The sequence below is a fragment of the Lepidochelys olivacea genome, assembly GCF_965140295.1.
Source record: "Lepidochelys olivacea isolate rLepOli2 genome assembly, chromosome: 2".
Lineage (NCBI taxonomy): Eukaryota > Metazoa > Chordata > Testudines > Cheloniidae > Lepidochelys > Lepidochelys olivacea.
The window spans coordinates 253,088,688-253,192,368 of NC_140412.1; the positions used below are offsets into that span (position 1 = coordinate 253,088,688).

At 42.8% G+C, this 103,681-nt stretch overlaps 1 protein-coding gene across 2 annotated transcripts; it reads left to right on the forward strand.

Moving 5' to 3' along the window:
* The first annotated feature begins 221 nt into the window (after nucleotides 1-221).
* Nucleotides 222-95,848, forward strand: PAXIP1 (PAX interacting protein 1). Of its 2 annotated transcripts, XM_084621604.1 has the most exons (21): nucleotides 222-624; nucleotides 5,302-5,436; nucleotides 14,530-14,573; nucleotides 23,039-23,102; nucleotides 24,492-24,605; nucleotides 42,913-43,548; nucleotides 48,551-49,283; nucleotides 50,039-50,133; nucleotides 57,654-57,749; nucleotides 59,157-59,294; nucleotides 64,594-64,715; nucleotides 65,313-65,497; nucleotides 65,652-65,695; nucleotides 68,314-68,381; nucleotides 71,202-71,304; nucleotides 79,594-79,762; nucleotides 84,181-84,281; nucleotides 85,989-86,123; nucleotides 86,216-86,291; nucleotides 94,483-94,542; nucleotides 95,360-95,848. In XM_084621604.1, the coding sequence occupies exons 1-21, from the start codon at nucleotides 538-540 to the stop codon at nucleotides 95,374-95,376; spliced, it is 3,222 nt and encodes a 1,073-aa protein (XP_084477730.1). In that variant the 5' UTR covers nucleotides 222-537; the 3' UTR covers nucleotides 95,377-95,848. The 2 variants fall into 2 exon arrangements, with proteins under 2 accessions (XP_084477730.1, XP_084477731.1); XM_084621605.1 differs by lacking the exon at nucleotides 42,913-43,548 and having other exon boundaries at nucleotides 224-624.
* Nucleotides 95,849-103,681: the final 7,833 nt, after the last annotated feature.

Sequence of the window (103,681 nt, forward strand, 5' to 3'; positions counted from 1 at the left end):
AAGCTGGCGGGGTGGGTCTGAGCCAGGCATGAGGTGGGGGAGGGGAGAAGGGCTGAGGCAGGAAAGGGGGGGGGCAGGGGGAGGCACGGGGCGGGCGGGGGAGCAGGGGACACGGGGAGGGAGAGCAGGAGGGGAGGGGCGGGGCCTGCGAGGGGAGCGGCTTCCCCCCTCCCTGTTGTTTGTTAATGGGCGGGACCAGGCAGCCCCGCCGCCTGCCCCGTTCGCTGGGGAGGAGAGTCCATTGAACGTGGCGAGAGGGGGGAGTGGCGGGCTGCGCGGCGTGGTTGAACGCAGGCGCTCGGCCCTGGTTCCGGGAGAGCCCGTGCCCGTGCCCGGAGGCGCAGCCAGCGGAGTCCGTGGCAGTCGGGGACGCTGATCGGACCGCTCGGCTCAGTCTCCCCCCGGGTCCCGGCGGGGGATGGTGCCTTCCGCAGCGCGCGCCTTGCTCCCGCGGTTCGGCTGCTCTGACGGGGGAGGGGACGTGAGCGCCAGGCTGGTCCCAGGGAGCGCGGGCCGCGGCTCCGCACGGACTGGACCATGTCGGCGGGCGGGGAGGAGCTCAAAGTGCCCGAGGAGATGTTCAAAGATGTCAAGTTCTTCGCTGTGGGAGACATCGACCCCAAGGTACCGAGTCACCCCCCCCTCCCCCGCTGGGCACTGTGGGTTCTTCCACCGCTTCCCCGCGCGGCTCGCGCCGGTGACAGCCGTGGGAGCTCGCGCCGCTTTAAAGCTCGCGCCGCGCAAAGGTGGGGCGGTGGGGAGGGACTCGCGCCCTCTCTGAGGGGGGTGCGGGCGAATGGGCTGCAGCCTCTGTCGACCCCGCGCGCCGTAGAACCGGCCGGCCGCCCCCCGGTGCGCAGGCCCCACAGCAGCCTGCGCCGAGCTGCCGGGACGGGGCTGGGGAGAGGGATTTCCTGCGGAACAGAGGCGGGCCGGGAGCCTGCTGCTGTTGCTGCCCCGGGCCGAGCCAGTGCCCCTGGGGCAGCGCTGACCCCGGCCCCCTCCGACGGCGGCAGCCCCCTCTCTGGGCGAGCCCGTGGGCACGGCCCCTTCTACCCCCCCTCCCCCCCCGACAGCCCCCCACCGTCCTCCGGGCCAACCCGCGGATACAGACTCCCCCACAGCCCTCCCTTCCCCGGGGCCAGCCTGTAGCCCCCCCCCCCCCCCCCGACAGCCGCCTCCTTCCCCTCTGCCCCTCCCCAGGCCAGCCCGTGGGCACTGACCCCGCTGCCAGGCAGCCTCCCCCTTGCCCATCACCAGGCGGCCAATACAGATCCCACTGGCAGACCCCTTCTCTCTCCCCATGCCCAGTTCCAGGTGACAGCCACTGGCAGTCTCTCTCTCCCTGTATGCTCGGCGCCAGCCTGCAGGCACTGACCCCATTGACAGACCCTTCCGACCAGCTCCGAGCCATGGGCACTGACTGCTCCCTCTCGTCCATGCCCAACTCCAGGTTGCAGGGATTGACCCCATTGACATACCCCCTTCACACACACACCCCATACCAAATTCCAAGCTATGGGCACTGACTCCACTGATAATTCCTCCCCGCAGCACCCGACCATGGGCACTGACCCCAGTGGCAGCTCTCTCCCCAGCTCCAGAGCATACTGGTCATGTTGGCTTTTATGCAGAAAGTTAGCTTGTGGGGGATGGAGAACATACAGAGAACCTTGTCATTGTGTTCTTGGGTTGAAAATGAATACACTTTAACATGTGTGGACTAGGGGTGTGAGCAGCCTACTTAGTTACTATATTTGCACATAACTTTTGTTAAAGCAGACAGTTATTACTTTTTTGCATGTGAAAAATGTGATTTGGGGGCTTTTTAGGACTTGTTATAGTTTCATATGATAAACTTGAAATATTCATCTGTGTAAGTATTAGAATTGTATAAAAAAACCTATCGTAACTAACTGCTGGAGTTGATTAAAAGAACTTTTCTCTACTTTTTAAAGTAAAGTAAATTAGAATATTCTTGCAGTCTAACTTCTTCACAAAGTTTTGGCTGATTGTCAGTAAGTAGCACACAAGGCCCCAATCAGACCATTCTAAGAAATCACAAACATTCCAGGAGTGAAAATAAAACAGAACTTGAAGTACCACCTGCAAGGATACATGCGGGGGGATGGAGGGAGCAGGTGGTGTTGTCAGGGCAGGAGGTTTCTAAATGGTAGGGTGCACTTGCATCAGAGACAAAATAAAAAATGGCAGAGTTTTCAGAGACAATTTACCTAGATTTGTTCTGTTTTTGTAGTTATAATACTATTAAACACACACACCCAAAAATGTTTTTATTATTAAAGTAGCAAAGTAAAGCACCCAAAAGGTAGGAAATGCCAGAATTAATGTTGCCTGTGCAACCTAAATTCAGCTCCCTTATGCATATGCATTATGAAAAGTTTTTTAATTATGTGATCATGTATTATTTTTCCCATAAGACCCCTGCCTCATTCCTTGCAAGTATGGATGTCACTTACTTAATAAGCGGCTAGCTATTCAGTATTTTGTTTTATCCTCATTGTTCAATGTGTGTGACCCCATGCCTTGTTTACTGCACACTATTCAAACTCTGCTGTGGAGACAGAATTATTAATTTTCTCAAGGGTATTTCTGTGGTGCCCCTCACTGTAGTATTAAAGTGCTTCACAAACATATATTAATTAAATCTTCACAATGCTGCTGTGAGGTGAGGGGACAGTATTATCCCCATTTTACAAATGCAGTCTTAATTTTGTTTTTTCCTAACTTTTGTGTGCTTGACCTGGCAATGTTAATAGTGGTATTTCAATATAGCTTTTTATGTGTAACTTTCTAGGTTTTTAAAAAAACAAACTAAAAAACAGAAATTCTAACATGTGGTATTATATTGACACCCACAGTGGTCATCAGCAGGGTTGGAATCTTTAGATCCAGTGAAGAGATCTCTGCTATTGTTGGAACAGACCTCCATTATGGAGTAACTAATAGCAGTAGTAGTTTGTCATCCTCTGTGTGGACCAGCACATTTGCCAGTTGGTTTCATAGATATTTGCTGACAACAGAGGGATAGTTAGCTTCAGCAATCACAAGTTCTAGTCCAGCCTGTGGAGTGGAATGTACCCTACTAGGCACAGACTCTTTGGCAATTCGTCCCAAGCATTAGCCCTTCTACCCTGTCCCTCTTTCAGTCTTGTCTCTTTCCCACCCCTACTTCCTTGTCCTATTCCCACTGTTCTTACCCTTTCAGTCCCAATCTGCCTTTTTAGGATTCTCGTCACAGTCTCTCCCCATTCCCACACCCAGTCCCCATTCACCTCTTCCAGCTCCTCATCTGATCTGTGTCTCCCATCTTCCCACTCCTGCCCCCTTGCTCCTTGTCCCAATCTCTTTGCCCAGCCAATCCTAATTCTCCCCTCACATCATAGCTCCTTGTCAGATTTGTCTCCTCGCCCCATCCCTGTACACACTAGTCCTACTCTGCTCTCAGCTCTCAGCTGTCCAATCTCAGTGAATCCCCTGTTTCCACCAGCAATGTGGCTCTCTGTCCCAGTCCTCCTCCAACATATCCCTTACCAGCTCTCCACCCCAGTTTGTTTGCCCAACTAGCCTTCTCTTCCCCTCCAGCTCCCAGTCTCAGCAGACCGCTCCAAAGCATCGGGACACTAGAGCAGTTCAAATAAAAGGTTGCCAGAATTTTTTAACATGGACAAAACATTGTATTAGTTTCTAGTCTGATTCTCGTAAACGACTGAATTGTTTTGGGGCCATTGCTGTTCAACATTCATAAACAATCTGGAAAAGGGAATAAAAGGTGAGGTGGCAAAGTTTTCAGATGATGCAAAATTACTCAAGATAGTTAAGTCCAGTGGTTCTCAAATTGTGGATTGGGACCCCAAAGTGGGTCACGACCCCATTTTAATGGGGGCGCCAGGGCTGGCTTAGACTTGCTGGGACCCAGGACCAAAGCTCAGGCTTCAGTCCCCCCTCCTGGATAGTCATTTTTATTGTCCAAAGGTGGTCACGGTGTCATGAAGTTTGAGAACCCCTGATTAAGTCAAAGCACACTGAAGAGTTACAAAGGGATCTCACAAAACTGGGTGACTGGGCAACAAAATGGCAGATGAATTTCATTGGTGATAAATGCGAAGTAATGCATATTGGAAAATACCCCAACTACACATACAAAATGATGGGGTCTAAATTAACTATTACCACTCAAGAAAGAGATCTTGGAGTCATTGTGGATAGTTCTCTGAAAACATCCACTCACTGTGCCAAGGTAGCCAGAAAAGCTAATAATGTTAGGAGCCATTAGGGCAGGGATAGATAATAAGACAAAATATTATAGTGCCACTATATATATTCATGGTACGCCCACACCTTGAATACAGCGTGCAGTTCTGGTCACCCTTTCTCAAAAAAGGTATATTAGAAATGGAAACGGTATAGAGAAAGCCAACAAAAATGATTAGGGGTATGGAACAGCTCCCATATGAGGAGAGATGGAAAAAACTGGGACTGTTCAGTTTGAAAAAGAGATTAATAAGGGGGAATAGGATAGAGGTCTCTAAAATCATGAACGGTGTGGAGAAACTGTGTACAGGGAGGAGTTATTTAACCCTTCACAGAGCAGAAGAGTTAGGGGTCACCCAATTAAATTAATAGGTAGCAGGTTTAAAACATACATAAGAAAGTACTACTTTCACATGATGCACAGTCTACCTGTGGAACTCATTACCAGGGGATGTTCGTGAAGGCCAAAAGTATAACTGGGCTCAAAAAAGAATTGTCAGGTTCATGTAGGATCGTTCCAACAGTGATTATAAACCAAGATGATCAGGGATGCAACCCCATGCCCTGGGTGTCCCTGTGCTTCTGACTGCCAGATGCTGGAACTGGACAACAGGGCCTGTTCTGTTCATTTCCTTAGAAACATCTGGCAGTGGCTGCTGTCAGAAGACAGGCTACTGGGCTAGATGGACCATTAGTCTGACCCAGTATGGTCATTCTTACGTTATGAAATTTCCCAAAATAATTCAGTATAATTCCCCATGTAAAATTTCAGCCAAATGGTTAAAGTTTGGCAAAGTTATAAGCAACTGAAAACAGGGTCTTTTAATGGGCAGTGTGGGGCAAACTTAATATTAGGCAGTGCTACCAGCCTTGCCTACAACATAATTATGATTTCTATAAGAAGAGAACTAAGTGAAATATTACTTCTCCAACCCCCAAGAGTTGTTAGTGTTGCTACATTAATATTTTTCTCAAGCCAAAAATTATCAGATGACCTTTTGATTTGTCTTGCTCTTTGGTTTTTAGGTTATTCAGCTTCTGAAAGCTGGGAAAGCAAAGGAGGTTTCTTATAATGCACTGGCTTCACACATTATTTCGGAAGATGGGGACAATCCCGAGGTTGGAGAATCTCGTGAGGTCTTCGATCTTCCTGTGGTAAAGGTGAGTAACTACTGTATAACACAGTAGAAATGTTAATATAATTGTTTTCCACTGTAATTCATTGTAATTTGGGGTTGTTTTTTTTAAAGTATCATTCATGTTCACCTGATGTGTGAAGAAAATGGGGGGAGGGGTGTCTAACCTGCTCTAAATTTGGTGCCCAACTTGTTTTCTGAATGACAGTTATAGGTTTTCAAAGCATCATATAACCCTTTTACCAGCACTGTGCTCTTCCCCCCTTTTTTTTGGTTATTAGTTGCCTGTTTGTTCTCATTGTCCTTCCCAATTTTTTTTTATCACCTTCGCCTTTCTTCTTCCTCTGTTATCTAGGGTGCTGTGGTCCTAGTTACAGTTACAGTTATTTGGCCTGGGAAAGTCTGTCTGCAGTTGCGGGCAATAAAATACTGTTATAAAAAATAGTCTGCATATACATTTCTTCTTCACATGCACATTCTGAGACCCGTTTTTTTAAAAAGTAAAGCCTAAATAGATTCCATATAAATCTCAGTGTTATCAGCTTTTGTGATGTTATTGTGAGTCTTTTGGTGCTTTTTCTTAAAGTGCAGGAGTCTTGTGTATACACCAGAATCTCATTTTTTTTTTTTTTTTTTTTAATGAAAGCTATGTTTCTTGATTTCATGTTTGTGGAAATAAGCTTGAAAATGTGAACCTAATTATTTAAGAGACAGAAAGTCAATATAAAGATCTTAGAATATATTATTTTAAAAATCTCATGGTTTGGGGATGAGAGGTCATGACTCATGATTTTTATTATTATTATTATTTTTTTAATGCTAGAAGTTGGCAATACTGAATTCTGGTGGCTCGTAATATATTGTACAGTAGAACTTCAGAGTTACGCACACCAGAGTTACAAACTGACCAGTCAACCACACACCACATTTGGAATCGGAAGTCTTCAGTCAGGCAGCAGCAGAGACCAAAAAAAAAAAAAAAAAAATAAGGCAAATACAGTACTGTGTTAAACATAAAGTACCCCCTGCCCCACAAAAAAAAAAAAGGAAAGCAGCATTTTTCTGCAAAGTAAAGGTTAAAAGCTGTCTTAAGTCAATGTTCAGTTGTAAACTTTTGAAAAAATAACCATACTGTTTTGTTCAGCGTTAGGAACATTTCAGAGTTATGAACAACCTCCATTCCCAAGGTGTTTGTAACTTTTAGGTTCTACTGTAGTACATGGGTTTGCATGACACTGTAGAAATGCAAGAAAACTAACAGGACATAGTGGAAGTCAAAAATGAAATACCATTAGGAGCAGGTTTCTATTTAAACACAAATCAAACAAGTCCATTTTGGCTCTTCGGTTTAGTAATAGTGATGATAATACTTTACTAATACAGCTCTCTTTACAATGCTTTTCATCTGTGACATCAGTGGAAGGGGAGTATCATTTCTCCCTATCACATTCTGGGGTGCAATCCAGATCAGTGGGGGGTTCTGTTACCACCTGCCTTCAACATTGGGTGCCTCACTATGCTTTCAGAGTAACTGCCGTGTTAGTCTGTATTCGCAAAAAGAAAAGGAGTACTTGTGGCACCTTAGAGACTAAGCAATTTATTTGAGTATAAGCTTTCGTGAGCTACAGCTCACTTCATCGGATGCATACTGTGGAAAGTGTAAAAGATCTTTTTATATACACACAAAGCATGAAAAAATACCTCCTCCTTGTGTGTATATTAAAAGATCTTCTACACTTTCCACAGCATGCATCCGATGAAGTGAGCTGTAGCTCACAAAAGCTTATGCTCAAATAAATTGGTTAGTCTCTAAGGTGCCACAAGTACTCCTTTTCTTTCCACTATGCTTTGCTGCCGTAGCTCCCAACCTGGGTCCTTAACAAACAGTATGCAGGTGTCTCCCTGAGCATCTGTATTGCTGCAGCCTGCCAGCCACGCCCCAGTCACACTCTGGCTTCCACCAGCCTTGGTTACCACTTGGAAGATGACCCCAACCCACTCCCAGTCCCAGAATTTCCCCCAAACGTGTGTTCTTCACTGTCTAGCTGTCTCCTGGACAGTTCAGATGTTAGAGGTCTGTTGCCCCTATAAGGGATCAGTATCCAACAGTTTGCTTTTTAACTGGAGATACCCAAACAGTTCAACTTAAATACAACACTGGATTTAAATAGAACACTCGTTCACCTGCACATCTACCAATGTGATATATCTACCAATGTGTGCCAGCAATGCCCCTCTGCCATGTACATTGGCCAAACCAAACAGTCTCTATGCAAAAGAATAAATGGACAGAAATCTGACATCAGGAATCATATAATTCAAAAACCAGTTGAAGAACACTTAGAATATCAGGGTTGGAAGGGACCTCAGGAGGTCATCTAGTCCAACCCCCTGCTCAAAGCAGGACCAGTCCCCAATTTTTGCCCCAGATCCCAAATGGCCCCCTCAAGGATTGAACTCACAACCCTGGGTTTAGCAGGCCAATGCTCAAACCACTGAGCTATCCCTCCCCCACTTCAGTCTCTCTGGTCACTCAATAATAGACCTAAAAGTGGCAATTCTTCAACAACAAAAACTTCAAAAACAGACTCCAATGTGAAGCTGCATAACTGGAATGAATTTGCAAACTGGTTACCATCAGCTTTGGCCTGAATAGAGACAGGGAGTGGTTGGGTCATTACAAAACCTGAACTTAATTTCCTCAATACTAATTTATCCCTACTGTTACTCACACCTTCTTGTCAACTGTCTGTAATGGGCCACTCTCTTACCACTTCAAAAGTTATTTTTCCTCCCTTGGTATCCTGCTGTTAATTGATTTATCTTGTTAGACTGACCTCACACTTGGTAAAGCAACCCCCCCCATCCTTTCCTGTATTTGTACCTGCTCCTGTATTTTCCTCTATGCATCCGATAAAGTGGGTTCTAGCCCACGAAAGCTTATGCCCAAATAAATTTGTTAGTCTCTAAGGTGCCACAAGGACTCCTCATTGTTTTTGGTAACACTGGATTAGTTTTGATCTTTAACTACAAAGAGAGATTTTAAACGAGTACAAGTATGAGGCATTAAAGTCAGAAATGGTTAAAAGAGAAATAAAGATAAAATGTTTTCTGGTAACTAAAACTTAGCAAACAAGACTTAGTTCGAGATAAAATCCTTACACATGTTCCCAGCAATGGGGCTGACCAAATTCTCAGGTCAGAACCCTTTCAAATTCCAGAGTCTGGTTCCTTTGTTGTCTTAGGAGAAAGAGAGTGAGAGACAGATACGGAGAGAAAGAAAGTTAGAATACCTGGGTTGTTTTTGACCCTCACTTATAGTCTAAAGAAAAGGAGTACTTGTGGCACCTTAGAGACTAACCAATTTATTTGAGCATAAGCTTTCGTGAGCTACTGCTCACTTCATCGGATGCATACTGTGGAAAGTATAGAAGATCTTTTTATACACACAAAGCATGAAAAAATGGGTGTTTACCACTACAAAAGGTTTTCTCTCCCCCCACCCCACTCTCCTGCTGGTAATAGTTTATCTAAAGTGATCACTCTCCTTACAATGTGTATGATAATCAAGGTGGGCCATTTCCAGCACAAATCCAGGGTTTAACAAGAACGTCTGGGGTGGGGGTAGGAAAAAACAAGAGGAAATAGGTTACCTTGCATAATGACATAATGCCACTCCCAGTCTCTATTCAAGCCTAAGTTAATTGTATCCAATTTGCAAATGAATTCCAATTCAACAGTCTCTCGCTGGAGTCTGGATTTGAAGTTTTTTTGTTGTAATATCGCAACTTTCATGTCTGTAATCGCGTGACCAGAGAGATTGAAGTGTTCTCCGACTGGTTTATGAATGTTATAATTCTTGACATCTGATTTGTGTCCATTTACTCTTTTACGTAGAGACTGTCCAGTTTGACCAATGTACATGGCAGAGGGGCATTGCTGGCATATGATGACATATATCACATTGGTGGATATGCAGGTGAACTAGCCTCTGATAGTGTGGCTGATGTGATTAGGCCCTATGATGGTGTCCCCTGAATAGACACAGTTGGCAACGGGCTTTGTTGCAAGGATAGGTTCCTGGGTTAGTGGTTCTGTTGTGTGGTATGTGGTTGCTGGTGAGTATTTGCTTCAGGTTGGGGGGCTGTCTGTAGGCAAGGACTGGCCTGTCTCCCAAGATTTGTGAGAGTGTTGGGTCATCCTTCAGGATAGGTTGTAGATCCTTAATAATGCGTTGGAGGGGTTTTAGTTGGGGGCTGAAGGTGACGGCTAGTGGCGTTCTGTTATTTTCTTTGTTAGGCCTGTCCTGTAGTAGGTGACTTCTGGGAACTCTTCTGGCTCTATCAATCTGTTTCTTCTCTTCCGCAGGTGGGTATTGTAGTTGTAAGAACGCTTAATAGAGATCTTGTGTTTGTCTCTGTCTGAGGGGTTGGAGCAAATGCAGTTGTATCGCAGAGCTTGGCTGTAGACAATGGATCGTGTGGTGTGGTCAGGATGAAAGCTGGAGGCATGTAGGTAGGAATAGCGGTCAGTAGGTTTCCGGTATAGGGTGGTGTTTATGTGACCATCGTTTATTAGCACTGTAGTGTCCAGGAAGTGGATCTCTTGTGTGGACTGGACCAGTCTGAGGTTGATGGTGGGGTGGAAATTGTTGAAATCATGGTGGAATTCCTCAAGGGCTTCTTTTCCATGGGTCCAGATGATGAAGATGTCATCAATATAGCGCAAGTAGAGTAGGGGCGTTAGGGAACATCAGCCACACTATCAGAGGCTCGTTCACCTGCACATCCACCAATGTGATATATGCCATCATGTGCCAGTAATGCCCCTCTGCCATGTACATTGGTCAAACTGGACAGTCTCTACGTAAAAGAGTAAATGGACACAAATCAGATGTCAAGAATTATAACATTCATAAACCAGTCGGAGAACACTTCAATCTCTCTGGTCACGCGATTACAGACATGAAAGTTGCGATATTACAACAAAAAAACTTCAAAACCAGACTCCAGCGAGAGACTGTTGAATTGGAATTCATTTGCAAATTGGATACAATTAACTTAGGCTTGAATAGAGACTGGGAGTGGCATTATGTCATTATGCAAGGTAACCTATTTCCCCTTGTTTTTTCCTACCCCCCCCCCCAGACGTTCTTGTTAAACCCTGGATTTGTGCTGGAAATGGCCCACCTTGATTATCATACACATTGTAAGGAGAGGTTTCAGAGTAACAGCCGTGTTAGTCTGTATTCGCAAAAAGAAAAGGAGGACTTGTGGCACCTTAGAGACTAACCAATTTATTAGAGCATAAGCTTTCGTGAGCTACAGCTCACTTCCTCAGATGCATATCGTGGAAACTGCAGCAGGCTTTATATATACACAGAGAATATGAAACAATACCTATTCCCACCCCACTGTCCTGCTGGTAATAGCTTATCTAAAGTGATTTCCAGCACAAATCCAGGTTTTCTCACCCTCCACCCCCCCACACAAATTCACTCTCCTGCTGGTGATAGCCCATCCAAAGTGACAACTCTTTACACAATGTGCATGACAATCAAGCTGGGCTATTTCCTGCATAAATCCAGGTTCTCACATCCCCCCCCACCCCCATACACACACAAACTCACTCTCCTGCTGGTAATAGCTCATCCAAACTGACCACTCTTCAAGTTAAAATCCAAGTTAAACCAGAACATCTGGGGGGGGGGAGTAGGAAAAAACAAGAGGAAACAGGCTACCTTGCATAATGACTTAGCCACTCCAAGTCTCTATTTAAGCCTAAATTAATAGTATCCAATTTGATACTAAAGTAGCCAGCTTGATTGTCATGCACATTGTGTAAAGAGTTGTCACTTTGGATGGGCTATCACCAGCAGGAGAGTGAATTTGTGTGGGGGGGTGGAGGGTGAGAAAACCTGGATTTGTGCTGGAAATCACTTTAGATAAGCTATTACCAGCAGGACAGTGGGGTGGGAATAGGTATTGTTTCATATTCTCTGTGTATATATAAAGCCTGCTGCAGTTTCCACGATATGCATCTGAGGAAGTGAGCTGTAGCTCACGAAAGCTTATGCTCTAATAAATTGGTTAGTCTCTAAGGTGCCACAAGTCCTCCTTTTCTTATTGTAAGGAGAGTGATCACTTTAGATAAGCTATTACCAGCAGGAGAGTGGGGTGGAGGGAGAGAAAATCTTTCGTAGTGGTAAACACCCATTTTTTCATGCTTTGTGTGTATAAAAAGATCTTCTATACTTTCCACAGTATGCATCCGATGAAGTGAGCAGTAGCTCACGAAAGCTTATGCTCAAATAAATTGGTTAGTCTCTAAGGTGCCACAAGTACTCCTTTTTCTTTTTTGCGAGCACAGACTGACACGGCTGTTAGTCTGAAACTTATAGTCTAATCACCCTTTGAAATGCATCTTCTTGAGGGTTACCCCTAGATAAAATTTCTTTTCACTTTGAGGATGGAGACATGGAGTCTCATGGTGAGAAGTTCCATGTTGCTTCTTAAAATGCAAATCGATCTGTTCTTGCTCCCCGCCAGTGCCAAAGAATGGCCACTTGACCAGTGATTGCCAGTCAGCTTTGATGAAACCTGGCTAGAGGCGTTAACTTGTCCTTTGTCTTTAAGGAACAAGTTTATTCCTCCCAGACTTGTCTGGTAAACACATTTCAGCCATAGTTTCAGCTTATGTTCATAACTTTACCTGTAATGTTGCTACTCACATTTCACCATGATATTATTGACCAGTGAGTTGTTAGATTTCAAATGATGCATCAAAAGGCGTATGTTATACAATGATTATTAAACTAGTGTGTTGGGTGTAAATACAGGGTTGCATTTGGTCACACCCCACTTCATAGATGGGGAAACTGGCACAAAATTGTGTGACCTTGAGACACTTCCCTGCCAGTCTCACACACAGCTGGGAAACAGACCCCAGGTTCCAGATACTTACCCATTCTGGTGCCAAGAGGCAGATTAGGGGTTTGTGGGACCCTGGGCCAGAGCAAGTGGGGGTCCCCTGTTCCCCCTCTACTCCTGCCAGGGAGCTGATGTGGGGAAATCCCCCACCCACCCAGGGCTCCTGCCCCGCCCAGTACTCTTGACAGGGAGCAGGGTCGGGGCGCGTGGACTTCCCCCGCTCCCCAGCAGGAGCGCCAAGCAGGTTGGGGCACGGGGGCACCCATTTTTCTGGGGACCCTCAATTGGCCGGGGCCCCTGGGCACAGATTCCGTTGGCCCAGTGGCTAATCCACAACTGCCGGTCCCCTGTCCATGCTGCTTCTCAAACTTTTTTATCTTTTCTGGTAACTCCGTGCCCCTGCTTTTGTATACAGTAGATATGGATCTGTTCAGCTGGGGCACTTGCAGACACATTGTATGCTATGGCTGATGGTTTGCATGGAATGCTCTGTGGCTTACTTCTGTATTCACAAACAAGGAGATTGCTGTAAGTCTTAGGTGCAGAGGAAGGGCTTAGAAACATTAACAGTGCTTTCCACTTCCTAATGGCTTTAATTTAAATAATTTAATTTCATGTAGTAGTACCAACTTTTTTTTAAAACATTTATCAAGTAGAAGGGCAGCACTTCTCAGCTGTTTAATCTGATCTGATAACATCATAGTGTGAGCTTGTAAATCAAGAAGGTTTCAGAGTAGCAGCTTTGTTAGTCTGTATTCGCAAAAAGAAAAGGAGGACTTGTGGCACCTTAGAGACTAACAAATTTATTTGAGCATAAGCTTTCCTGAGCTACAGCTCACTTCATCGGATGCATTTAGTGGAAAATACAGTGGGGAGATTTATATACACAGAGAACATGAAACAATGGGTGTTATCATACACACTGTAAGCCCTTTGCCAACTGTGTCCACATATCTATTCAGGGGACACCATCATAGGGCCTAATCACATCAGCCACGCTATCAGAGGCTTGTTCACCTGCACATCTACCAATGTGATGTATGCCATCATGTGCCAGCAATGCCCCTCTGCCATGTACATTGGTCAAACTGGACAGTCTCTACGTAAATGGACACAAATCAGATGTCAAGAATTATAACATTCATAAACCGATCGGAGAACACTTCAATCTCTCTGGTCACTTGATTACAGACCTAAAAGTCGCAATATTACAACAAAAAAACTTCAGAAACAGACTCCAACGAGAGACTGCTGAATTGGAATTAATTTGCAAACTGGATACAATTAATTTAGGCTTGAATCGAGACTGGGAGTGGATGGGTCATTACACAAAGTAAAACTATTTCCCCATGTTTATTTCCCCCCCCCCCCCCCACGTTCTTGTCAAGTCCTGGAAATGGCCCACCTTGATTATCACTACAAAAGGTCGTCTTCCCCCTCCCACCCCCCCACTGGTATTAGCTCATCTTAAGTGATCACTCTCCTTACAGTGTGTATGATAACACCCATTGTTTCAGGTTCTCTGTGAACATAAATCTCCCCACTGTATTTTCCACTGAATGCATCGGATGAAGTGAGCTGTAGCTCACGAAAGCTTATGCTCAAATAAATTTGTTAGTCTCTAAGGTGCCACAAATACTCCTTTTCTTTTTTTAAATCAAGAAGATAAGCCTAAGTATGAAGAGAGAGGATATCAAAGGGACTAAAAGTAGTTATAGTGTGTGGCTAAAATAGGGAAAAGAAATAGAGAAAATGGAAAAGGTAAAGCTGGAAAAAAGTTTAAGGAAAAACAAAATGAATCTTTGGGATGGGGGAGAGGATTAAATCCTCAAAATAAATACATATATTTTGAATTCTTCATATCTTTAAGGGAGTCCAAATATATGGTGTTTAAAGCCGGGGACTGGAAGTCAGGAAACCTGGGTTCTGTTCCAGTCTTTGCTGCTGACTTGCTCTGTGAGCACTAATTTTTTGTGCTTCAGTTTATCTGTGTTTAAAAGCTAGTAATATCACGTGGGCTGTTGTGAGAATTAAGTAAATTGTTTATAAAGCACTTGGTGATCTTAAGATGAAAGGTGTAGAACTGAAGAGTGGTTTTAAAATGAATACAGACAGAAATCAAACTATTATTTGTGTGTGTTGCTGTAGATACTTCACTAAAAATATACTTCATTAATTTTGTCTTGCAGCCTTCCTGGGTGATTTTGTCTGTTCAGTGTGGAGCTCTTCTGCCGTATCCTTCCTATTGAGTTGTTCAAATTGTAACATACGTATGAAAAATATGTAAAAATTAAAGTATATATTTTGCATATTAAATGTTAAAATCTGTTGCAGCAATATGCGCACACTGTTAAAGCCAAAAAATCAGGAAATACAGAAGATAAGGCCCTGATACTGCAAGCATTTACACACGTGGTTAACCTTACTAATGCAGGTGGTCCCACTGTTACTACCTGTGGTAGTAAATGTAAACCACATGCGTACACATTTGCAGTATCAGGGCCAAAATGTCTAATAATAGTGTCCTCACAATGCAAATAATAAATGGTAACTCAGCTACACTTCATATGTCTAGTATTATCTATTCCTGTTCTTTCTGATTAAGAATGTAGCTTTATTTGTGTTTATGCTTTAAAAATGTGCATCAGAAGACACTGTGCAGGTTGGCTGAGTCAGTGTTGCTGTGTAACCATAAATTTTCACTTTCTTAACTTTATTTTAATTTTGCAACCTTTTCTGACCTAAGTGTTGTATTTTACAATGTATTGTATTTCCATTTAATAAAAAATGAAGACTGGGGGACGGGTGGGAGTTGCATGGATGACTTGCAAAGACACCTTCAGCATTATCAGCATTCAGTGGTTTCAGTCAGGCTTTTAAGTTAAACCTTCAGTGAAGGTGAATAAAGTGCCAAGTTCCCCAGCCTTTGGTTCTACTACTGCCTTGAGACAGTTTTCTGCAAGTCTGGGTTAACTCAGTAGCAGCATGTCTCTTTATGTTGTGATGGTTGTATCTTTTGTATGAAGGGGCTAGAATTATTTCTTTTTAATGAAAGTTTTGAATTTGCAGTATATTGGTCCATGGTCCAGATACTCTAAATTGGTTATCCCTTTATTTTTTTAATGCCCTCAATTTGTGGCAGTTCTTTTGCAGTAACTTGGTTTTGTTTCAATGAGCTATGTACAGTATCTCTGCAGCAAGTTTTCCGAGCAGCAGCCCATGAGTAGCTACCCCTATGCATGTCAGATTTGTTGGGGAGAACATGCAGTATTAATGTAACAAAGAGTGATGGGCCTTAATTAGGTATTGCAGAAATGGTTAGCAGATGATTGATTTAGTATGTCCAAGAGTGATTTTTTTTTTTTTAAATCACGTTATTTTGCCAAGTTTTAAAAGCTTGGTCATGGACATACTGGTTTGTGAAGGCTATTAGCAGGGCAAGTTTCAAAGCTGAGCCATTTTGAGAATTATTTGGGAAGAAGGGAAAAGCAGTACATTCTTTTAAAATGTGGAAAAGTGGGGATTTTTTTTCACTTTTTCAGAGTTTACACTTTCAAAACAAATAATTTTACAGCAGAGGCAAAGTATGGAAATTTCAGTCAAATAAGTGAATTTCTAAAGATCTGAACATGTACAAATGGTGGTATAATTTATCTGTAATAATTATTGCCAGGCCTCCCCAAACAGGCAGGCGTGGCCTCGCCTATACTCCAACCCCAGACCCATCCTGCCAGTTCCCCTGACTCTGTACCATGGCCCTGGCTCGGGCTGGCGCTGGGGCTGCACTGCCCTCCCAGTGCTCCAGGGCTGGGGCTGTGCCACCCGCCCTCCCGGCTGTCCGGGGCGAGGCTTTGGGTGGAAGGGGCAGGACTGGGCACTAGCCTCCCCCAGCCGGGTTGCTGCCCATGTTGCCAGGTGACTTCTTTAATAGCATTCATAACACTGGAGCATGTGGTAGTGCGTTCCCCATGCTATATTACTTCTATGTACTGTTTATTTAAGGTGTAGATTTTTAAAATTTTAGTGTATTTTTCAGGTTGTAGCATTGCCATCCTTAGATGTTGTTTTAGTTGAAGGCTACGGGCTACTTAACATTTTGGCTTTTTTGCTAAGGCAAAGATTGAATGGACATGGACACTAAGGCCTTGTCTACACTGGGCAGGGAGATCGATCTAAGTTAAGCAACTTCAGCTATGTGAATAGCGTAGCTGAAGTCAATGTACTTACCTCGGGGTCCACACTATGCAGTGTTGACTGGAAACTCTCTCCCGTTGACTCTCCTTGGGCTTCTTGTTCCGGTGGAGTTCGGGAGTCAACGGGAGATGGATTCGCCGCCGATGCATCGATCACTGTATGTTGAACTCCAGTAAGCGTAGACAAGCTCTTACACTTTTTTGCCAATAGGGATGTCCAGAGAAGGATTTATGCAGTGTTGTAGCCAAGTCGGTGCCAGGATAGTAGAGAGACAAGGTGGGTGAGGTAATGTCTTTTATTGGACCGACTGCAGTTCATGAGTGAGACAAGCTTTCAAGCTTACACAGAGCTCTTCTTCAAGTCTGGGAAACTTACTCTGAGTGTCACAGCTAAATACAAGATAGAACAAATTGTTTAGCTTAAGTAGTTACTACATATTTCAAGGGACCATTCAAGTGAAGTGATCCATTAACACCTCTCCAGTCATTGGGAGGAAAGCAGCCTGGTTGGTGAGGGGGTGTTGTTTGTGGGTTATAGAATGTTGTAATAAACCATAAATCCAGGGTCTCTAGTCTGTTCCTGATTTTTAGGGTCTAGCAAAATTATGAATTTAGGCTCCCAGGCTCGTTTTTTGAAAATGTTCTGATAGGTGAGATATAGAGTAATAGCTTTGTGAAAAGGAAGGATTTGCACGTTGGCAAGGCAGTGTGGGGAAGCCATGCAGCTCCTGCAGATACAGCACAGTCTTTAGGACAGCAATTCAGAATTTTTTTACAATCTCTACATTTAGTAAAATGCAAGCTGTGGAGACACTGGTAACCAGAAAAATACCATGTTATCATTGTAATTTCTGGATGCTGGTGGCCAAATTTTCAGACAGGCCTCTACACTTGTGCATAAGCAGTCTGCATGTGCACAGAGAAACCAGGTAGTTTCCTACCTCACCAGTTTGTGCATAGCCGGTTTGTCCAGGGATGCAGATTGGGTAATGAAGCAGCCTTCTTGCAAGGGTGAAGTTTGAAGCGTGTTTGAAAATTTGGTCCTAGGAGAGCCTTTATAACAGACAGTGATTCAGGCTGATGCTTTCCTTCTGTGAGAATTGCCTGGCAGATGAGCTCAGACTCTTGTGTTACCTTTTCTTCCCTTTGTACCAGATTCTAAAGGTATAAAAGGATAGCATTCTTTTTGACTGCCAAAGATGCAGTGCGCGTTTTCTGCCCTTTGAATGTTTAAAAGGGCTTGAAATACTTACCAGATAACTACTAGCCAGTAGACTAAAGCTACTTGCCAGAAGCTGATTAAAAAGTTGATAGCTGTTGAGGGTGCACCCCTTATGGGTCCAGGGGACGCTGCTTAGAAAGTGTGAGAAGGGATAATCTGAAAACATCCTACGATAGGATTTTTAGAAGTGCTCAGCATTGGCCTTACTACTTCCACAACTTCACTGGCAGCAGAATTAGGCCAACACTTAATCACTTTTGAAATTCCACATTGAATGCTGTACTGCAGAGTTTGTTTACTTATTCAGAGACAGCAAGAGCATGTCCTATATGGGGAGGATCATGTTCTGTATCTGTCCCTGCTGGGCTCCTATATTTTATGTCATTCTTGACTTGTCTGATAAGTTCTTTTGGAGCATGTTGTCTTCATGCTGAGGTCCACAGCTCTGTTATGATTGGTATTTCAGTCTGTTTGCAGAGTAGGGGCAGAACCAGACCTGTCAGAGACTGGTAGCAAGGGAATGTTCTGCCTTCTGAAGTTCCTTCCGTTTTCTTTTTTGCCTCCCCAGCAGCAGGTGGCTCAACCGGATTCCCTGGATGTAGAGCTTTTCTGAGGAAAATTACAAAATTTATTTCAAATGTTCAGACTAACAATTTGGTTCATTACACCAGATTAGTGTCCCAGGGCTGCATTTTAATTTTTGGGAGCTTCCCCTGAACTCCCCATACCCTTCTGAGGTTTTTCCAGCATCTATAGGGATATCTATAGCTTTAATCAAATGTGGTCACAGGACACTGTCCAGAGGTCATACCTTATGGAGCTACGCAAGAATTACAGAAACAATTTTATCTGGTTTCTAGTCTCAGCAACCCATGCAAAGCTATCACATGAATTCAGTCATCAGTCATGCACATCTGGTGATGGATTACAGCCTGCTCCTCATCCTATTTTTAGCCTCAGAGAACCAAGGAGAAGCAAAGCAGGGCCCTGTCTGAAGCATCTAGAGGAGGTTTGTTTTCAGAGCATTCCCATTTTACCATGTTCAGACAATTCTTATCTTTTCCTAACTTGGATCATTTTCATTTGGTGTTTCAATGTGCTCCCTACAGACTCTCTCCAGAATCATGGTATCAATAATACTGGATTTAGGGAAGAAGGAAATTTGCGTATCTTTTTCTAGACAATTTTTCTGATGAGGGATCTGTACCAAGAGAAAGCTGAAGCAAACACACCGAGTGATACGGTTCCTGGAGTATCTTGGATTCAGGACAAACACACACATATGGTAGCAAGGAAGTCAGTCATTGACTGGGGATGAGGATAAATACTGTCAAGTACAAGATTTCATCTTAGAAGAATAACAGAAGATGGCCATAATGGACAGCAAGTAGTATCAGAAACAAAAATCCAATTCTTATTGGAGCCTATTATGAATTCTGAACTCATTCACAGGCATGCTTCTATGCTCTAAAGTGTATATGATACCTGGAATTACTAAATAGATATCTCCTCTGCCTCTTACCCAATCTTACCTGTTTTCAGAGATCTAGCTCCAGTTGTATATTCTCTGCTTTTTTGTTTGTTTGTAGATTCTCCTGATTCTTTTCAGGGAAGGTTCCAGAAAGAGAGAATACAGCATCCACCAGGTAGAACACAGTGATTAATTGAGGTCTCAGAGCACTGTTCCTTCCATAGATAACAGACTTGGTCTGTTAAACATCAAAGTCCAGTCCTTAGGAGCACTGACAGTTTCAGGGCAGGGTAGTCATGTCTCCTATAGAATATTGAGGTCTGATAGACTGCCACATAGTCCTCAATACATAATTTCACCAAATTCTGCATATTGGTCATCCAGTCTTAGTGAATGCCATTTCCTTAGTTTTGGCAGAAGTCTTTTCCATGCTTACTGCCCAGTGGAAGATGGAGGATATAATATATGCACTACCTCATTTTGGATATCCATATTAAAACGATTGCCCTGCTTCTTACCCTGGTGGCACATAGCTATAAAAATCCCATTGTAAGAGCTCTGTGGACCTTGGAATGAAGAATAGAAAAATTATCTGTGATTACATGGAAATTTATTTTCTTAGGGTAACAAGGTCCCCAGATCTGGCCCATCCTGCACACAAATGGATCATACAGAATAGAGATGGCAATGGACATCCAAAGATTTGGGTTTGTTGTTAAGTGCAATTTACCATCCTTTGTAGTAGGAGAAACCTTTATGCTTTTTTCTGAAAATATAGTTAACACAACCTACTATTTAGGAAGGTAGATTTACATAAGAACAGCCATATTGGGGCAGACCAATGGTCCCATCTATCCTAGCATCCTGTCATTTGACAGTGGCCAGTGCCAGGTGCTTCAGAGGAAATGAACAGGACAGGCAATCTTGAGTGATCCATTCCGTCGTCCAGTCCCAGCTCCTGGCAGTCAGAGGCTAGGGACACGCAGATCATGGGGTTGCATCCCTGACCATCTTGGCTAATAGCCATTGATGGACCTATCCTCTATGAATGTATCTAGAACAGTGTTATAGTTTTGGCCTTCACTACATTCTCTTGCAACGAGTTCCACAGGTTGATTGTGCGTTGTGTGAAGAAATATTTCCTTTGTTTTAAACCTGCTGCCAGTTAATTTCATGGGGGGTGGGGAGGGGAGTCTGGTTATTGTGTTATGTGGAGTAAATAATACTTATTCACTTTCTCCACGCCAGTCATGATATTATAGCCCTCTATCATATCTCCCCTTAGTCGTCTCTTTTCTGAAAAGCTGAAAAGTTCCAGTCTTTTTAATCACTCCTCATACAGAAGCTTTTCCATACCCTTAATCATTGTTGTTGCCCTTCTCTGTATCTTTTCCAATTCTATTGTATCTTTTTTGAGATGGGGTGACCAGAACTGAAATTGAATTATCCTGGCTGTAGAAGTTATCTCAGTGGGAGGGAACTTATGGGAGCAGGGCATTCCCCTGGTGCCAGCATCTGACAAATCTGGTTCTGTCCCCAACCTGCAAGCAGGCTGACATACACATTGTAATGGATCTGCTGTTCTTATTACTCAAAGAAAAGAAATATTCAGGTAAGCACAGATCACTTTTCCTATTTTACCATCCTGAAAAGAGGGGCAATTATACTTTCTCCTACTAGCAACCGAAGAGGCAGTGGGAGGAGTTTCTCTCTTTCTTACTGCTCTGACAGATGGTAGGAGATAGTCTGCACTCTTCTCCTTCTTTGCTACTGGCAAATAAATGGGAGCTTTACAGTTCTTTCTTTCTCTTTCGTTCTTTCGTCTTCCACTCCCACTTTTCACACCTTTGTTCTGCTTCTTTTAATTTTTCTTAGAGGCAGAATGAAAAGGATCGGTTTCACTCTTGCTCGGTATACAAGTGAGATTTCCATTGAAACTCGAACTCTTGAGCTATTGCTGCTGAGTATGCTATGAGCAGCTGCTAATGCAGGGAATAGACCTCCACCAAGTAGCAGAGGACTGAACCTCTGCCTTATATTATATGTTTGTAAGCAGTATTAAAGTGAAACGTATAAAAACTTTTCATTAATCTTATTGCTGTTTGAACACTATCTGTAACAGCAGTAAAACTGGTTATATTCTTGTAAATTTTAGTGTGCTGTGGAAGTCATTGACAGCTTTCCACTTGCTATGTACGGTCTTTCTTCAGTCTCTATGGTTTAGTTATTATTTACAAGGTGCCGTATATGTTCATGGCACTCTATGGTAATGTAGGAATTAAAGGTGTAATCATAGAGGTTTTTGCATTTTGTGATGTCAGTTACAGTATAAGTGTGTGTGTATTTATATCTATATCAGCTGTATAAAATAATGTCTCAACAATGTGTGTTTTTTCTTAAACATATTAATAACACTATGCAAATTTTAACCACAACATGCATGTTTATGTCCTGTGTATTCTGGGGTGCTGATTTAATTTTGAAGAATTTTCCTTCTGACGCCTGGCAGTTTCCAGCATTCTCTAATCAGTATTTTCAATCAGAAACCAAGGCCAGGCAAAAGCTCTCCTGTGTATATTAAAGGGGGAAAAAAGTGAAGCTATGGAGGCGTATGAGAGTACTACATAAAATGACTGTAAATGTTTGTTATCCTCAAAGTTCTGCTGAACGTTGTAAATATTTGAAGAAGAGCTCTTTCAGACAACCTGTTACAGGTTTAGCTAATAGAAATGTACAATAATGAGCATGCTATCGCCATCTTTGAATACGTTTTTTTTTTTTTTTTTGTTTTTAGTGTAGTACTATTAAGCTGTGGTCAGATGAGGAAAGTTATACCTTTCTGGTGAAAGTTCTTATAAGTTTCACTTTGATATCGCTAAAAAAGAAAAAAGAGCTAAGGCAGAATCCTCTGCTGCTTGGATGAAGTGTGATGATGCAGTCTCTGGCTTAGCAGCTGCTCATAGCATATTGAGCAGCAGTAGCTCAGTGAATAACTTCCAAGTGTCTCATTAGTTTCACTGGTGCCCTCAACTGTACAGAGAACAGGAGTATATCAGCAAGAAGTATACACACGCTTTCTGTATAAATTGTGAAGTACAAATAGATTTTTAATTAGATTTTGTTGGACTTTTTACAAAAAGAGCACCATTTCACTGCTGTTTCAACTACTCCGAAAAGACAATGAAATCCAAAAGGCGAAATCTTAGTATTGTTTATAATATTTGATTCCCTTTCCCTTCCAAAACACTTGGTGGGGGCGGAGGAACAAAACTAAGTCAAAATTAAGGTCCTTATTCTGTACATGCTTAACTCGACGCATACGAATGGTCCCAGTGAGTGTGTTAGTGTTATGTTCAGGAGCTAAATCCTAAAACAAGCAGGAATAAAATATCAAAAAGTCAAGCAGAGTTATGTGATTGTGATCCTCCAGTATGGAGGGCTCCTGGTTATAAAGACAAGATACATGTCTGAAAAATAAGTTGATGGTTTAATGTCTTTGTTGTTTTTCTTTTAGTGGGATAGAATGTGCTGAGAGAGCTGTCCAGGAGGAGTACCATTTGCGCCCCCACAGTAGTTCGAAGTAATCTGTATCAGTTTGACTAGAAACTTTTGAATTTTCACTGAAACTTACAACTTGAAGAAAAAAAACTCTCACTTTGAAGGACTAGCTTTTTTTTGTTTGCTTATTGGTTTGGCTTTTTTAATGATAAAATCTATGCAAAGTGCTGTGCATGATGTCATTAATTCTCTTCTGAAACCCCTAAAGAAATTTCCATTTTGGTTTTGTTATGTCCTTGACATCTGTTGCCCAGGGTGAATGGTTTCTCTCCAGAATCATGTCAGATTTTTTTTGGAGTCACTGCTTGTCTCTCTCAGGTGAGAATATAACGATTTTAAAGAAATATAACTTAGAATAATTACAATACATTTGTATACTTTTGTATTCTGATTCTTGTTTTCCTTATCTTTCTATATGTACCATGACTTTTCTTCTTTGGTGTACAATAGGTGAACTGCTACCTGAGCAGCATATGACTAAATACTTAATTGGATATCAGACATGGGGATCCAAGAATCATTCAACACTTAGCATAAAAGGGGAATGATTTATATGGCATTTAGCAATAAAGAGAAACTATAGTATGCAGAGAGCAGCATGTAGGAATTGAGTGTCTTTTACTTGTAAATTTTTTACAACTTCTTATTTCTGGGTTGTTTTTGTTTTGCTTGTTATCCATGCACTAAGCAGAATAACTGATCACTATGATTATACCTATTCTTCTGTGCACTAACACTTTACTGGAAGTGCCACATCTAAAATTTGAGACAGGCTAGGCTAGAGTCTGGGAAAGATGTATTCATTTGATTAACTCTGAACACTGTGAGCATTCCTATTGAAATCAGTGTGTGAACAGGTGCAGTCACCTTTATAGGGTGGTGCCCTATGGTTTTATATTGCTGGTGCTTTCAGGAAAATGTTAATTTTCTGTTGCATATGAATGATTGTCCAGGTTTACCTGGCATGTCAGGTAGAATAGAGCGTAATCTGTTAGAGGCAACAGGCACTTCTGATTGTCTTCTTGTGTTGTTATATGTGGTCTCCTGGTCTTAATTCTATTTTACTTTGTTAGTGCCTTTCTCTGTAACAGACGTTAATACTTCAAATGAACTTATCCTCATCCTTAAAAATCTGAAGAATGTTGAAATTGGAATTTGTTTAAGGCTGTGGGTGTCTTGGTCATTACAATTACATAAAATGCCTAGGAATTAGGTAGCCATTGCCTTGGATAAACTACAGATTTTTGGTTGTTATTCAATAATGACATTCCCTAGGTTGGAGAATGCTGATACAATAAAAAGGACTGCTTTATGGACTTTACTTGCAAGAGGTTTTTTTTCGAGTAGCTAGTTTTGTAAGGTAATGGTTGAAGCTAAATGAACAGGCTGTCTTGAATGAATCTACAAAACCTGATATTTGCATTTTAGTACTATAGTTGTTACTTGCTTCTTCTCCCCCCAAAATAATACCTTAATTTCAGGTTAGCAAAAGTGAGGAACATCTCTAAAGTTTCTTTTCATTGTATGGGTTCAGGAATTGTCCTTCAGTGTTTTGTGTAAACTTTAATACTAATCCTTTGTTTAAAAATGGTAGGAAGTAGAACATAATTCAAATTGCTAAACAATATTTTACAAGCTATAATAATGCTCTTCAAGCAAAAGTATTGTTGCATAGATCTAAAAGGTTTATTTTTAACTTCCTATTAGATTTCATCTGAAGACCGAAGTGTGCTGTGGGCTTTGATTACTTTTTATGGAGGGGATTGCCAGCTGAGCCTCAATAATAAGTGTACTCATTTGGTTGTGCCTGAGCCAAAGGGGGTAAGAGTTTATGACATGTACAATCTTTCCTGGTGTAGTTCTCATTTGCTTCTGAATAATCAAACAATTTTCACCTTTCCTGAAGTTCTTTAGAGTCTCAAATTGCTTGCTGGATTTGAACAGCTGAACTGATCATGTTAATGCTTTGCAGCTAATTGTCTCATATTTATTTTTCCCTAAAGCTTTGAGTTTGATTAATTCAAAAGGTATCCCAGCTTCAATTTATGTATTTCTAATCTGATTTGTAGCTGCATACAAACTTTAGACATCAAATAGTTATTTGATAAATAACTGGCTTTACAGTTGCCTTCCTAGTTACTCATATACACTAGTCAGTAGAGCATGTGCATTAGTTAATATATGTCCTTTATAATGACTGCGTGGCATTCCTGAAGAAAAATTACAAGGCTAGAGTAGAAATACTGTAAAACAACATATTGACTCTCTAATCTTATTACTGGAGTATCACTGAAAAAAGATTTGCAGTGCCTTCCATTTTGTTGACATTTTAGGGGTATGTGTATGGGGAGAAGAATCCAAAAGGAAACCCTAAATAACAAAATCCCCAAAGGATTTTCCTCTTGGAGGAAGATGAAGGGTTATTTTGTCCCACTAATTACTGCACCATATTTTGATGAAAAATACTGAGCATTTATACATAATTTTTAATATTCAGAGCTCTTCACAAACCCCAGCTAACCTTCAGATTAAATAAGTGGTATTGTCTTTATACAGATGGGGAAACTGAATAACAGAGGCTAAGGGATTTGCTAAAGATGGCACATGGAGACAACACCAGTACAGTCTTATAGTGTCCTATTAGTAATGCTCTAGTTATGGCAGTTCCAGTATAATTACTTATGTCAGGAGAAAAAAAGTCCTAGTGTGTTTGTTCTCAAACCATAATTAAATATTTTAAAAAAACCAAACCACAAAGTATTCTACTTAGACATTTCTAGCTACCTGATACAGCAAGGTTTTCCTTGGTTTTTGTTTTGTTCTTTGGTAACTTAGGCACTGATCCTGCAAGTACTTCAACACATGCTTGACATTATGGATGTGAATGGTCTAAAAAAATTGTGACGTTAAGCGTGTGTCTGAAGGCTTGCTGAATTGGGGGTCTAAAATATATACTTTAAACTTGTGTAGACCTTTGTCAAGTTTGGAAATTTTTTGATTGAGAAATAAATTTTTTATAAATGTTTGCAAAGTACATAGTGTCTGTATGCAGTACATTGATTCAGTTTACTACCATCCCATCAACAGTGTGATTTTTGTTTTTTTTCACAGCTATAAAATTAATCTGGGAAATCTTTGGGCCTCTTGTGGCCTGGAGTTGGGAGAAGGAAAAGGTATTCCTATTGATTGTGTGCAGGAATCTTAGTATTCCTCCCTCTCTTCCCCTCTCCCCCCTTTCCCCACCCTCCAAAATAAATAAATAAATAACTAAAACACTATATCAACCAGTACAGTTTAATAGGTTCCAGTACATACGTAGTACTGGTATCCAAAGCATACATTGAATGATTCAGAAGCCTTGAAATGACTGATATGTCTATTGTGACCCAGGAACCTCTTAGTGCCAGAGGGCATAGGGGATGCATAGGGTTTTACAGGGATCCTCTGGGTCAGATATATGCATATTAAGTTCACCTAAGGGTGGCATGTGAGGTGTCTATCAAGACGCAGTAACCCAGTGGTCGCCATGATCATTTTGAAATGTATGTAAGTATAGTATTTAAGGAGTTATTTCTCTGTACTGGAAATTATGTTCTCAAAGCCTTGGAGTTAAGGCAGGAAACCAAAAGGTGACTTGTCTTAAACAGGTTCCTTTCAAGAAGTAGCAGACACTTATTTGTCTATCTGGTCATTATATATTGTGTGTCTTATAATGGAAGCCTATTTACATATGGAGCCAGATGCTAATTAAATGATTGCAAAGCCCACAAGAGAGGGAGACCCCAAGAAAAAACAGTCAGCAGGGAATGTCTTGTGTATGAATAAGAACAAAGACTATTGTAATATGTCTAAGGCAGTGGTTCTCAATTTGCGGCCCATGGTCAGCTTGCGGCCTGATCAGCACACAGCAGCAGCCCATGTGACATCCTCAGGGCCATGCGGGTAGTATTGGATGCAGCCCATATAACATATTGTGGGCCGCATTTGCGGGCCACAGTAGTAACTAGGTTGAGAACCACTGGTCTAAGGGTACCAAGAAACACCCAGCATCCTTCACCAAGGAGACAAGCTGACAGTATGGCTTGTCTCATGAAAAAGGGATCACAGCCTTCCTGGATGAAAAATGCTAGAAGGGCTTTGGGGGTGAACTTCTGCTCTATAAGACATGAAGTATTTATAGGTTCTAGAATGCATGTTAGGACTCTTTTATATGTAACCATTTGTTTCCAGTACTTCTACTTGCTATCACTTGAATCTCTATTCTTTTGGTAAATAAAACTGTTGCTTTTATTTATTTATAAACTTGTTTGAGTGCTGTATGTTAAGTGGAGTGGTGATCTAAGTTGTAACTGAGAAGCTGGGATATACTGCTTCTTTGAGAGAAATGAATCCCTGAATACTGCAAATGGCCTATTGAGCAGAGGCTAGACACTCCAGGGAGATGCTTGGAAGGCTCAGGAGTTGCCTATCTCTAACACGGGGGTGGGCAAACTTTTTGGCCCGAGGGCCACATCTGGGTATAGAAATTGTATGGCAGGCCATGAATGCTCATGAAAACTGGGGGTTGGGGTGCCGGAGGGGGTGAGGGCTCTGGGGTGGGGCTGAGGATGAGGGGTTGGGGGTGCAGGAGGGTGCTCTGGGCTGAGACTGAGGGGTTGGGAGGGCGATCAGGGGTGGGGCAGTGGATTGGGGCACGGGAGGGGGTCAGGGATGTAAGCTGTAGGGTGCGCTTACCTCAAGCAGCTCCCAGAAGCTGTGGCATGTCCCCCCTCTGGCTTCTACACAGAGGCGCAGCCAGGCTGCTCTGCGCGCTGCCACGTCCGCAGGTGACCCCCTGTAGCTCCCATTGGCCGTGGTTCCCGGCCAGTGGGAGTTGCGGGTTGGCACTTGGGCTGGGCCAGTGTGTAGAGCCTCCTGGCTGCCCCTATGCTTAGGAGCCGGAGGGGGGACCTGCTGTTGCTTCTGGGAGCCGCGTGGAGCAAGGCAAGCCCCTGACCCCGCTCCTCAGCAGGAGCTCGACGGCCAGATTAAAACATCCGGAGGGCCGTAATTTGTCCACCCCTTCTCTAACATGTAGAGAGAGAGGGGCCTGCATAGGCTTAGAGGAGAGCTTGTGTTGCCTGTGGCTGGTTGAATCAGGAAGCTGACCCATGGCAGGCATAGACAAGGCTTCTGACCCTAAGGGCAGGGGGTAGTGAAGTGTCTCACAATCCTGGTTACCCCCAGGAAGTATCACATCTACACTGTAATATCTAAGCACCAGAAACTGAGTGGAAGATTTGATGTATTTGCATTTACTTGCAAATAAACTGTCTTGTATTAAAAATGTTAGGTGCGTTTAACAAGTTTATTTTAGATTAAGCAAAATAAGTATTCCCTTCAGTGCCTAATACAAATATTTATTGAACAGTTCATTTGAGGATCATCGGTGCAGTAGTGAGTGAAATTAATTTGTCCCATTGTTATGTTTTCTTCAGTGTTCAGATATAACTACATTATTTTTAGTTATAAGTTTTACAGGTTACCTGCTTTTTGCTCACATTAAAAAATCTCCAGGTTCCTTGACACAGACTGTCAAAGTAGGCTTCTAAAATTTGTCCACAATCTTATTAGCTCCCTCCAGTAGATCATCTGAATAGTCAGAAGAATGATAATATTCTGTGTCTGGAAAATTTGTGTAGTATGTATCTGGTGCTTAGCCATAAGGACCTAAACCCATTCAGAAACTCATCTTCCTTATTGATACCCTCCTTACCTTATATGAGCACTGAAAGCAAATTTTCCTTCTGAAAAAATTGTTTTCTTGTTGTTTTGTGGTAGGGGACCTGAGCATGTTTGTCAGAATCTGAGAGGGGGTGGAAAGTGGGACGGGTTTTCACCTTGCATGTCATATGATCCCCTTTTTTTCTTTAATTCTTTCCCCTTTCTCTTCCTGTCTAATGCCACACATGCAGTATACTCCTGCTGCTGCTAGAGGATTCATCTTAACACAGTGGAGTCGCATCATACGCGCATTTAACTTACGTGAATTCAACTATATGCATTCGGCAAAAAAAAAAGAAAAATAACAATAACTCGTGGCGGTGGAGTACTGTACAGGAGTCGACAGGAGAGCGCTCGGGAATCGATTTATAAATTTTTTGTATTTTTTGTACAACATGGCCCCTAAACGCAAGCCAACTACTTCATCTGGTGCCCAACCTCAGAAACAGTGATCTGTTCCAACGCTGGAGGAAAAACTGGCTGTGTTGGACTTATCGAGAGACGGTATGTCGGTCTCTGTAGCGCGTAAATATGTCCGCAACGAACGTAGCATCTGTGCCATCAAGATTGGAGAGAGAGAAATTCATCAAGCTGTGGCATCAAGTACTCCAGTAACTGCTAAGGTGACGAGCCAAGTGCATGGTAAGACTTTAGTAAAGACTGAAAAGGCATTAAACTTATGGCTGGAAGACATGAACCATAAATGTGTGCCTATCGATGGCAACACATTGTGAGAAAAGGCTCTTAGCCTCTACGCACTGTTCAAACCTCCCGCCGAAGAGGGAGAGCCTTCTGATGAGAAGGAATTCAAAGCCAGCCAAGGTTGGCTTAACAGTTTTAGGAACCGCTTCAACCTCAGAAACGTTCAGACTACTGGAGAAGCTGCATCTGCCAATGAAGAGGCAGCAAAAGTCTACCCCAACAATTAAAGAAAATCATAGAAGAAAAGGGCTATCTTCCGGAATAAGTTTTAATGTTGACGAGACTGGGCTCTTCTGGGGAAAAAAAATGCCCAACCGCACTTACACTTCAAAATCAGAAAGACAAGCCCCTGGCTTCAAAGCAGCTAAAGACCATGTGACTGTGTTGTTAAGTGGCAGTGCGGCTGGGCATTTAATAAAGCCGGGCTTGCTCTACAGGGCTGCAAATCCCCGTACCCTAAAAGGCAGGAACAAAAATCTCCTGCCTGTGTTCTGGTAATCAAATAAGGCTTGGGTGACAACAGCATTATTTCTGGATTGGTTCCAGAGGTCAAGCGGTACCTCGAAGAGAAAGGACTTGACTTTAAAGTGTTGCTGATCATAGACAAAACTTCTGGCCATCCTGAGGCACTCCAATTTGCGCATAACGACATTGAAGTAGTCTTTCTCACTTTTTTATTCTTTCATTCTTCTATCTCTCTCTGTTTTTGACTATATGCGATTTTCGCCTTACGTGCTGATTTTAGAACCTAACCCCCGCGTAAGATGCGACTCCACTGTATGGTACACAGTAGTCATTTCTCAGTTTTCCTTCCATCTGCTTACCTGCCACATTAACTTTTTCATCAAATGGTGCAGAAAAAACTAATAGTGTTCCTAGACTTTGGTTTTTGCTCTGGCACGATGATATGCTATTAGTAAAGCAGCCATTGTGTTTGTTCACAGGAGAATTTAGCTGCTCTCCCCTTCCCCTTCCTTGGGCTATAGGGCTTCTTCGTTATTTTTGGTCTTCTATCACAGAAAAATATCTTGGGTATTTTTTCCACACTTTTTTGACGGTGCATTTATTCCTGTGGAGGAGGTCAGCTGTTTGATATGTTTGACTCCCTTATTCTGGTACAGAAGTTTGAAACTCCTTTCCTGACCTAATCTCCCCTCTTCCTTAAGCACCCCTTCTGAAGACACACTTCTTTTATTAAACCTACAAATCCCCTCTCCTCAATCATAACAAAACTGATTTTTTGATGTGGATGTGGAGCCCTGTTGACTTCACTGGGGCTTTCCACAGTCACAGTGGTCTGCGTATGTGCTATGTATTGGGGTATCTAAGCCCTACATTCTGCCCTAAAAAGCTTATAAACACTATGTTTTATGTTTTGAGCTCGATGCATATTGTGACGCGGGGTCAGGCCAGATGGCTACAGGAGAGGAATAGAAGGCAGATATATTAGCCCCAGGTTAAGTAGGTCCCTTTCCCCCGGTAAGCTAACAAGGAAGGTTCCAGAACAATCAGGAACCTTCCGGAGACAATTAAGACAGACAGGCTGATTAGAACACCTGCAGCCAATCAAGAAGCTGCTAGAATCAATTAAGGCAGGCTAATCGGGACACCTGGGTTTAAAAAGGAGCTCACTTCAGTTTGTGGTGCGCGTGTAAGGAGCTGGAAGCAAGAGGCACTAGGAGCTAAGAGTGAGAATGCATACTGTTGGAGGACTGAAGAGTACAAGCATTATCGGACACCAGGAGGAAGGTCCTATGGTGAGGATAAAGAAGGTGTTGGGAGGAGGCCATGGGGAAGTAGCCCAGGGAGTTGTAGCTGTCGCACAGCTGTTCCAGGAGGCACTCTAGACAGCTGCATTCCATAGGGCCCTGGGCTGGAACCCGGAGTAGAGGGCGGGCCCGGGTTCCCCCCAAACCTCCCAACTCCTGGTCAGACACAGGAGGAGTCAACCTGGACCGTGGGTTCACAAAAATGGCCAAACTGAGGGCTGCCGTGAAGCTCCAAGGCGAGCAAATCCTCCAATAAGCGCAAGACCCACCAAGATAGAGGAGGAACTTTGTCACAACTGGTGTCAGAAATGGGATTTGGTGTGCACAGCGGAAGGAGGAGGATGTTGGGGGGTGGGGGGGGGAGGGATTTTTTTTTTCACCACAATGGAGGATGTAGTGCAGGCACTGATGCAAGCCACGGCTGCCCAGCAGGAGGCTACCTGTGTCCAGGCAGCCGTCCAACAGGAGGCTGTGCAGCTGCAGCAAGAGACTAATCGCCTGCTGATGGACCAGGCTGCTCAAGACTGGGCTATGTTGCAGGAACTGGTAAACCAGGTAAAGGCCCTTACAGAGCTGAACCCCCACGGCCATGATGGGACGCAGATCATGCAGGCCAGCAATTAGCTGCAGAAAATGACACGGGAGGATGATGTAGAGGCATACCTCCTGGCCTTTGAGAGGACAGCCCTGCGGGAGGCTTGGCCCCAAGAACAGTGGTCTCACATCCTCGCTCCATTCCTGTGTGGGGAGGCCCAGAAGGCCTACTATGATTTGCCTGAAGAGGCTGCAGCAGACTACCCCCAGCTGAAAGCAGAAATCCTGGCCAGATCTGGGGTAACGACCGCAGTGCGGGCCCAGCGATATCATGAGTGGAGCTACCAGGAAAACAAAACCCCATGGTCCCAATTATATGACCTCATCCATCTCGCACGAAAGTGGTTACGAACTGAGTCACAGAGTCCAGAGAAGGTAGTAGAGGTTCTTGTCATCGACGGGTACATGAGAGGACTACCGCCAGACCTTCGTGCCTGGGTAAGCCAGAACGAACCTTCCACCTACGAAGAGGTTGTCACGCTGGTAGAAAGGCGAAGGACGGTGAGGGAGCTGACCCGACCAGTTAAGGAAGAAGCATACTGGGTTAAACTAGCAGCGCCAAGCCCTAGAGCTCAGGTGACTGGGTCACCAGGAGAGCCCAGGGGGAAAAAGAGAAGGGCTGAAGGCCCACCAGAAGCCACAAAGAGTCGGAGCACTGAGGGGGAAGAGGATCGTGATGTTAGACTGCCCAAACCAAGAGACCGGGGAATGCCTAGGGGCTCCATACAGATATTACACCTGCGGGGAGTGGGGACACATAGCTGCACAGTGTCCCAATGCCAAGGAGCCTATGCAGTGTAACCTGGGGAACTGGGCAGACCCATGCACCTTAATCCTCCTTGTGGGGGTCTCACTAACCCCACATATGTACACCAGACCAGTAAAGCTAAATGGGGTAGAGACCACAGCACTAGTTGATTCGGGGAGTACTATCACGCTTGTCTCGGGGAACCTCGTGAAGCGTAGTCAACTGCTGTGGGCTAAGCGTACAGGGATAACATGCGTCCATGGGACAGTTGGTTATTACCCCACTATCCCAGTAAAAATCGAGATTCAGGGGAACACTGCTGAGGTAGCAGCAGGTGTAGTCCCTAAACTCCCATACCCGGTGCTCATAGGGAGGGACTTCCCAGGGTTTGAAGACTTACTCCCGGTCGGGGAATTGGAGAAACGAGGAAGCCCTGAAAGTAGTGAGGCATCCACAGTAGACTGTCAACCCCCAACCTTCTCTGAAATATCCCCAAATTTGTTCTCCGCTCCCAGACAGCGTAGAAAGACGAAAAGGGAAAGAAGGGCAGATAAGGCCTTGGGAACCAGAATACTGGCCCAAAGTCAGAGGGTCACTCTTGTAGGTAGGCGGACCTGAGCAGCTGAAAAGGAGGCCACCTAGGAGGGAGAAGCACCCAAGTCTGACCCACACCCTAATGCCTCTGAACCAGTAGAGGCAACAGAGACTGGCTCCCTAGATCTCGGGCAGATTAGCCCCGGGAGAGGAAATTTTGGACGGGACCAGGCTGAAGACCCAAGGTACGACAACATTAGGAAGGAGGTGACCGAAATAGATGGGGGTCCCCATGGAAGGGAAAACCCATGGACCAGGACCCTACTTCATAATGAAGAAGAATCTCTTATATCGGGTTGCACCAGTACAGGGGCAGAAGGTACAGCAGATCCTAGTACCTCAAAAACACCAGAATGCTGTATTAAGTCTGGCCCATAGTCCTTTATTTGGGGGTAGAGAAGACCCTGGCACGAGTCCTGCAACGATTCTTCTGGCCCGGAGTACATGAAGAAGTGTGGAGGTACTGTGCATCCTGCCCGGAGTGTCAGCTGCATTGTTCCCATCCCTACTTGAGGGTAGCTTTAGTACCCCTTCCCATCATAGAGGTCCCCTTCGAGTGAATAGCCATGGACCTAGTGGGACCCTGGAGAAGACAGCTCGGGGCCACCAATATATACTTGTCATTCTGGATTATGCTACTCGCTACCCAGAAGCCGTCCCCCTGCGGAACACGGCCTCTAAAACGATAGCTAAAGAGTTGGTGGGGATCTTTGCCCAAGTGGGGCTACCAAAGGAAATATTCACAGAGTAAGGTACCCCATTTATGTTGAAGCTAATGAAGGATCTCAGTATGCTGCTCCATATACATACCCTGAGAACTTCAGTCTATGATCTGCAGACCGATGGGCTGGTAGAAAGGTTTATCCAAACCTTCAAGGCAATGATAAGGAGAGTGGTAAGTTGGGACGGGAAGGATTGGGACACCCTACTACCCTACCTTATGTTTGCAATCTGGGAGGTACCTCAGGCCTCAACTGGGTTTTCCCCCTTTGAATTATAACACTGACGCCACCCCTGTGGCATACTAGATATTGCAAAAGAAATCTGGGAAGAGGAACCTGATGAGGGGAGAAATATAACTGACCATGTGTTGCAGATGCGAGAACGGATAGCCCGGGTCACCCCTATTGTACGGGAACATTTGGAAAAGGCGCAGGAGGCCCAGCGAACCCATTACAATCACCAGGCAAAAGTCCGACAGTTCCAACCAAGGAATCGGGTGATGGTGTTGGTACCCACGACAGAAAGCAAGCTTTTGTCCCAATGACAGGGGCCAATGAGGTGGTTGAACCCGTGGGGGAAGTAACCTACAAGGTGCGGCAGCCAGGATGCCGGAAACAAGAACAAATTTATCACATTAACCTCTTAAAGCGTTGGCACCAACGAGAGGCGTGTGTAGTGGCCCAAGAGACCCCGCTCCAGGGAAATAACATGCAGGAGCAGATCTGGATATCCCCTGATCTGACACCAAACCAGAAGAAGGAGGTAACTGAGATGATCAACCGATACCAGGACATGTTTTCAACCAAACCAGGTCGGACCATTGAAGCATATCACCACATTATCACAGACCCTGGGGCAAAAGTAACTTTAAGGCCCTATCGGGTCCCAGCGGCAAAAAGGGAGGAGATCAAGGCAGAGGTAAAAAGGATGTTGGAGCTGGGAGTCATTGAAGAGTCCCACAGTCAGTGATCAAGCCCGATTGTGTTGGTACCCAAGCCCGATGGCACCACTAGGTTTTGTAATCACTTTCGCTGGCTGAATGAGATATCCAAATTTGATGCATACCCCATATCGATGTGTTAGTTGACTGCCTGGGCAATGCCCAATTTTTGACCACCCTTGATTTAACAAAGGGATAGTGGCAGATTCCCCTTGCCAAAGATGCGAAAGAAGAGACGGCATTCTCTACACCAGAGGGTCTGTTTCAATATATTTATTGTTCTTCCTTTTAGACTGCATGGGGCACCTGCCACCTTCCAGCATCTTATGGACAAGCTCCTATGGCCCCATACCAGTTATGCAGTGGCATACTTGCATGATGTGATTATTCACACCCCCGACTGGGAAGCCCACTTAGGAAAGGTGGAAGCGGTTCTGGACACGCTAAAACGGACTGGCCTCACAGCCAACCCAGCCAAGTGTGCTATAGAGCTAGCCAAGGCTAAATACATTGGCTACATTGTAGGAAAGGGCATGGTCAAGCCCCAACTAAACAAACTAGAGGCTATCCAAAATTGGCCCCGGCCGAATCAGAAAAGCAAGTCCGGGCATTCCTGGGTGTGGTGGGGTACTACCGACAATTTGTTCCCCATTTTGCTACCAGGGTGAGTCCCTTGACCTGATAAAAGACCGGGGTCCAGACATGGTGAAGTGGACAGATGTCGCAGAGAAAGCATTCATGGATCTAGGGACAGCCCTCTGCAGTAACCCCATGCTTATAGCCCCAGGCTTCAACAAAGAATTCATTTTACAAACAGATGCATCTGAAGTAGGAGTGGGAGCTGTCCTGTCGCAGATGGTCAGAGATGAAGAACACCCAATCCTCTACCTCAGCAGGAAACTCCTCCTGAGAGAGCAGAAGTATGCCGTGGTTGAAAGAGAGAGCCTAGCTGTGAAATGGGCCATGGAAAAACTACGTTATTACCTTCTGGGACGACGGTTTACCCTTGTGACCGACCATGCACCCCTCTAGTGGATGCAGCGAAATAAAGAGAAGAACACAAGGGTGACCAGATGGTTCCAGTCCCTACAACCTTTCCAATTCACCATACAACATCGGGCTGGAAGCCACCATGGCAATGCAGATGGCTTGTCTTGAGTACACTGCCTGTCATCCCAAGTTGCCCAACCCCGTAGTGTTGAGCAGAGTGGGGGGATATGTGACAGGGTCAGGCCAGATAGCTACAGGAAAGTAATAGAAGGCAGATGTATTAGCCCCAGGTTAAGTAGGTCCCTTTTCCTAAGGTTAAGCTAACAGGGAAGGTTCCAGAACAATCAGGAACCTTCTGGAGACAATTAAGACAGACAGGCTGATTAGAACACCTGCAGCCAATCAAGAAGCTGCTAGAATCAATTAAGGCAGGCTAATCGGGGCACCTGGGTTTAAAAAGGAGCTTACTTCAGTTTGTGGTGTGCATGTAAGGCGCTGGGAGCAAGAGGTGCGAGGAGCTGAGAGTGAGAACACCTACTGTTCGAGGACTGAAAAGTACAGCATTATCAGACATCAGGAGGAAGGTCCTGTGGTGAGAATGAAGAAGGTGTTGGGAGGAGGCCATGGGGAAGTAGCCCAGGGAGTTGTAGCTGTCACGTAGCTGTTACTGGAGCCACTGTAGACAGCTGCAATCCACAGGGCCCTGGGCTGGAACCTAGAGTAGAGGACGGGCCCGGGTTCCCTCCATCCCCCCAACTCCATACTTGATATCAGAGGAGTTGACCTGGACTGTGGGTTCCACCAGGGGGGAAGGTCTCTGGCCTGTTCCCCGATCCACTAGGTGGATCAGCAGAGACTGCAGGGATTGTTGTTCTTCCTTTCCCCATGCTGGCCAGTGATGAGGCTATCTGAGTGAACGGCAGATTTGAGCCACGAAAGTGGCCAAACTGAGAGCTGCTGTGAACCTCTGAGGCGAGAAAATCCGCCAATAAGCGCAGGACCCACCAGGGCAGAGGAGGAACTTTGTCATACCTTTTATACATAATGCCCAGAACTCTGTCAGGCACTCCACGGAAACACACAAAAAGTCATTTCTGTGCCTTTCCATGTAAAGATAACAACATAACAAAGGGAGACAAACAAAAAGGTGGCAGGTAGGGGTCATGGGGATAAGGCTTACAAATGTAACATGAGTTTGCTTTTGAGGGTTCCACGTTCACCTTTATTTTGGGTTTGTAGAGGTCTTCCTGTCTCTATGTGGTGGTGGAGGGATGTTTAAAATGAGGTGGCAGTGAGTGGGGAGAGGGGGAATGAAAGGAAGTAAGAAAGGGAAATAGAGATCAAGGGAGAAGTAGAAAGTTGGGACAGGGAGAAGGAGACCAAAGGGATGGAAAGAGAAGTTGATGGAGGAAATAGGATTGTAGGAATTGCCATACTGTATCAGACTAGTAGTCCATCTAGACCAGCATCTGATTTGTGACAGTGGCCAGAACAAGATACTTCAGAGGAAGGGGTAAGAAACTCCATAGTGAGCAGTTATGGGTTAGCTGACTTATACAAGCGGTATCTTCCTTAGGTCCTGGGCATGAGGGTTTATATCCTTTCTGGTATTTAATTCTATTAATGTAAATGTAGTATCCTTATTATCTGTACAATCCTTTTTTGAATCCTATTGAATGCTTGGCCTCTGATATCTTGTGGGGGTGAGGCCCACAGATTGTTCTCTTATCCGTTTTAAATAAGTCATTCAATTTAATTGAACATCCTCTTCTATTATGAAAGAGAGTAAATAGAATGGAAATAGGGAGAGCATGATGGAGAGAAACATGGTGGGCAGGGAGGTTGAGGTTTGCTTTAGGAGTAGAATAACTTGGACTAGGGTAGGTTGGGATGCTAATTGTGTTACAGTAGCACCCAGAGGCCCTAGTTGTGCAGGGAGCTATAAAAGACGTTACCCCAAAATGTGTACAAACTAATTCATTAAAGGTAAGAGGCAGCAGGCTTGTGGGAATTGGGGTGAGGCAGGGATAATAGAAACAACAATGCATGGTTATGTAGACGAGTAATGTGCACAATTTGGAAGAGAGAGCTGTTCATCTGTAAAGTGACCATAGATCTGTTTGTAAAAGTCTGATGTCAGGAAGTTGGCGTGGGTGTGAAAGGCTGTTATTGCTGGTGGAGGAAAAGGAGCTATAGCTTTTAGGCCAATCCAGAATGTCTCCTGCTGGTGCTGTGCCCCAACATGAGCAATGTAAGAGGCGAAGCTGCTGAGCTAATATTTTAACAATGGCTCCCTTATAGATTTGGGTAGGAGTGGAGTGTGGTGAACCGGGACCATGACTCTCAACCATCCAGTCTACCAGTGTGCAATACAAGCAATAGAAATGTGTAACAGACTGTTAAACATGAGGCGCCTGTATTTTGTTATGTATTGTACCATTATAGATTATAATGGATTTTTAACTATAAATTCAGTTTTAAAGGAAGTTTTCTCACTGTGAATTAAATAAACTGTGTTTAAAAATGAGAGCTGGAAAAATCAGATGCCATCATTTGCAGTCGTAAGGACTCTTCATATGGACTGTAAACTGGATTTGAACTCTGGACCTTCAGATCCCTAGCACAGACCTCTAATTCTTGAGTTATCCTCAGATTTGGCACATGGGGTTTGTAAGGCAGTATGACTGAGAGTTGTTTGCTCTGTTAGAGACCTAAGTCCTGTTCTGAGCTCTGTCTGAAGTGACCTTCTACATTTCCACAGTTAACTTATTTGTAAAATCAGTGTTGTTGGGGAGGGCTGATACTGAGGTAGGAGTACAGGCCTAATAGAGAGAAATGTAAACAATAATGAGTAGAAGAGGTGAGTTTTGAATTTGTGGTCCTGGCTTCCCGCCTGATGCACTTTTCTCTCGTCTAAAGCCTATGTGTCTGTGCCAGTCGGCAAACATGCTGTGGCAGAGGCAGGCTAATTCTGCTGAGGTATGGAACTATGGCTATTAGCCAGAATGGGCAGCGATGGTGTCCCCAGCCTCCATTTGCCAGAAGCTGGGAATGGGCAACAGTGGATTGATCACTTGATGATTGCCTATTCTGTTCATTCCCTCTGAAGCACCTGGCATTAGTCACTGTCAGAAGACAGGATACTGGGCTAGATGGTCCTTTGGTCCGACCCAGTATGGCCGGTCTTACATTCTTATGTTCTAATGACTAGCAAAATCTGGTACACTTGAAAATGACCTATCCCCCAGATAGAGCTGTTCTGGCTTCTGCTGGTGGAAGGGGAGATCTGAGAGGCTGAGGATAATATAGTAGCACACTTATTAGCATATTGTAAAATGTAATTTAAGTGCTTTAAGCAATAGTATGTTACCATTACTTCCCTTGGTTGCACTGTCTAGATTTCATTTTGAGGAGTGTGTGTGTGTGTGTGTCTCTCTCTCTCTCTCCCCTTTACTTTCATCTATGTACCCCTTTTAGGGATCCTTCAGATACCCAGGATCTTATGTTCTTTAGTCCTCACGACTAATTCAGCAAAATTGGAACCATGGAATGAATATTCGGTGCTAGATTTTCAAAAAGTGGCATCCATTTTGGGGTTGTAATTTTGTGGCCACTGTTAGTTGAGGTACAAATTAAGTGCTTGAATATCTGAATGACTTAAATTTCTCCTGAAGTTATTTGCACCTGAGAGAGTTATTTGCACAGTGAGATTCCATGAGGTTTGGAATGAAAATCATGTACTCTGTGTCCAATTTGTTTTTTGTACTTTGAGTCTGAAGTGAGAATGATCACAAAGGAAGAGAGGTGCCCTAATTCCTTTAATTAGTCTGCTGTTGCTTAAGCCTCCCATGGAACAGGTCAAAGTGTCTCCATTGCAGCCCATCTTTGTTTTAGAAAGACTGTTAAGTATAATCTTGACAGTCTGCACACCCCAGAAAATAAAGCAGACTAACTAATAGTAGCATTAAATCTGAATACGGCAACTTCCTGCACAAGTGTGACTGTCCTGCTGATTTGAACAGTTTTATTGGCCACAGACGATAGGATGTCTGTTGCTTAATTCTATGGTAGGAAGTGTGGTGTAGTTTAGAGCCTCATGGATTTGTCCAAAGGTTTTTATTACACATTTGGTCTTTTAGCAGTGTGGGCTTAGTTATTTTATAGGTTCACTGTGTTCTTAAAATACTTGCTAGTTTGTTTTTGCATAGCAGCTCCACTCGCAGATATGGTCACATTATCAATATAGTTCTAATGTGAATCTTAAATCTATTTTGTACAATGCCTTTAAAATACTGAGGCTCACCAAACCAAATTGCACTTTGTTTTAAATACAATACTCTTAAAAGCAACAACTTAATGTAGGATTGTGTGTTAAAAGCCCCACGTAGGAGGTTTAAGAGAGCCTGTAGCACATAACTGATTTTTGAATTTGTCTTTGTTTTCAAGTCCCACAAAGTAATAGATTGTTGGCCCCTTTTTCCAAGTGATGCCCCAGCATTGCTTATGTTGGTGATGTCACAACTTCTACAGCACTGTGCTGGAGCATGGAGCCAGCCTGTAGAAGGTCAGGTTTTGCACGCACACACACACAAATTTAAAAAAATTTAACAGTTTACACCTTTGGGGATTTAAAATAATGAAATGAAAAGCTGCATCATGTCATATGAGAAGAATACTCGATCCTCTTAGGCTAGCTATAAGATCCACTAAGGTTCCTTTGTGGCTCTGATGTCAACAGTCTCATGGTACAGGTATCATTTGGCATGGGAGACAGCAATCTGTGATCTAATAAGTGAGGAAAATGTTTGTTTGAAATCAGTGTTGAGTGGCCCTCTTACTTCTAGTGGTTGGGACAGTTAGCATATTAACCTCACAATTAGTTGATTTTAAAAAAAAGTCTTTCGGATTATGTTTAGGATTTTTAATATAGTTATTTTTATTTTATTTCGGTAGCATCCAAAGGTCCCAATCAGGATCATAATTTGAATGTACCAGGTGCTTTAAAAATACATAGAAATAGAGAGCCCCTGCCTTGAAGAGATACAGTCTGAATATACAAGACCACCAAAGAATGGAGAAAAGAGATGCAAAATATACTTTTAGCCTGAGTTTTTCAAAGGAGTATAGGAATGCTAGGGACCAAACTCCCACTAGTTGAATGCCTAACTTCATTTAGGTCCCTTTTGAAAATATCTAGAATGTGACGACAGTGCTAGATTTTTTTTTTTATATGCGTGCGCACGCACACACAGAGCAATTATATCAGTGCTGGATTGCTTTTAAAGCCTAACAACCCTTGTTGGATATTGGTGATTCGTTTACCTGTCTTATTTAAAATGTAATGTTTAAGTTCACAGTTTAGTTTGCATGAACACACTTATGATTCATATATTGGACTTTTCCATTAATAATAAAGTGAACATTGAGTAATTGGTATTTCCAACTCAGAGACATGCCAGTTTTTGGTTTTCTTCAACGTTTTCTTATGGTGATACTGATGTTAATACTTTAAAACATCAATAGGTACAGTCTGATCAGTATTGGTTTCACTTATCTTGTGGAGAACTAGGTTCAAATTACATTTATTTCAGTTATATTTGGTCTTGATGCATTATAAATTAAACTTATTAAACTAGTTTCCAGATTTTGCACTGTACAGCTTTATAAAACATTGTGGAAAACATAATGTGCTTGTGACAACTTCGGTTTTGATCTGTTTTTCTCTCTTCCATTTGGAAGAGCCTACACGTTCACTAGATACAGAGAAATCGAACTGTGAACAACAAAAGAAATTCTCCACTCCAAGAGAGGAGAAATATGTGTTTAATAGCAGACAGGAGTAGCTAATTAATAGCAGACAGGAGTAGCTAATTAAGGAGCTGTTTTATATTATTGCAGTGCTCCGATTAAGCTTGAGAAGGCACTTGTCCTCTGAACCTGCAGTTACCTATAACTTTTTTAAAACATTTACCTTTGGCAGTTGAAAATTCTTATGCTTTCTTTCAATCCAGAGGCTAAATATTTTAAGTTTGAAAATGTCTTTTGCCCAGTTATGATTGGTCAAGAATGGAACTGTTTAAAAAATTGTTCAGATTATACTTGGACTTTGAAAAATAAAAATGGTGCTCGTTTTTAAAATATGGTTTTGAATTAGTTTTTAATGCAAGTCCCTTGTCTGAAGAAATTATATTGTAATTTGTTACACACTTTTATTATGTGTGGCCATATGAAGTTCTAATTTACTGTCTTTTTTATTTTAAGTTAATATTAAAATCTGATGACTAATATATGCCACCAGTGACTGTTGAGTTTTAGGGCCTGTCTACACTTGAAACACTACAATGGCACAACTGTAGCTGTGCTGCTGTAACACTTCAGTGTCTACACTGTCTACGTCAAAGGGAAGAGTTCTCCCATCGGCATAGGTAGTCCATCTCCCCAACAGGCAGTAGCTAGGTTGATGGAAGAATTCTTCCATTGACCTAGCTCTGTCTACACCAGGGTTAGTTTGACTTAAGTACTCCACTCAGGATGTGGATTTTTCACACCGCTCAGTGACATAGCTTGGTCGACCTAATATTTTAGTGTAACGCAGGCCACACTATGGTAAGAGAGGTTACTGGATGTTATCCAACAGATTGATATATCTTCTGAATAGTTTGGATCCTTTTACTCAGGATGAGAACCATTCAGCACCACTTCTCAGCAAGAGTGGTCTTTTATTTAAAAATGTCACTGTCACGGTTATTGACCATATTTTTAAAGCTAGTGGCATAACAAACTAATGACATGGCAGTTGTTAAAGTGCATCCATAAGTGAATGAATAATTACATGAGTTTTAATGACAGGTTTCAGAGTAACAGCCGTGTTAGTCTGTATTTGCAAAAAGAAAAGGAGGACTTGTGGCACCTTAGAGACTAACCAATTTATTAGAGCATAAGCTTTCGTGAGATGAGTTTTAATAGATTTCAACTGAAAGGGTAAGAGTTGGTTGTTTGAAAGCAGTTGCCTTACTTGACTTAATATGTCTCATCACTTCTTTCTTGGTTCTTAGTTTGGGTTTTGTTAAAGTGTAATTTGTAAATGTTCAGTTGTTGCTGTTTTACAGATTCCAGTGTAGTCATGTACACTGTGATACCAAGATAAAAGTGGATAGTGATGGTGTCGGCTAAGTGTATATGAAATCATATTCAGAGCTAATATTTATTCATATCACTAGAATTAATTAAATCTTGTCTAGTTATATGTGGGAGGGGATACCTAATACATTTTATTTATAGTCTTTTCTTATGCCTCGTCCACAGGAAAAATATGAATGCGCTTGTAAACGAGAGAGCATTAAAATTGTGACACCTGATTGGGTACTAGATTCTATATCTGATAAAGCTAAAAAAGAAGAGATATCCTATCATCCACGTCTAATTATATATGAGGAGGAAGAGGAGGAGGAAGAGGAAGACGCAGAAAATGAAGAACAAGATTCTCAAAATGAAGCTAGTACTGATGAAAAATTATCAAGCCCAGCATCATCTCGAGAAGGATCCCCTTTGGGTGACCAGGCATTTTCACCAAAATCTATTAGTGCTGATAAAACAAAAGGGGAATTGATGTTTGATGATTCCTCAGATTCCTCTCCTGAAAAGCAAGAAAGGAATTTGAACTGGACACCAGCTGAAGTCCCACAGACAGCTGCAGCCAAGCGCAGGTTGCCTCAAGGCAAGGATTCTGGGTTAATTAATTTATGTGCCAATGTCCCACCAGTACCAGGCAATATTTTGCCTCCGGAAATCAGAGGTAATATTATGGCTTCCGTTCAAGGTACCCAAGGCTCTGAACGACCAGAAATGATGACTACGTGGAGTCCAGCAGTGCGGACATTAAGAAACATTACTAATAGTGCTGATATTCAGCAGATTAATAGACCATCAAATGTAGCACATGTAAGTGTTGGATTTTTAATTTACAAAATATTGGGCTAACATTTTAAAGAACTTTGTTTCCTTTCAAAATCCTCAAAATATGATAAGGGGGGTAAAATATTCCCAGATTACATAGAGATTACATACAGCTAGATTAAACTTTGCCCCAGTAGTAAACCTATTCATTAGTATTTTAGCATTACAAAAGGAAAAATTTGTGGACTGGTGGAATATAGTGATATTACAAAAATCAGGATTTAACTCCAGCATTTGATACCAAGATTCATATTAGGCACTTTCACTGTTGGCAGGAGCACAAAGTGATTCACAGTCTTCAAACTAGTTACCCTGTTTATTAAACCAAACTTTGTGTCCTTCAGTACTTTTATTCAGTGCAATAAATTGCCATGTACTATATTCAGAAAATTTTTAAAGTTGATGGTTCTCTCAAAGAGCTGCAGTTTGATTCATATTGTGCATTTTCAGTGTTTAGTACTACTGAGTAATGTTAAATTGCGATGCAGTACAGTCAAGGTACAGTTGCAAAAGTCCTAATTTAGAAGTTCTATCTCCAGTGCAATCCACATAGTTTTGGTGTAAAATAGCTATGGTTAATCTAGTTCTTCTAGAAAAGAATATGAAATGAGTGATTATGCATTGAAATAAACACACTACTAGATTTCAGTGAATGCATGTTGAAAGGATGGAAGTGGGGAAAGGCAAGGTGCTGGTGAATTTATTTGACTCTTATAGACAGTGAATTTTATTCAGATAATTGTACTTGAATATGCAACAGTTGGACCAGGGTAAAACTTTCAAAAGTGCCTAAGGGTATGTCTACACGTCAGTGTAAGTCCAGGGTTAGTGGAACTCAAGTAAGCAGACCTGGGTTTGTTAACCTAGGGCCTGAGCATCTACGCTTATTTGTAACTGGTTCCAAAACTAGGGGCTCTAGAGGCTACACTGCATTATACAGGACTGAGTCCAATCATCCATATCCCAGACTTCATAGTGCCCTCCCAAAATGTGGCCGCTCTAGCCCTTTTCTCATGGTGCAGTGTGGGAAAACTTGACTGTCCATCAAACTTGACTATCTAGAGCACAAAGAAAGTCAGCCCATGGGATCATGGGATACTTTTGGTAGTCTTCCAGAGTACAAGTCCGGTGGAGCTGCATCTAAACTACAAAGTGATAGGGCTTGAACCCTGGATCCCAGTTTGACTCAGGCTCGAACTCTCCCACCCCGATGGGGTCCTGGGACCCTGGGTCTCACCTTTGGGTTAGCACAATTTGTGTGGACAGATGGGTGCTTTGCCTTGAACCCGAGTTTGAACCCTGGGCTTGCATTGCAGGGTAGACAGACCCCAAGTGACATACGAAGGCACATCCCATATTCAGAAATGACTGAGTCACTCAGGAACCTAAATCACATTGAAAGCTCCCATGTGCCTAAGTCAATTTAGAAAATGGGACTAGGGCTCATAGGTCACTTAGGCACTTCTGAGAGTTTTGCCCCACATCTTGAAATATAACCTTTGTTTGCTGTGTGTCCTGCAGACTATGGGACCTTTTGGATTCTGTGCTTGGATGAGGAGGGAATCAATATACAGATCTCCTTGCATACTAGGATCCTTCCAAAGCTATCCTCTCTGTGTGTGCTTATTATTATGTAATGTTTATATTATAGCCTCTAGAGGCCTCCGTGAGGTCAGGATCCATTGTTGCGAACTGCTACACAAACATAGACCACATAACAGTCACTGTCCCAAGGAGCTTACAGTTTAAAAGATATAACAGGTGGATAAGATAAACAAATGAGAAGGGATTGAGGAACAAATGTAATATTTTTAATGTATAATAAATCCTACCCCAGTGGTTCTCAGTCTTCCCAAACTACCGTACCCCTGAAGCCCAAGCCCCGCTGTGTGGGGCTGAAGTCTGAGCCCTGCAGTCTTGGGCTGAAGCATGTAACTTAGCTTCGTGGGGCCCCCTGTGGTGTGGGGCTGCAGGCAGTTGCCCTGCTTGCCACGCCCTAATGCCAGCCCTGCACTTGCCACCTGTTTAAACCTGTCCCGCAACTCTTGGGGGGGGTCGCAGCCCCCCCAGGTTGAGAAACACTGATTTAGATGAGTTGATATACCCCCTGGAAGACCTCTGCGTACCCCCAGGTGTACAGGTACCCCGATTGAGGACCGCTGTCCTAGCCCCATCTTCTCCTTTTAAGATGGAATCAGAAGGGGCCTACGATGTCTGACAGCCTTTCCATTGGTGGGCAGAGCAGTGCATACCACATAACATTGCCTACGCACTATCAGACAAAATGAAAAATGGAATGACGTGCTAAATTCTCAATTGTTTTTATTTGCAAAGGTAAATTAGACCTATATATAATATTTGAAGAGGCATGAGATGCACACACAAGGTTGCAGTCCTAAGTTTTTGTGCATGCTTAACTGTTGATTGCTTGAGTAAATGAGACACGTGTGTGTAGATCATTAGGTGTCTCCTTGGCTTTCTGCTTGTGCCGGTATCTGGCTTTCAATTGCACATGCATACACAACAATGCATGTACAAGCAGGTCTTTTTAATAATTTGGCTTTTGAAGACACTAAGCAACTTTTTAAAATAGATGTTTTTTCCCTCTTTTGTAGCAGTAGAACAACCAAATATAACTAATGCAAATTTCACTTAAACTTTCATTTTAACCTATGAGTCTGTCTATGTCAGATTTTAACTGATGTTGCTGATATGTGTTTCACAACTAGGACCAGTTATGCAGCCCTTATGCAAAAACTGCCATTGATATTAATGGGGATCTTGTGTAAGACAGGAGGATCAGACCTTTAAGATTTTCTGTGTTTTTCTGTTTGATTTGAAACGGAAAATCTAATGCTGGCTGTGCTTTTAATTTCCCTTCCACTAGAATTCTTGTTTTCCCTCTTCCCGCTGCATCTTGTACAATCTCAGAGATTTTTTTAAAAAATGTTTATAATAAAATTTACTGTAGTGAAGACTTTGTGCGGGAGGTCATCTCAAAAGGATTTGCTTCTAGAAAGAAGGATGGTTCTGTGCTTAAGATACAAAACTGGGGCTCGAGAGATTTAGGTTCAGTGCTTGGTTCTGGCACAAGCTTCCCATGCATCCGTGAGACAATTATTTAATTCCTCTATGTTTCAGTTTCCCATCCGTAAAATGGGGTAATTGTATCTTTTCTGGGGTAATTGTATTTTTGTATCTAACAGGGAATTTGGGAGGACAAAATTCATTAATTTAATTCATTATCTGTTGATATGTTCAGAATCTTGAAGTGATAGGCCCACATAACTGTCTCTTATGGGCAGCTCTGCACTGCCTGCTGATCAGTCCTGACACCAAATGAAGTACCGGCCCTGAGTAGTGGCATCTCTTTTAACAAGGGATGTTTGCTTTTGGCTTGTGGGTACTGTGATGGTTGCTGGCCCTCATAAACTGTGCTGCATTGAGTAAGATGGCTGGCGCCAGCACAGAAGGCATTTCTGTCTACTATTGTATGGGAAGACTGAAGTCACAGAAGCGCCAAAAGTGAAAATGTATTAAACAAAAATGAAAGTGGGCTTCCTGACCTTCCCTTCTTCTTCTTTTTTTTTTTTTTTTTTGGACACAATATCGGATTTTTTCAGATGCTAAAGAACTAAACAAGAAAGCCGGGGGAACAGGATAGTTTATCATCTTAATTTGCCATCTTTAAATACGATTTATTTTAGTCTTTTTTCATCAGTAAATTCAGATTTTGTTTAGTGAAGTAGTCCAATAAACCAGTTTTGATTGTTTCAGTATAACTTCTAAATTCCTCTTCATGAATATTTCGTGTTTTGAAAGACTTTTATGAAATTTGTAGATTAGTAGTTCATGGAGACTACTGTATCTTTCTGTGGCTTTTTGAAGTTGATTATTTGGGGGGGATTTGATAGCTGCTTTCAACTACCTGAGAGGTAGTTCCAGAGAGGATGGTTCTAGACTATTCTCAGTGGTGGAAGGGGACAGGACAAGGAGTAATGGTCTCAAGTTGCAGTGGGGGAGGTTTAGGTTGGATATTAGCAAAAACCTTTTCACTAGGAGGGTGGTGAAACACTGAAATGCGTTGCCTAGGGAGGTGGTGGAATCTCCTTCCTTAGAAGTTTTTAAGGTCAGGCTTGACAAAGCCCTGGCTGGGATGATTTAATTGGGGATGGGTCCTGCTTTTGAGCAGGGGGTTGGACTAGATGACCTTCTGAGGTCCCTTCCAACCCTGATATTCTATGATTTATTAATGTTAGAAAAGTATCTGCTGTTTTAGTACACATTTTGGTATTATTGACAGTTTGCATAGTTTTTCTGTTATGGAGTACCTTTTTTTAACAAAATTAAATATATATGGTATCTGGACTTCTGTTAAGTGTGAGGCAGTCTTTCTTAATTGTGAACTGCAAAGTACAAAATGAAAATTAAGCCCCAGAGGTATATGACTGTTGCCATTAATATAGACGTACTAAGTTTAAAAAGAAATCCCCCTCATATTTTAGCAGCTTTTAAACTTTTTTGTAAAGGCCATATCAGAATAGATAGTTTCATAACATCACAACGTCCTTTGACTGCATTGCAACTGCTAGCATTTGTGCTGTTACAGCATGATCCATTTTTGGATGCCCACAAAAAGATTTTTGGAGGGAAAAAGGTGGCCTGTGCTGAATTCCCCTTCCCAAACAACCTAGACAGTTGGGACTTTCTGCACAGATTTTTGGAGTTATTTCCACTTTCATGTTTTCTTTACAGTTTAGCTATTCCATTTGTAGTGCAATTATTCCTTTAAATATGCTCTTTCCATTTTTGAATGCTCTAATAGTGATGATATAATAACACACATAAATGAAGGATTTTGTTTACTTTGAAAGGTATGTAAAACATAGGCATATTATATTCATTTTTTTAAAAGCTAAATATTTTTCAAATTTGTTGTTTATATTTTTATATCTGAAAGGTCACACCATTAATCTTTGTTTTCTAGATCTTGCAGTCCCTTTCAGCACCTACAAAAAGTTTAGAACAACAAGTAAACCATAGCCAACAGGGACATACAAACGCCGTGTTGTTTAGCCAAGTGAAATTAACTCCAGAAACACATTTATTACAACAACAGCATCAAACACAGCAGCAACAGCACCACCCTCTTTTACACCTTCAACCTCAACAACTCATGCAGTTGCAGCAGCAGCAGCAGCAGCAGCAACAACCACAGATTCCTCAACAACCTTTCCCACAGCAACAGCCTCATCAGTTTTCACAACAGCAACAGCAAGTCCATCAGCAGCACCAGTTTGCACAGCAGCTACAGTTTCCACAGCAACAGCTACATCCTCAGCAACAACTTCACCGTCCTCAGCAACAGCTGCAATTCCAACAGCAGCATGCCTTGCAACAGCAGTTGCATCAGTTACAGCAACAACAGTTGCAGCAGCAGCAGTTACAGCAAATACAGCAGCAGAACATTCAACAGCAACAACTGCAGCAGCAACAGCAGCAAATTCAGCAACAGCAATTGCAGCAGCAGCATTTACAGCGATTACATCAGCAACATCAACAGCAGCAACTGCAAACTCAAGCGCCGCAACATTTGACTCAAACATCTCAGCCACTCCAACATCAGGTGCCTGCCCAGCAACTACAGCAACATCACCAGCCGCCACAGCAGCCACCGCTGCAACAGCATCAGCTGTTTGGACATGATCCAGCCCTAGAGAGTTAGTAATGATTGATTTATAATCCTGACAGTGATGGCCAGTCATATGAAATGTTTGTTGGGTTAAAATTTTGTTCTTGATCAAAAATATAATCTACTATAAACACATAATAACTAGAGACTATCCAGTACTCGATGAAAGGTGAACGCATTGAGATATTTTTATTTTCTGGGTTGTTTTTTTTTCGCCACTACCATCTAAATGCATATATTGTTCTGTGACTACAGCGTTAGTCCATGTGTACTGTACACACAAAAGCAAAACACAATTTTATTTTTTGAGAGGCAGGGAGGGAAATTTTCAAAAAGAGAGAGGTTGAGGAAGAATATTCAAAAGGCTGGGGAAACTAGATGGCTCATGAGAGAAATTGATATTCTATTACCATTCACTTCTAGATTTCTGTTTCAGCTCCTGACCGTCTTGGTATCAGCTGAAAAGTTTTTCCATCTGACTGGTGGTGGTTTATGTGAAATGAACAGCATATAATTCTTGGTTGACGTAGTTTTCATTTCACATTAGGGGAAAATACACTTCTTGAACTGAATTGTTGATAAGCAGGACTTCAGTGTCTGGGGTGTCCAGTTCTAGAACCTTTGAGCATTAAATTCTTTAAAAAGAAAGAAAGAACGTTCAAATTTCATTTATTCCATAGCTGATAGTGGGAAATTTTAATATAACAAATGTGGTCTGAAATGGTAGCCTCCAAACTGCTTTAGTTTACAATTTGCTATTCTTTCATCTGCAAACTGTTCTAGTTCCAGAAGAATATTTCCTGTTGGGCTGTGTTTTTGCAATTGCTGATTATCCAGAACAGATGTCCGACAAACAGCTGTTAGCAACCTGGAAACGGGTAAGATTCCACCGTATTCAAAAGAACCAAATTAATGTAATATGATTGATAAGTAAAATCATTAGAATGCAAAGATTGCAAGTATTGTGGTATTAAAAGACTACAGACTTTGTGTTACACATTCCAGATGTTTTGTTATATAATTTATGATATAAACAGTAATATTAAACTACAGAGTTAACCAGACAAAACAGGAATAGAAAATGCTACATATGCAATATGGCTCAGTTAACGCTGCTATTGGCAGCACGATTTAGCATTTTCTGGCAAGTTGTGCACACATAATAACTTCAGCTGTTAAATGGGCCTAAGTAGGCTGTGAAACACACATCTGGTGGAGGTGAATGAGATGGGAGAGTAATGTATTTTCACCTTTGCTGATGAATAAATATTGGCAAAACCTAACCCTGTTCTTTTCTAATTGAGAGGAGGCTGATCTTCTTGGAGCTTCTGCTGGACAGGTTGTAGACAAAGTTACCAAGATCATCCACATCAAATTTTGCATAATAAAATACAGTTAACAGTGAATGTTCTGTATGGACTTTGTGTTTACTATCCAGGCTGAACGCATGATTTTGTAAGCTAATTTTATAGCTAAGCCCTGCTCAATTTTCTAAAGAGTACAAATAGTTATTACATATTTGTTTTTCTAATACTTCTAAAGATGAGAATGCATCTTTTGTCATTCAGCGAAAAAGTGTAAACTCTAGTCTGTTTCTTCCCTTTCATTCAAATACTAATAGTTCTTCTTCAAGTGCTTGCTCATGTCCATTCCATATTAGGTATGTGTGCTCGCCACATGCACCGGTGTCAGAAGTTTTTCCCTCCGTGGTTTCCGTAGGGGACCAGCTCTGGCAGCCTCTGGAGTGGTGTGCACATGCTGCGGTATAAGGGACGCCGCCAGCTCCCCCCACCCTCAGTTCCTTCTTGTCACCAATGACGGTTCTGTAACGTCTGCTGCTTCCGCTAGCTTTTTTCACTTCGTTCAGTGTTTCAAACTTTTCTTGTAATATAGTTGTACATAGTTAAGTTTCCCATACTGTGTTAGTGTTAGAGTGATTTACTTGGTTAGTCCTGAATGAGAATTAGTCTAGGTTTGGTCCCCAGGCTTAAGCCCTGCAATCGCTGCAAGAAACCAGTGCCCATCAGTGATCTGCATAATAGTTATTTAAGGAGTCTCAGCAAGTCGCGTATCAGTGACAAGTTCTGTATCTGCAAGTCCTTCAAACCTCCGACTAAGAAGAAGAGAGACATCCATCTCAAAGTGCTCCTAATGGAGTTGGCTCTGACTCTGGCACCAGAGCAGTCGAGGTCCGACTCTGCCCCAAGCACCACAGTGTCGGTGCAGAGCTCCCCACCGGCGCCGTCGATAGACCAGCGCTAATCCGCCTCCCCAGCAAAAGAAGACGGGGAGAGGAAGATCTCCTACATCCCACAAGGGGAAGGAGAGGGTAAGAGGGGAGCCAAGGCCCGAGGAGGGCGACTTAATGCCTCCTACCGGGAGTTGGGCCCCAGCTCAGGTTGAGCGGTCCAGCCTGCCTGACCCATGGCTGCCACTCTGGACAGTGATGAGGGCCTTTGTCAGTTAGAGATCCTGTTGATCCCCGAGGCCCTGCAGGCAGCACAGGATATCCTGGTGCTACTGGAGCCGCCCACACCGGCTACAGCAGTACTCCAGTCTAAGGGTAAACCCGCTTTGGGTCCTTTCTGTAACTCCCTGTCTCAGCGGCACTACTCCTCATCGTGGGGGACGGAACCACCAGGCCTTGAAGGCAGAGATGCAAGCTCGGCAAAGCCCTCGCCAGTGTCCAGACTGACGGCACCGCCTGCAGGACTTAAGAGGCACCTCGCCGGTGACCTGGCACAGGTCTATAGAAATCTGCCCAGTGCTTCACCCATGGCTCGTCTCTGGTCACGGGCCCAAGACAGTCTGTCACAGGAGTGGAGTTATCGGTACACGTCCTCGCAACACAGATCCCCTAGGTCAGGAGGAAGGTCTTCATGGAGATTGACCCAGTGCAGTTCCCGGTCCCGCTCCAGATCTTGGTATTGGTTGAGCAGCATGAGGCTTAGATCGCTGGAATGCCGTCGCTGATTCACTGAACATCACTGGTCCCTGAGGACCCACAGAACGGACTCGTCCCGAGTGGAGAGTTTCCCTTCCAGGAACAGTGATTGGCACCACAGTGATCGGAATAGCCGATCTACTCGCTCATGGTCACCTGAGAGCAACCACTCGGCCTCGAGCTCCACCACCAGTCAGGAGTCATTGCTGGTGGACCAAAATCCAATACCGGTGGTCCCCTCAACATCAGCGGTACCGCCAACTACCCCATGGCCGCAGGGCCAGTGGCCGGCTGCCTGGTACCCATGTAACCCATGGGGCTTTACCCAGCCTTCACAAGGGCTCAGGGCGGTGGCGGGGGCCTCGAACAAACCATCGGCCTCGGTATCCCGCCCTCCCCCAGAGTCGGCCATTCCTGAAGAGAGAACCCCTCAGTCTCACGCAGACCCCATGGCACCAGCTTCCTCCTCATCTTCGCCTGTTGAGGCAATTGCGGGGGCCCCTCACGCAGTTCCTCAGGATGATGCTAAGGCTCATCAAGAACTGTTGAAAAGAATTGCCTCTAACTTGGGGCTCCAGGCGGAGGAGTTGGAGGAACGGTTGGACTCCCTATTCGATGTCCTCTGCTCAACTGCACTGGCCAGGTGCCTCTGCCCCTCCATGAAGGGGTGTCTAAGATCACAAACGCCCTGTGGCAGACCCCCTCATCCCTGCCCCACATCTCCAAGAGGGCAAAAAGGAAGTACTTGGTGCTGGCTAAGGATCATGAGTCCTTATATACCGACCCGGCCCCAAGCTTCCTGGTAGTAGTGACTGTTAATGAGCGGGAGAGACAAGGCCAACCAGGAGCTACTCCTAAGAATAAAGATTCAAAGAAGCTAGATTTGTTCGGACGCAAAGTTTATTCATCCTCCATTTGAGGGTGGCCAACCACCAAGCCCTCCTTGGCTGTTATGACTTCAATATGTGGCAAGCCATGGCCAAGTTTGAGGATTCGCTTCCTGAGGACACCAGGAAGGAGTTTCGGGCTATTCTCGATGAGGGCAACGCTGCAGCCAGAGCAGCCCTGCAAGCAGCCTCAGACGTGGTGGACTCCGCGGCACGCAGCATGGCCTCAGCCATCTCCATGTGGAGGGCTTCCTGGCTCCTTCTCTTGGGTTTGTTGATGGAGGCCCAGCAGTCCATACAGGACCTTCCCTTTGATGGCCAAGCGCTGTTTGATGAGTAGACAGACAATAAATTACATAGGTTGAAGGACTCCTATGCTACATTGAAAATCCTAGGGCTCTACATCCCAGGTCCAGCCCATAAGTGGTTCAAGCTGCAATACCCCAGGGCCAAAGGAGCCAACCGAGGCAGGAGATAGCTCATGAGAAGAGCAGAGGCCACAAACGTCTCCAGAGCCACCAACCTCCGCCCTCTACGCAATTGGGCGCCTACCACAACAGGCAGGGTGGCAAGGAAGCTTTTTGAGGGTGCGTCTGAGGGCGACCTACCAGACTGTACCCCAAATCCATCCTCCCTATGTTTCTGCAACCGCCTTTCTTTCTTTTTTCCTCCCTGCATGGACCACAATAACTTCAGACCGCTGGGTCCTCAACGCAGAGGCCCAGGGCTATACCCTCCAGTTTCTTTCATCCCCACCCCCAATCCCTTCCCTGTCCCTCTTCAGGGACACTTCTCGTGAAAGTCTCTCCACATAGGAGGTGAAGGGCCTGCTGCAGCTGGGAGTGGTGGAAGAAGTTCCTCGCAAGTACAGGAACAAGGGATTCTGTTCGTGGTACTTTCTAAGACCCATCCTGGACCTGCGAGACCTCAACAAATATCTAAAGAAGTTGAAGTTCTGCATGGTCTCCCTGGCCTCCATCGTCCCCTCCCTGGATCCGGGAGATTGGTATGCTGCCCTCGACTTGAAGGATGCATACTTTCATATTGTGATCTTTCAAGTACACAGAAGCTTCCTGTGCTTCACAGTGGGATTGGACCACTACCAGTTTGCCATTCTCCCTTTTGGCCTAGCAACAGCACCGAGGATGTTTACCAGGTGCATGTTGGTTGTAGCAGTTTACCTCCGGCATCGGGGTATTCAAATATACCCATATCTCGATGACTGTCTGGTCAAAGGCCGCTCCAGGTCTCCAGTCCAAAGGGACATCGCGATGCTACAGGTCACATGCCAGTCCATGGGCCTATTGGTGAATGACAAGAAGTCAAAGTCAATGTTCGTTCCGATGCAAAGGATAGAGGTAATTGGAGCAGTGCTTGACTCCACCTGCACCAGAGCTTTCCTACAGCAGGAGAGGTTCCAGATGATGTTGGACCTCATCGCGGGGGGTCTCTGCGTTCCCTCTAACCACAGCCCAGGTATGTCTGCATGTGCTGGGCCACATGGCAGCATGTACATATGTTGTCCACCATGTAAGGCTCAGAGTGCAACCCTTGCAGCAGTGGCTGGTGACAGTCTATTTCCAGTCCAAAGATCACCTGGACAAGGTTGTTACTGTCCCACCAGTGATACTTACCTCCCTGCAATGGTGGACCAATCCCAAGGCAGTCCTGGAAGGAGTTCCGTTCGACAGCCTGCTCCACTCTGTCGAACTGATATCAGACGCTTCGGACATCGGTTGAGGAGCGCATCTAGGCGAGCTACAGACCCAAGGGACATGGTCTCTGGAGGAGATGATGTTGCACATAAACATCATGGAGCTCAGAGTGGTACATTTGGCCTGCGGGGTCTTCCTGACACATCTGTCAGGCAAGGTGGTGAGAGTATTGACCCACAATACGGCCTCGATGTTTTACATCAGCAGACAAGGGGGAGTATGCTACTCAGCTCTGTCAAGAGGCTTCTCTGACTGTGGGATTTCTGCATCAAGCACGTGATCAAGCACCTGGAGGCCTGTCACCTCCCCAGCGTGACCAGATCACTTCAGCAGGTCTGTTTTCTTTCCCCACAAATGGTTGCTGCATCCAGAGGTAGCCCAAATGCCCTTCCAGAGGTGGGGAACTCTGCAAGTGGACCTGTTCGCCACCAGACAGAACAGAAAATGTCATCAGTTCTGTTCCCTGCAGGGTCTGGGCAAGGGCTCTCTCGCCGACTCCTTCCTCCTGTCATGGTTGGAGGGCGGGGGCTGGGGGGTCTGATGTATGCATTCCCACCGATCCTGCTCATTAGCAGAGTCCTGTCAAAAGATCGAGAGACAAGGCCCAAGTCATCATGATCAGTCATCATGGCGTGGCCACACCAACATTGGTTCAGCACACTGATGAACCCAGCAGCAGCCACTCCCTAGCCCCTTCCTGACCGACCATGTCTGATTTTGCAAGATCATGGGCACCTCCTCCATCCCAACCTCACCTCCCTCCACCTCACGGCATGGATGCTGGATGGTTGAACCCGGAGGAGCAGGCCTGCTCTGATGAGGTCCAGCAAGTCCTCCCTCCTGGAAAGCGGGAAGCCTTCCACCAGAGCAACCTACCTGACCAAATGGATGAGGTTCTCCCACTGGGCACCTGAGCATCACCTGTCTCTGTTGTGCTCTTCCTTACAATCTGTCTTACATTACCTGCTTCATCTTAAGAACCAGGGACTGGCCCTCTCTTCCATCATGGCGCATCTTGCGGCCATCTCCTTTTTCCACCCACCTATCCAAGGTCAGATGGTGTTCTCGCACGACATGTCAATCAGATTTCTGAGAGGCCTCGAGAGGCTCTTCCCGCCAGTCTGGGCTCCTGTGCTACTGTGGGATCTTAGCTTGGTTCTTTCTAGGCTCATGGGTCTGTTCTTTGAGCCTATGGGCTCCTGCTCCCTTTCCCACCTGTCATGGAAAGTGTTTCCTTGTGGCGATAACATCACCGAGACGAGTGTCAGAAATGAAAGCCCTGACATCGGAGCTGCCGTATACGGTGTTTTGCAAGGACAGAGTTAATCTGTGACCCCATCCGGCCTTTCTGCCGAAAGTGGTGTCTTCCTTCTATGTCAACCAGGAGATCTTCCTCCCGGTGTTTTGTCCCAAGCCACACACCACTAGTGAGGAAAGGAGGCTGCAGACGTGCCTTGGGGTTTTACCTGGAACGTACCAAGCCCTTCCACAGGTCGACCCAGCTCTTCATCGCGACAGTGGACAGAATGAAGGGCCTTCTGGTGTTCTCGCAGAGGATTTCCAACTGGATCATCTCCTGTATCCGGTCCTGTTGAGACAATGGTGGGCAAGTTGTGGCCCGCGGGCTGCACGCAGCTCGTCAGGGTAATCCACTGGCTGGCCGCTAGACAGTTTGTTTACATTGACCGTCCGCAGGCACGGCCGCCCGTAGCTCTCAGTGGCAGCAGTTCACTGTTCCCGGCCAATGGGAGCTGCGGGAAGCGGTGGCCAGCCCACACCTCTTCCCGCAGGTCCCATTGGCCAGGAACGGCAAACCGCTGCCACTGAGAGCTACGGGCAGTCGTGCCTGCGGACGGTCAATGTAAAAAAACTGTCTTGCGGCCCGCCAGTGGTTTACCCTGATGAGCTACGTGCAGGTTGCAGGTTGCCCACCGTTGTGTTATGAGCTGGCACAGGTCCTACCACCACCAATCATGAGGGCCCATTCGGCCAAAGACCAGGCATCCTCTGCCGCCTTCCTGGCGCACGTTCCCATCCAGGACGTTTGCAGAGCCGCAGTGTGGTCTTCGGTTCACGCATTCATGGCGCATTATGCCATCACTCAGCAGGCCAGAGATGACACTGGGTTCAGCAGAGCTGCGTTGCAGTCTACACGTCCATGAACTCCTACATGCCTTCCTTGGTACTGCTTGGGAGTCACCTAGTATGGAATGGACATAAGCAAGCACTTGAAGAAAAGACAGTTACCTGTTCCATAACTGGTGGTCTTCGAGGTGTTGCTCAAGTCCATTCCATGATCTGCCCTCCTTCCCCACTGTCTGAGTTTCCGGCAAGAAGGAATTGAGTGTGGGGGGAGCCGGTGGTGCCCTTTATACCGTGACTTGTGCGCACCGCTCCAGGGGGTGCCGAAGCCGGTCCTTTACAGATAGCACTGAGGGAAAAACGTCCGGTGCATGTGGCGAGCACCTAATATGGAATGGACACGAGCAACACATCTTGAAGAACACCAATTACAGAACAGTTAACTGTCGTTTTTAAATTCATACAAAGAGAAGCTGTTCCCAAGTAATGCATTTTTAAATCATTATGAATGAATGTGTTTTTAAAGATGAATAAGCAAGAGAACGCACTTGTCATATTGATGGATTGATGTATGAAAGAACTTGGCTTTGTTTGCAAAACTTTCTTGCTTCTTGCAAATATGCAATCTTTTTTTAACTGAGGCCAGCACTTAAGATGTAAAAACACTCCACTAACATGAAGTCTGTTAAGCAGAGGACTCTGTTTGGAACTGTGGGCTTGTTAGGTTAACGAACATTTTAATTAAAAATTTGGTTTTAATGGTTTACCAGATCATTCAAGCACATGGCGGCACTGTGGACCCTACGCTTACAAGCAGATGTACGCATCTTCTCTGTGAAAGCCAAGTCAGTAATATGTATGTTCAGGTAAGCAAAATTAATAACATAAGTTGACACATGCTCATGTACTGAAGTATCACTGAAGTATGTCAATGTTTGCAGGTTTTATTGTACAGAATAAATAACACACTATTGGTCAAGTTCTTCAGTTTTCACTAACACAGAACACATTCCATTGCTGTTTCTGGGAATTTGTCTCAGTAAAGAGTGCAAGATTTGTCACTGTATTAATAACTTCATAGCTCCAGTGGGGAAAGAAGTTGACAGCATATGTGAAACTGTCACAGTTATTAGATTCACAGTGTGGAGTATCAATACAAAGAATTGGAGAAATTATGAGACCCTGCAATTTAAGACTAGAAAATAGATTTTTAGAGTAGTTCTACATTAAATATTTACATTTTTTTCATTATTTCTTTTTTAACCTGCTGTGTGCTTGTCTTTCTGACAACTTGTGATCTGATCTCATTAATTCACCATTTTCCTTTTAAATGGAAGTTGTTTTATAAGTAAGACTACAATGTTCAGTATTTCAGCAGATACGTGATCTGTACATACAATTGAAAATAAGTGATAAAGTGGAACCATACAGTATAAAACTTGTCCTCACTCTGAGGACACAGGCTATGTCAATGTTGTTTTTAAGTGACATTTCAGAATTGGATGTTTGCAGGTTTGCCACTTGGTCTTCTGTGCATACATTTACCAACCATTATGCCATTCCTGCGGCATCCAGAGCAGATGCAAACTTTGTTAGAGCAGTCCTGCAGTCCTTGTTTAAGTAGATGCCAGGCCCCACCTATGCAGGTACTGCTTGTGAGTCACCTAAATGGAATACACGTCTGAATCTGCTCAAAGAAGAAACAGTTACTTGCTGTAACTGTGTTTCTTCAAGATGTGATATAAATGTGTATTCCACATCCACTCCATCCCCTCTACATTGGAGTCTATACTCTTGATTTTTGGTGTGAAGGAACTGAGGAGGGTCGCAGCGGTGCTGCCTCGTGGAGCCAGGGGAGGGGTTACACCCAGGAGGTGCAAGCGTCACCTCCCAACTAGTACTGCTAGGCAAATTCTCTGGTTCTGGTGCTCTGGGTGTGTACATACCTAAGTAGAGTACACATCTGCATCACATCTCAAAGAGCTATAGTTACTATAGGTAACCGTTTCCTTTGACCAGCTCCTCCATAATATTACAAGAGAAATAAAATGTATATTCTGGAACACCCAGGTCTCATGTTCATGGTATGTCTGAAGGAGATGTAGTGTGAAAGAGGGCACCTAAAGGGCTGGGGAAAAGTATTATATACTCTGGGAGCTCAAAAGAGCAAAACATGCCTTTTTAATGGGTTACATGGGTGTCCTAGCATACTGTTTTTAATATAAGTTAAAGCAAGAGTAACAACTTCTAACTGTATATACATGTGTTGGTAGGCTGTGAGAGAAAGGAAGAGGTGCATCACAGCACACTGGCTGAACTCCATCTTGAAGAAGAAGAAAATGATACCACCACATCGAGCCCTTCATTTTCCAGTGGCATTCCCACCAGGAGGAAAACCATGCTCTCAGCACGTAAGAAAACCCGAAGTTAAAACAACTAGCATTTCCTTTAAAAGCTTAATTGCACCGAGTATTGAATATTTGTTGTATTGGGGCAGCATTTACATATCCAGAAAATACCTATTTGAAGTAAAATGTGGACTCCTTTTCCCAATGGTGGAATTGGCTTCAGATACATGTAAATAAAGGATTTTCTCTTGTTCTTACAAGTGGTAGTTAGAACTTTTCACTTCTATGGTGTGTACCATCCATTGATCTCAAAGTGTTTTATGCATTAATGAGTTTTAAGCCTCACAACAACACCCTTTAATAGTTCTCCCTCTTACACACGAAGAAATTAAGGCACAGAGATTAAGCAAATTGTCCAGGATCGCACAGCAAGAATCGAGATTAGAATCTAGGTCCCCTGTTCTTTAACCACTAGACTGTGATCACTTTTCTCTAACTTCATAGATGCTAATGTTCTTGCAACTGTAGCAGTTTTTATGTTTTCATTTTTAATGCTCAGCATTGGGAAATCCCAATTTGCAGGACCAAAAAGAATAATGAAACCTGTTCTTTGACTGATAATTAACCATTCACAAACTCAAGAGATTGGATTTTGATACTTAAGGTTGAGAAATGATACTTTTTTGAGTGCAGTGGATGGCGTCTTAGTTGCACCACTTTCATTACCACTAACGGCAAAACCCACCACAAGACACTGAACTTTCCCCATACAGGTCCTGATCCTTCAAACGTTTGTGCATGAAGTCACTGAGTAATGTTTGCATGATTGGGGCCAAAGCCAGTAGTTTCAGTTCCTGTAACTTTTATGAGAAGATTTTGAATTCAAGTAAGGAGGGACATGTAGCATAGGAGATAGAAAGCATCATCTTAATATAGCTGTTAACTGGGCAATGAAGACTGGAAGATTTTTCAATTAGCAGAATTTAATGTTTGCACTGATGCCTGAAGCAGGATTTGTAAAGGCCAAAAGCAACCTATTAATTTGGGTGTTAAAATATTTAATCTTGATGCATTCTCAATAAAGAAAGGTTGATGAGGACTTCGTAGGGGTCAGACAGCAAGAAATCAAGTAGTCAGTCAGTACTGTTCAGTTCATTGCAGTATAGAAACCGATCTCATTGGTCCCAGATCTCAGTTACTGAGGTCCTGCACTTGAGCCGGGAGTATATTGAGGGAGCATAATTAGCTTGAAGTTACCTTTTGTGCCCCCCGTATTCTGATGCAGCTAGGGTCCTGCTGTGCCCCTGGTGTAAATTAGTCCAGTCTAGCTTCAGGGCCCTAGGAAGGAGAGAACAGTTGCAGTGCCACAGCCGCGGCATGTGGGAGTGGGAGAAACGCTGATGTAGAGCCCTTATGCCTGCTGAAGAGGCACCCTATGAACCACTGAACATTCTGCAGCCTCAGGGCCCAAGTAAGTGGGCTCTCCTGATTAACGAAGCCTTATTGGAACCAGTGAGGTTGTTCTGGCATATTCCAGTATTCTGCGCCCCCACACCTAAGAGGGCCAAGAGGGGCTATTTTGTCAGGCAAAGGGAGCCGAATTTATGTTCTCCCACTCTACCCCCAACTCCCTGGTGATACAGGCTGCTACAGAAAGGACTAGGTCACAATACTTTTGGACCACCCCATCAGACAAGGACTCCAAAAGACTCTACCTTCTGGGGAGAAAGGTCTTCTCTTCCGCTGCTTGCAATTTTGCATTGTCAATTCCCAGGCCTGCTAGTTCAGTACAACTTCAGCAACTATTCTAGGCTGGTAGCCTCTCAGGACAAACTTTCCCCTGAAGACAGACCCCAATTCCTCTCCCTTCTAAAGCAGGCAAGTTAGTGGGAAAAACAGCCCTTCAGACTGCAGTTGATGTAGTGGATACAGCATCAAGAAATTTAGCCACTAGTATGGTTATGAGAAGGGATTTTTGGTTGCAATCCTTGGTCTTTCCCAGGGAAAAGAATACTATCCAGGACCTTCCCTTTGACGAGGAAACCGATGAGACTCTTCATTCGTTAAAGGACTCGAGGTCGACCCTCCACTTCCTGGGGATCTACACACCAGCTCCAAAAAGGAGGCACCAGAGTCAGACCTATAAACCAAGACCGCCTCCCCCTCCTCATGCTTTCTACTACCAATGTCCTGCCAAGTCTCCATGCAAACAGAAGACTCAGAGGCTCTGCTTTTCAGCCCTCTCTACCACCATGATTGTGACCCATTCTCAGCCCCCTCATAGGATCCACGGTAGATCCATGCTTACCATCACTGGTGCCACATACCCCTTCTCCTGCCACTTTTGTAGGCCATTTTACTCTTTTGCCCACAGTTGAGAGCTAATCATGACAGACAGTTGGGTCTTGAAGCTTATCCATCAGGCATCCTCTATAAGTTCCTCTCTTTCTGTTTTTACAAACCCCCTTCCCCTCTTACGAGGTGATTCTTTAACAGGAAGTGGAATCCCTACTACAGCCTCTGTGGTGACAGCCCAGATGAGACCTCAGGGCCGTACAGTTTTTCCATATCTGGAAGACTGGCTCCTGGTAGGATGCTCTCGATGGGAGGTCAGGTCAGCTACACAATTCCTCATTCAGTTTCTCGCATCCCTGGGGATTTGTCTGAACAGAGAAAAGTCCATTTTATCCCTCACGAGGATGCTCAACTTTATTGGGGCAACATTGGATTCTGTTTCTACAAGTGCCTTCCCTCCTCCCTGCAGAAAGATTTCAAATGATGTGCAACCTGATTTCTCTGATATCCTGCAGACCAAAGACTACAGTGAGAATGTGCCTATCCCAGTGAGGCCACTCGTGTGACACCCTTTGTCAGGCTTCATCTATGATGCCTAAGGGCCCGGCTCAATTCAGTCTACTTGCCCAATAAGGACCACATCAACGCCAAGGTGATCATTCCTTCCAGGATCGTCGCTTCCTTCATATGGCGGTCGAACCTAGAAAAGGTGAGAATGGGAGCCCCCTTCTCTACTCCCACTCCTGTTGACACCATTGTAACAGATATTTCCCTTCTGGGGTAGGGCACCCACCTGAACAATCACACTGACGGGACACGTGGACCCCACAGGAGGCCAGGCTACACATCAACATAATTGCAACTGTGGGCACTCCGCCTCATATACAAGGCCTTCCTCCCACTTATATGTGCCTTCCATATCCAAGTGATGTCAGACAATATCACTGCCTCGTCTACGTAAACAAACGGAGAAGCAAGATTTCTACCACTTTGTCTGGAAGCAGTCAGGCTTGGAACTGGTCCATCAAGCACAACATTCCTATCCAGGTAGCATACCTCCCAGGTATTCGCAGCTCCTTAACAGACAACCTCAGCAGGTACTTCTAGGCAGACTGCAAGTAGGAAATCCACAGCCTATTCCGACAGACATATTCATGCAATGGGGCACACCTCCTGGGACCTCTTTGCATCCCAAACAAAAAACCCCTTCCCCTATGTTGCTTCAGGGGAGCCATAGGCCATGACTTCCAAGATGACGTTCTCCTGTTGTTGTGGACGAACGTTTTCATGTATGCCTTTCCTCCCATTCCCCTGCTTCCACAGTTCCTGAGAAAGAGGTGCATCAAGGCCAGCGTCATTCTCCTAGCACCCTACTGGTGCAGTTTTGGTTCCCAGAGCTGCTGTCAATGTCAGCCTACCCTCCAGTAAAGCTCCATCCCTTCCCAGAACTCCTAATGCAGGACAGGGGCAGAATCAAAGACCCCCTGCCTGAGCTCGCTCCGCCCCAGGGCCTTGTGTTTGAATGGCCGTTGGAAGTAGAACTTTCTTGTTCTTCTCCTGGTCCAAGCTACACTTACCCAAAGTAGAAAAGATTTGACTAGGACTTGCTCTTTAGCTAAATGGAAGCATTTCTCCACCTTTGCACAGCACAATCAGTCTTACCCAGTCACTTCAAGTATCCTGATTGTTTTAGATTACCTCCTGTCTCTAAAGAAGTCTGGTCTTTTGATCGGCTTGTTATAAGCTCACCTTGCAGCCATTAGTGCCTTCTTCCCTCCAGTAGCTGGGCACTCTCTTTTTACCCACCCAGCTATGACACAATTCATGAAAGGTCTCATTGAGGCCTTCCTGCCAGTTATTAAACCTATATCGCTATGGGATCTTAACCTCGTGCTGTCAAAATTCACCAGACTACTGTTGGAACCTTAGCAGTGTGCTTCATGTCCCACCTATTCATGAAAGTAGTGTTTCTAGTGGCCCTCACTTTGGCCAGAAGGGTCAGCAAACTGGGAAGATCCTCCCCAGAGGCCTTTCAGAAGGAAGAGGTATCCTTTTGCCTCCAGCCTAAATTTCTCCCCATGGTTATCTCTCAATTTCACATCACCCAGTTTATTCACTTATCTGTCTTTTTTTCTAAAAACCCCATGCTTCTCCTGAAGAGAAGAGACTTCACTCCCTTGGCATCCCACATGCAAAGAACCAAACGTATCAGAAAGTCACCAAAACACTCTATTGCAATTGCAGAGAGATCCTGAAGTCAGGCCATATCTTCTCAAAGAATTTCTAAGTGGGTTTCTGGCTTCATTGTCAAATGCTACAGGCTAGCTCACAGCCCACTCCACAAGAATACAAGCCACCACTATCGGATCTGTGCAGGAACTCCCAATGCAGGACATAGGTACAGCCACCAGCTCCATACACATTTCCTAGACACCATGCAGAAGTCCAGGCCTCTGTTGCAGATACAGCAGTGGGATCTACAGTATTGAAAGCATCTTTGCTTCTGGCTTCCTCACACCCCTGTTCCAGCTTGCCACCCACTCACGTGTGGAATATACATAGGAGCCAGCACTTGAAGAAGAAATGGAGGTTACTTACCGTACCTGGAAGTTCTTTGAGATGTGTGATCCCTATCTGCATGCCACTACCTGTCCTCCATCCCCTCTGCTTTGGATCTGGTTAGATTTGCGGTAAGAGGAGGAACTGGGTGGGGGGCATCCACCCTCACTGCCGTTTATACCCTCACTCAGAAGCACAAGGAGACCTACTGTGCAGGTGCAGTCCAACGGATACTGCTTGTTAAACTCTCCGGACTCATGTCCACGGTGTGCATGTGTACCCACACGTGGAATTCAGATAGGGACCACTCCTCTCCAAGAACTTCCACTTACAATAAGTAACCTCCATTTTATTGAGACACACTGACAAGTTCACCAGGCTAGAGAAGAATAATCTCTCATTTATTTGCAACCTTTGTGTGCATCTGTGTAAATACTGCCTAGTTCTTTTATTATTATTATTTATTATTACTATTATTATTTGTAACTTTCGTTCTTTTCTACAATAGATTATCTCAGTGACCGGATTTGTTGATAGTGACAGAGATGATCTCAAACTAATGGCTTATCTAGCAGGGGCCAAATACACAGGCTATCTGTGTCGCAGCAACACAGTTCTCATCTGTAAAGAGTAAGTGGTTTATTTCAACAGCATTCAAATCTTCAGTAACCTATTTCCAGTCTAGCTACAAAACTATCCTTGATTATGTTAGTGACTTCCTTGCTATGTTATTCATTTATAGCTATTTCATAATAAAGGCACTTACGTGTTAATTATTTTTTTCCTGGAGTGATCCAGACAACTGCAGTATGGATGCCCAGTTTTATTAATTATATTTCTAAGTCCTGTTATATTCCAGTAATTACAATTTTTTACTTCTGACTTTAGAAAGCTAACTTTTGAGCCTTTAAGTGTAAATTTTATTTCTTTTAAAGAGAAGGTACAGTTATTAGGCCATTTATAAGTAAATGGTTAATACTGATTGGTTAAAAGGTCTTCAACTAGAGCCATTTTAGATCTTCTGTTCTGGGCAGAAATTCTAGCTCACCAACCACTCACATGTATAGCAAAAACATCTCTTAGGAAAAACAGTATTTGGCTGCAACTACCAATAAAAAATACCCAGAGGGTAGGCTGAAAAGAGAATGTTGGTATTCTAGAACTTACTGAAGAAAGTACCTTTTTACTAATGTGAATATTCCCCCCTCCTCCCCTCCACACAATAAGGCCTACTGGGTTAAAGTATGAGAAAGCCAAAGAATGGAGGATACCATGTGTAAACGCACAGTGGCTTTGCGATATATTGCTTGGAAATTTTGAAGCATTACGGCAGATTCAGCATAGCCGATATACAGTGTTCAATCTTCAGGATCCACTTTCTCCTACTCAGCATCTAATTTTAAACCTCCTCGGTAAGTGGGAATTTCCATTCACAATATCCTGTATACCACAGAGATTAGCCTACTGGACAAAATTATAATTGTACTCAGTCATATTGGACTGTGTCATATCTTTTTTGTAACAAATTACTCACACAGTCCTATGTTTTTTCTTCACCTCTTGTAGATGCTTGGAGAGTGCCATTGAAGGTATCATCAGAGCTACTAATGGTATGTTGACTTAGTCTTTCAGTTGTGTTTTCAACTAGTTATTGCTAGGGTTTTGTTGTATCCATGTATGAGAGAGTAGGTGAAAATCAGGATGGGTATAAAAGTATATTTTTTTAAAAAGCCTCCTTCCTGTATTTGATAATGTTCTCCATGTTAATTTATTTTCATGCTTCAGCAGAAAAAGAAAAGAAATCATTTTGCAAAATCCAAGCAATTTTGGGTGCCCACTTGAAATCTCTTTAAGGATTCTGGTTTTCAGAGGATCAATATTCAGCACATTCTGAACCTGAGGCCCCTTTTAATATGTTTCAGGTTGGACAACCAAAATCATTAGTCACTTTTGAAAATCTTGGCCTTAATGCATATGTCAAGGTTCCTCCCCCACTCTGAACTCTAGGGTACAGATGTGGGGACCTGCATGAAAAACCTCCTAAGCTTATCTTTACCAACTTAGGTCAAAACTTCCCCAAGGTACAAAATATTCCACCCTCTGTCCTTGGATTGGCCGCTACCACCACCAAACTAATACTGGTTACTGGGGAAGAGCTTTTTGGACACGTCTTTCCCCCCCAAAATACTTCCCAAAACCTTGCACCCCACTTCCTGGACAAGGTTTGGTAAAAAGCCTCACCAATTTGCCTAGGTGACTACAGACCCAGACCCTTGGATCTGAGAACGATGAAAAAGCATTCAGTTTTCTTACAAGAAGACTTTTAATAAAAATAGAAGTAAATAGAAATAAAGAAATCCCCCCTGTAAAATCAGGATGGTAGATATCTTACAGGATAATTAGATTCAAAAACATAAGTTTTGCCTAGAGGGGTTCTCTAAGTTACAAAAAAGATACACAGACAGAAATAGTTATTCTATTCAGCACAGTTCTTTTCTCAGCCATTTAAAGAAATCATAATCTAACACGTACCTAGCTAGATTACTTACTAAAAGTTCTAAGACTCCATTCCTGGTCTATCCCCGGCAAAGACAGAATATAGACAGACACACAGACCCTTTGTTTCTCTCCCTCCTCCCAGCTTTTGAAAGTATCTTGTCTCCTCATTGGTCATTTTGGTCAGGTGCCAGCGAGGTTACCTTTAGCTTCTTAACCCTTTACAGGTGAGAGGAGCTTTCCCCTGGCCAGAAGCTTTTACCCTTCCCTTTATATTTATGACAGCATAATATTTATACTGCGCAAAATTAAGGCAGAATTGTTCCATTCATATGGCTTCAAGTACTGTTATGAGTACACAATATGAAGTTCCAAAATCACGGACTAGATACCAAGTGAAAGGCATTTGTTATCTTATTTAAGAATATTATGTTCTAAAAAGTTGTCTTGATAAAAAATGTGGTAAAACTGTAGTGTAAACTGTCAAAAGCAAGGAAATTTAGAATGACTGTTCCACATTTTCCTCACGTTTTCTTGATATTGCAGTCCATACTGTAGACTATGTAAAAGTTCTTTTATTTTATTTAGACTAATATAAATACAAAAATTAAGGTTGAAGTGACAACTTCCACTCTGAATTTCCTTTTTTGTCAATGTATAATAACATTAACCTATTTTATGATCTTGAAAACTTTGACTAGCATTTCTCTAGCTTTTAACAATTTCACGTTTGACTCGATTTTATGTTAATTCTAGTTTGTACCAATGAATATACAGTTCAGTTGTACAACAGATGGCATTCAGATAAAATTTCACATTGCACACAAAATACTTGCCTTATCTTTTCTGTTCTGGATTATTTGTTATGTCAGTTTTATTACCATACTCTTTAGTAAGCAAGAGCTGATTAACCTCTACGTCATTTGAACTTTTTTTTTAGCTGTCAAAATATTTTAAATAATTCCATTTTTTTTCAAGCACTCAGCAGTGGACAAAACCAGTACTAAAGTATCCCTGACACCTGACCTTAAGCCCGATGCCGTCTTCCAGTTTTTTAAATGGATTTTAGATACTTAGGAATATGGTCTTGTGTGCCTGCACTATTTGGTACTTACCACAATATTTATGGAGGGACTGATTGACTAAGTAGGCAGCAATAGGATATGCAGCCTTCAATTTCTAGGTTGCCAGTTGAAATGTAGCCTGTGCTAGCACACATTTTTCATCTACATGTAGATTTAGTTGCCTTCATATACTTTAAAATAGGGGTTCTCAACCTTTTTCTTTCTGATGCCCCCCCCCCAACATGCTATAAAAACTCCACGGCCTGCCTGTACCACAGCAACTGTTTTTCTATATATAAAAGCCAGGGCTGGTGTTAGGGTGTCGCAAGCAGGGCAATTGCCTGAGGCCCCATGTCACAGGGGGCCCCACAAAGCTGAGTTGCTCAAGCTTCAACTTCAGGCCCAGTGGTAGGGCTTGGGGCCCCAGGCTTCAGCACCGCACAGATTTGCTTTCTGCCCTAGGCCCCAGGGAGTCTAACACCGGCCCTGCTTGGCAGACCCCCTGAAACCTGCTTGTGGCCCCCTCAGGGGTCTCCAGAGCCCTGGTTGAGAACAGCTGCTTTAAAATATAGGAGTTAAATGTTTTATTGTGAAACAGAAAAACTAGGATGGCTAATCAGAAAGTTTGTGCTTACTTCAGACACAAATGTATGGTGGTCTAATTGCAGGGTGTGAGATTGCCCCTGAAACCAAAGCAAAATGAATCAAGTCTTCAGCCTTCTTCTAAACGGGCAAGGTAAGAATAACTGGCAACCAGTGACAAAAGCTCATTAACTTCCTTTTGCACAGGCTTCTGTTTCCTTTGCTATTAAAAAACTTAGGAGAATGTCCACAAAACTGTCCATTAATTGTCCGCCTGTAACCATCGAAGCCCTTACTTAGTAAGATGGTTGTATCTGGCAAAAATTTTCTACATGTTGCCACTAGGGCTGTCAATTAATCGCAGTTAACTCACCCGATTAACTCAAAAAAATAATCACAATTAAAATAAAATAATTGTGAGTATCGCACTATTAAACAATAGAATACCAATTGAAATTTATTAAATATTGTTGGATGTTTTTCTACATTTTCAAATATATCAATTTCAATTACAACACAGAATATAAAGTGTATAGTGCTCGCTTTATATTATTTTTTATTACAAATATTTGTACTGTAAAAATGATAAAAGAAATCTTATTTTTCAATTCACCTTATACAAGTACTGTAGTGCACTTTTTTTATCATGAAAGTGCAACTTACAAATGTTGGGTTTTTTGGTACATAACGGCACTCAAAAACAAAACAGTGTAGAACTTTAGAGCCTACAAGTCCACTCAGTCCTACTTCTTGTTCAGCCAATCACTAAGAGAAACAAATTTGTTTACATTTACAGGAGATAATGCTGCCCATTTCATAATTACAATGTCACCTGAAAGTGAGAACAGGCATTGCATGGCACTGTTGTAGCTGGCGTCGCAAGATGTTTACGTGCCAGATGCGCTAAAGATTCATGTGCCTCTTCATGCTTCAGCCACCATTCCAGAGACATGCGTCCATGCTGATGACACTCGTTAAAAAAATAATGCATTAATGAAATTTTGACTGAACTCCTTGCAGGAGAATTGTTTGTCCCCTGCTCTGTTTTACCCGCATTCTGCCATATATTTCATGTTATAGCAGTCTCAGATGATGACCCAGCACATGTTCGTTTTAAGAACACTTTCACTGCAAATTTAACAAAATGCAAAGAAGATACCAATGTGAAATTTCTAAAGATAGCTACAGCACTCGACCCAAGATTTAAGAATCTGAAGTGCCTTCCAAAATCTGAGAGGCATGAGGTGTTGGAGCATGCTTTCAGAAGTCTTTAAAGGGGAACACTGATGCAAAAACTACAGAACCCAAACCACCAAAAAAGAAAATCAACCTTCTGCTGGTGGCATCTGACTCAGATGATGAAAATGAATAAGCGTCGGTGCACACTGCTTTGGATCGTTATCGAGCAGAACCCATCATCAGCATGGATGCATGTCCTCTGGTGGTTGAAGCATGAAGGGACAAATGAATCTTTAGCGCATCTGGCATGTAAATATCTTGCGACACCAGCTGCAACAATGCCATGCAAGTGCCTGTTCTCACTTTCAGGTGACATTGTAAACAAGGCAGCATTATCTTCTGCAAATGTAAACAAACTTGTTTGTCTGAGCGATTGGCTGAACAACAAGTAGGACTGATTGGACTTGTAGGCTCTAAAGTTTTACATTGTTTTATTTTTGAGTGCAGGTTTTTTTTTAACATAATTCTACATTTGTATGTTCAACTTTCACGATAAAGAGATTACACTACAATACTTTTGTATTGGTAAATTTTGTTTTTTAAAGTACAAATATTTGTAATCAAAAATAAATATAAAGTGCGCACTGTACACTTTGTATTCTGTGTTGTAATTGAAATCAATATATTTGAAAATGTAGAAAACATCCAAAAATATTTAAATACATGGTATTCTATTATTGTTTAACAGCAGGATTAATCGCGATTCATTTTTTAATAGTGGGATTAATTGCGACTCATTTTTTAAATCTCTTGACAGCCCTAGTTGCCAACTATGCACTGGAGGAGATGGAAGAAAGAGAGTACACCCAGGTAGTGAACTAGAAGAGAGAGGGGAGGATAGGATTTGGAGAAATTGCGGGGGAGAAATTAGAGAGGCAGAGAACTGGGGGCTTCACAAGCAGGTAAAGGGAAGAAAGCAGAGACAGTGAGAGGAAACGGGATGAGAAGTGGAGAGGAAAACATGGAAGTAAAAAATAGAAAGCAAAACTGAAAAAAGGATTTAAAAAGGCAAAGAAACAAAGAGAACATAGAAAAGGTTGGGAGGGGAAGAGAGAATGGACAAAAGAAAGTGAAATGGAAACACCATATTCACATAAAAACATAATAATTGCAAAGGCCTCTTTTTAAATACACTAAAAAGTGAACTCATGAGCCTTTCATGAATCCGAGACTACATCATCTTGTGAAAGATTTCTTCACTCTGTCTCCAAAACTGGGCCGAGCAATTGAGCAGAGACTTCTAAAGGGTTAGCATTCATGGCACAAACAATATGTTGCCTGTTAATGTAAATGCTTAACTCTCTAGATTAAAATCATGCTGGATGATTGGTTTGACATTGGTGATTTTTCTCTAGGGAATCATTCTGCCATTCACTGTGTAAAGTCTACAGTCCTTTATAATGGTGAAATGTTTAACTTTATCTACAAGTATAAATAAGAAAAGCAGCCAGGGCATCCAATATGTTTCTGGAAAAGTGCTGCAGCTTAAGAAGCCTTTTTGGAGATAGTCTGACCTCCACTGGGTCAGGACTGTGCTCAGTCTGTGCCTTGAACCAACTTAAACACATCTTGTTCTCAGGTTGGCAACCTTTTATCAAAAAGTCATAAATCTTGAAAACCTTTACTTGTGCGGGTAGTCCCATGAGTAAAATTTTGCAAGATTGTGCTTCAGTGGTTTTAAAATAAAAACATTGGTCCCAGTCTTCATGATGTCCTGTATTTTTCTATTTTGTAGAATTGAGGACATACCACCACCTACTAAAAAGCTCTCACCAGAATTGACCCCAATGGTGCTCTTCACAGGATTTGAGCCTACACAAGTCCAGCAGTATATCAAGGTGACTTTCATATTTTTCACTTATGCACAATATGTTGGAACGTTTAGCAACTTTAGATTATTTTCCCGAATACATCAAGTTTAATTTGTGTCTACAAGACTTTAGCAGAACAGGCCTAATGGATATAAAGAGAGAAAATTGTAGGGAATGGTTTTAAAATAGTAGAGAGTATAGTTTTCGGTATATTGAGTTTTATCTGCTAGTTTCTATCCAAGTTAGCCTTACTCAAGTACTTCATGCTTGTGTCTAATTTTTTCTTTCCTCATGTTAATTTTCAAAGGGGTGGGGGTACCTTCTGTACCTCCAATAGCAAACTAAATGACCAAGTTCAGGTGAGGAACATATGAATTACGATACTGAATCAGACCCAAGGTCCATCTGGTGCAGTATCTTGTCTCTGACTCTGTGCAGAACCAGATGCTTCAGAGGAAGGCGCAAGATTACCCCACATCTGCCTACTCCGAGTTATCTGTCTCCCATGAATGTTTAATCCTGCTTCTTCACAGACATTGTTTTACATTTTAAAGCATGAGGCTTTATATCCATTCCAAAACTTACTAATTGTTAAAACTCTGGATATTCTTGTTACCCATATAAAAGTCCAGTCCCTCTTTGAACCTTGCTATGTACTTGGAGCTAGATTCAGAAATGAACTTAGGTGTAGCGATGTTCAGCCTGAACATGCCTAACCATGCCTAGAAAATCCCTGGGATTCTCAAAGCCTGAATTAGGTGCTCAGGCTCCTTATACAATGCATGCGGAGAGATAGACTCATCAGAATGGGAGTCACAAAAGCAAGCACATTAAATGGATCCCTGCCTAAGCCAACCAATGGGAGATGCCAAGCAGAGGGGTGTGTCCTAAGCCCCACCCCTCTCAGGGAGGAGGACCTCCCTCATAACTTTTAGCCCAATGAGGTGTATTCCACATATGGGTACATACGCGCCTGAGTCCAGAGACTTTTTAGTAGTGCGTCCATTGATCTGCATATGCGCAATTGTTTTTCTTGTGCTCTGAACCAAGGGTATAAGGGGCAGTGAGGACTGGAGCCTCTCCAGTTCCTTTGTATCATCGCATGGCCTGAGTCAGAATCTTCTGTGTCCACAGCTTCGTTCTTTGACTGCCTCAGTCTGTGTATAAATATTGTAAATAGTTTTACTACTTTACTCTTTTAGTGTTAAGTACTAGTATAGTTAGTTAGTTGTTTTTCCCCATCCTGGGGAAATCATCCACGGGAGGCTAGGATTATGCCCAGAGTCCCAGGGTTACAGAATTGTGTTTCTCGCCCCCCCCTCTCCTTTTCAGTGAGTGACAAACACCAGCACTGCTTTTAGAGCCTAGGCAAGGCTCACATCTTGGCTAAGTGCAACATTTGTTGTTCCTTCCCTCCTAGAACTCGTGCGAGTCAAGACTTAGAAAAGGCCATGAGATCTCAGTCAGATCCGGGCTAAGGACAACCCCCTAGACATCACCTTTAGTCAACAGGAAGAGTCCCTCCAAGCATAAGCTTAGGGCTCGAGACTGAGACTTCTAAGCCTAAGGTGAAGGCTTCTCATGAAAGTAAGGGGCATTGTCACAAGCACAGAGACAACATTCTTCCAAGGCTGCCCCAAAGAAAAAAAGACACACACCCCCCCCAACCCCTTCAAGTTGGGAGAGTTCTTTCCCCCTGGTCCTAAAGATTAAGGCCAAAGTAAACCACCTCAGCAGGAGAAAGTGGCACGAAGGAGAATGGATCCATTTGTTCCAGTACTGGTTCTGATATGCTGACAGAAAAGCATTCACTGCCACTCCCTTTAACATCCAGACCATACTCTGCCAATAACATCACGGCCCTGGAGGGATCCAGCTTCCAATGTGACTAGGGAAACACTGGATCCGACAGTTCCACCAGCTGATTCTCTCCATATCCCTAGATGGTCCGAGACCTACGTCTCTCTGGAGGACATCTTTGTTCTCCCCTATCCTCACTCCCCCCTACTCTCAGGTTCGCCTTTATTCACAGACATAACTGCTGCAGAAGAGGAAGCTATTTTGCGGTCCTGGGGTCTCTCTCCTCTCCCACCCTTGAACCTGGGTACTGTATCACTTGTTCTGCCAGAAGTTCAGGATCCAGCTTTTTCATCTGATGAGTCAGAGGTTCTAGAAGAGCCCCACCCTATCATGCAGAAACGGGTCTAGAGAGATCAGGGTTTCATCCTGTAATCAAACTATGACTTTCTCAGAAACAGGTAAAAAGAAAAGGAGGACTTGTGGCACCTTAGAGACTAACCAATTTATTAGAGCATAAGCTTTCGTGAGCTACAGCTCACTTCATCGGATGCATTCAGTGGAAAATACAGTGGGGAGATTTAAATACACAGAGAACATGAAGCAATGGGTGTTACCGTACACACTGTAAGGAGAGTGATCAGGAAAGGTGAACCATTACCAGCAGGAGGGAGGGGGGAGAGGAAGAAAACCCCTTGTAGCGATAATCAAGGTGGGCCATTTGGAAATGGCTCACCTTGATTATCACCACAAAAGGTTCCCCTTTTCCAAATGGCCCACCTTGATTATCGCTACAAGGGGTTTTCTTCCTCTCCCCCCTCCCTCCTGCTGGTAATGGCTCACCTTTCCTGATCACTCTCCTTACAGTGTGTACGGTAACACCCATTGCTTCATGTTCTCTGTGTATTTAAATCTCCCCACTGTATTTTCCACTGAATGCATCCGATGAAGTGAGCTGTAGCTCACGAAAGCTTATGCTCTAATAAATTGGTTAGTCTCTAAGGTGCCACAAGTCCTCCTTTTCTTTTTGCGAATACAGACTAACACGGCTGTTACTCAGAAACAGGTGGCACCCAGTGCCAGGGGGTTCACCTCAGCTGGTTTATCCTTCATACTGGGATTACCCAGGATCAGTACATGAACCTTACATGCCATAACCTGGCCAACACCAACTGGCCCCATCGGAATATGTAGAAGACTGAGCTGAACTGGATCCAACAGTTCCAATGGTTTTGGGAGCAATTTCATTGTCTTTTCCAGATGAGGCAGTTATCCCATCTTCACCATCTCTGCCTGACAACTAGAGGCAATATCAGTAGCTCCTACAAAGCGTGGTGTCCAAGCTCCAGATACAGCTTGAAGAGGTTCAGGAGTCCCAACATAGATTGCTGGATATCTTGCAACCTTTGGGTCCCAGTTGAGCAGCCCTCCCTATCAACAAGGCCATCCTGGATCCAGCTAGAACTTCTGCTTCCTGCGCTCCCACCCCAAAGAGTGCTGAGAAGCGCTACTTTGTTCCATTTAAAGGGGCAGAGTTTCTATTCTCTCACCCATCATCCAACTCTGTGGTGGTACAAGCAGCCACTGAAAGATCCAGGCTGCAGCACCCCAAAACTACACCCTCGGACTGGAGTGCCAAGTGACTAGTCCTCCTAGGAGGAAAGGTCTTTGCCTCACTCCAATTTAGAATTTCAAATTATGAGGCCCTTCCTCCTAAATACAACGTCACTAATTATGCAGAGTTTGTTGGATTTTCAGGACAAGCTCCCTCAGGAAGATAAAGTTCAGTTCCAGTCCTTAATTGATGAAGGAAAATTATTGCCCAAAACTTCTCTCCAGGTGGCAGTAGATGCTGCAGACACTGTGTCCAGAGGGATGGCTGTGGCCATTGTCCTGAGGAGAGATTCCTGATAGAATCCTCGGGTTTCCCTGGCGAGGAGCAGAGTACCATTCAAGATCTCCCCTTTAATACAGTCAACCTGTTCAATGAAAAGACTGATGAATCTCACCACTCTCTCAAGGACTTGAGGACAACAGTTTGTTGTCTGGGTATCTATTCATAAACCTAAGAGGAACCATCATAAGCAATGGTACAGACCACTTCTTCAGTCATTTTACCACCAGTGCTCCCAGGAACCACCACACAAACAGACAATACAAAGGCCAAGATACACAGCTCCTGCATCATCAATTGCCACACCTTACTCTCACCAAAAGAATTTCTTTTGATGAGACTGTTGAGACCTGTATCCCTTTATTGATGCCACATCATCCTACCCTTCAGTATTTTGGAGGCCACCATATCCAGTTTGCCCACAAATGGAGGGCTTTCATAACGGACAAATGGGTGATGGAAATTATTCACTATGGCTATCTGATCAAGTTTCTGTCAATCCCTATCCACAAACTTCCTTCCCGGCTCCTTTGCTGGGACTAGTCACATGAGGAAATTCTGCATAAGAAGTGGACTCCCTTCTCCACTAGGGAGCCATAGAAAGAGTTCCATCTCAGCATCAAGGGAAAGCATCCTCAGCATCTCAGCATCCTCATACATGTTAGTCCACAAAATGAATGGGAGATGGAGTCTGATTCTCATATTCTGTGCCAACTAAATACATTATTCATCCAAAAATTAAAATTCCGCATGGTCACACTGGCATCAATAATTCCCTCTCTGTAAGAGGGCAAACTGTTTGTTAAATAGTTTGCCCTCTTCCATGGAGGGAATTATTGATGCCAGTGTGACCATGCGGAATTTTAATTTTCATATAGACAGTCACCCATCCCACAGAAGGTTCCTCAGGTTCCTTCTTGGTGAAGACAATTACCAATACAGAGCCCAGTTTGGGCTAGCCACAGAACCCTGGGTCTTTACAAAAGTCATCAGTGGTGGCAGCTTGGATAAGAGGAAATTGGTTTACCATCTTCCTGTAACTTAAGAACTGGCTTATGACAGGCAGATCATACAAGGAAGTCTAGTTGGCTACCCAATTCCTGCTCCATTTATTATCTTCCTTTGGAATTAGTGTCACCCAAGAAAAGTCCACTTTGACTACCACAAGGTCCATAGATTTCATGGGAGCCACCTTGGACATAACTACAGCAAGAGCCTATTTACTTATCAAGATATTCCATGCGATGGAAGAGCTCATAAAACAGGTCATTCTCTGACCTCTGACTTCGGTCAGAACTTGCCTTTCCCTTTTTGGTCACATGGCCTTATGCACATACATGACACCATTTGCCAGGCTTCATCTTTCTTGCCTGCAAAATTAGGTTCAGTCAATCTTCTCACCAGAAAAAGTCAGTGTCCATGCCAGAATAACTGTTTGTCCAAGTTTCTGGCCTCTCTTATCTGGTAGACAAAGCTGGAGAAAGTTTGAGTGGGGACTCCTTTCCTCACACCTACAACTAAGGCAACTATTGCTACTGATGCCTCCCTCTTAGTTTGGGGAGCTTATCTGGACAAATATACTGCACAAGGCATCCAAACCCTTTTGGAGTCCAGGGTGCCTATCAGTTTACTGGAACTAAGAGCAGTCCACCCGGCCAGCAATGCTTTCCTCCCACTCATCTGGTCCCAGGATATCCTGATTGTATGGTTGTCATATTGTCTGACATTATCTTCACTCATCCCATGACAACTAGATTCCTGAAAGGACTTCTTAGATCCTTCCCACCGCTGGTGAAGCCAATTCTTCATTGGGACCACAACCTCATTCTTTCTTCTCTCTCCAAACCTCCTTTTGAACCTTTAGCCACATGTTCTATATCTCATCTGTCAATGAAGGTTTCCTTCCTAGGCACCATCACATCAGCCAAGAGAGTCAGCGAGCTGGGAGCACTGATGGCAGACCCACCATATACTACCTTCTATAAATAAAAGGTCTCTCTTTTCCCCCACCCAAAATGCATCACCAAAATAATTCCAGAGTTTCACATTCATCAAACCATCCACTTCCAGATATTTTCCCCCAAAACTGCATGCCTCTGATGAGGAGAGAGAAAGCTTCAATCTCTGGACATCCTAAGAGCACAGGCATTTATCTGCAAAGAAAAACGGTAATTAGAGGACACATAGACTTTTTGTTACTATAGCAGAGAGATTGAGTGGTCAAGCTATATCTGCACAGAGACTTTCTAAATAGATCTCTGGTTGCATTATCCTTTGTTATCAACTAGCTCACATCCCTGCCCCAGAGAGGGTGAGGGCCTATTCCATCAGAGTGCAAGCAACTTCTACTGCATGTATGTGACACTAGACTACTGCATCTCTACTAGAGATATATAGGGCAGCTACCTGGAGCTCCTTTCACACCTTCACAAAACATTACACTTTGGTCCAGTCTTCTACTACAGATACAACTATGAGGACAGAGGTATTACAGTCAGCCATCATTTCTGCATCCGTGCACCCATCTCCTGTTAGACTACTGCTTGCTCATCTCCCACATGTGGAATACACATAGGAACCACCACTCGAAGAAGAAAAGGAGGGTACTAACCTGTAACTAAAGGCTCTTTGAGATGTGCGGTTCCTATTTGTATTCCACTACCTGTCCTCCGTCCCCTCTACTGTAGATCATAACTGGATTTGTGGTAGGAGAAGGAACTGGAGAGGCGCCATTCTGCACCGCCTCCCACATATACCCTAGGTTCAGAGCATGAGGAGAACTGCACATATGCAGAACAATGGACACTGCTTAGTAAAAATCTCCAGACTCAGGCACAAGGTGCGCATGCATCCCCATGTGTGGAACACAGATAGGGACCACACTTCTCGAAGAACCTCCAGTAACCTCTATTTACACTGTATAATGTTTATCTAAACAAAAGCTCACTGTTGGTACAATTGTTTTGTCTTTGATATTTACATGGCATAGATTTGTAAACCTATTGAAACTTTAAAAATCACCTATTTATTTTATGTAGGAAGTTTGTACACTTCATAGATTTACCAGTTTGGCATTTATAAGATGCATATATGTGCTCTACAGAAAGTTTCATTGGTTTGGAATGAAACTTCAACATCTTCCCTCAGGCCCAGATACTTTTGCCTGAACATCGCCCAAGTAAGCATGATATGAGGAGGATTTGCTGGGGTGTCACGGAGTCTGCCTACCTTAGTACCATCACCACTAGCAATCAACAGAGCATCACTATAGAACTACATAGCAGCTAATGCAGCCTCTGGGCTGTAGTAGTGTTGATGACTGCTTTATGCTTCCCACTCTATCCTTTTTAATGTTTTTATTAATGTAATCTTAAAAATGTAAATTCAGGCTGGGGAGAAGTATTTCTAGTTCAAACAGGAAGAATTGAGGACAACTATGCTCATGATTGAGCTATATTTGATAGTAATAATTCTGGTTCCTTGTTAAATAGTGGTGTTCACAGTAGTCTGTACCATGGTAGATTTCACTGCATTTGTGAGAATCTATTTGTAATTTTCTTGTGATTAGTATGGGATACATGTCTCCAAAAATATATATTTTTATTTAATAGTTACTAGACCTGCTCAAAACATTTAGGCCAAACAATTTTCTGTCAAAAAGTACAGTTTTGTCAAAATAAACATTACTGCAAAACATGTCTATGTTGATGAAATTTTCAGTAAAGTCCAAAATGATTCATTTTGACTTTCCCATTTCATTTTGAGAACGTTGACATGTTTTGTTTCAGCTGTATTTTATTTATATTTTATTATTTTAACATTATCAAAATGTTTGGACATTAGTGAATTGGAATATTTTGATGATTCCAAATCTTTTTTTTTTTTTTTAATTTTTCTTTTGCAAGAAATTTCCATTTTAAAATGTGGAATTTCCCATTTGATGGAAATTCAGTTTTCCAACCAGTTCTAATAGATACAGGAATGAGTTTATGATGGACCTCTTGTTAATGTGCATTTTAGACAAAGCCACCAATATCCTATGTTTCTTATTTAATCGGTACCTCATTTGTATTGCATAATATTGCTGTTTTTCATAATGATGCTGTGGATGAGATATCATTTAGTTTTTAGTGAGTATTCAGTTCCTAGTTTGTTTGGAATTGAGGCAAGCAACAGAAATGATAAAAGGAGTAGAAAAATCTGACCTGTGAGCAAAGGTTAAAAAACAGTTGGCATGTTTAGTCTTGAGAAAAGAAGACTTGGTTGATGGAGGGGAGGGAGCAGTCCTAATAGTCTTCAAATATATTAAGAGCTGTTATGAAGGGGTCGATTGTACTGCATCTCCGCTGAAGATAGGACAAGAATAATGGGCTTAATCTGCAACAAAGGAGATGTAGGTTAGATAGCAGGAAAAACTTTCCAACTATAAGGATAATTAGGCACTGGAATAGTTTTCCAAGGGTGGTTGTGGGATCCCCATCATTGGAGGTTTTTAAGAACAGATTAGGTAATCTAGATGATCTAGGTTTATTTGATTCTGCCTCAGCACAGAGGACTGGACTAGATGACTTCTGAAGATCCCTTCCAGCCCTACATTTCTATAATTCTATGATTCTAACTTTCAGAAACTCTACATTCTTGGGGGTGAAGTAGCAGAATCTGCACAGAAATGCACACATTTAGTTGCCAGCAAAGTGACCCGTACTGTAAAGTTCCTGACAGCAATTTCAGTAGTCAAGCACATAGTAACTCCGGAGTGGTTAGAAGAGTGTTTCAAATGCCAGAAATTTGTTGGTAAGTGAATACTAGAATCACTCATTCACTATCGATAAACTGAACTTTAAAAAAAAAAAAAGTATGCAAGGGTGGTAATTATATTTGAACAAAACATATGTTTTGGTGGTTGACTTTGTTTAGACAGCCTTTTTGGAATGTGATATTAGGCATTCAGTTATTGTATGAATAAATTGTATGTAAAACTTCAAACATAATTCTCCACATAGTTGACAGCTAAGACTTTAGCAGTCTGTTTTGTATTTTAGAACTGACAAAATGTTTAATTTTTTAAAAATATTTCATGGTTGAATAAGGGTTCTGCTATCGGTTTAGTGCTATCACAGGAACAAAATTCACTTTGGTTTTCTATTAACTTTTTCTCTTTCAATTAAAGCCCTCTGCGTTCAGCTTTACGCATGGTTTAATACCAATTACTTTACCCAAAGGAAAGAAAACTAGTTCCTTTTTTCTTAACTTTTAATAACGTTATTCCTTATTTTTTAAACTTTCTGAATTATCAAATAGAATAGTATGCACTAATATTACTTCAAGCCTTCATAACCCTCCCTCCCTTTTCTGTTTTTGCCAACCATAATTTTAACGAGTGCTTCACCCACTTGCACTTCTGCTACTTTTTAGGTGTCCAGGTTGGTTGGTTGGGTTTTTTTGGGGGGTGGGAGGGGATTTATTAATTTATTTATTTGGAAAAACAGTCAAAAACAAAAGTGCACATTTTATGCATTATGTTGGTAGGCATGACTGTAATGTAGACAAAGAAAAAATAACTAATGTTGATCCACCTCTTTTATTAAATTAAATTAGGAGGTGTGCTTAACAGGAATTTTTCTTAAGTAAAGATGAAAGCTTGAGTCCAATGCACTTGTGGATAAAAGTGCATTTAGGACTGGAAGTGTGTGTGCTTGTGTATATATATATTGATCGTACAGTGGCCCCACTGGTTGTTTAGCAGGCTTCCTGCTTCTGATGTACTTAAAAATTTTTTTGCTATTACTTTTTGAGTCTTTGGCTAGCTGTTCTTCAAATTCTTTTTTGGCCTTTCTAATTATATTTTTACACATCACTTGCCAGAGCTTTTGTGCTCCTTTGTATTTTCCTTACTAAGATTTAATTTCCACTTTTTAAGGGATGCCTTTTTGCCTCTCACTGCTTCTTTTACTTTGTTGTTTGGCCACGGTGGCACTTTTTTTGGTTCTCTCACTACGTTTTTAAATTTGGGGTATACATTTAAATTGAGTCTCTATTGTGGTGTCTTTACAAAGTCTCCATGCAGCTTGCAAGGATTTCACTTTTGGCACTGTTCCTTTTAATTGCTGTTTCACTAACTTCCTCATAGAATCATAGAATATCAAGGTTGGAAGGGACCTCAGGAGGTCATCTAGTCCAACCCCCTGCTCAAAGCAGGACCAATCCCCAATTAAATCATCCCAGCCAGGGCTTTGTCAAGCCTGACCTTAAAAACTTCTAAGGAAGGAGATTCTACCACCTCCCTAGGTAACGCATTTCAGTGTTTCACCACCCTCCTAGTGAAAAAGTTTTTCCTAATATCCAACCTAAACCTCCCCCACTGCAACTTGAGACCATTACTCCTTGTCCTGTCCTCTTCTACCACTGAGAATAGTCTAGAACCATCCTCTCTGGAACCACTTCTCAGGTAGTTGAAAGCAGCTATCAAATCCCCTCTCATTCTTCTCTTCTGCAGACTAAACCATCCCAGTTCCCTCAGCCTCTCCTCATAAGTCATGTGTTCCAGACCCCTAATCATTTTTATTGCCCTTCGCTGGACTCTCTCCAATTTATCCACATCCTTCTTGTAGTGTGGGGCCCAAAACTGGACACAGTACTCCAGATGAGGCCTCACCAGTGTCGAATAGAGGGGAACAATCACGTCCCTCGATCTGCTCGCTATGCCCCTACTTATACATCCCAAAATGCCATTGGCCTTTTGGCAACAAGGGCACACTGTTGACTCATATCCAGCTTCTCGTCCACTGTCACCCGTAGGTCCTTTTCCGCAGAACTCATTTTTATGTAGTTCCCCTTTCTGAAATTAAATGCTACCATGTTGGGCTGCTGTGATGATTTCCCTGCCACAGGGATGTTAAATTTAATTATATTGTGGTCCTATTATCAAACGGTCTAGTTATATTCACCTCTTGAATCATATCCTGTGCTCCACTGAGGACTAAATCAAGAATTGTCTCTCCTCTTGTGGGTTCCAGGACTAGTCACTCCAAGAAGCAGTCATTTAAGGTGTCAAGAAACTTTATCTCTGCATCCTGTCCTGAGGTGATATGTACCCAGTCAATATGGGGATAGTTGAAATCCCCCGTTATTATTGAGTTTATTTTTATAGCCTCTCTAATCTCCCTGAGCATTTCGGAATCACTGTCACCATCCTGGTCACATGGTCAGTAGTATATCCCTACTGCTATATTCTTCTTATTTGAGCATGAAATTACTATCCATAGAGATTCTATGGGACAGGTTGGTTTGTTTAAGATTTTTTTACTTCATTTCATTCTACCCTTTTTTTCCACATACAGTGCCACTTCCCCACCAGCACGACCTGTTCTGTCCTCCTGACATATTTTGTACCCTGGTATTACTGTGTCCCATCAGTTATCCTGGTTCCACAAAGTTTCTGTGATGCCTGTTTTATATCAATATCCTCATTTAATATGAGGCACTCTAGTTCACCCATCTTAGTATTTAGACTTCTAGTATTGGTATGTAAGCATTTTAAAAACTTGTCACTTTTTAGCTGTCTGCCATGACATGTTGTAATTGAATGGGACTCTTTTTCATGTAACTGTTTCTAATCATATCCTACCCATATTTTATCATCTTCCATCCTCTCCTCCTTACTAGGACATAGAGAATCTCCATTTAAAGATCCTCCCCTTAGGGATGTCTCTGTCCAAACCATGTACTTCTCTGCACCTGTCAGCTTTCCCCCAGCCCTTAGTTTAAAAACTGCTCTATGACCTTTTTAATTTTAAGTGCCAGCCATCTGGTTCCATTTTGGTTCAGGTGGAGCCCATCCTTCCTGTATAGGCTCCCCCTTTCCCAAAAGTTTCCCCAGTTCCTAATAAATCTAAACCCCCTCCTCCCTACACCATTGTCTCATCCACACATTGGTACCCTGCAGTTCTGCCTGTCTAAGTGGCCCTGTGCGTGGAACTGGAAGCATTTCAGAAAATGCTACCATGGAGGTCCTGGACTTCAATTGCTTATCTACCAGCCTAAATTTGGCTTCCAGCACCTTTCTTCTATCCTTCCTTTTGTCATTGGTACCTACATGTACGACGACTACCTGTAAAAGCTCACAGTACCGTGTGTGTGTATGTATAATATATATAATATGTGTTTGAACTTTTTATTTATTTGGTTAGTTAAACACATGGTGTTGCTTCCAAACCACTGCAAAGACTTAAAACTGTAGATAATAAGCAGTAAATATTTTCTTGTTTATAAACGTGAGGTAGAGTTTTATCTTGCTTTGTCCAGCCATATCAAACAAAACAATAAACTGTAAGAAAGCTATTAAAAGGTGTAACTAAAAAATGTGAGGAGAAGTTGACATTCTCACACTGTATAGAACTGAAGGGAGACTATCAGTTTGAAATGTAATCGATTGTAGTAAAAGGAGTTATGTATTTTCAGGTACAACATCTATCCCAAGTCACCCTACCTGTCTTTTTGATTTTACTATGCTTTTTTAAAAAAAAAAATAATAATAATTTCCCTCTCCTGTTTTGGTATGAGGGTAGGGATGGGGTGTGAGTGAGAGACGTGAGGGAAGAAAATCCCGCCCAAGCAAAAGGGAATGCTGACTGACTATGCAGGGGAAACAAATGGAAAGATTGCCAGGTGGCTACGGCTGTGGACTGGGAGTCAATTCCATGGGCTGTCACATATTTCCTTTGTGACTTGGGCACAACTCAGTTAACCACTTTGTGCCTTTGTTTTCATAAATGGGGATAAATGCATTAATGTGGCTTGAAGCTCTCCAGTACAGAAATTATGGGGCCCATATAGGATAGAAAATGCTGTCAAATGGACAAAGTAAACGCAACAAAAATAAAGAAATATTAAGAATTTTTGTCAGTCAGTAATTTTGGTTGATCCTCAACAATAATAGTAAAATTAAATAATAATAAAAACACATTTTATACAGGAGTCGTGACTTTTAAATGTACAACATTTTTTAGTTGCTTGACTTCAATAAAAGGCAGCTTTTTCTTAACAATGGGATTATGTTCATGTCACATCAAAACAAGTGAGATTTTTAATTTTTTTTACCATTAGTTTTTTATAACTAAGTTTGAAATAGGGTTTGAATCTGGATAAAGAGTTACGTTGACATCTTTTCTTCCTTTGTCACATTTGTAATGTGTATATTTTTTTTTTTTCAGATGAGCAGAACTTCATGCTCCGAGATGCAGAAGCTGAGGTGCTTTTCTGCTTCAGTTTAGAGGAGTCTCTAAAGAGAGCACAAGTGGCTCCGCTTTTTAAGGTACACACATTTTAATAACATGTGTAAATACATATTTTTTGTTTCATTGCTACAATAAAGGACAAAACATGCTTGGTCGCTCATTTGATCAATCTTAAGTACATTTTTCTGATAATTATCAATGCTTTTCCCAAACATGTGCTTAAGTAATAAGACAGCTTTCCTCTGCAAGAAGGCAGAGTAACACAAAAGGCTAAAAACTTGGGTGTCTAAAACCAAATGAAAGAACTCTCTAGAATGTGTTATTGCTATTTATAGCTGAAATTTATACATGCACTTATAGGGGAAACAATCTTATATATATGTTTATTGCACAATGCTGATACAAGTGTGATATTTTTATTGTTAGCTTTGAATTAAAGTTCCACTTAGAGCCAAAGTTGTAATGCAGTTTCATAATCTTTCAAAGCAGTCTGACTTCTTAATAGAAAACATATATGCAAACTAGTTTCATCTGTACAATCACTTCACTTTCAGACTCCTGTTAAGAGCAGAATGATATGATTCTTCTAAGAATATTTGTATGGGTAGATTTCTAAATATTTCATGTAAAAACTTACAATGAAATAACCTGGAAATTACTAAAATCATATGTCAGATAGTATTGCTATTGGAATACACTACATCTATTCACTGTTGGTTTTATTCTTATACTTAAAGAAAAACTGTTTCTGTTGGCCTTTCTGTGCTGTGTTTTCACAGCAAACAAGAAAACACATTCACCTTTGTCCTGAAAGCAATACATAATGAGACATATCTCATCTAAAAGATGACTTTCCTGAACTTTGCCCCAGGATTGTGCATTATACGAAACAATTTGAGATTTGGAGTGGAAGTGTTGTTTTAACAGAGACCAATTTACCTAGACATTTTTTTTTTTAATCTGTCACTTTCGGCATGTCAAAATAACTCGTGAGGGATCTAGCATAAAACCTTTTGCACCTGGCATACTTCAGTCAGAAATTCAGAAGCCAAAAATAATGTAAAACTTCAGTTTTTTTCTGCAAGTAAAGTTGGCTGGAGGATCAAAAGTTAAAATAGCATCTCTTCACCAGTTCAGAGGGCAAGAACACATCTTCCCTCTAGCAAGTAGGAACAGATAAAATAGACTGTATATGATCCCCTGTATTAAGATTCTCAAGCAGGCAGAAAGCTAGTTGTAGTTTTGTTGGCAGACAATAGAAATTAGTGGTTATAAATTGGACAGTAAGAAATTGTCTGTGAAATTAGATAGCTAGATACAGAAATTAGATAGAAATAGAAATTTAGTGGTTATAAATTGGGCAATAAGACTTAACTTTTCTTTGTAGAAGTCCTTTTGCAAGCCATTGGGCAACCACACGGTTGAAATAGGGTGTTTCTTTTTACATCCTTACCTAATTGCTGTTTAATATTCATTCAGAAAATATTTACCATTTGAAGGTTTTATGGTCATTATTGTAAGTGTCACAGAAAGATTTTAGGTAAATAGGGGCAGATCTTTATCTCATGTAAATTGTCATAGCTTTTAATGGAGCTGTGACAGTTTACACCAGCTGAAGATCTGCTTCATAATTTACAAAATGACCCTTGCATTATAGTGGATGTCAGCACTATACAACACATCAGGTGCTAAAGGATCAAAAGTTGTATTCTTTACTTTCCCCTTTTTTTACATCTTATTGATAGGTGTATGTGTATGTTTTTTAAAACATTGTTTGTTTTTAGGGAAAATATTTTTACATTACGCCTGGAATTTGTCCTAGTCTTTCCACCATGAAGGCAATTGTGGAATGTGCAGGAGGGAAAGTATTATCCAAACAACCTTCTTTTCGAAAACTTATGGAACACAAACAGAACAAAGTGAGTACAGTATCGCTTGGCTTTCTAACTATTATGTATAAAATATATTGTTCTCTTATTTGAACTCATATTTAGTATTTTTTTTAATGTAGAGTTTGTCAGCGATAATCTTGATATCCTGTGAAAATGATCTTCACTTATGTCGAGAATATTTTGCCAGAGGCATAGGTACGTGTGAACTACTAATAGAATTCCAAATCATAAATTTGTTGACTGTATTTATTTTTCATTGTTTGTTTAAGTACATGCACCTATTACTGGGAACAGTCCTAGATTAAAATGCAGCTAAAGGAATACTGTCTACTTAAAAAAAAAAAATCAAATATGACGAAGCACCTTTTTAATATTATGTCCTCGGTTCTAAAATAGAATATATAGGGGTTTTCCTGTTCACCTGCTGATGCTTGAGTAGACCCATTACTGTCCCCCAATAGGTCAGACCCCTACCTTCTCCTTCCTGCCACCTTTATGTGCAAATTTTCTGCTGCCTTTCAGTTTCAGCTCTGCTACTGCAGAATACTCTTCCAGGACCAAAAAGACTGCATGTTAGTCCTTGCCAACTTGGTAGTGCTTGAGTAATGTCATCATACCAATTCATAAGACAGAAAATGCAGTTGACTAGCAACAAATGCACAAACTGCATATCTTTCTCTGTTTTAGGTTTATTTTCTGATCTCGGTATATCTCCTAAAATCTTCATAATTTAAATAGTAGGTACAGCATTTTCAGATGGAAATGTGATTTTGAAGTTGTCAGTGTCTCCAAGGCAGAGTAATCAATTTTTCTTCAAGTAGTGTCCCTCTGGGTACTTTATTCTAGGTGTGCTTGCTCCTTCTGCGCGTTTCGAGATTTCAGATAAGTGCCCATTTGGCCTGTGCATGTATGTTACCCAGTCTTATGCTCCACACCGTGGTTATATAGCACTCTGTGCGCGAACCACCCTCAGTTTCTTCTTAACTGCCTTGGTCTGAGACAGAGCCTTAGCAGCCGTCCGTGTTGATGTTTACCTCAACTGGGACCCCATAGCTCTTATAATAGTTGTTGTTAGTGTGTAGTTATTCATATATAACTACACATTAACAACAACTAGAAAGATATATATTATGGGCATGCCTGGTTATCCTGATTTCAAATGCTGCCTATCATGCCGGGAGGCAGTGCTAGTGAGTGAGAGACACTCCTAGTGCATCCATTGCCGTAGGGAATCTCATATATCCCAAAAGTGCAACTTCTGCCTGGCATTAAAATCTAGAGCCAGAAAAAACAGGATCAAATTTCAGCTCCTCATGATGGAGAACTTGCTGCACCCAGCCTCTGAACCTCGCTGCACCTTGCTATATGCTGGTGTCTGAATAAGTGGGCTACCTCTACTGTCTCCCATCTAAGAGGAGAACCCACGATTCCTCTCAGTCTTCCAAAGATAGTGCTTTGAGTTCTCCAGGAATGGAATCTACCTCAGAGAAGTCTTGGTGGCCAAGGACACCAGCTAGTTCAGCACCCATTGGTCTCCAACCTGGCATCCACTAGGCTGCTGGTTTCTCAAGTACCAAGGACACTGTTAAGCCTAAAGACTCCGGATCGTCGGGCTCCAGTAGGCCATTGGTACAGTCAGGGAAGCAAGGCAGCAAGAAGAGCTCTACCTCTTCTCACTTGGTACTCGCTCAGGCTCCATCTGGACTCACCTCAGAGCATTTGAGACACATAGTCCCCGCAACTCCCTCAGCCACCATTACTTTGGCTCAGGCCATGGACGTGGTACTGACAACACTCTCGGTACTGCAAAAGTTTTGTTTTCCCCAAGACCTCGCTGTTTCCAAGATGCCTGACTCACCATTGTTTGACTCTGATCTGCTCTCAGTACCAACGACCTGCAGCTCTCCTGACACCCGTCCAGTACAGACAGTTTTACCTTCTGTTTCTTCCAGTGCTCCACCACTCCAGAGTGATCTGGAAAAGGAGGATTCTGATGATGATCTTGCCTCGGTCTCTCAAATATCTGTCCAAGGCTGCCCTCTCCACCCTTAAAGGCACTTTTCCAGAGGCCTCTAAGGAATTTAATCACATTCATGAGAGATGTCCACAGCCACCATCTCTCTGATAGAAGCTCCCATGGATGCCTCCACCCATGCCATATGCACCACCCCATTGGCCATACTGGGCCCCTAAGTGGCCTACCATCAGCAATTCTCTAGGGCCTCAAGTACCACCTGTCAGAGAGATAGATAGCCTTCATCACCCTCTCTCTCTCTCTCTGGGAGACCAGAACCTCAGGAAGAAGCCTTTGAGGAACAGGAAGCTAGGGCTAATGAAGAGGTCTTTCCACCAGCCAACATCTCTCCTTAATCCCCGGATGAAGCTGTTAAGCCACCTCCACCATCCCTGGCTGACAATTTTAGGCAGTTCCAGAACCTTATCAAGAGACTCGTGGATTCTTTGAAGATCCCTCATGAGGAGGTTAAAGAGCCATATCATAAGCTGCTTGACATCCTTCATACAGCTTAATCGGCCCACATGGCCCTGCCTGTTAATGAGGTTTCCTAGACCCTGCAAAGGTTATCTGGCACACCCTGTGCACAATTCCATCCATGTGCAAGAGAGTGGATAAGAAATATTATGTCCCCTGTAAGTATTCAGAATCTTTATTTTCATATCCCTCTCCTAACTCCCTGGTGGTCAAGGTGGTTAATGCACACACAGAAGGCAGCACCACACTAAATGTCTGCTCTATGATAGAAATCATAAGAGTTTCAACTTGTTCAGTAGAAAATCTTGTTTGTCAGCTACTTTACAGTTCAGAATAGCCAACCGCCAGCAATTGATGGCAAAATACAACTATACAAATTATACCGAGCTGAATTCCTTTCCTGAGCATCTGCCAACAGAACAAAGAGGAGTTCCAAGCAACTATTGCAGAAGGCCAGCTTCTTGCCAGAACATTTCTGCAGGCCTCTGTCGACGCTGCTGATAGTGCCGCTCGTTCCGTTTCTACAGCGGTAGTTATGAAGAGGGCCTCCTGGCTGCAGCTCTCCGGATTTCCGGAGGTCCACAATATGGTCAAAGACCTCCCGTTTGAAGGCACTAAACTGCTGACAGGGCAGACACATCTCTGCACATGTTTAAATGACTCTAGGACTTCGTGTTTTAGGGGGATTTATATACCTACCCACAAGTTTAGTAAGTCCCACACAGTGCAGAGATCCTGCCCTGTCCAATTTTCAAGCTCCCAGAGATCATATAAACCTCAACACAAGAGACAGAAGTTCTAGAGGAGAGAAAAGTACCCATTTCCCAACCTTTGACCTCCCTTCCACCTTGAAAACCAGTTTTGACAGGGTTGTCAAGGTACTGAGCTCCCATCCCCATTCATACCAACTGCAATGATTCACCTGCATTCCTCCCTTCAGAGACTGCCTTTACCACTTCCTGCAGGCTTGGGAGTCTATCGCTACAGACAAGTGGGTTTTGGAAATCATCTCCATCAAGTACTCCAGTCGAGGTCACTTTTCTTCCTCCTGCCAATCCCCCTTCCCCATCCCTCTTCAGGTAACCCTCTCGTGAGCCCCTTCTAAGATAAGAAAGACGCTCTCCTACTCTTGGGTGCTATAGAGCCTGTTCTCATGCAGCACAGAGGGAAGGGTTTTTATTCCAGGTTCTTCCTGGTTCCAAAAATAATAATAGCAGTTGGAAACCCATCCTAGATGTAAGGCAACTCAACATATTTGTGAAGGCACAGAATTTCAAAATGGTGACACTTGTAGCAGTAATGCCATCTCTGGACCAAGGGGATTGAGTCTGAGTCCTCAACCTTCAGGGCGCATATTTCCATATAGCAATCCACCTGTTTCACAAAAGATTCCTATGTTTTACTGTTGGTCAGGACCACTTTCAGAGCAGGGTTCCCTTTTGGTCTCTCATCTGCCCCAAAGGTTACATCAGTAGTAGTAGCACACCTCCGCAGACAAGGAATTCTGGTGTTCCCTTACCTAGATGATTGGCTTCTGAAAGGTTGTTCTCATAACAAAACTTCACTGGCTACTTGCAAGGCCATGGACCTCTTCCTTGAGCTGCGCCTACAATTGAACATTCACAAGTCCTTGATCTGTACAAGGGTTAGAATTCATAGGAGCTTATTTTGATTCAATAGCAGCAAGAGCCTACCTCCCAATGCACAGATTCATGGCCCTATCCAACATAGCACAATCCAGATCAGCCCACAGACTCCAGTCAAGAACTGTCTACAGCTGTTGAGACATATAGCAGCTGACATTTTCATTTATAGACCATGTAAGACTGTGAATGCGTTGCCTTTAAGGGTGGCTCAGGACTGTTTATTCACCAGGCAGACCCAGACTAACCACATTATTTTCCATACCCACCTTTGTTGAAGGAATCTCTCAACGTCTGCACAGCAGTCCTTTTTGCCTGCCATTCCTCAATTATTGTTATAACGACCGATGCATCCCTGTTAGGTTGGGGAGCACATCTGGACACCCACATAGCCCAGGGCAGGTGGACCTCTCAGGAGGCCTCTCTTCACATCAACCTCCTAGAGTTCAGGGACATCATATGCATGTATCCAATTTCTACCATTGATCAGGGCAAACACATAGAACATGCCTGATATGTTGTCCATCATGACCTTTATTTTAACCATCACAGCAGCTTACCTTCCAGGTGCTCAGATTGTGACTGTGGATACACTCAGCAAGTACTTTTCTCAGAACCATAAGTGAGAAATAGATTCCACTGCATTTCACCACATATTTTGGCAATGGGGCATCCTTTGGATAGACCTGTTCGCCATGGCCAGAAACAAGAAATGTGCTCAGTTTCTCTCCAGAGGCAGGCAGGGTCACCAATCCTTTCACCTTCAGTGGACATCAGGTCTGTTGTATGCCTTCCCTCTGACTCCTCTAATATCCAAAATTCTGCTGAAGATGAAAAGGACAAAGGCAGAGTTATTCTAAGAGTTCCAGACAGACATGGCCCAGACAAACATGGTTTTCTTACCTCATACAGCTGGCCGCTTGCTCACCAATCATTCTCCGGACCATTCTTTATCTTATCTCCCAAGAACATGAGAAGATCCTTTGTCCCAATCTCTTAAGTTCTTTGTCTCAAAGCATGGCTAGTCTATTGTTCACAGGTTCAGAGACAACCTGTTCGGAGGGAGTACAAAGAGTACAGTTACGCAGCAGGAAGCAGTCAGGGTGCTACACTCACTTGCAGAAATGGACAGAATATCACTGCTTTGTGTGACCTTTCCACTAGTAACCTCATTGCTGTCAGATACACTGGAATACATCCTGAAAGTTTTAAAAAAACAAACAAACTTGGGTTTGTTGCTGAGCTCCAGTAGGGTCTAGCTACGGTCATCACAGCCTTCCACTACCCAATAAAGGATTATTCCATGCTTGCTTACCCAATTATAGTGAGATTCCTCAGGGGATTCCAAAATCTCTTTCCGCAAGTCAATAACCCTACTCCAATTTGGGACCTTAGCTTGGTTCTTAAATGTCTTATGAGAGCTCTGTTCAAACCAGTGGCTACATGTACACTTCTCCATTTATCAATGAAAATGGCATTCTTGGTAGCCATCACGTCAGCTCGACGAGTTGGGGAAATAGAGGCCCTTATGGCATACTCCCCCTTTCACTTTATTTTTCAAAGATAGTCACATGACAGTTTCTCCCCAAATTTCTACGAGTGAGAAGAGCCCTGGCCTTCTGTCTTGATGGGACTAGATCTTTCAGAAAGTGTCCCAAATTGTTTGTCTCAATTGCAGACAGATCAGAAAGGTCTGCAGTCTCAAGGCTTTCCAAATGGATATCCGGCTGTTTTAGTTGTTGCTATCAATCTTGCAATTTCCAAGCAGCCTTGGACATGCGTACTCATTCTGTGTGGTCTATCTAAGCCTTTTTGAAGAATGTTCCCATTACTGAAAATGTAGCACTGCAACTTTGACCCCTGTACATGCCTTTGCTGAGCACTATGCGAAACCTCACAACTCTGCTTCTGGTGCTGTGTTTCAGAGGTGACACGTGGAGGGGCGGGCATGCGGGGTCATGTGTCATTCCCCTCCCGCCCTGATTTGTTGGGGCGCCCAGCAGCAAAGCAGCAGCAGCTCCCCTGGTGGCTGCACTCGTCTGTCCATGCAGCGTGGGGAGGGGATAAGAAGCAGGGTGACTGGCTGCAGGCTGAGCTCCTTCCCCCTCGGTGTATGGGGCTGCTTCTCCATCCCTGCTGCTGGAGTGCAAGCACTTCCCACTGCCAGCTTTGTAGACCACCTTCTGAGGTGAGTCAGGGAGTGGAAGCAGAGGCAACACGTGGGGAGATCACCTGCCCCTCCCAAAGCCTTTCAATTGTGCCCCTCCACTATCCACAGTTATGTCATCTCTGCTGTGTTTAGCTTTATTACTTTATTCAATATGGACTTAACTCTGAAGCCCCCCCCCTTAAGGGGAAGGCTCATAGTCGCCTAGAATGGAGCACAGACGGAGACACTACTCAAACGAGAAGAAGAAATGGTTACTCAGTGCAGTAACTGGCTCTTTGAGAGGTGTTTCCCTACAGGTGCTTCACTGTTCGCCCTCCTTCCCCTCTGCTTTGGAGCTGTGTGCTGTGGAGCTTCACAGCAGAGAAGGAACTGAGGGCAGTTCTGCACAGCATTGCATGCTGCACGCGGTGTGGAGCATGAGACGACGTAGCGCAGGGATGACCAACCTGAGCCTGAGAAGGAGCCTGAATTTACCAATGTACATTGCCAAAGAGCCACTGTAATAAATCAGGTTTCAGAGTAGCAGCCATGTTAGCCTCTAAGGTGCCACAAGTCCTCCTTTTCTTTTTGCGAATACAGACTAACAAATTTATTTGAGCATAAGCTTTCGTGAGCTACAGCTGCATCCAGTGAAGTGAGCTGTAGCTCACGAAAGCTTATGTTCAAATACATTTGTTAGTCTCTAAGGTGCCATAAATCCTCCTTTTCTTTTTAGTAATAAATCAGCAGCCTCCCAGCGCCTCCTGCCCACCAGCAGCCCCGCAGATCAGCGCCCACCCGCACATCCTGATTAGCTGTTTTGTGGCATGCAGGAGGCTCAGGGAGGGTAGGGGAAGGAGCGAGGGCATGGCAGGCTCAAGGGAGGGGGCGGGAAGGGGTGGAGTGGGGGCAGGGCCTGTGGCAGAGCCAGGGTTGAGCAGTGAGCCCCCCCACCCCCCCGGCACATTGACAAGTTGGTGCCTGTAGCTCCAGCCCCGGAGTCGGTGCCTATCCGAGGAGCCGCATCTTAACCTCTGAAGAGCCGCGTGTGGCTCCGGAGCCACCCCAACGTAGTACATGTGCAGGCCGAACAGACACTGCTATGAGAAATCTCCGATCAAAGGCACGGGGGCACAAGGACACCGAGAGTGGAGCACCCATTGAGATGTGTCCCCCTAAGACCCACAGGGTGAGAATCCATTGCATAGACAGATATGATGCCATCATTGAAGGGCAGGGCTTAAACACTTGGGTCTGTGTTTGGTGTGAGGTGGGGGAATTGCCTTGATACCAATCCTGAAGGATCTGAAGAAAATAAATTTGTCAATAGGACAGAAGAACACAAACTAATCCTGCGCTGGAGAGGGGACAAACAGAGACGTTCTGACTCTGCTGTGTGTAGCAGGGAGGACTGTAGGCAGTTTCAACTCGCTGCCATAGGCAGTCAGAGGGAACTGAATGGCAGTTGGGGCTGCACTCCCTTTTATGCCCTTGGGTTTGGGAAACTGGGACATGCAGGGTGCATGTGTGGACCCAGTTGACACTGGTGGCCAAACTTTCTGAACCTGCGTGCATGAGATGCCCAAACACCAATAGCGGGATCCACACAGATAGTACTTGAACGTCTACATGCAGTAGCCGCAAATACAGACCCAGTGCAATAACCAACAGTAATCACGCTTCAGACAAAAGAAAAAAACAACACCTTCCTAATCAAAGCTTTGATCCTGCACTGAACTCCGTGTGGACAGACCCCTCTCCCTGTGTGCTCCTGTAGTGCTTCACTGACAGGACTGCACTCCTGGGGTGCTTCAGTGATTTACAGGGTTTTTCTCAAACAGAACTTTGCGCAGGATCAGGGTCCGTTTCAGGCAAGTGGTCAAGCAGATAGGCCAAGTCAGTAGACTTCAGCTGTGTTGCACTGGTAGAGGAAATATGGTCACAGTAAAACAATCCTAAGAGAATGCCCATCTTCCAGTTCTTCAGTGTTCAATTCTAGGTCTGTCAGTGGACATATCTCAGCTGATTCCCCCATGCTCCTTGTGATGTAGAATGAAGAAGGCTCTCTCTGTAGTATATTAATCTTTTTTTTAATATTTCTAGATGTCCATAATGCTGAGTTTGTTCTGACTGGAGTACTTACTCAAACACTGGATTATGAATCATATCCTTTTTATATGAAAACCAAGAAATGCTTCAGTGATTGTTGGGAAAGGTTCTGTGGTTTTACTAAATGTATTTATATACTAGGAGACAAGGTAAGTTACAACGTTAATCTGTGGTTTCTGGAGATGTAGGTTCAATTTAAAGTGGAATGAATGTGGTGACTTTTTTCCAGTCACAGAAGGCATTACAATCACTCATATGTGTAATCTCCTCCGTCATATTCATCCTCCTCCCTTTTTGCACAGTTAGACCTATCTAGACACTGCCTGCTTTGTCTTGAATTTAAGACTTGGGTGCATTTGTGGAAAACATACTTGCTGTTTTCCCAGTACCTGACAGATTACTTCGGATGCCCCAAAGCAGAGAACACTTTAGGGTAGGTGAGTTGGGGAGTGATCTGAATAATTAATTTTAAAATGTCAGATTTTATCTGGATTACTGAAACTAAACATTTTTGGATTGCAATAATGTATCAAAGATGGATAAAGAAGGTACTACATAAATACGATGTAATTGATTGGTGTGTGTGGGGGGGGGAATCCTAAAAATTTGTGGCTTGTTTGAAGTATATTCTAGAAAAGATTACTCTGAACATTAAAAAAAAATTAGATTGAACATAGAATTTATACTTTTGCTTAATGTTATGTCAGTGGTTTCTAGAAGTAGCAAATAGCTCATTAGTCCAGAATGTTGTAAACCCTGTAGCTATCAGTAATATTCACCTAAGAAAAGCAAGTAGTATACTTTGAGTTAATGTTTTATGTAAATGTTTTCTGCACTGATTTTTCAAAGTTGTGTTCCCTTAACAAACTTACATATAAATTTACTTGATGGATAGTAAAATGCCTTATTGCTTTGGAGTCCTTGGAGCATTAAATCTAGCTGTTCCAGCCACTGTGTAAAGTAACTAATACTTCCTGTGAGTGCTGTTTTCCAGCTGTGTTCCTTGGGATGATGAGCAGTTCAAAGCAGGAAAGCAAAAATAAACTGCATCTTTTTTAGGATGTGTAATTTTATTATGAGAAAAACATAATTTACTATGTTTTGTATTATACTACTGTTTTAAAGGATCCCATTTTAGATATAATTAATTAGTTTGCTAGTTTTTAAACATTTTAACTATGGTACTTCAACCTACAGGAAAATTTGGATGTGAAAATAAAAATAAAAAGGGCTTACTGTCTCTTAAGTTATGGATTTGAAGACTGAAAATGTTTTGTACTTTATTTCTTACTCTATTTTCTTTTATATTGGTATTTTTCCCAAGTTTTAAATAAATGTACTATAAGTGTTTTACTCTAAATTTTAGTGGTGTTTTTTTAAATATTGTGCAGTTATGGCACTCCGGTAAAAGAAAGTGAATCATTTTTCCAAGTGGTGTAAGATTAAGTTTATTTTTTGGGGTATGTAAATATATGAAAGCCAGGTAAATTAAAGGGAAATTCTTGTAAGTGTATAAATGTGTTGGAAGGAACACATTTATAAACTTGGAGGAGGGAGTGACTACAGCCCACACTCTTAACTCTGTTGTGATAACTTTCTTCTGTATAATCAATTTTATGAAATATTTTTTAAAATCTCAATTTTTTCACTTTTATTTTATCAAAAGTGAATTGTTCTTGCAATACACATGCCATTACATCTTATTTATTGCTTTAGATTCCTAATCAGCAAATAGATAAGTCTGAGAGCACCTATATTTTGCTTAATCAACAAGCAGTTATGTTTACCTCTCCCCCGAAGAGTTTGTGCTTGCTGGTGAAGCAAATACTATTTAATTTAAAACTACGTACTTTGTGTTTTAGATAATACATGGGTTTCAGAGTAGCAGCCATGTTAGTCTGTATCTGCAAAAAGAAAAGGAGTACTTGTGGCACCTTAGAGACTAACATTTATTTGAGCATAAGCTTTCGTGAGCTACAGCTCACTCTGATGAAGTGAGCTGTAGCTCACAAAAGCTTATCCTCAGATAAATTTGTCAGTCTCTAAGGTGCCACAAGTACTCCTTTATTAGGGAATACATAAAATCTCTGTGGTATTTGACCTCTGTTGCTTCCCTTCTGGGAATGTTTAAAGTTAGGCATATGGTTAAGTACCTTGCTGAACTGGAGTCCTGCACTCTGATGTGATTTCTTAACCATTTTTTTGCTCCTCCCTGGGGTTGCTATAGAACATGACATTTTCAAACTATACAGTCTGTTTACTGCTGATCTTAGAGCTGGATAAAATTGAGTTAAAAATTTTGCTAAAAATTTTCATGACTTTTTTGCCAGTTCTAGTGATATCTATTGAAATTTTTTTGTTGTTGTTGAAACATGTATCATTCAAAATAAATATTGATTCTTCATTGAGAATTGCCTCTGCAGAGTCTCACTCTTGGGCATGTGGACATTGTCAGTAAGAGCTCTGAAACTATTAAGAAAGCAGTGAATGTTGGTACACTGCACTCTTCTAGAATCTGAGAGTTAAGTGTGAAGATATTTAAGGAAACAGCCTTGTTGTCCTAGGTTCTTACCACCATGGAAAATATCTATCACTTAAGTTTTCTTTAGCATTGTAGTTTTCACTTTCTATCTTTTTACTCTGAGTAGTGATTTGTGTGGGGGGGGCACAGAAAATGATGGTGACAAAGGTTTTATTGGCATGAGTTTTGGTATGGCTGTCCTATCAACAAGTGACAAAGCCATGAGAAATAAGTTGTCTCTTGCTTCAGGGTAGGTGGAGAGGCTGAAAGGGAGCAGATGTTAGCCAGGATCAGAACAGGGGAAAACAAAAAAACCCCAAGACTCTCCAAACTTCCACCTCTTTGTGACACCAAAATTGGATGCCACTCAGCAAGTTGTGCAGCTTTTTGTAATATCTCTTTCTTGTAGGGTTTAATCAGCAGTGAAATAATTCTCATTGTTGATGTTTAAATCAACCGTCACAGTATTTGTTTAATTTTAATACTTCTGGGAATCACATAAGAGGTGCGAAAATGCAGCTGGAGTCAACTAGCTGGGTATTTCCTGATGGGTTATTGTTTTCATTCAAAAGGAATTTCTGCTGTGTATCGGCAGTTTTTTAAAGAGCCATTATAAGGGCCCAAGAGCAAACTATCCCACTGTGTAGGAAAGACGAAGTATGGCAATAAACCACACTGGCTTAACCAGGAGATTGTCAATGATCTGAAACTCAAGAGAGTCCTACATAAAGGAGAAACTGACAAATTACAAAGGATGAATATAAACAAACGAGCAGCATGTAGGGACAAAATTAGAAAGGTGAAGGCACAGAATGAGACTAAACTAGCTAGAGACAAAGGGTAACAAGAAAACATTATACAAATAAGTGGAAGACCAGGGATAGGATAGGCCCATTGCTCAATGACGGGGGAGGGGAGGAGGCAATAACAGAAAATCTGAAAATGGCAGAATTACTAAACAACTTCTTTGTTTTCAGTTTTTACCAAAAAGGTTAGCAGCAATCTGATGTCTAACATAGCAAAAGGCAGTGAAAATGAGGTATGATCTGAGGCTAAATTAGGGAAACAACAAGATAAAAATTACTCAGACAAGTTAAATGTCTTCAAGGCACCAGGGCCTGAAGAAATACATCCTAGAATATTCAAGGAGCTGACTGAGGAGATATGAGCCATTAGTGATTATCTTCAAAAACTCATGGAAAATGGGAGAGATTTCAGAGGACCGGAAGAGGGCAAATAGTGTCAATCTATAAAAAAGGGAGTAAGGACAACCTGTGGAATTACAGACTAATCGGTTTAAACTTCAGTACCCAGAAAGATTATGGAGGAAATCAAGCAGTTTGCAAACACCTAGAACATAATAAGGTGATAAACAGTCAAGAATAAATCATGTCAAACCAACTTAATAGCTTTTTTCACAGGGTAGCAAGCCTTGTGGATGGGGGAAGTGGTATATCATGACTTTAGTAAGGATATGTCTATACATACAGTGCTTCAGTGGCACAGCTGTACCAGTGGGAGGGAGCTCTTCTGTGAGCATAAAAACCCCCACCTCCATGAGTGATGTAAGTTATGTCGGTGGGAGAAGCTCTCTCGCCAACATAGTGCTGTCCACATGAATGCTTATGTCAGTGTAACATGTCTCTGAGGGGATGGAATATTCACACCTGAGCAACATATGTTTTGGCAACATAGGCTGTAGTGTAGACAGCCTAAGACTTTTGATAAAGTCTCACGTGATCTTCTCAACAAACTAGGAAATAAAGCCTAGATGGAGCTACTCTAGGGTGGGTGCATAACTGGTTGGAAAACTGTTTCCAGAGACTAGTTATCAGTGATTCACAGTCAACGTGGAAGGGCATATTGAATGGAGTCCTGCAGGAATCTGTCCTGGTTACAGTTCTGTTCAAGATCTTCATCGATGATTTAGATAATGGCATAGAGTACACTTGTAAATTTTGTGGACAATACCAAGCTGGGAGGGGTTGCACATGCTTTGGAGGCTAGAATTATAATTCTAAATGATCCGGACAAACAGAATGAAATTCAGTAAGGACAAATGCAAAGTACTCCACTTAGGAAGGAACAATCAATTGCAAACATACAAAATGGGAAGTGACTGCCTAGGAAGGAGTACTGTGGAAAAGGATCTGGGATTAATAGTGGATCACATGTTAAATGAGTCAATAGTGTAATACTCTTGGGGGGGGAAAAAACCTCACACCAAACACACCACATAATTCTGGGATGTATTAGCAGGAGCATTGTAAGCAAGACACAAGAAGTAATTCTTCCACTCTGCTCTGAGAAGGCCTTAGCTGAAGTATTGTGTCCAGTTCTGGGCACCACATTTCAGGAAAGATATGGACAAATTGGAGAAAGTCCAGAGGAAAGCAACAAAAATTATTAAAGATCTAAAAAAGGTGAACTCTGAGGAAAGACTGAAAAAAATTGGGTTTATTTAGTCTGGAGAAGAGAAGATTGAGGGGGAACATGGTTACTGTTTTCAGGTACATAAAAAGTTGTTACAAGGAGGGAGAAAAATTGTTCTCCTTAACTTCTGAGGGTAGGACAAGCAGCAATGGGCTGAAAAGCTTCCTAATGGTCAGGATAGTTAAGCATTGGAACAAATTGCCCAGAGATGTTGTGGCATCTTGGTCACGGGAGGTTTTTAAGATTAGATTAGACCATTTGAGTGGTTTGTTTTTACCTAGTCCTGCCTTGAGTGAAGGGGACTAGTCTAGATGATCTATTGAGGTCCCTTCCAGTCCTACACTTCTGTAAGTCTATGGTTGTATAAAAAAAAAAAAACTTTTAAATTGAATGGGGTAATATTCCCTTTTGGTATGTTTAGGAATTTCACAGATTGTGATATAAAAATTAAAACTGATGTGTTAGCTGTTATATGCTGTTTAAAAAGCATTCTCTGTGCTGTGTATCAGTTTGTGGGGGTTAAGAGGTTTTTTGTTATACAAAACAAAAAACCCTGCATTTGTTGCTCCTGGCCTTGCATTTAAAGCAATTGTTCTGAAGCAGAAATATTTTCAATGCATAATCATTTGTGCCAGTCTGAGTTCTACAAAACTTCATGTCTTCACAGTACACTACAAAGATTAATCTCCTAACAAATTTAGACCCTGATCCTGCAATTAATAGGCTCATAAGCAAGAAGGGACCATTATGATCATCTAGTCTGAGCTCCTGTATAACACAGGCCATAGAACTTCCCCCAAAAAATTGCTAGAGCAGATCTTTTAGAAAGAGTGGATAACTTTATTTTATTTAAAAGTTGTTGGTGATGGAGAATCCACCATGACCTTTGGTAAATTGTTCCTATGGTTAATTAGTATTTACACCTTATTTCCAGTTTGAATTTGTCTTGCTTCAGCTTCCAGCCATTGGATTGTGTTATACCTTTCTCTGCTAGACTGAAGAACCCATTACTAAATATTTGTTCCCAGTTGTGGCAGAGTGCTGAAGGCTAGCATTTAAGTCAGTACTCCTAGTCACTATTAGTGTTAATTAGGATCTCCTGGAGAAGACCTAATTGGACAGAGGTGTACTTGATTACCAGGCCAGATTGAGGCTAATGAGTCAATTAGCCCATTAATAGGGAAGCCATATAAAGGCACAGGAAGGAGTGCTTCGGGGGGGAAGAGAAGGAGAGAAATAGAAGGCTTGGAGAACCAGTGACACCTTACCACACACCCCTTTTGGGAAAAGGGTTAGGAAGTTGAGATACAGTGGTGTCTCCACACCATTACACACTGTATGGGAGGAGGGATTAGAACACTAAACTGCACAGTGGTGTTCACAAACAAGAAGGTCTCAGTGCAGTCTGAACTTTTAGTAAAGGCAGGGCTGCAACCCACAGCCCCATCACACCCATGTCGGTACTGATAGACTAATCAAGTCACCCCTTAACCTACTGATGTAACTGTTCTATATGACAGGCTGGCTTTCACCCAGGTCAGTTATATACTGGACAGCTTCCAAATTTGACCATATATCAACGATGGATATGAAAAGGGATTGATTATGGACCCAGTGTTTGTTGGTTTCTCAGACGCCTACAATACAGTCAATCACAGGCTCCTTGCCAAGGTATCAATGGTGATGAAGAGCCACCACTTCACAAAGCTAATACAGACCATACTGGAGAACAGAAGAGTCTTCATGAACTTGTGGCAAACGGAGCCAATGGGAACAACAGAAGAATGGGTCTCCCCTCACCCCCCCCAAAAGGGGGTGTCTTAGCATCTAGGTTTTTCAACATCTGCACAAATGACCAGCCAACCTACCCTGCACAAGATGCTTTATCTGCGCAGATGATCTGTGACACACAGCCTAAGAAGTTTGGCATATTAGAGTACTCTGGTGAATGCACTTAGCACCCTAGACAAATACTAGGCAGCCAACGAACTGCATGCCAACCCAGTAAAGTCACAAGTCAGTGCATTCTGGCTCAAAAACCGAGCACAAACTCCATAAATCTTGTATAACGCAGAGTTAAACTGTGCATTCTCCTGTAGAGTCCACACTGAGAAAACTAAAGCCAAGGTTGGCATCTGAAATTTTATCAGCAAGCTGGTTACATCAAAGTGGGATGCTGACCTGTCCATTCTCCAATCAACAGAACAGTACTGGCCCTTTTCTACTTCTCTGCTGAATAAATCTGTGCAGTGTGGGCCAGATCCCCTCACACCGCAGGCCAGATCCCCTCACACCACAGGCCACTATATTGCAGGATGCCTTAGGCTCTCTCACTTCAACAGCCTCTACATCCTTGCAGATATTGCTCCTTATATATACCACAAACTTAAGAGTCAAGTGCACAAGGTGATGCACAGATCCAAGACATCCACTGTATAACCAGGATGCTTAGTCGACTGAAGTCACAACAAAGTTTTCTTGCCACCATTAAACACTTAACATTGAACCCTTGTCTGGGTGACAGTTATGGCAAAGAGTAGAGAATGACCCTATAGCTTGTGTGCTCTAGCTCCCACTTGCTACAGATCAGTCCCACCTTCCACTTTTTACAGATCAGTTGAGGACTATATGGTGTTACCTTAATCAACTCCACACAGGAGCTAGCCAGACTAGAGATGCAATGATCAAGTGGGGCTACGCCACTGGCCCCAATGCCTGTGACTGTGGCAGAGAGCTTCAAAATATGAAGCTTCTCCTGCAGTGCCATCTGCTTGAGCATGAATGCTCTTCCAGTGGCCTGGTGGAGTGCATTGATTGGGCAATCATATGTGCACAGATGTAGCAAGAAGCAGTATGAGGACACAACAAGAAGATCCCTTAACCTCTTTGTTAAGCTAACTAGATTTTGAGCTTCTAGAGTCTATCACTAGAAGGCATGTCTTCTAGTGCTTTAATCATGCTCATGGCTCTTCTCTGAACCCTCTTCAGTTTATCAACTGAATTGTGGGCACCAGAAGTGGACACAGTATTGCAGCAGCGATCGCACCAGTGCCAAATACTCACTTCTGGTGGTTATGAACTGCCAGGCTTCCTGCCTGACTCCCTCTCTCACCGATTTTTCTTTACAGCCAACTCTATTCTTCCTTCCTGGTGTTTCCTGAACTTGGTTGCCCAGGAGTTCAACAGTGTCTCAGCTTGTCCTCCCATTCAGGAGTCTTTCCCTCCAGCACAGCCACCAGTTTGCGCTTCAGGCACAGGAAATTCCTTCTGGTTTCAGGCAGGAAAGGGAACAGGACACTGCTGGCGCCCTTCAGCCTTAGCAAGGCAGTGATCAAAGCTCCAAGGGCTTACTCAGGCCCACGGCCCAGCTACACAACCTGTATACACAGAACAGCAGCTCACAGACAGACCATCCACCAAGTTCCACTACCTCCAAGCACAGAATTTGCTGCTGGAGCTACTCCCTCTGAAACTCTCCTGTTAGCTGCCTCTGTTCATGTGTGCGTAACTACTCATGGCAAAAATCAGTGGGACTACTCACGGTGCATAAAATTAAGCACATGCATATGTCTTTGCAGGACTGGGATCTTACCGCTAAAATTGTTAGAGCTACCTACTGCAGTGCAAATCCTGTCATCTTTACTCAGGCAAATGTAGCATTGAACGGGATAGAAATTTTGCCTAGGGATTGAAATAGAACTGCTGGATTTGGCCCTACTTGTATCTTTTTATAACTGTTCTGACCTTTAAGATTAATTTCTTCTCTCTTCAGCAGCTATGATGTTGATGTATTACTATTTACCAGAAATACAGAACAGTGAGAAGAGGAGAATCTTGTAGCCTCTTAAAGGTAACAATTTCATTTCATGAAAGCTATCCAAAATACTGTCAGTTATTGCATAGAGTAGCTTGAAGAAAAGTGAATGCAATGATGGAACAAATGAACCCCCTGAGAACTGTGAGCTGTAAAGCATCTGTTTCATCATCAGTGGAGACAGTGTTTATGTAGCCAACATACAATATGAAGGATTTTGATTAACCTTTCAATTAGAGTAAAAGAAAAAAATCTGCCAAGAAATAGTCCTTCAAGAACCACAGGAGCTGTCCAGAGCCAACTGGCTTGCACAGATGTTGGGTGTATGATTGGTGGTCAAGGGAGGATTTGATGCAGGATTCCAATATTAGATTTTGAGAGAGTATTTTCAAAGAATGGTGCATTTTATGGAGTTAGTTACTTGG

Coding starts and splice junctions, on each gene's coding strand:
- PAXIP1 (XM_084621604.1), top strand. CDS start 538: ATGTCGGCGGGCGGGGAGGAGCTCAAAGTGCCCGAGGAGATGTTCAAA. Junction 5,437..14,529: donor TCGATCTTCCTGTGGTAAAG/GTGAGTAACTAC, acceptor TTTGTCTTGCAG/CCTTCCTGGGTGATTTTGTC. Junction 49,284..50,038: donor ACATGATCCAGCCCTAGAGA/GTTAGTAATGAT, acceptor AAACTGTTCTAG/TTCCAGAAGAATATTTCCTG.